The sequence below is a fragment of the Venturia canescens genome, chromosome 2 (genome assembly GCF_019457755.1).
Source record: "Venturia canescens isolate UGA chromosome 2, ASM1945775v1, whole genome shotgun sequence".
In the NCBI taxonomy this organism is placed as follows: domain Eukaryota; kingdom Metazoa; phylum Arthropoda; class Insecta; order Hymenoptera; family Ichneumonidae; genus Venturia; species Venturia canescens.
Window position 1 is genome coordinate 24,835,968 of NC_057422.1, and position 144,179 is coordinate 24,980,146.

Sequence of the window (144,179 nt, forward strand, 5' to 3'; positions counted from 1 at the left end):
TCATTTGAAAACTGAAATTACTAGAAGAATTGAAACGATTGCTTTGAGTATCAAAATAATTAATAAAATATATATTTCGTTGAATTCAAGCGATGCAAACTTGGATCTCACAAATTTATCTATTTGACAACTGAATTTATATAAAAATAGGAACGAGTCCATTAATTATCGAAAAAATGAATTTATTCGATTTTTTACGACACGCTTTTTCATGTTGCAGGTGGTTCTCATATTTGGTATTTGTGGTGCCCTAAGGAGCGCCGAATTTGTCACACTGAATACCACTAATGTTGAGGATACGGGGACGCAATTTGTCGTAACGGTTCGGGACACCAAAAATTACTATCCGCGATCTTTTGTTATCGGATGCAACTTTTATGACAAAGTCAAACTATATGTCACCCAAAGACCAGAAGACATCGACTCAAATAGATTTTTTATAAATTACCAAAAAGGAAAGTGCACGCGCCAAGTGATTGGTAAGAATAAAATCAGCGAAATCCCGAAGACAATCGCACTATATTTAAACTTGGAAAATGCAGCTAACTACACCGGACACTGCTTCCGCCGGACATCTGCCACCTTGCTGGCAAACTCGGGTGCAAATTTGTTGACTGTCAAGCAACATGGAGGATGGAAGTCGAGTGCAGTTGCCGAAGGTTATGTCCAGAATTCGTTGGGAAATAAAAGAAAAATTTTTGACCACATCGTAAATTCTGAACCCTCTACATCAACGGGAAGACAGCATGCAGCCATTCCAGCATCGTCCACCGAAAACCCAGAACCATCAGAACCGTCGAAGAAAAGTCCACAACAATCAGCATCGTCAACCGAAAAACTACAAGAACCAGCAGCCCCAATAGATAAATCAGACTCCGCTATTACTGCTCCAAAAACACAGAAGTCACCCAGCTTGGTTCCCAAATCACCATTCAAATCGATCGAAAACATCCCACCAGCTACAACATCCGGAAATGCAAAGAAAAATACAAACAATCGGAAGAGAAAATCAACCGGGATCATGGATGCAGAGGGAATTGAGTCGCTTACTTGGGATAATTCAGTTTTGAAAATTAAAAACTGTAAAATCAAGCAGCTCACAGTCAATTACTGTAACTGCAAATCTGGAGAAAAAGAAAATTAATTATGTGTTCTTCGAATAAAAATTCAGTATGCAAAACTTAAATTTTTTTCGAATGTAAACTTCTTCTTGTATGTATTTGAACTGAAATAAAAAAACGTTCATGTGTGGTTTTTGCCCCAAAAAAATTATAACTTAATTGTGTCCTTCTTCAACCTGCGGTCTGTATTGTGTGTGTACATTTTTTACTTTTTCTTAATGTTTTGGATGCCCGCCCCCGACCAGCAAAACCTCGACTTCGTCTCGGTTCTGCAAATGTCGGGCGGGCATCCTCCCCTCCCCGTTGCCCGCCACGCAGTCGGGGCGGGTTCATCTCACATGATCTATAAAATATATCATTGGTATCAGCATCATACATATATATATGTAGCTGCCAAAGCTCTATGGTTTGAAAACAAATGAAAAAAGCCGAAAGTGACTTTTAACCTCGCAATCGAGTTAATTCTTTTAATCATTTTCTTTAATGTTACGAACTTTCCGTTACAGGCGTGGTGAAAAATCGTATAAGCAATACGGGAGGGAAAAAGGCTATCTCAAACCGCGTGCATGTCACCCTCGCCTTCGGCTCGGATGGCATTCTGCACACGGTTTGAAATGGCCTACTTCCCTCCCTAGTGGCGTAATATACTATTGCAAAAGACTGGAGAGAACAAGGTGGTTGGCATTGCTAGTAAATAATAATGATTTTGAGGGATCGATGAAGCTAAACGAGACCGTTTTCGAGGACCTCCTCTGGTGCAGACGTAATATCTCGAAAAGAAGTAGCAGGATAAACATGCAAAATTACAGCTTGGTTATCAGTTCTGATGCTTCTAGAACTGGTTGGGGTGCTGAGTCGCAGGGAAAAGTAACACAGGGTTTCTGGAGTCAGGAGAATCAAAGGTTGCATATTAATCATTTAGAGCTTTTAGCAGCTTTTTTGCACTTAAATGTTTTGCCTCAGAGACTCACGACTGCGAAATATTACTCCGTATCGATAATACGACAGCAATAGCGTATATCAATAAAGCTGGAGGCATTAAATATCCAGGGCTTAGCGAGCTCGCAAGAGATATCTGGCGATGGTGCGAGAGTAGGAACATTTGGGTGTTAGCTTCGTATATTGCATCAAAATTAAATGAGGAAGCTGATCGAGCTACTAGACAAGTAAACCTGGATACTGAATGGGAATTGTCGCAAACCGCTTTTCAGGAGGTCTTAAGGGTGTATGGTTTTCAGTCGATCTTTTCGCTACACGCATTAACAAAAAATGCTCAAGGTTCTGTTCGCGTTATCCGGACCCAGAAACAGATCTAATAGATGCTTTTACCTTCTCATGGAGGAGTGAGAGTTTTTATGCATTCCTACATTCTGCCCTCATATTACCAGCTTTAAGAAAAATATACGAACATGCACATACGAATTTTATACTTTCAATTACCTAATTTTTTCATTTTAATTAATTTCCCAATATGTGTGTTGTGGATCTCTACTTCTTGGCATTGATTGCGGCGACATGATTTTGAAAAAATTATAACCATAATCTTTAGTTATCCATTTCTACATCTAAATTTAAAGAAAATTTCTGGGCTTGTAATATAAGTGGAGTGATTTTTCTCCACTTGGATTGTCGAGAGATGAATTTAGAAAAGTGTACCAGAAAGCTTCTGGGAGCTTTTGTTTGTTGGTATCAAAACTCTTATCTTCGAAATGCAATGGACGAACACATTATTTGACGACTTAATTAATGAAGGGACATGTATGTTCTTTCCACTTTATGTCTGCAGATGTGGAATCAATAGTTGGAAAATTATACACATGCAGAAACATACAAAATTTCTGAATTTTATTGAATGCAATGACTTTTCAACGTAACATCATAACTTCTAAGAACTTGTTCAAAAAAGTTTTTGGTCTTTTATTCCAATAGTACTTAATAATTGGGATTACTGGGACATAACAAACTTTGATATTTTTACAGTAACACATGATCTGAAAAATTCATTACAGTAGTCTTCAGCTGCATATTTCTCAATTGTTCTGAAATTGTTTTCTTACAAAACTAATGCGAAGATGCCTCGAACAATTTGAATTTCGTTGAGCTTTGAGCGCACCGAGTTTTTTTTTGCTTTTCTTAGTTTTAACGTAAAAGTTTTAACATAAGTATACCATATTTCAGATCGATCGGGGGTATGGGTTTTTCAGAAGTACACCCAAAAAAAAAAAATTTTGGAAAAAAATAGTTTTTTTTCTAATGGTCATTATGAATTGTGTCGGCTATTTCTTTTCCTGAATACGGCTTTCATATACCTCTTTGAAGTGTCCAATTTTCATCCAAATTGACTTTGTTGTTGTTAAGAAAAAAAATTTTGATTATTTTTTTTTATTTTCTTTGATTTAATCCCTAACACCTTTCTGGGGCTGATTTGCCATGCTTATTGTTCTATGGCCTTTCAAAAACAATTAGAAACACATTGAATCGTGTAAAGAGGTTCTGGCAGCGAGCTCGCTTTTATAAATGTTTTTGTCTCCTCTAGATAATGAAAAGAAATTCAATCTGGAATGAATTGCGTAATGCTGAAACAAGTGAAGATTTGATAAGGAATAACAATATTCGTACCAGTTTTAGCCGAACAATCGGGAGTGTGCTTACACGATGATCCAGTGCAGTTTTGCTGGGGTCTTCGCAAAAAACATTCGTATTCGGAAAGACATCGAAGACTCCTGCATTTCTGTAGCCAGATTCTAACCTCTGATTGAAAGAAACATTGAAAAAAATAATACTATCCCGATCGAATGGAATTGTTTCAATTATTGTCGCGCGAACATACGTAATTAATAGAACGTGAAATTTCCAAAGCATAAATATATTTTGCGTTAAGAATATAGAGAGCGTTCACCTTTCATTTCTGCACAACTTTTGAGTAATTTGCAGGGTGGCTTAGCGCACAAAGATTCCCGTAGTATGCAGCGTTGACCGGAAGGACAATGAAAGTCTACGCAAGAGGCTGGTCCTTCAAAAAAATCTCGCTCAGAAACGCATCTTGCAATTTGTTGTTCGCACTCTAAAGGATTATCGTATTGTGAATAATTTCAACGATCAATTTGGGTTAGGTTGGATCGAAGAAAATTTGCATTACCCTCGTCCCAGCGACACTGCCGAGCACGAACGAGACAGACGAAACCTTTGCTGCATCGAACGTCCTCGCAAGTCGACGGACCTTTCAACGACTCTGAAATAAGCTCTCAAAGAAATACCACTTCGTTATTACTTAAGTGTTATAATGTAAAGGAACATCGACCGACCTTTTCGCGACTTGGAACAGTAGAGCATGTTCGGACACGGTGGAAATTTGCACCAGAATTTTCGACTCACGCATTGGTCGCCTCTCTTGCACTTCAGATGAGCACATGCTTTTGAAGATTCCGCGTCAACTTGTCATTCCAGAAAGATTGAATATATTCGTTCGTTCTCTCAATTTGAGAAACGAAAACTTGATTAATCTTAATTGAACTTACCTAAACAGGAATTCTTTAAAAACACATTTTCAGACATACACAATAATATCATGAACAACCAGACACGAGTTGCTATGTTCGCATGTTTCAGGTACATCGCACACTTTCTTAATTAATAAAACCTTTCCCGGTCAATCTATTCAACGCTTGCCTCACGACTGATCGATACACCGTGCAAAACTAGTTCGAATAAAGAAAGAATTCCATTCGTCTCTTTCTTGCTGATAGAAAAAAAAATGTTGATTGTAATAGTAGGTCCAACACAGGATGTAAATTGTCAACGAAACGAGCGGATACATCATACCCGAACGTTATATTCCTCGATCCTTGTTTCGTGTACTCGTCGTTGAATTACCAGTACGAACGAGTTGGTGTTTACATATTTCGACCGAATGGCTAAGATTCCCTATTTCAGCGATACACACTTGTTGCGGTTGCGATACCTCATGCATACAAATTATCGTTTGTATGTTTTATTCTTCCCACTTTATGCATCCGTATCCCAGTGATAATTTTTCATTACAAAATGATTGCCATAGTTAGCTCTTTTATCTGAATAAAGTCATTAACGATTAAGCGATTTACGATTTCTTACTTATCCTCTATGATGAATGATCGAAATGGTCTGTAAGTATGCTTATATACGGAGTTAAGTAAATAAATATCTTAAGAGGTGGAAACAAAAAACGTTACGAGACTGTTAATCAATTGAAATATGTGGTGTAAAGAAAGAAGTATCTCGATGGAAAAACATTGAATTTCTATGCTTTCGCCAAATAAATAAAATGTATTTGTTTTCGCACCTTATATTTTTCATACAACTGTAGATACATATTTCATATTCCACGATCACAAATATTTCATGAATATTCCAAAGACTCTGAATAAGAAATTTTTTAAAACAATTTTTAGAGAGAAATATTTTTTAAAAAGGTCAAATCATTAAATACAAAATTAATTTAGTTTGTTTCGTCGCATCGCGTAATAATTTCAGCAATTTTTATAATACGCAGTAGAATGCTTTTTGGACATTCTTTGTCATGGATAATCGAAACCTCTTCTTACCGAAGACTCGTTTTGTGTGAAAACGTAGGATACGTTGAAACTGACCGAACTATGTTTAAAGGTAATTCTGTATTTTTGTTGAAATATTAAAAACTGACTGAAACTTATATATGGTGCAACAATAGTCTTTATGGACCGACTGTCAAAATTTCAAATCGATTCACCATTTAGTTTTCGAGATATTCGCGATTAAAAGTGGATCATTTTGTACGCGATGCCTGTACCTAACACGTCACTGGATAGCACTTTGTTTACATTTTTTATTACCGACTCTAAACGGATCTTACGACTTTAAAGCAAAATCAGTCGTGTATTCAGTACTGTTGTGAGATTAATATTTTAAAAATGCGAAATTTTTGATGATCTAGTTCCGGAGATATCGACTGATGAACTGTTTTAATTTTATGTGATGCGGAACGAGCGCATGACGACGTGGCAACAGTGTACGGTGCGGCGATCTGATAGACGCAATACAAAACAATATGAAAGCTTTTTTCTCAAATGTTCGACCACGTTTCTCGATCGAATTGCCATTTGAACACTTTTTAACTTCTTTCACGACGAATAAATGAGATTTCGGGAAATGCTGACATTTTGACGCTCGACGCTGTAGTAATACCGAAGAATGGCGTTGTTGCCACATGTACAGCGCCACTTTCTATATGTGCAGAGGACCTTTCTATTATTGTATGTATTCGTGCATTAGGCATGATTGTGTAGGACAGGCAGAGTGTACAAGCTTTGACAAAACCGTGTAGCCGGCAGCACGGTATAAGCATTGGATTTCATTGTACGCCGCGCCCCAAACTTTTGAGCTCGTACGTGTACATACAGAACTACCTTAAAGGGCAACGTCGCATGAAAAATTATGACAAGTAATAAAATCGGTGCTCCATGAAGATCAGACAAAAAATCGAAGATATCGAACAAAATTTATAAAACGAAGAAAAACAGCGACGCGAGTTCTCTGTCAATCGACGTTTTTAATAACGATCCGTTGGAGCAAACCTGCCAGAGCGCTCGTAAATCCAGCGTTATAATCGAGGGTCACTTCTGTGTAAACATAATCTTCTCGACGATCCCGAAAATTGTCAGTTTCATCCGGTCCAGATACTAATGCACCGTGCAAAATCTGAGGATTTGGATTTTTACTAATAAATTCTGGCCATCCACAGGGGGCTGGACGATTTGGACAAGAAGCGGCTGCATGATGTGGCTGATTAGGCGAATCCCTTCCCCAACCGATCACGTAACTCCTCCCTGTTACAGAAAAATCTTTATCAAACCTTTTTGTTTTACCATCCATTGTACGAACTCGATGGCTATATAATCGTATCGATACTTTTTATTTTAGTAACAAATATCTCGATTTATTAATGAACGAATGTTCTTATAATAAAGTTGTTACAATTACCTGCACCTCCCAACATATAGTGAATTTGTTGCTTGGCAAAATCACGATATTCCTGGGAATTACCGATATCCGGTGTGTCGGCGGCTTCGAGGCACACGAAAGCCACGTTCGCGGCATGGCACAAAGTGCCGAATTTGTCGATATAGAGAAGTCCCTTGGGGGTTCGTTTCTGCTGATGTACCGAAAAGTCACAGAACGCGCGCGCTGCATTCTGATATTCCGGTTGGCCAGTAAGTTGAGCGAGCAGCACCTGTTTTCATCATCAAAAAATAAGAGTTAATGTTTTCTTTCGTGTTTACGAACGTAAGAAAATGTTATGAACATTTCTGGCCGAATCTCACATCAGAAAAACTTACTAAGTTGGTCCAAATAAGATTCATTACACGCAGCAGTCTTTTATGATTTTTTTGTTTTTTGTTAAAGAGACTAATCTCATGCTCTCCTGATATTTATAGGGAATGCACCTACCTGAACTCCCGCGACCTTCTTGTTGTAAAAAAACTCATTGGGTCTCTCTTTGAGATGGAAATGCTGATAATGATGTTCAGCATCCTCGAGATATCGCGAATCGTTGGTTGCTTTGAAGAGCCAGGCCGCCGCCCATGCAAGTTCGTCACCGTAATCTGTGCTCTCGTAATATTGTGCTGCACCTCTTATAGCCTCGTGGTAAAGGCCGCGAAATGTATTCGCGAATTTATAAAGTTGACGAGCGTGTTCAAGACACTCGACGCTATAATTGTAATCGGAGTTCTTGAAGACTATAGAGGAAGCCGCGAGAGCCGCTGCTGTTTCACCCGCGAGATCCGAACCTGTGAATTTGACCAATTGAGAGAGTATATGTGCACGAAAAAAAAAGAAAACGAGCACGATCCTATTTTCAACCGCATTACTTTGCTCAATAAAAAATTCGATGCGAATTATATAATTTGTCACAATCATGCGTGTGATATGACGCAACCGAGGCTGACGCAATTAATACAGCATGTGTACGTAACGATTCTTAAATTTGGTCGTGCATGAGTGCAGTATAATTCGAGTAAAGAATCTTGCCCAGAATCAATTGACGGTTGAACAATCGTAAACTTTCGTTTCGTATTAAATGGCTTTGTCAAATTGCGAGACGACAACCTGCACGCAATGCGGCAATTGATGAATCGTATTCAAATTCAAACGTTTGCTCCAATGAGATTGCTTTGCTCCAAAAAAAGTCTGCAACCAATGAAATTTCAACGTTTCGGCGTTTGTCACGTCCCGATAACCGTCATAACGATAATCCCATATTTATCATGATAAATTCAAAGGATAGAGCCTCGTCTTTCTCGTGTGCGCTACCCCAGAGCTCCTATACCAAGCACTGTTCTATACGCAATATACGAGGACAATCGAAAGGAACCGCGTAGTGCGAAATTTAAATTTCAACGTGTTTCCCGTGTCGTTCTCGTGCCGCGCTTACCACGAATACAAAACGGACGCACCGTGAATCTTTCCCACCTCGTATATGAGGGATTCTCTGTCAAACCGGCCGCTCTTTTTCCGACCATCTCAGATCTACTTCATAACTGATTATATCAAAGTACTACTAAACGGCACTCTATGTGAATTTTTTCAGATTTTTAAATTCATAATTTTATAATATATTGTTTTTTTTTTCAAATGAATATATCTCGGAAACTTGAAGTAACTGAAAAAAAATGTATTTCCATAAAAGTTGTAGTTTCGTGTTAGCTTTCGAGCGGACGACTCGAAATAATTTTTACGTTCTGGTAACGATAACTTTTTACGAAAAAAGGGGAGAATTATTTTTTTATTCAGAAACAGCCATTTTTTTTGGCTGAAAAAATTACAGAGTTTTTCAATATGTCTGACGATATTGCAAAAAAATCGGCAGAGTGGCACGGATCGAGGATCGAGATCTCCAAAATACTGAAAGACTCTGTAATTTTTTCAGTCAAAAAGACTGGCTATTTTTGAATAAAAAAAAATTAATTTTTGTGATTTTATTTTTTTTTACCCTAGAACCTCGATCCGTGCCACTCTAGCGATTTTTTTGCGATATTGTCAGACATATTGGAAAACTCTGTAATTTTTTCAGCCAAAAAAATGGCTGTTTCTGAATAAAAAAATAATTCTCCCCTTTTTTCGTAAAAAGTCATCGTTACCAGAACGTAAAAATTATTTCGAGTCATCCGCTCGAAAGCTAATACGAAACTACAACTTTTATGTGAAAACATTTTTTTTCAGTTACTTCAAGTTTCCGAGATATATCCATTTGAAAAAAAAAAAAATATTTTCTAAAATTACGAATTTAAAAATCTGAAAAAATTCACATAGAGTGCTTTTTAGTAGTACTTTGATATAATCAGTTATGGGGTAGACTGAGATGGTCAAAAAAAAGTGGCTGGTTTGACAAAGAATCCCTCATATTCGAGAATCATACATATATGTCTACCTCTTTTCATTGTTCAATACCTACACGCACGTCTCCACGCATATGCATTCTCGGGTAATTAATTTATTCGACACGGATTTGTGCTGATCGAGAAACTTCGCTATAATAACGTGTCTTTATACATTGTTAATCATATGCCTTCAACCATGCTTCCTAATAAATATTGCTCGACATTCAATTACCATTTCGATAGCGCAATACTAGTCAATAATTAAATTATTAACCTGGGTGTTCTGGATCGATCCTAAACGCTGGTCTGGTCGTGTTGAGCTCTTCCGGTCTTCCCCAAAAAGTATGATCAATGGTGAAATCTCCAACTTGGCCGTAAAGAACGAATTCACTGACGTGACACTTGATGAAGTAATCGGTGGCCCATTTAATTGACTTTCTTATTTCATTGAGTTGCCCAGCTGCTTCATAGGCTTCGGGCCAACTGAGTGCACCCCAGGCGAGCAGGGTCGTTGTAGAGGCCATCGTAAATCCAAATTTTACAAAGTCACCCGCTGTTTTCGGTATGAGTCATCAGTTTTTCATTCAAATTTTTCAGTATACGCACAATCGATTGTTTTATACCATTTACGAATCACATTTATAGCAATGCAAACAGCAAAGTGTTCGTCTTGCAAATTCGAGGACTGCTTTGAATATTATTTTTCTCCGATCAAACGATAGGTTTATCTCAATTGCTGTTGTATGATGCCCGAGCAGGATCAAGACATAGTTAGATCAATCGTATACAAATAAATTATATATACGATAAATAGTATGAATGCGTTACCGTCGTAATATCCGCCGGTAAGATCCTCGCCGTTCGAGCCACGATCGCCAAGGGCGGAATCACTCCTCCACGGTATTCTATTGTCAGGGGGAAGTTTTCCAGAGCGTTGAGCCTCGTAGAACAATAGGGATAGTGCCAAAACTTTAGCGTAATCAGTTTCCTCGATCGCCTCAACTCGCAGTGCTGCTGGTAATCCCTCGATTTCACTTACCCTCAGCATTGCAGCCATTGCGAGAATCTGTAGGTAAAGAATTTTTATCGGAAAATTTTAATAATGCATATACAGAGAGATAATATATAAAAATTTGAATATATTGGAATATATTAGACACAGCGGAGCGATTATATTGTCACCTAAATTGTCTTGATTTCGAATAATTTCATTGAAATTTTTTATAAGCGAGAGTCTGAGAGACGTGAAGCTACATTGAAACGGACATTTACGAACAAGTATCCATGCCATATACTCATATACAATAGCGGGAAAACGACCACGTGGAGTTTTCTCGATCACGAATGCTGCACGCGATGCAAACTCCCCCTCGGCCGAGAATGCAGCCAAGTGAGCGAAGGGTTTTGCGTGTATAAAACGTTTTCTCTCAGTCTTTACAGAAAATTATATTTTGCCCGAGAATATGAGAGATCCGAATGAGTAGCAAGTTCTCAAAGTAGACACAAATAAATATTTATGGCGCAATGTTTTTCGTAGTAGGATCACGTTGCGTTGAAATTTCTTAACGGTGTTATTAAAACGTTACTAAACTTTTATTATATCACATGATTTTTGAAGGCTGAATAATTTTCAATGTTTTTTTTTTCTACGCAATGAATAGAGAGCAGCTCCGTCTTGGTTTGATTATTTTCAGCGCGCTGTATCAGTTACTTTCACCGCGCCACTTGTAATCCCGTAACAGATAATTAGACTCATCGAATAACGAATCAAGTAGATAAATGCCACAAATTAATCTCTCATCTGAAGATTTTTTTTTGCATATTTCACTTTATATTTCACTATTTGACTGAAATAATTGATGCCAATGCACGTATATTAAAAGGAAGAAGGGAGTTAAGGAGTTTCGGTACAGGCGACACAATGGTGCCATGCTAAACCATGCTAAAAACATAAAAAATTTCAAAAAGTTCAGAATTTTATAAAATTTGGTGAACATATTCTTTCGTGCCAAATTTGACAATACAAATTTTTTAAGATTTTTCTTCTACACAGTTATCGAGTAATTCATCACTAAAGTTCACGTGTATAAGTATAGCATTTCCATATACATGTAGGTATACATTCCGGGCATAAGAAATCTACTTTAATGCGTAATTACTCGATAACAAGGTAGAAGAAAATTTTGAAAAAATTGTGTTTTCGCACTTGATGTTGAAGAACATTATCACCAAATTTGATGAATTTAGACTTCTGTACCGAAACTCCTTAAGGATGTTTGCGTTTCGCATGGTGCGGCGCTTAGATAATAGGGTATTTTACACCATGTAAAAAAATATATAAAAATGCATGTTTATGATAGATTTCGTAAAAAGTAAACGAGAAACGTCAATATTTATTCATAAAAATGCAATGTAAATTTTATAATTCAATTTTAAAAATCGTCTTTTTTCAACTGTTTTTCAAATATCGAAAACGCCATCCGCCATATTGGATTCCAACGTGACGTCACTCCGATAGTAAACAATTTAGATTCTTATTGTGCGCTCCGTGTTATTTTGAAATTTTACAAGTTATTATGCACGCTTGTGGACTTTTATCATTCATTTGATTAAAATCGCATTATGGAAAACGGTTTTGTGAAAGCAGATAGTACAAATCTACCAATGATAAATATGTTGATGGTGGCGATGAATCCATAATTTTTGTGGCATTTTTACACTTGTATTATTGCATTCAGGCACGAGACACCAATGATATACCACTATAACTCATTATTTTTACAAATCTTATGACTTGGTCTTTCGCAATTATATTGTTTACTAACGGAGTGACGTCCCAAACCGAAAAAAACATGGCGGCTAGCGTTTCCGCGCGAAAATTGAAAATCATAAATAAAAAATAATTTTCCAGACAGTTTTCGGTCTTATAAAATTGAAATAAAAATTCTACTAGTTTATTACAATCACAGGATTATTTTAAAACAGTTTTCAAAAAAGGTGTAATACCCTATTGCGGGCGGGCTCTCATATAAGATATATGTCATATATATGTCGGACGCACTCGAGCGCGGCGGAAGAGTATACCCAATAATACCTATATTTATAGGCACATGGAGACATGCGATTAGGGGTCGAGTATACTCAGCATGCAGGATCAAGGCTGCAAGGACTAAGAGATGAAGTCAAAGCAAAAGAGAACTGAGGAATATAACAGCAAGACTCACGTATTATTTGCTATGAGTATTGGCGCTTGTCACACACTAATTACGAGAACGTTGAACTCGAGATTTTCTCAGAATGCTTCGAGATAAATAAATGAACTGTTGTATATGTGTAGACTAGTATTGATTTCACAGATAAATTTCGAGTTACCATTTCGATGAGTTAATCGGTTGATGGTGGATAAAAATAAATGACAAATATAAATAAATCCCACTGTGAATCCCCATGAGAGTCAACATTTCATTCCCACCGACATAAGGATTCGAATTGTAAAAAGCACTTATCGACCGATTCAATATCAATGTTTCTTTAACTCTGAATCATTTTTAATATGTAAAAATTGCAAAATAAATTCTATAACGAGGATAGATTGCAGCTGTGGATTTCGGAGCCATCTGACGTTTGTCATTTCTTTTCATATGGAACAATAACGTTCTTATATACATTATGACAGGCACTGCGTTCTGAGTTGACCGATTTTTCTTACACCTCGATATATGTGCGAACATTAATATTTCAAATTTGTTTCATTATTTACGAATGTAATCATACCGAAATCTCAGCGATGAAGATTTTTAATTCCATCCTTTTTTTTCTCTTGTAACAACGACACCGGAAACACTTATAAATGCTCACTCATCAATAGATAGAACGGTTGGTATTTTTGTTATTCATGCGATTTAGCGGGCCGCATGATAAAACACACCAGATGAGTTTGTGGCTGTGAACGAGACACGAGTGAACGCTGACTAAATGTTTAAATCACATGTCACACGTTCGATTCTGTATGTGTGTCGCTTTCCTTTTTCCCAATTTTTCACGAGTATAAAAAAAAAGATGTCGAATGGAGAATAGTTTTTTTCCAAAAATTCTTCCAAATTTTATCTTTTTTTTCTTCCAGCTCCTCCGTCGAGACTTCCAACAGTGAAATTTCACTGAACAAGATATTCCAACGCAGTCTCTCACTATTATATAGAAAGTTTTGTATTCAACTACTGTCACTCGCGTACACGAGCGAGAACAAGAGTTGTCACTCTCGAAAGATTCGTGTTTCTGAAATGCGAGTAAATTCCATTCAAGGTGTTGAACAACACGTTCAATGACAGAAGGAAAAAGGTAATAATGAAAATTCTCGTCGATTCACATGTTTTGCTCGAGTTTTGGAAAACCTCACACGTATCATATTATTTATGTATATTTATATATACTATATTGTGACAATCACTTTATATTAAGAGATCGTAAATGCGGAATTTCGCTATACCAATCACTTTGAACACTCGCCTTCGTTACTTCATTGAATTTCGATGCGCATAATTTTACGTCAAACTACGTCAACGCGTTTGTGTACACACGAACATTCGTAAATAATAATAAGGCGAAGATCGATGCAAATAACTCGATGAATCGACGAGTTACGACGTGACGATTTCATAAACGACAAACGAACTTTTTTCATCACTATTTTTCATACCACTCTTTTAACTAACGTTTAATTAAACACTTCAGTCGTTCCAAACACATTGCATTCACGCAATTATTCTATTTCGGAAAGGGAATATTGATGACTGTGGTTTAAACGCTTGATAACTTTCGTTCTGATCACAGTACAAAAAACAAATGTCAAACGTTTGAAGCAGCAACCGAAAGTGCATCTACGATATCGACCGGAAAAAAGTTTTGGTTCGTCAAAGTAATAAATAATTTGACGAAAAATAACGAGCATTCAACAAAAACTCTTCAGTCACCGAAAATTCACCAGACGTTTAAATTAATTTGAAGTACAAGCTGCGCTACGCGTGTACAGAGAAGCGAGGATGAATTTGAACAGTTGAACAGCACGAGCTCTGCGGTAGTACGACGTGTAAAGATTTCTTCAGTTTCGCTTACGCACGTATTTGTTTCTCGTCTCGGTATAGACGACCAAGCCAAGAGAATCTCTCGACATACACGCGACTGTACTCTTTAACGTTTTCTCTTATGCTCTTGTAATTCGTCGAGGTGGTATTTTCTCATAACGTAAACGATCTTTCCTCGAAAATGATGACGATTACGCGGGGGAGTAACGACAAATATACGAGCGTAAGTTCATCGTTGCAACAAACCTCGAAATCTAATAGTTCTCGCGGTACACGTCAATTTCTAAAATTTGTCTTTTTTTACTAAAAACGAGATAATGCTGCGAAAAAAATCGTATCAAACTTTTTAAAAAACAAAATTAAAGCTGAGGCTTGTGCCTTTGAAGACGCGCTCGCAAAACTAAGGACAAAAATTTTTATCTCCAAACGCGGTCCAGTTAAAAACGATAAAAATAACGCCAAAAAACGAACCGTTTCAATATGGTGTAGCACACGTAAAAAAAGTCGTAGAAACTTTTCAAAAAAACCAAATTGAAGCCAAATGTCTCTCCTTTAAAATGCGTCTTGTTGCATTCCGATATATTGACTAGCGGCGTCGTGGCACAAAAAAGAGTGCGAGAACTTTTCCGGACTTTTGTCCGGAAACTTTTGACCGGTAGTGTACGTTTCACTCAATATGCATGAAAATATGTATATTTTCGAATATTTTACCACAATTTTATTTTTCTACCATCACGGTGTTCAAATAATGCAGAATATTTTTCGGTAACTCAACGATTTTCCGTTTGTGTATACTGTAAACGTTGGGCGACGAGAGCATGCTGTATAATTACGAAGAATCGTTATTTCATTTGCAACTCGTTAATCAAATGCTCAAACTCATTTTCTCAACTTCTTGATTAATAAGATGGCTCTGATGAATTTTTTTCTATATTCCAGACAAATCAATATTTATTTTCGCCATAAAAAATATCAGAAAGTACTATACGGAAAACGTTAAAAGGAAAACGGTTTCTCCGGAAATTTTGCTGCCGCACTATACATAGATGAAGAGATCGCACAAACTGACAATTTTCCACGACAACAATGGATTGACAAAATGTCATTGTATATAAGGCCTGAGACGCGTGGTGACTAATGAGGAAAAGTTATTGAAACAAATGTCAACTCGGATTTACGACGAATCGAAATTTCTTGATGCACGTATACTTTTCATTCAGCCATTGACGCATGTGGACTCGTAATTATTTCTCAATAGTTCGTAGAAACACTGACTCCCGGAATAAAAAAAGAAAGGAACGATCCTTCAGCATGGTGTTCGGAATCGGATGATATTTGTACACGAAACTGCGATAATGGTGCACACTCCAACGACGTTCATTATATTTTATGACAGAACGATGAATTTATTGGTTCACTTTTGTACTTTTTATATTCGAATAACATTTTTCTATACGGCCCTTTTTTATACGCAATTATGAAGCGACATGTGTATGAGAAAAGTATTAACGAGCAAAATTTTAAATGAATGACCACTACCGCCAGGTGTATAAGTTTCGTCGTCCGCTCGGTGAACGAGTGGGTTTTCCCTCATTGAATTTTGCACGACTGCCAATTCAAGAGCGACCAAGAGATGAACGTGTCGATCCGATCAACGTCTCTCTTTCTACATTTGTTTCATCCTTTTCTCCCACATGCATAATTAATACTTTTGACCCATCTTCACACGGCGTATATAAATATATATATATATATATATATGAGTAGATCTATTGAATTTCGCCCAATTTCTCGAGAGGAGTCTTTCGATTTTGCTCAAACTTGGGTACTTCGAAGTACCTTAAAAATTATTCTCAAATACCAAATTTCAACTCTCCAAGTGCTCAAGGTCACGAGAACGAGCCTAATAAAGGTAAAAGAATGTAAATTTTTTGCCTCGTTTTAAGATGATGGTTCACATAAAGACTTTACGTTCAAGTCAGATAATATTGATTCCGTTTCCTTCAGTATACCATCTAGATTATAGAAAAACGTGGTTCAGTCGTTCAGATCAAGAGACCTTTTATTGTGATCAGGTTAAAGGAATTGAAAATTTCAATAAAATTACCTTTTTCAAATTGATGCTACAAGCTCATTTCTAGCTTAATTAACTTCCAATATGGCTCATTTTTTTCGTTTTTCATACCTTTCAAGCGAGTCCTGAGGAAAATTTGGATCACGTGAAGAAGCCTAGAGAAATATCATTCCAAAGTTGGTCTTTTTCGAAATTTTACGAAAAATCGCTAACTTTGACCGTGCACCACGGATTTCTATCAACTCCGATGTTCACAAAAATTTAGGTGAGAGCAGTTCTTTATATGCAGAACGACCCGCTTCGAGGAATTTCTTGGCCCGAACTTCCATCACTCTCTACAGCCTGCCGAAGATGACACAACTCCGAATGCTTTGATATTAAAAAATGTATGATGCAGTTTTTCTAATTTTTTTTGCGGCTGTTTTACGGAGTTTTCAGTATAGTTGTATTGAATCGAACACACATTTACCATATAAACAGCATTACATTTTGTGATAAATAGAATCGTATGCTATACACAGCCTTTTCATACCAATTTTCGTATTCAAAAATATATCATTTTTAAAGAAAAATATATTTTCAATTATGTTGGACTAGCTTTCAATTTTTATAAATTTCATTTTTGGACTTGGTTTAATACTGTTTTTTTTTCATCATGTGAAACGTAATAATTTTTTTCAGCCCTCCGGGCGGAAAGTGGCATTCCGCCTGCGTCGGACAGAAAAATCGTATACACACCTAGGGCAGGAAAATAAGGAAAGTCTCAGATCACATGGGATTGTCGGCCGAGGCGAAGCCGAGGCTCACAAACATGTGGTCTGAGGCTTTACTATTCAGTCGTGTATAATACAGTTTGAATTTACTCTCCAATTTACTTTATATGAAATATTGAATATCTCCTCATTTCTTTGTATGGTAAACAATAACGGTGCAAGGATGAAGATGTATAAGACGATTCGAAGGGCTATGAACACAGTGTGAACGTTGGAATTTTAGGTTTTTTTTGTTTATTGTATAAATCAAATTTATTTGAATGGATTTAAATAAAACCTTGTACACATCTTTTACACACTCAGAAGTACTGGAAAAATTTTGTTTTTAATTTGTACCGTGGTATTTTTTTGTATAAGGGTGTGTTGAAAATAGCACTCCCGGAATCGCTGTTGACAGCAAATCTCAAAAGTAGAACATCTCAGGACGAAAAAACAAAAAGATTCTTAAAATACATGAGGTATTCCAGTCCAAGTGTATAAACCTGTGACCCTGATCCACTCGGATTTCTTTGATTTTTTTTACATGCTCGCATTAAGTCTTAAAAACATCCTTATCATATTTTTAGTGTTCCGAACATCTCTCATTTCTGAAAAAAAAAAATTTTTGAAAAAAAAACGTGCTTTAAAAATCTGAAAAAGTTCTAAAAACACCGTGATACCATATAAAAAATTTTAAGTCATCACCCATAGTGGGCAGATTATTTTTTCAGTGTTTTACAAGCTATTAACGTTCTTGAAATTCCAAAAATTTCTCAAATAGTTCACCTTCAGCCGATACCGAGCTATTTTGGTACTCAAATTAATTTCGTTGATAATTTTCGAATAATGCAATAGGAATTATAAATCTTAAAATGAGCATAATGCCTACGTGATGCCTGAATAATACTCCGCAACATGATATAGCGTCTGGAGTTCTTAATATTTTTTTCAGAATAGGTACAAAAAATTCTATTTGTTATATAATTAGTTATAATTATTAATTGAGATTAATTCATGAGAAATAGGTTTTTATCGCAGTTTGCGTATGCATGAAGGAAGGCATGTTACTTGAAGTATATTTTAAACCTGACATACAGCGTGAATACTGTAAAAAACTAGAGACAAGTACATTTATGGTTTTTGACCAGTCACCTATAAAATCATGGAAATCAATGGTTGGAAGACTTTTCATTCAAGAAAGAGAACGTTTTCAAATAAATACAAAAGTTGCCAAGTACATCGGATTACGAACATGAATGTGATTCCATTTTTCAAAAAATGTACTCCTGTTTATATGGTAAATGTGTGTTCGATTCAATACAACTATACTAAAAACATCGTAAAACAGCCGCAAAAAAAATTAGAAACACTGCATCATACATTTTTTAATATCAAAGCACTCGGAGTTGTGTCATCTTCGGCAAGCTGTAGGAGTGATGGAAGTTCAGGCCAAGAAATTCCTCGAATCGTGAGGATTCGTTGAAAATACGCTTTCACTTGTTTGGTACACTAATTCGCTATGGAAGTGTCTGAACGAATGATCCATACCATTTTTCCACATAAAAAAATTATGTAATCTGCACATCGATAATATAGAAATCACCAATATTGCCAAGTTATCCTCTTTCCATTAAGGTGATGTATCACTTGCGTGGTGCTTGCATGAGTGCGAGAGAGATAGCTGCAAAATGGTTACACGTTCTACTCGGACATCCTTGATTTTTTGAGAAAAATAAAAGTTACACCTTGTTCTCTAATAAAATAAGAATAGTATGTAACTCATATTTCCTTTCAAATATCAACCTACTCGGAATAAAACGTGCAGCAGGATTTTTACCGACTGAACAACTGATAGATAACTGGGAATCGTGAAGCCAAAATTGCATCGATAAGGACGGTTCCTAATCGTTCGAAAAACTATCTGCAACGTTTACTCATCTTTTCAGGAATGAACAGAAATTATTACATATTTCTAAACACTGAAAGAAGGGCCAATCGCAGATCATGCGATAATTTAATTGTATTAAATTTTATCAACGCCCGAGTCATCCGTATTATAAATTATTAACACAATATCTCAAAACGTGACGATGACATTTATATCTAGAATCGCGACTGCGACTCAGAGACAAGTGCATTTATGTTATGACGAGTTGCTGCTAGAAACTCTTTACCGGAGCGATAGCGTTTCCAATTGTTTTCGAAAATTTTCAAAATTTGTTTCTTTAAGAATTAATTAATTATAGTATTTCAGAGAATATTGTAAGTTGACGGATTTTTTATTTTTTTTTCTTTCGATTGCAACCTCTTCGAATTCTGTAGCTCAACGCATTGAAAAGATATTAATGATTTATTTTTTAATTGCATCAAAAAATGGGTCGGGTTTTCGCACACATTTTTGGTGTTTATTTGTTTTTTATTTAGTTACATTTGCTCCAGAAAGAACATTTATCATTTGTTTTTTCGTGAAATAAATATTACATAACCGAGGAAGAGCGGTTGGTCCGATGGACAAGGACTCGGGCCCGCAATCTGCGGGTCCCAAGTTCTCGAATCCCGGCCAAGACCAATGAAAATTGAAAAAAATTTTCAAGGGTTTTCTGCTGTGATCCCAGGTGGTTCGGACTCCACCTTCATAAATCCATGCCCTAACACCTCTCTGTGATACGTGTGCGATCGGTTTACTGCTTCAGAGGTCTCCCGTGGACGGTTCTCATCGTGCGGATGATGGCCCTCTAGCCGTGTACTGGCCGGCGCAATGTACCACAGTAGAGGAGGTGCATGCTTGAGCACCTCTGGTAGAGGCGCTTGAGCGTGCTCACACTACAAGGTTTTCTGCAGTTTCCCTTCGCCCTCAGCGAATGCGATACAGTGGGGATTAAGTCGGTTGCAGCCGCAACGGAAGGGAAAAAAAGTGGAATAGGGGCAGGGGGGGGGGGGTCGTAAAAACCGAGAGGTATACGGCTGAAAGATCTAATATCTCGAAATATAATCGAGAATTCAGTGGTTTTTTTCTGTCTCTTTCTTTTTTTTCCAGTCAATATTTCAATCTTGATGATATACGAAAAATTTAATAATTAGAGGGAACGCAACAATCGAAGAGAAGCAAATGGTACATTGGAAACTAGGTAAGTTCCAACGAATAACGTACTACATTGTGAAAAAAAAATTCTTATAACAAATCAGCACATTGATTTTCTAGTCTATCGATAATTGCCTAAAGGATCCGTCCACACCAAAGAGCTCGTCCTGGGTTTTTGGTTTTCCCGGTCTCAGTGCCTCAGTCGCTTTCACCGATTCCTGATCCTCGAACCATGGTCGATATTCCTCCAATTTTTTCATCCATGCGTCTAATCGGTGATTTTATACAAAAATGCCAATGAGTCAATGGTTGAGAAAAGCAATGAAGGCTACGAAAAGTTTTCATGAATTTGTCAGTGGACTATTTTTCTCTTTATATATCGCATTATTTTAAAATCGGAATAATGATTTACTGTCACGCACGCATTCATAAGAATACGAATAAAATGCAAATAATTCGTTAGTTATTCTTCATAATTTTAAATAAACATAGGTTAGTTCTTACCATGGATGTCCTTGACAGGTCCTGCTTTACCACCGTATTCCGTGGGCAAAATATCTTTGGGTATATGTTCGTAGAGAGTTTCCATACCGCTGTGAACGTAAATACGATTTCGTATTTTTTCTTTGAGGAACGGTTTTACAAAATTGATGATAGAGTCGACGAGAGGGCTGACGTTAATGACGTGAACTTCTTTAAGCTTAACCGGGTATGCTTCCTGAACGCAAATTAAAAATTTCTTGAGAATGGTTGGCGTGAATTTAGCGAAGTGTGCTGGCGTCGCGACACTCGCATCGAGTACGTAAACATCTCCTGCAACGCCAACAAGCTCTTCCTTCAATCGTACGTCACCGATCATTAGAACAAGCTTCATTGCGTCCGGTGGATTTGGTGTTGGCAAATTTTTATCTACACCACGCATTAATACCACTCTTCGGCCATTTTCCGTCAGACCAGGAAGAGGAGGAATGTTTCTGTGCATAAAAGAAAAAATATATGGTTTTTTTCTCTTCTCTTCATTTACTTTTTTAAAAACTAATTCTTGTCGATAAAAATATAGCAAATCAATGCTTACTCTATTTATCATTGTCATTATTATTATTATTATTATTATTTGAACGCATAATACATTTTGTATCAATCGCAAATATTCATTTTGAGTTTTTCCAAGTTGTCATCGCATTGTATATATATTAGGGTGGTCGTTATTTGGAGTCAAAATTTATTACATTCTTTCCGCCACCGAAATCGATTTGAAATACATAGTAATGCTGTAATTTTTTCAGATTTTTAAAACAATGTTTAACCTTTGACGACGGGAGTTGGAGTTTTCCATTTAAAGTCATTGTTTTACTGTGGGCCTAAATATGTTTGTGAAATCTTGGAAATTTCAGAAGTTAGTTCACAATCACGTCATTGTTGACGGGCGGCGGCAGTACTGGCAAGCGATACAAAGGTGGGGACGTGTCACTAGCGACGCCACGTATTAAAAACTTGAACTAAAGCATCGAAAATTCGAATTTTTGTTATATAAATTAAAAAACAACACGATGTTGGATAATAATGTAATTAGGTTCAAATGAAGCGGAAAAATATGCGTAATCGAGTAAAAATAGTCTCGTCATAAAATTTTGAGAATGAACCCGTGAAAATGATGAAATAAAAATGCACTTTAATTAATAACGTTCTTTTTGATTAATAATGTTCAATTATGATCATTTCATGATCAAATAATTCGGAGAACATAAAAAGCAAATTTTCGCGTATCTTACGGTCGCAAGACTATAAAATTGCGAGGAACCAATCAAAAACTGAGAACGCAGACTCCACGCCAATTAAAATGCTGAAATTCAGAAAACATGCGCAGAACGGGTTGCTGAATTAAAATTCGGCACTCGATTCTTCAACCACAGAAAGTCACGTCCGAGAGAGATATTCGTTGTATGCAAAACTGGTAGCGCTCTCTAGTGACTCAGTAGCCGCAGTTTTTCTGGATTATTTTCTGGGTTATTATAGGGAAGAGTGGGGCAAAGCGGAACACTTCCCCAAAAATTTAGAATATTTTTTTCTCCACTCGAAATCTGTAAAATTTCGTTGTTCGGCTGAAAATATGCTTCAAAAACTCAAAATTGGAGGAAAAAAAATTTTTTTTTTTTGAAAATTGATTTTTTTTTTAAATCAATGAAGTGACTTATCAGCTCAAGATAAGCCGTGAAATAGTTATTATCATTGTTAATATGGATATTTCCAACATGCGTGAAATTATACAACTTAATCTCGCATTTATACGAGATCATTCATGTTACTCTTATTTTTTAAGGATACACACCTGAAAGTGAGAAAAATCACAACTCTTTTGTTTTTTTGGTAATACCATGGAAAATGGATATAATGTGTATTCAATAAAACAATAGCAGCTATTCCTTCTAGCGATATGGCGAACTCGTTGGAATTTTAGTTTTTCCCGCCGACGTCGCTTCCAAGGCACAATATTGCTTACGGTTGGGATGGGAAAATGTCTTTTGGTGGCACTGAAAATGCTGTTCTAGTTTTTGAATGAGCTGATCCCATTTCGATCTCCATCGAAGAATTCAGTCGCCGATTCTGACTCAAATTTCACTCTGAATTATTTTAATTATAGGATTTTTATTCACATTTCAGATGAAAATGAGTGTGATGCGAACAGTGCGTTTGATCTTCTTTTATTGATCAATTTCGTTTCATCAATTTCAACCAAGTTCTGTTAAAATAGAACGTCAAGAAACGAATAACTTTTAGCAAAATTTAAAATAAATTTAAAAATGAGGCAAAGTAGACAGAAAAAAACGTATCCTCAGCCCACATTATCGTTTTAATATTTTCAATGAAATTCCATTGAAATAAAACATCAAGAAACGAAGAACTTTTAACAATATTCAAAATAAGTAAAAAAAATGGACACAAAAATTTTTTCACAGAAAGAAATGACCACTTTTGCCCCATTTTTTTTTTGATAAAATTCAAATTTCATTCAATTTCACCACACACCTGAGAAAATTAATCAGAATCGTCAAAAGAACGTTTTTTCGAGGGAGAGTCCACTTTGCCCCATAATTTTTTTTTATGGGATATGAAAAATCAATTTTTTAATACTGCAATAGTTGACAGAACGTATGTGAACCGACACTAGCTTAACTGCTTATGGTATCCTCTTACCCCACGTTCTTCAAGAGTACCATGCATAAAGTTGTCGTAAACGAGATAAAATTGTATAAATACCACATATGATGGAAATATCGATATTTTTAATGATAATAACTATTTCACGGCTTATCTTGAATTGATAATTCAATTTATTGAAAAAAAAAAAAAAAAATTGCAATGTAAAAAAAAAAAATTTCTCTCCAATTTTGAGTTTTTGAAGCATGTTTTTAGCCGAATAACGAAATTTTGCAGATTTCCAATGAAGGAAAAAATGTTCTAAATTTTCGGGGGAGTGTTCCGCTTTGCCATCGATATTTTTTCTCCAGCTCCACAAGCATTTTTCTAAATATTATGCCAAACGATGAAGCTAGTCGAAAGGATAGCTCGAAATAAAATTATTTCGGCCGGCCCACCGCATACTTCAATTTTTCATAAGAATAACACGTAAAAAAAAAATCGATGATTATTGTTCCATATCATCCGTAAAAAAAATTTCATCGATATTCTGCTTACATATTTTTGTAGAAAATTGAATTCCCTAGAAATAAAGTCATTTGCCTAGAACCAACCATTCAATGGTTACAGCAGTATGAAGTTTCTAAAGTTATCCAGTCAGATTTCGCATGCATCAATTTTTATTTTCGAGGTCTTTATTTGTCGGGAATGCAATTCTCTACAAAAATACGTAAGTAGAATATTTGTAAAATTTTTTTTACAGATTATATGGAACAATTTTCACCAAAGTTTTTTTCCACGTGTTATTTTTATGTAAAGTTAAAGTATGCGGTGGGCCGGCCGAAATAATTTTATTTCGAGCTGTCCTTTCGACTAGCTTCATTGTTTGGCATAATAAGAAGAAAAATGCTTGTGGTTATTCGAAAATTATAGGAAAAAAAAAGTTTTTTTCCTATAATTTCAAAAGTTTCTAGGAGATATAACAAAAATTCTCCTGCAAGGATAGCCCCATATTTTGATTCTATGAGACGCTCAACGGATTTCCGTTTTTCCATATAAGTAACAGGTAAAAAAATGTTTTTTCCACAATTTCAATGGCTGCGTCTCTTCATTCTCTACAAAAAAACTCTAATATGATTTTCTCATAAAACCTAATGGGTAAACCGTTATTAGACTTTGAATACGACCAACTAACTTAGATATAATCCAAATATTATGAATAATTCCGAATTTTATGACTTAACAAATAAAAAATTTCATAAGTAAATGCTTCATAACTATACCCTCCAATATACGCTCCTGCTAAAAAATTTGCGTTCACATGTCAAAATTTCTGGCCGTAGTAAAAGTTTGATAGCTCAATCAAAAATCATCAAAAATTTAATAAACGTTATTTTGAAGTGGACAAACTAAGCTGTTTTTGCCACTTCGAAATATTTTTTAAGTTTTTTTTCTGACACGTGCTTTCGAACAGAGTCAGTTTTCGAAAAAATTTTGGCCTTCGTTAAAGTGGCCGTCTATCTTGTAGAATTTTTTTCTCTTTTTTTCTTCTTGCTAGCTTTCAAGGAGTTAGCAAAAGCTTTATCGTTATTCTTTTGGAAGTATCGTATGATTTTTGTTTGCAAAGTTATTCTGATTTTAGCTAACAACAGAATTTCAGAAACTGTGTCGTATCTCAAAAAATATGGGAGTTCATAGGAAATGCCATGAGGACCAAAAATTTTTGCGGTTCATAATACACTTGTAATTATTTTAGAATTTGTCTTTGAAATTTTTTGTTTCGGTATTTTTCGCAAAGTCTCGTCTGAGAGAAGCGATGTAAGTCGAGAATTATGGGATTCGGGATAAAATTTCAAGATAGAAAAAAGTTCCAATTCATAATTTTTAACTCACTGACATTGAAAAAAAATTCTATAACGCAACTATCTTCATCTTGTTCCGACAACATCGAACTTAGAGTTAAAAAGTTCGATTTTAGCTCCTTTGTACACTATATACTATTTCTTGAAATTTCTTGTTTTCTTGTTGGAAAAAAAATCCCAAAATGTTAATGCATTTAAAATCATAAATTGAAACTTTCTTTTCTCTTGAAATGTTATTCTAAATCTTATAAATATAGAGTTACGCCGTTCCTCTTTCTTACCTACTGAGTAATTATTTGCAGGATAAAAGCAATATATAAATTATACAATAAGATCCAGTAGAATTTAAAATGCATTCTTGAATTATATATGATTAGATTTAACTTAATTGCTCGTATTCAAAGTCTGATAACAGTTTACACATTAGGTGTATGAGAAAACCACATCGAAGCCTTTTTGTAGAGAATTAAATTTCCTACTAAACCACAGGTAATTATGGTAAAACATAAGTATAAAAAAAATTGGAACTGTTTTGAGGTGGAACCGTGATTCCACACAATTACCTTTACGTGTTATTTATATGGAAAAACAAAAATTCATTGAGTGTCTCGTAGAATCAAAATATGGAGCTGCCCTTGCCGGAGAATTTTTGTTATATCTCCTAGAAACTTTTGAGTTGATAAGACCGGAAAAAAATAAAAAAATGTTTTTTTTTTTGGAACACCCTAATATATATTAATTTTCTTCATCTATTTGACTCAAAAAGAAATGTCAATTTATTAATTACATTAATTCGGCAATCTCACGCATTTCCGGTCTCGTGACGTCACGGTTAGTGAAGAATTCGGGAACTGCTGCGCGCATTGTGAAATACATGTCTAGTTTTCGTTTACATTTTTCCAAGGAAAACTTGCAACCCCGAAGAAAAGTCATGAGCCTCAGGTCATCTGAAAACGATTTTTCATTTATCGAAAATAAAAAAGAAATAATAAAAAATGTATACTTAAGAAAAATGTGGTATGAGTTATAGAATTTGCACACGTTCAACTGAATTTTACCGTAAGTCGAGGGTAAATGCGGCTGCTTAACGAGCCACTCTTTGATAATTTCCAGATCTTTTTGACGAGTTTCTACATTTTCGTTCAACTCTAACCGGATCCGTTTGGACATTTCCTCCGTTGGGTGAATAAGCATCTGGAACATGGAGAAAAAAAGAACGTCATCTCCAAATAACTCGTTAATAACTTTGAATCAAAATTTAGGGTATTATGGGGCAAAATGAACACTTAAGGATTTAAGCAAGTTTCATTGATGAGCATATGGTCTTTCAACTATTTTTGAGTTCCAAAATTGATGCCCAGTCCTTGTTTCCCGAATTTCGTAAAAAAAAAAATTCGGGACAAAACGGACACGGCCCCTCAGAGGCATAAAAATCGAAAAACCGACATTTTTCGAAATACAGCCGTTCCAAGCGACTGTTCCCGAATAGAATGTCAACTCGGTAATATGGGAAAAGAAATGGGACCACTCAGACTCCATTCCTTGGATGTAAATGAAAAAAAATGAGGCAAATCTTATATCCCATTTCTGTCATGTTTTTGAGGAATGCAAAAAATCAACTTTGGGTCCATCGTGTTGGGGTATATTTGGTATTCGCACTATATCGGAGTCTCACCATTGATTCATGGTCCTAGTTTCCGGAATTTCTCCAAAAAAAATTTCCGGGGCAAAACGGACACAGCCTCCAAGGGGCATAAAAATCGAATATCGACATTTTTCGAAATGTAGCAGTTTAGCAGACAGAAAAAAAGGTCACCAAGACAGCCAAGTCCTCGTCTTTTGAAGACCTTTGTTGTATTTTTTGCGAAGGGTTACATTCGTTGTCCTCTGAAGAATGGATTTACCGTGTAACATGCAAAAAATGGGCACACACCTTGTGTACAAGTATTAAAGACGAAGATGTCAGCTATGAGTGCGATTTTTGTAAAAAATGAATAAAAAACCTTTTTTTCCTTATTCGTACTTTGATTACTATTGTTGTTTTTAAAAATAAGTCAAAAAAGCGAATAGATAGTGAGAATGTAGTTTGGGATCTATTTTGCTCTGAACCTTGAATTTTTTGGGGATGTCACCGTGGAATTCAACAATTTACCATGATTTATGGTCAGGACATGATTTGGAACCGAAAAAAAAATTTTATGCATTTTATAAAATTTCAGTTTCGGGAAAGTCCATTTTGCCCCATATTACCCTATATCAAACATTCGCTGAATTATAATATTCGTTATATGCCGATAAATGACAATGATAATAATTATTATTATAATACTCCAGAAAACGATGAAAAATTCTGGGAATATCGCGTATACATAAGAACAAGCGTGGAATAAATAACGTGACGAAAATGAAAACACACAATTGTGAATTTACCACGTAAAATCGTGATTTATGAATAATTTTGAGTGAAACAGTGATGAATCTTGTTTATCCATTCCACTGAATCGAGAATACGTGGATCTCGTCATCGAGATTGATCGTTCTATTTTCCAAAGAAAAGAATATTTGTTCGTCTTACGTGGCCTCGGGTTTTTTGCTCAACGCTTCAATGCTCGTCTCGCTTCTTATGTTTATTGGTCAAATACTGCTTGTGCTAATAAACATTTGGTCCAAAGTTCGAGTCTTGTCTTACCTGCTACTTTAGTTGCGACGAGAATTTTACGATCCTTTTTGATTAATGAATCTTGTATGAATTTATTGATCGACCCCCCCCCCCCCCTCCCACCCTCTACATTCAAACGAAAAAAGTTTAAGTCGCGCGTAATGAAACAAAGAAACAATGAATTCATATTTTCCAAGTACTTAAAGGGGAATTTCAATACGCCAAGAAATAAACGATTTCCGTGTTGAAAAGGGTTAAATATCAACATTAATACGTAAATGAATCGTTCCTTTCACAATGTTATAAGGCCTGAACGTGAAAGAAGTAGAACTCTTCCACAAACCGAACACTGCAACGGTTAGAAAGATGTATTATATTAAATAAAAAACTGTACACGCAACTGTACATATAAAAGTCAAAATAAATTTTCTTAAACTTTTTTTTTACATTCACAAACTTTAGCTTATATTTTTTTGCAAGTGCTTTTTTTCTATTCCGGTTAGTTTACTCCGAATTTTCGACTCAATCATGAGTTTTAATAGTATCAAATTTCCGCTGTGTTGAATCTTCCTTTGGAACTTTGAAACCGCGAGCTCTCATGCATTCAACGACTTCGATTGACAACTTATGCATCATTCGGAGGACTCGCGGTTAGATCGTCTAATTGAATTTTTCGCAGTGCACACGTGACCCGCTATTGCTATTCCTTTTATTTTTCCGGGGTAATATTTAATTTTCGTAACCGGATAACGTAATGATCGATAATGATCTCAGTTTTCACGTGTTCGAGCATTTATATGTCGATGGACCCACATATTTTTTAAACTCGTGGTCGTGCTCAACGATTACGCAACGTGTACAGGTATTACCGCGAGCGCGGCTTGACTGAGGAACTTCATCATACTGACCGAAACATTGCTCAAGAACGTTGTTGCGACTTTCTCTCTTGTAACACTGCAGACGAATAAACCACGACGTGTATTACATTTAAATGTCACCTTATCACCATTATTTCCTGTTTGCCACGATTTTTTGGTCTATATCAAGAAAATTTTATTTCACTTTATCTTAGGTAAACAATTGATTTTTCATTGTTCAAAGTTTTGAATTGGCATCCAAATGAACTTGAGCAATAGATCGAGAGGAAAAGTGTCTACTCTCGACCATGGGTGAATCAATGTACAAGGCCTCAGTGAAAGTTTCTTGTGAATTATTTTTGTGTCAATCAATTTATTTCGGCCTCACCAGCAGCTGGCAGATAGATAATAATTATAAAAACGGTTTCGATATAACGAAAGGAGGAAAATTCAAACGAATTATCCAACTGTGAACGAACTTTTCAATCTTTTTTTTTCAAATCGATTGAATTTCTTAGTTTCACGCATTCGAAAAATTAAATAAAATTCTTTCATTCTAACAAATTCATATTCGAAACAAATAATAACGCACGACGTTGTTATACGTTATCGGAGGAGAAATAATTTCTGCTCACCTTGTCTTATTTTGTCTCAGCAATGTGACTGAAATTGTCGATAAACACACCGAGGAAATTCAAAGAAGTCTGGAAAATCACGCCACACTCGGGAGCACTGTATGATTTTTCTAATTTCCGGAATTGAACGAACCAATAAGATAATAATCACGAAACGGATAACTGCTGTTAACCCGAAGAGATGCGGATGGTTTCAGGGAGTGGAAACAGAGTGCTTGGACCGGTTCTACTTATATTTCGACGTTCCCCACTCTCCGCGCGACTCTCACGATTTGAGCAAGAACTTGCGAAAGAGGAGAGAGAGAGAGAGAGGTGGGCAGACTATTTTAACAGACTTTAATCTGAGAATGAACAACAATGGGGAACGATGAAAATTGAAATGAAAAGTATAAATAAATAAATGGTGATCACAAAATCCTTGGTTTTAACTTGGTGGAAAATAATAAAATAAAATGAAAAAAAGAACAGAAAAACCCTGATCGTTAAACTTAATTGAAAATGCATTACTTCCCGTATTAATTTGTACATTTTCTCACGTATTTTCAGCAAACAAGGAAGAGCGTTTCTGTATTCATTCCATCGAGTTTCATGCGCGTAACGAGCGCGCGCGTGTGTAACAATTTCCATTTGTTCATGTACTTTTCATACAGTAAAAATCATATGTTTAAACAAAAAATTAAGAATTATCTAAGAAATCCATTTAATGAACAATCAAATTAAAATAATTAACAACATCATTCCCTTTTCTGCTATGTGATCTTTCATAATTTTTCGAAGTCGATTAAACGCATGTCGAAACGATTGCAATTGCCTAGCAAAAAATGTATCGGCTCATTGATATTTGGTGATGAAAATATTCGAGTGAAACACATTTTTTAATACCTTACTTCGCTGAAGTATTTCCGTAACATTTATATAACTTTCCATAGCCGAATCACTTTGAATGGAAGCCTTCGATCACAATATATATTTTATAATGAAACCTTTGCTCGTAATATTTCTTAACGAAACATTGAAGAAATATACATTGCGTCAGCGTTAGTCTCGCTGACGAAAGGAATACACGTGTGCGAGACGATACATTAAGAAAGCAACGCAACGTGTATATGATGCACGGTTAATTGTTCAAAATAAACGCTATAAAATTGCGCGGAAAGAAGGGATCACAACGTAACCAGACGTAGCTAAATTTTCTCTTGAAAACAACATTGTAAAAGATTCGAAGTGTCTCTTAGATGCAGATAAAAAAGTTTCAAGTAAAAACTACGGAATCTGAACTCCGAACAAACTCGAACCGCGATTCGATTGTTTCATTTTCTTTTTTCTACATTCAACGACTAGAAACAAGTTATTTCGTATTACCTTCGTGATTGCAGAGAGACAAGCAGGCATGCAATGTTTAGCTCGAATCGTTGTGTGTCGGTCAACGATCAAAGGAGGGCAAAAAAATGACGGTGAGTCAGCATGTTTTTTAGCGTTGCAAAAGTAGGTGGTCGAATCTTCCAACTTTCGCTGAAAAGGAAAAAAATAAGATTTAACTAATATTCAGATGTTTCGTCGTGGAATTTTGTACAACGCGAAAAGCAAATTTCCAAATATATTTATAAGTCATAGACCGTTGTGATGCTTCTTCGGCGATTTTTTATTTGTTTTCAATTTTTTTATTCGTTTTAAGAGTAACAGTACAATTTAGTAATGAGAAATAATTGTGAAAGGACGAAGAAGACATTGATATTGATGCGGACGGTCCTTCAAATCAGGACCATGAATTAATCATAAAAAATTACGGCGAAACGAGCGCAAGCATCGTAAAAAGAGACATGGCAATTCCTAAAAATTTTGCTACAAAGCCCAGTCGAATATCGGCAGCAGCTCCTGTTCCTTGTCCATTTTCAAGTTTAACTTCCATATCACTTTCCTGCTTATCGACGGACTTTTTCGTTAAAGTAATATTAGTGGGCGTGGTCTCATTCTGAAAATTCGAGAAATGCTCTTTTATTTATGAAATAATATACATATTATATAGATGCAATATCGCTCGGACCTTTATCCTATTCGATATACACTTACCACGGCGATTTTTTTGCGCGATTCTCTGCCAACACGTTTGCGTGGAAGTTGGTAAGGAGAAGACGACAATTCCGGAGAGGAAAGAGCCACTGGTGTATCGAAACGCTGTTTCTTACAACTTTTTTCTAAACATCCATCGGTCATTGCACGTTTAACCAGTTCAGGAAGATCCGAAATCACACGAGCATCTTTGAACAATCTTTCACCGGGACCGTGCGCGAAGAAAGGCGTACGATCGTTGGTGGGAGAACAAATACCGGAAACCACGAGCAATGTATCTTTGGTCAATATCTGCAACGAAATATTCGGCTCGTATAACAAAAAAGTGAATAAAAATGTAAGAATTCGAATTCGGTGTTTGGTAACCTCGTGCTGGAGAACGTCGATCGCATGGGACCATTCATTTCGCGGTGCTGCGGCAACGAGTACAAAACCATTGTTGTTCCGCATCATTTTGAATTCTCGAATAGCATCGGTCAATATTTCAACAAAACTGGCCTCCAACGGAAGTGATCTTTTTCCGTTGAGCTCGTCTTCTGTCGCGGTCATGTTGCCAAGGCTCTCGAGCAATATACGAAAGAATGCAACTCTAATTCTTGAGAGCATGTCAAGAATATTCGACATTCCATCAAATCCATTGAGACCCTGCTCATGTTTGGACAAAGTTCTAATGCCTGGATTCGCTGAATGGGGAGGTGACGATTCTTTGCCACTAATCGATTGTTTTTCAATATCGATCAATCGCCAGACCTGGTTCGATTCGGAATTTGAACGCGGTATTTCTTGATGAAATTTCTTCGTTTCCCCGTTATCCTCGAACTCTTTAGCCAATTGGACCGATGGGATTTCGTAACCGAGAGGCAGAGGGATCGAAAAATTTATACTCGAGACGGCACCTTGATAAATTAATTGATCACAGTTGTATTATTATTGAGCAGAGATATGGATGAAATATTATTTGGACTTTTTCGAGAAAACCCATTCAGCATTATTCGATTAATGATGTCAAACGATTCGTATAAAGTATAACGGCTCATTTCAAAGGTTACTTTGAAACCAATTTGAATCGAGGCGTGCGTTCGAAAATTTAACATTAATTCATCACTCATGCGTTATAATTCTTAAACATGATCGGTGAAGTCATTTATCTGAAACATACCTATCGTCATTTCCTTGTGTTGAGCCCAATATAACAGTGATCGAATGTTAGCTCGGAGAGAATAATCACAATCGCACACCCCTTCGAATTTATGGGCAGATACGGGATCCTCAAAAGAAGACTTGGGACAATTCTGTGGCAAATGCAGAAATATATTTCCAATATTCATATATGCATATAAGCCATGAAAATCTTTCGTTACTCGCAATTGTGAAAAAAAAAAACAAAAAGAAACGTACCGATAAGAATCCATGAACGGCGAACTTGCGAACAATTTCGGTAAATTTGAAATAATGTTCTAGTGTCGCTCTGGAATAATCGATGAGCAAGAGAACGACATTCTTTGGCGTCTGACTAACGACGCTTTTTTCAAGGGGTAAATCCAGTTTCGTTTTCGATTCAGTGCGAATAGTTTCAATCGGTGCTTTGAATGATTTCACTTCTTTGGGCGCTGGTACGATAGTCAATGTTGAATGATTTTTCTTTTTTGGCAACGACACACTGGTTATTTCCGAAGTGTTAGTTTCCTCGGACAAGGCAACGATAGTTGAATCTGGGATTGGCGCCTCTTTTACGGACATTCCAATCGGAGATCCCGAATTTTTCAGCTCGTTCGATAACGCCCCGCTTGTCGAACCCGAAGTTTTGAGTTCCACATCCACCGGCTCGATCGTTGAGTCTTTAAGCTCATTTACAACTTTTTCAACAATTACTGAACGATGCGTAGCGTTCGAAAGATCATGCGATCGTTTGAGACGCTGCGGGTTCTCCGAGGAAGCCGAACATTTTTTCTCTGGTACTTTGACGAAACGTCGCATCTCAGAGTCTCGCAAAATATTTTCAATATCATCGTTGAAGATCTTCTCGACTGAATTTCGTTGATTTAGGTGGAAAATCGGTTGAGACCAATTGCGAGAACCGAATGATTCTAGATTCGATCTCTGAACGGTGAAGCCCAAACAACTCGTTGTCGCTAAACCCAAAACTCCCAGGATGAAAATCCAAGATCCGTTCATCCCGATTTTCCTACGACATAGAAATTCATTTTTTTTTATTTTTTATTTTACCCATACGAATATATACCGTGAGTAATGCAAACGACTTTCATCAATCGAAATTTGACGGAACAAGGATTAAGCGAAGGTTTGTTTGATTCGATCTTCTTGGAGCATACACATAACTTCCCATTGCGATCAATAAGAATGGCGTTAAAATATCCGATGACCCAGTTTTTCACAAATACCTCTCAAATAAAACGTTTTATTTTTATGGATTCAATCGTCAGACTGTATACATACAAATTTTCTTATTAAAAACTTTCCTATACTTGATGTAAATTCAAGGAGAGCCACTGAACGTGCGCTTTTCTTTCAAGGCTTTCTATCTCCGTCATCGACGTACATCTGCTTCGAGTACGTGCAATAAGATTCGATTCGCTTTAATGCCAGGACTTGTGACAAAATATCAAAATAAACATCAAATTTACTCACCTTATTCGTCGGGTGAAGAAAGTTTTTTCAAATTGTAAACATCCGCGATTATCGAGATATCTAACGGATTATCTCTCTGGCTTTGATCGAGGTTCAATAAACCGTTCAATAAACGAAAGCGTTACCGCAAAGAGAATAAAAAACGTCTGTATTCTCGATAGACTGTTCAACGAATAAACAACGTATCGACTACAAACAAATTTCGTTTCCCGGACGATTGACAAATGACGGTTCGAGCTTTTTGAGCAGCTTGCTGCCTGCTGCCTGCTCCTAGTCGTGATGGTGTGAGTCGAAGAAGAAGCAGCAATATCAAGCGAGCAAACAGTAGCGGTAGTCATCTCCTCCTTCTGCTTTTTTTTATTCCAAGGAATACTAGATTCGAGAAAATCTTTTTTGTTAACATTGTTAACTGAAATTTAAAGTTGGAGGCGATATGAATACGTACGAATATACGGTGAAAAAGGCATTCTCGTGTTGACCGGCTCACCTAACGTCCCGTTAACATCTTGACCATTATCATCCTAAATAATAAAGCAGCGACGACAACGACGACTATGAATATGGTTGTGAACCGATTAGATGATATACTCGTACGCGTAAGTCTCGAGCAAAATGGTCGCAAAACACCAGTCAATACTGGTCTGACATATTTAACCGGTTACATAGGTCACCTTATACGAAACCTCTTGAACCAAGCATATCCAACTTTTAATAGCGTACACTCGGGTTAACTCGACTCGTAACTATAATATCAAGGTTACATAGGTGATTAAACTGTTGCGAATGATGTTTCGGTGTATAATTCGTCAGGTTCTTGAAAATTCTTTTCTTGTGACGTTGCACTTAATATTTATAAAAGAATGACATATGCGATTAAATGTTGAAATGAAAAGAGAGTGCACAGACATTGAGAATTACTTTGTTCGCATTGACGATTCATTCGGCGATGTATATATATATAGCACACCGAGAACCAGACATGAAATATGATACGAAAATGGAATATTTTCATAATGTTCAATAGCGGTTTGAATTTCCCGTTATTTGGTCGAGTATTTCCGATTTCGAAAGACTGGCATCTATAAAGAAAATCATCAACCCGACATCGCAACGTTGTTTGTACGCGATATTCGCCAACTCTCGTCATTTTTTTCCTGAAATAAAACAATCCACATCAGAGGAGGTGTGTCAATGCATCGTCAAAAGTTTACCAAAGTACCTACTTGACATTATGAATAGTGACCGTGACAAAAGTCATTGACAAAAACCTCTACGCATTTACCTCGAAACGGAGATTTGTAAACAGTTATGGATAGATCGCATCGGTTACGATGCTTTTGCGTCCTTATTGATGTATAGCTGAAGCATGTCTCAGAAAGTACCGATGAATATTCCATTAAGAAAATAAATGAGAATAATGACGACAAACTAAGAAAGGACACGCACTCGATTATATATCATATATGTAGTCTTTCCGGGCAGCTGTTAACGAATATATCTACCATGATAGTCGAAGGGTAGGGGATTAGAAAATAAAACACTGCGCTCGTAGGGATAATTCCCTTTTTCCACACAGCCTTGTTTTCTACAACCCTTCGTTGTCCATTATTCATTAATTATAAGTAGTTTCCGTCTCCGCACATCTGTGTGTGCTTTCACTGAGAAACCGAAAAGTAAAAACTCGAGGAATAAATCGAGTACCAACACCCGTTCTCTCAATTTAATTATATTGCAACGACTGTGTCTTCCTGCACATACGCGACGACGATAAAACTCCGTGCTCTATATCGATCTCTATATGGTTTTTTTCATACCAAAAAGTGTGATGTGCGATTAGTTTGGCTGGTGAATTATGAGTTGGGATGAACCTCGTTTGAAAATTTCAGAAGCTGAGATACCTCGCGTCAAGACCATATACGAAGTATATGGGGGAACAAATAAAGTACAATGTGCGCCACGATCATAAATTAATGAACTTGTTTTAAGCGTATACCAAAAGTAGCCTCGCGTATGTTTGTTGCTTATACAACTCCGACGAATCTCGATTATGAATCGACTATCTTTTCTGAGCTTATTTGCCTGGCTACCTTAGAAAGCTTATTGTCATTATATCTCGAGAATGCGGAGAAAAAAAAAGTGAAATTATGCTCATACCAGTTATGCATATAAAATAAAAGCAGAGCATGGAGAATAAGGTTCCGTATTGAGGAGAAATGAGTATCTTCGAACTTAGTTGCGAGCAGGAGACGAAGTTTTATTAAAGAAACGAGAAAAGAGGCATCCGTGCCAGTGTCCCGCGAGAGTTTTAACCCTCGGAGATGCCAGGGTTGAAGGGAATATGTGGTCTTGGCATCGATAGCCATAATCATGTTGAATTATTGAAAGGTTTTTCTTACTGAACGGTAGCGGGAACAACGACGACAATGATCATATGTGGCAAAGAGGAACTCTCGTGTCGTTCCATTTGTCGATAGTCGTAAGGGGAGGTTCGAAGGAAAATGGCCGCTCGAAATGACGATTTTTTTGCGTTGGTAACGTGCCTGCGTGGACGACACATACGACACGAGCAAAAGGACTATAAGCATACCGTCAACAAATAGAAACAACGGAATTTTAAGCCTTTTTGTTTATCCATAAAGTGAAAACAACTATAGAGAAAGAAAAATGTAACGTCTGCGCGTGGGGATATCGCACAGCCATTCGTCCACGTTTGGCGATTGCGGAGGGGAAACGGGGCGTTTGTTAACGTCGTTGGGATATGGAGAAGGGCGCAATGCGCGTACGCGTTAACCACGGAGGTACAGGGCTACCGTTGTACTTGTCGAGTTATCATCGTTTATGAGGGAGTTGCGCGAACAAGTGGAAAAAGCTCGAAAGACTTGGTCAACCGTAGCCGATGAAGACGAAGACGTCCGTACAGGGACGAGCTACGTTGCTCGTTCTTTAGCTGTGAAATATTTTTGTTTACGTCCTTTCATCGAATTATCGGCTTGTTGGTGATTTATTTGAGTTCGTATCGGGCAAAGTGGTCTCAATCGAATAACGAAGAGGAGGAAACGAGGATTACCGTGTGGAGAAATTATTGTGACGCTTCCAAATTGTTTCTCGAGAATTCTTGAGATTAATATAACAAAGCAGAAAAAAAAGCAAAAAAAAAAACAGCGTCAAGGTATGCTGAAAGCTCTCGTTCATCAAGATTTCCGCACTCGTGCCTAAGAAAAATCGTGCCAATCTTGTGAGAACTCCCGGTGTCCTTTGATGATATGTTTTTTTTCTCTCTCCGATTTTCATGCACAAGCAAATTTACGTATACTTTCAATGTTAGCCTCCCGTGGGCTCGCTTCTTTCGAGAACTTTCTCAAGAATCAAAATTCATAAGAGAGCACAGACCACACGATTATTGCAGATCAGACTTTCCTTGCATTAAAATAAATGGTCGTAACAAAGTTCATTACAAATATTTATTTTGACAATTTCTTCTAAAAAATACACTGACGATACTGACATGTCAATGGCCTTGGGCTCCATTTTGTTGTCACCAGATGATGAAGTTCAAGCAGCAGGGGCTGGTCTCGGACCTGATGCCCAACATCAGGCTCATGCAAATCAGCGGACATTTTATGTTTAATTATTACGCCGATGGCATGAAATTCATGCACAAAATTTACTGTGTTGTGAGTACAGTGACGAATCGTTTTCCTTCTTACTCCGATGGCGTTTTTTTTTTCAACTTTTGTGAATAATTTTACCCCATCAGGTTCATCTTGTTTTGGTTCTTGTTCAATTCGGTTTATGCCTCGTAAATATGGCTATGGAAAGCGGGGACGTTGATGACCTTACGGCAAACACGATAACCGTCCTATTCTTCACCCACAGTATAGTAAAATTGGGTTATTTCGCTGTACGGAGCAAATTGTTTTATCGGACTCTCGCGATATGGAACAATCCGAACAGCCATCCACTTTTTGCGGAGAGTAACGCGAGATATCACGCGATAGCACTGACAAAAATGCGAAGATTACTCTTCGCGGTTGGCGGTGCTACCGTTCTCTCGGTTCTATGCTGGACCGGCATCACATTCGTCGGTGACTCGGTTAAAAAAGTCATTGATCCCGTAACCAATGAAACGACTTTTGTCGAGGTGTGACAATTTTATCTCACACGATTAACTCTTGACAGAGAAAATTATTCATATAAATAACGTTTCATTATTTTCAAATAAGTTGCAAAAAAAAATGTGATTTTTATAGATTCCAAGACTGATGGTTCGATCGTTTTATCCATTCGACGCGAGTCATGGAATGGCTCACATTCTCACACTGGTCTATCAATTCTATTGGCTGGTATTCACCATGTTTGACGCTAATTCGATAGACGTACTTTTCTGCTCATGGTTGTTGTTCGCATGTGAGCAACTGCAGCATCTTAAGCAAATTATGAAACCTCTTATGGAACTCAGTGCAACCCTTGACACGGTTGTTCCGAACAGCAACGAACTATTTAAGGCCGGTAGCGCGGAACACTTACGAGATAATACGAACAACGTGCAGCCGCCTCCACCTTCGGCACAAGGTGAAAATATGCTCGATCTTGATTTACGAGGGATTTACAGCAACCGTCAAGATTTCACTGCTACTTTCCGACCTACCGCCGGTACTCAATTCAACGGTGGTGTCGGACCAAATGGATTGACCAAAAAGCAAGAAATGCTCGTCAGAAGCGCCATCAAATACTGGGTCGAGAGGCATAAGCACGTTGTTAGGTAAGTCCGCTTCCGAACGAAGTACGCTTGCCAAATACGTTGCAACCGGTTTTCTTTTCAAACAAAAGGGATAAATGCTTGTGAAAAACCTTACTTCATAAGTCTGCATGTCAAATTATCCGAAATTTCACGCAAAATATGTCAGTATAGTTCCTGATAAAAATAGTCTTCTTAAACACTAACATCGATGTGCGCCATTATCGATCGCCACGTCGAAATTTAATATTTAAATATTTACATCAAATCGTCACTATGAAAATAGGATGATCGTTGAATTATGATGACGATGGGTTGAGAACGGAATTGCGTGACATGATGGTAAACAGAAAAATTTTCCGGAGCAGTTAGAAGCGTGTCATGTCGAACTCTGTATAGGACCTAGTGATCGAAATAGACCGCGATTACTACCAACATGAAATTGTGTTTATTAACCAAAGTTGAACGAAATAACCGTACGTCCGTCTAATGATAATAACGGGAGTAATTCGACCAAACGGATTTGGCCCCGCTGCTCGTCCTTCCGATCGCGATAAACATCAGGTTTCGGTCATTGAGCATTTCGAAAATCTATTTTTGAATAATGAATAAGACGACATCAAATTATTATCCTCGTTAAAACACTTGATACACCGTATTTCCTCGATTCGTATAATATTCAAACATTCCACTATACTTCATAAGCAGATAGAAAAAAGGACTAATAGATGTGTACAATTGTACATACTACAGTACTTTGCAGGGGCTAGAACCAATGCCGTTATTCCTCTCCCCTTCTATCATGCACAAAGAAAGTGAATTTTTCTTTATATTTATTATACACAAATGACATGGAAAAGAAAAAATATAAAATGAGAACGAAAGAGAGCATCTGAGAGATAGTTTCCCATGTGTGCGGCCCAGATTATAATTCTCAAGCAGGAAAGGGAGAAAACTGTACCCCTTTGAAACCGTTACAAACCAACCGAACAAACGATTCTCTATACACGAATGATTCATGAAACTACGGCTCCACGGTATATACTTTTATATTGAATTCCGGAAAAGATAATACTCTATAGACCATGTGTAGCTGTGTTCATCTCTCTATTTCTCTCGGTCGCTCGTTTTTATTTCTTCCTCTCTTTTATTCCCTTGCCTTTCAGAGGTGGATCGCGCGAGTGAAAATCATAGTACACGATCATGTTACAACCCGCCGCAATACTTCTCGTTCGGTAGTGACGCATACATAACAAAAAAAACAGCAAAAACGGGGTAACAAATTGAAACAAGAACATTTATTCCGCCCAAACAGTATAGTTTCGAGTAATCAAATATTTAGTGTAGATTTCATGGAACGTCGTTAAATACGTGAACCTTCCAAAAGCATTGACCTTCCAGAACATTATACATTATTCATTATCGATTCCTCAATTAGTTCTAGCTTCAGTCGTATCGCAATATAACTTTTTGTGATCATTAAATTGATTTTTCAGTGAGAATTGAATAATTATGACCTTGTGAGTCCGACACGCTATTTATCAATTCCATAAAAGATTGTGTTTTTGTAACGTTGTGAAAAAAAATTTCACTGAAACCAGCTCTCGATATTCATCGCTAATTTCCACCGCATTACCAGTATCACCGAATAACGACCACGAAAAAAAATTAATAATAGAAATGCGTCCGAAAGAATGAATAATTTTTTTTGGCGCAACGAAGAAAATATTAATATTTTTAATGAGCGTTACACTACCCAGCTACAAGCGGTCACTATCGGAAGAAACAAATATATATATATATATATGAACTCACAACAGTTTCTAAACTGCTATGATTATGTAATTACTACAGGAAAAATATTTTTGAAAGTTTTTGAAAACAGTTGGAGCAGCAGTCTCTCCGGTAAATAGTTTTAGAACGAACTCTCTTTTATAAATACCAGTCCGCACTGAAGCGCGCGTCCAGGAGTTTATTTGCGCTGCTGCGCCCAAGGAAAGCTCATAAACACACCCGTATACACAACTAACAAATTTACAGCAGGACTCCGAATTTGAAAACCCCAGCGACCAATCACAGCACAAATAAAACGACAACAATGCCCCCCGTTGGATATCAACTTCAAGCGTTACTCACCAACTTTTTAGAAAGACTAGGGTATATTAGCGCGCGCTTAAGCGCGCGTATAGGGGTTTATTAGCGCTGCTGCGCCCAAGGAAAGCTTATAACCACTCGCGTATACACCACTGCCAAATTGATAGTAAACATGAAACTGACAGCAAGACTCCGAATTTGAAAGCCCCAGCGACCAATCACAGTACGAATAGAGCGACAACAATGCCCCTCGTTGGTGACCAACTTCGGACGTTACTCACCAACTTTTTAGAAGGGGATATACTTATCTGGAGTCCATGTAGATGTAGGTAAAAACAAAAACAAAAACAAAAATCCAGTGAAAATACATGCAAAAAGTTGAATATTTTGCAACTCAAAATACGCCAACCTCCGCGGATAAACAATACCGAGCTCATTGCGATCATAACTTTTTCCGAGCTGGAATTCATTTTGCTGGACATCGATAAAGCCGCCTTGAAGATAATCATCTTAAACGTTTTAAAGTGAGCAAAGAATGTAATAATTTGTTATCCTTTGGGAACATTCAAACTGCTCGAGAAGTGACATCGTTTTCTACAATGAATCTTCTCTACCACCGGGGGGAAGGGTCGCCTATGTTTGTGTGCGCGCGTGTATATGTGTGCGTGTGTTTCAAAGTATAAAAAATATACCGTAAAATCGTTAAGACTATAGAGTTAGGAAAGTGATATAGAATACTCGGTATGAGGTAAGAAAGGAGAAACGAGTGCTCGAATTCTCACAGTGATAAAGTATTTATTGAGCGAGAGCGCGATATTGACCGCAACGGGGGACGTGCCCTCCGTGGACAGAACAATTCGCGGGGTGTGCTCGGCGTGCGCCAAGTATCCGTTGTGGCAGTACTCTCCACCCTCTTTTGCAACAACCTCTGTTTTCAACCGACTAAGACCGATGTATACGAGACTATATACGTGCCACATTGTGAACGTCTCCACCTCCACCATCTCTTAAACATTGACGAATTATGGACTGAACACCGTGGCAGATAGAACACGTTTGCTCGTATGACGAAATATGTTTACGGAAACCTCGGTATCCTTCGAAAATATTCACCTTGTGCACATCGACATTGTCACGATAGTTACTACGACCACGATTAAACGTCGAACTGATACGTTAATGCTGATTTTGCGTTCTTCCGAAAACGATTATTGCGCTCAATACACGAGCGAAACTATATATTATAGTTTCAAACATTCGCGGCAGAGGGATACGAGAAAAACAGTTTGTTAAAATTTTTCTACTCGATTGAGTATTACTCGGTGATTACCGAAATTTTTGTTTGTTTCAACTAACTTGTAATTTGATCAAATAGATAATACTATTCGGATGCGTTTAGTAAACTAGCCAGTACGTAAAAGCTCCGCGATACATCCTCCACGTGGCGCAGAGCGGCAATGCATTTCTCACACTCGAATGGCACTGTGATATTCTTTGTAATTGAAATTATTTTGGTACATATATTTTCTTTTTTTTTTGTGCGTAATACAGGTATATGATGACACTTTACAATCAATAAACACAGGCCTTATAGTCAAATATCACGTATCTACAAATAATCTAAATTATACCGACGTATTGTTCTCGCCACGAGCGTTCCTGCTTTCTGCGAGGATCGAGACCGACTCTTTCTCGTCCCTACTTTATCTCACTCTCCGAATTTTGGAGTGGGGTACACCTTGGTCAATACGCGGGAATTCGAAATCGATACATTACAGCACTTCAAATAAATATATAAAGAAAGGGAGTCTAACTGGTAACATCGGACAGTCCAACTTCACTAGACACATCAATTGAAGGATATGAAAAAAATTCTAAGCTTTCAGATGATTTCTAACAGGCTGTGACTAAGAGGAAAATTATTACACAGAAAGTTGATACTAGATAAGTAGTGTATAGTATCATAGTATCGAATTTTTTTCAGTCCGAACCATTCATAAATAAGCGTAAGGAAACGATCGAAAAAAAAATTGCTAAATTTTCTATCATTTTCAAAACGGTCAACTGGCTTCCACAATTTTTCTCTAGTTATCCTACCATAATGCTCTGTTGGGAAATTGAATTCCCTTTAATTTGAGCTACTCACGAGCTCTGTGCGATCATTTGTCGCGGAGTTATCGTCGGTCAAAGCAAAAAAAAAACATATTTGATTTCGATGATTGAAAGGAGGGTATTTTTTCGAAATCAAGTATTTGATAGCAAATTAATCGTCACAAGTTTCTGCATGGTTTATTCATATAGAAAGACAAAGTCAATTGGTTAAGTTACACGAGCTCATCGGTATGTGCCTCCACTTCTTTTACATTGCAGAAATCGGAAATCAATTTTTTTTCAACCCTCTTTGTTGCTTGCCCAAAGAAACTACGATATTTCAAGAGAAGCCCCCTATTCCCAGGTATCAACATTCAACGGTGTAGGGGAATTTAGGCCAATCGCAAAACGAGCAGGGACAAGGTAAACTGCGCATTGCAGAATGCGCACCGTTGATTATATAGTTTCCATTTATCACAATATTGGTGCATACCCCACCCCACTGTTCCCAACATCAAGGACTTAATGAACAAGGCTTGAGACTCGTCTTTTCTATGCACGTTAAAAAAAAATCTCTCTCGTACGTGTAGTCGTACGTCTATTCTGATAAACAAAGTCGAAGCAGTATTGAATGGAAATAATAATTGAATTCCTTGGGATCCGTGATTTGAATCATAATACCGTTGGATAATTGGGACTGTAAATAATAAACTTTGGTTGATATAACAAACGATGACACCAGAGTATGCAAACACCGACGCAAATTCCATGTTCCGTGCATTTACAAAGACATATGATCATAGGGTTTTTCACATATCTCAATATTACGACGATATGACTCGGAAACATGCAAAGAAAAGATGCTCTAAAGTATCTAATCAAGAGACGCGGTAGCGGCTCGACGCCAAGTATAAAAAAGTATTCATACGTTATTTTTCCTTCGAACCGCGCATCATGTATTCCCAATTAGTCCAGTCAAAATGCAGGAATGAAGCAACTTTCAAAGGGAAATCTGCAAACTTCATCTAAGTAAGACTAATCTGATGAGACTGAATCGAATGGTGTAAATTATTTTGCGATCAACCCCCGGCAACATTGAGAAAATAAGGGTTAAAAGTTAAAAACGCTTAGAACTCGAAAACTATTAAATTGATAGAAAAAATACTTGTACCATCGTTTTCCGACGACAAAAATGCGTAAGAAAGCACCCTATCAATTTCCGATAATTAAAAAATAAGTGAGAAAAAGGGTTTTTAAGACAAAATTTGGCATATCGAGCACCACTGGGACGTAAAGAAGAATGGAGGATATGCATACATCTCGGTCGTACTTATTAGTGTGTTGTGCACACGCGTGTCTCACGCAACGTGCTTGCGCGTGCTATGGAAAACCAAAACAAACGCACACATGTTCACACAGACGCTCCGTACTTGTGTTTCCGAGCCTACCGTATATTGACGCATGCGCCGGACGACAGAGAAGACCTCGCTATGAGAGTGAACGGCGAAGCCAAACAGTGTGCGTCCCTTTCTAAAAGCGGTTCTCAAAGCGTATTTTGTCAATATTCAATTGCATTTTTTCCATACTTAAATAATATTGAAAAAAAAACAACAATTTGTTTCTGCAAAGTTCAATTAAACCCTCCTGAAGCGTGTAGAATCGAAAGAACGCGAGTTATCTACAAATTTAATATATTTTGAAGCCTTCGAAGTTTCGAGGTTTTCACCCCGAGCTTACTGTTGTTTTTTACTATTTAACCATTAATTTGTTAGTTATTGAAAATGAGTAGGATGCTTTCTTACGTATTTTTGTCATCCAAAAACGATGGTACAAGTATTTTTTCAATCAGTTTAATAGTTTTCGAGTTATAAGCGTTTTAAACTTTTAACCCTTATTTTCTTAATGTTGACAGGGGTTGATCGCAAAATAATTTACACCATTCGATTCAACGTCATCAAATTAGTCTTAGATCAAGTTTGCAGATTTCCCCTTGAAAGTTGCTCCACTCCTACATTTTGACTGGACTAAACTGAAATTTCACATCGGGACCAGACTGGCACCAAAGTGGGGTCCGATCAGGTTCAAACACGGTCTGCTATAAGGTTTACGTTATATGCGGACTCGACCAGGACTGCGTAACGGGCAGCACGCCTTTGGCTCCGATCAAGATTTTTTTCATCAGGTTCTGCTGATACGAATTTCTCTATCTAATTCCTGATCATCTCTATTCGAAAATGAACTTTGAAATAAATCGAGTGAATTTGTTTCGCCTTTTTTCTATTTCATTTTTCATAAATTTTAATTGAATTTTGTCATTTTTATTATCAATATGAATGATAATATTCGGAAAATAGTATATTACACACCCAGGGAGGGAAAGTAGACTACTTCAAACCGGGGGCAGAATTTTCACCCGAGCCGAAGGCGAGGGTGATAAGCACGCGGTTTGAGGTGGTCTAATTTCACTCCCGTGGAATGTATACTATTTTTCACCACACATGCACCGAAAATTCAACCTTCTAATTTCGGAAAGTTGAACTTTCGGCGCATGTGTGGTGAAAAAAAAATTTCTTACACAGGGGAATTCGATCGGACTCACTTACCGATGTAGAGCTTAACACGCCCAGCAGGCGTTACCAATCATGGTACCATAAATAGTCTATTTGACTATTTATGAGTTGAGAAGTGATGCACATTTCATCACCTATACGGAAAAATTATAGCCAGAGACGAATACACCGTCGATACAGCATTATATACACACAATACCATTATATATACGAATGAGAAAAAGAACAGTTTTTAAGGAGTTTCGGGTACAGGCGATACAATGTTGCCATGCTAAACCATGCTAAAAACATAAAAAATTTCAAAAAGTTCAGAATTTTATAAAATTTGGTGAACATATCCTTTAGTGTCAAATTTGACAATACAAATTTTTAAAGATTTTTCTTCTACACAGTTATCGAGTAATTGATCACTAAAGGCCACGTGTATAATAAGCATATCGTTTCCATATATATAGGTATACATTCCGAGCATAAGAAATCTGCTTTAATGCGTAATTACTCAATAACTAAGTAGAAGAAATTTTTGAAAAAAATTGTGTTTTCGCACTTGATAATGTTGAAGAACATTATCACCAAATTTGATCAATTTCTAATTATTATTTAGACTTTTGTACCGAAACTCCTTAATCGAGGAAAAAATCAGAATGGCATAAGTGAGATTCCACTAGGCCACGCCTCCATGTTGATTTCCAATATTCATTACATTCCACACTTTGGGCTATCGTGATCTGGTATTAAATTTTATATTTTCATTTATATAATGGACCTATTTGTCTGAGAATAAGAGCACTTATATACTTACTATCATTGAAAGCATGGATATTCGACACACGGGATAAACTTCCGAAAAGCGGAAACCGAATTTTGAGCTGAAATTTTGCATACTGCTTCTTTATAACAATATAAGACTTCCCCTAAAAGGATTTTTGGCGACTAGCAATATTTATTGAGAAATTGAATTTTTAAGTTGCTATTTTAGCACGAGCAAGTATATCTATATCGCTTATCTCGCTCGGCCGGTATCCTCACTTCGCTATAGTGCCTAGGCTACATGGATGGCAAACATTGTGCTCCTTGGCTGGGCTACTCCGGGGATTTTTTCCTTAAAATTCCGTCTCCCCGGCGCTTTTTTTTTAATTTTTTTAATTTGAACAAAGAAAAAAGAAAATTCTTGAAAAGTAAATGGGTGGGTCTCCCCGGTTCGCGCCGGGGAGACGGAATTTTAAGGAAAAAATCCCCGGAGTAGCCCAGCCAAGGAGCGCAACGTTTGCCATCCATGTAGCCTAGGCACTATAGCGAAGTGAGGATACTGGCCGAGCGAGATAAGCGATATAGATATACTTGCTCGGGCTAAAATAGCAACTTAAAAATTCAATTTCTCAATAAATATTGCTAGCCGCCAAAAATCCTTTTAGGGGAAGTCTTATATTGTTATAAAGAAGCAGTATGCAAAATTTCAGCTCAAAATTCGGTTTCCGCTTTTCGGAAGTACAGCCTTTTTCTATGAAGCTCCGCATAAAATCAAATATGAGGCATACAGGTGGATACTTTAAATAATATTACTCTATAAAATATATAGTTTGTGCGCAAATTTATTCTTCTCACAATTTTTATTAAATGAAAAAGAAAATTTTTTACGTAATTATTTCAAAGGTTATGGCTATCTAGTCGACGCAACGTTGGCACATCTATTCATTCGCGACTCAAAATTCTTCACATTTCATCAAACCTTCATGATTATGTATTAACGTAATTCGATGGCTAAGTGCCGTATAAAAAATAGGGTGCAGCCCCCTTTCTGTGTGAACATTATTCGTTGTGAAATATGTCCTAAATATCCTCTAAATTATCGTTAATTATCAGTAAAAAAATATATGCTTACGATGTTTCACTAGAATTTCATAATTGCTCGTGATTTTTGAATTTTTATATTTTTTCTTTTCCGTACGCCCCTGCTAGAATACAATCTTTATGCCGTATGCACAATACGAGCATACAAATGAAGCTTCAAGAAGCGCTTCAATCGTGACAACATTGTGCACAGGCAACTGTTTGAGACGAGCGCAGCGTCCTAAAGTATAGTGATAATCATTGCCCGTCTCACTCGACACCGTTGCCCTGTCGCGCACCTTTTGAAATTTTCCCACTAAAATTCTCATACGATTTTTATTACAAACAATTTTTTCTCAAAAACTAGACGGTAGATCATGTTTTTTTTTTTTTAATTTTTTCTTCAGAAGATACTCTAACACTGTGTTTTTTTTAATCTGTGTTTTTTAAATCAAAATGGTAAGAACCGTTCTCGAGTTATTTCGGTTCACATTTTTTGTTTGACGATTACCTGTCACGTCCCGCGTGTGATTTCAATATACGCGGTTCGTGACGACGGCCTTCTCCGACAACTGCGCGACTTGACAACGGAGCGTCCTTGAGTGCGACCTATGTGCGTTGCCTCGTGTCGCCGCTGGCCGGAAGCCCTCGGAATCCGCCCGATCAGCATCGCCTGATCGCGAGTTCGAGGGATCTATCCATGGGAACGACTAAAGTGCTGAGATGCTGAAAACCCCGTCACGACGATCGCTTTCGAGCTCTCGTCGCCGTGGCGAGGATTTTTGTACATCAGTTCCGTTTGATTCTTAACCGACACTCGGTCGTCCCTCGGGATAACTCCGTAGGTTAGCAACTCGCGGCGGTTTAGTAAATCCTGAAAGATCGGTGAAACTGCATAGAGACCGTAAGCCTAACCTTCGATAACAAACGCGAAGTGAGCAACACACTGCCCCTTGCCTCACGGACGTTCTTTTGCCGAGTCTTGCAGACTTTTGCGTGCACCCTTTTGTTAAGTTTATTTCTCAATTTGTTATTCTTCATAAAACCAAGTTAATTCTGTGCGTGTGTGTGAACCGCGCGTCAAACGAAGGCGCGGTTATTGTGTGCGGAGCGGAATGGGAGAATTGTTCCCGTTCGTGTGATGTAAACCTTTTGTATCTTTCCTTTTCGCATACTTTTCACAACTATTTCTGTTCTCGTCCAACCTTCTATTTTCATGTCAATAAATCTGATTTCCCGGTTAATAATTATTTGAGCGACCCAATCTCCTGCTTCGGGGCCCGTACGGGACCATATAGGCACCCTTTCGTTATCTCTTAAATTATTTCGATTACTTAATCACTTCAATATTTCGGTTATTCCCATAATTATCCAATTATTTTAATTTCGTTTAGACCAAACAAAATATCTACTAAATATTTCACATTTCAAAAATCCTACACTCTGTGTAGGTTGGTGGCAGCGAAAACTAAGTAAATTTCCCAATTACGTTCGTCCCTTCAGGACGTAACATACCATGCAGTGTTAAGATGGAGAAACCCCAGAACTTTAACGATTTATGGTACAAAAGTCTAAATAATTAGAAATTGATCAAATTTGGTGATAATGTTCTTGAAAAACATTATCAAGTGTGAAAACACAATTTTTTTCAAAATTTTATTCTGCTTAGTTATCGAGTAATTACGCATTAAAGTAGATTTCTTATGCCCGGAATGTATACCTATATATATGGAAACGCTATGCTTATACACGTGCTAAAGTTAGTGATCAATTACTCGATAACTGTACAGACGAAAAATCTTAAAAAATTTGTATTGTCAAATTTGGCACTAAAGAATATGTTCACCAAATTTTATAAAATTCTGATCATTTTGAAATTTTTTATGTTTTTAGCATGGTTTAGCGTGGCAACATTGCAAGCGTGTACCAAATATCCTTAACTTGTAATATCTGAAAAACTATACGGTAGAACTACTTTTTTTTTAATCGATTCGTTAGATTTTTCTGCGCGACATATATTTTTTTCAAAATTTCCGTAAGAAATCGGGTTTTGGTATTGAACAACCTTAATGAATATATTTTGCGTTGGGCAAGACGTATTTTTTTTTCATCGTTTCTGAAGATTTAGTTTGTGTTCAGACGTTGTTAGAAATATTCTATTGAGGCGTTATATTGTCAAAATTAAACTCATCGCGTGATCGTCTTTCGCATTTAACCACATTTGGAATTACATAGATTAATTTTTTTTCTGATATTTTGCGGTGAAAAGATTTAAAAAGAATTATGAACATTTCGAACAGTTCAATCAATACTACATTCTTTTTGTTCCTGCAATAAAATCTTGAATTTCGGCTAACGTTAGAATCTTGGTTCTAAGCGTTCGATAGTATTTCTTCGACGTATCTGATATGTATCATCGTCAGATTTTCATCTTGAATTTACAAATTCTTCTACGGAAAAAAAAAAATTCTTTTTTTTCTCTTGGAGATGTACAATTTTACAATAAATATCATTTAATGTTAGTCAACGGTTACCCTCTACTCCATGAGTAATTTTTTGATTTTGAGAAAATTGGATTTTTCAATAGATAATAAATGTTGAATGGATTTCCTGACTGAGTGAAATGAGACAATTATGAGACTTTACATTGAAAAAAAAAAAATTATTTATTTTTTCGGGAGGGTACGTGTTTCCGCTGTACCGCACTGTCTCTTATATACACTCTGGTTATCCTGTGCTTGTGATTCATGAAGCCTGATAAGGTTTCCGTTTGGATTCAATATTTATATCATACACAATACATTTTATTTGAAAATTTATTCCGAACTAGGGTGCATTCCGTGCGATTAAGCGTGTGAATAGTTTTCTTGTAGCGCTGCAGCGCTACTTTTATTGCAACAGCGTCTTCAAGCCCACCAATCTTGAAGCAGTTCAATAAGAATAAACAGGAGTACAGGGGATGGCTCCATAGTTTTCGATGTCCAGGTATATTTCTCAAGAGTTTTTGATGTCTAGGTATATTTCTCTACGGCTTTCGATGGCGAGGTCAACGGCTCCATAGTTTTCGATATTTAGGTCGCTGTAGTTTATGGGGTCGAGAACAATCTCTCAATGATTACCATGTTAACACTGTTATTGTCATTGTTTTTCGATGTTTGAGAGGACGTTTCCATGTTTCATTATCTTTTTCATCTCGTATCATGTTTCATTAGGTTCCAGTATCTAGATTGACAGTTTCATGTTTATCAGTGTCCGGTGATATTTATTCACGATATTCTGGGTTCTTGAAATCTCCCCTGTTATTGAAGACCATGGAGTCTTCGATCAGGATATCGATAACCATGATGAAATATATCCAGACATCGCAAACCATTGAGTCATCGACCTCGACATCGAAAGCTACGGGGAAAATACCTAGACATCAAAAACTGTGGAGCCGTCGACCTGGACATCGAAAACTATAGAGCTATCGACCCAAACTTTGAAAACCATGGATCCATCAACCTAGACATCGCAAACCGTAGAGAAACATAGCTAGACATGGAAAATTATGGAACTGTCGACCGGGATAGCGAAAACTATGGAGAACTATACCTGGACATGAAAAACCATGGAGAAATATGCCTAGGCATCGAAAAACATGGAGAAGTATACCTAGACATTAAAAACTATAGCGCCGACGACCTGGATAACGGAAACAGTGGAAAAAAATATACCTAGACATTGAAAACCATGAAGAAATATATTTGGACATCGAAAACTATGGAGGCGCCGACTTAAATCTCGAAAACCTTGCAGTCGTCGACCTAGATATCGAAAACTATGGAGCCGTCGATCTGGACATCAAAAACCATGGAACCGTCGACCTAGATATAAAAAACCATGGAGCCTTCGACCTAGACATCGAAAACCATAGAGCTGTCGACCTACACATCAAAAGCCGTTAAGAAATATACCTAGGGTCGAAATCTATGAAGCCGTCGATGTGAATGGCAACGACTATCATGAATCATACCTAGACATCGAAAACCATGAAGAAATATACCTAGACATCGAAAACTATGGAGAAATATACGTAGACATCGAAGACTATGGACAAATATACCTGGACATCGAAAACCATGAGGAAATATACCTAGACATCGGAAACTACGGACCCATCGACCTAGACATCGAAATTCTTGGAGCCGTCGACCTAGACATTGAGAATCGTGGAGAAATATACTTAGACATCGAAAACCATGGAGAAATATACCTAGACTTCGAAAATCTGGGAGAAATCTATCTAGACATCGAAAACCATGGAGCTGTCGACCTAGACTTCGAAAACCTGGGAGAAATCTATCTAGACATCGAAAACCATGGAGCCGTCGACCTAGAAATCGAAAACTATCAAGCCACCTACGAGAGATGGATTTTGCTTGTGCCCTTGGTGAAAAGGGGTCGAGATCGTTTCTCTACTGCGTATGCACCGACACATCATTCTAACCTCGTACGATGACGCGCGTAATTATTTTTTTCCTGCAAGTTTTGCTCATACAAAAAATAAAGAATGTACGAATGTACATTTGGCGCATTCTTCACTTAAATTCACTCCAATGCTTATCATCAACGATAAACACGAGTAAAAAAAAGCCCAATCCAACGATTTACTCGATAGCATCATACCTACTAAAAGAACATTAAACGATAGCATCACACCGACTAAAAGAACATTAAAAAAAAGATTCGGCCACAATACGTGACTCAGATTTCTTGGTAAAACGAACATGTGGTATCCTTTAATCTCTGAATGATTCGATAACATTTCGTGAAATTGACAGCTTAAATTTTGAATACAACGGGGAACTGTCACTTTCCAAATTTTTGAAGCATGAACAGATTCATGGAAATATATAGGTATACAATTTGTATTATGACACCAGAAAAAAATATATAGATATATAAAATGTATTATGGCACCAGATTTGTCACTAAAGAAAAAACAAATAAACATCAAAAATGTGTGCGAAAAAATGCAACATTTTTTGATGAAATTAAAAAATAAATAATTAATATCTTTTCAATGCGTTAAGCTACAGAGTTCGTAGAGGTCGCGATCGAAAGATAAAAAAAAATAAAAAATACGTCATCTTGCAGGATTCTTTGGAATACTGTAATTATTCAGTTATTAAAGAAATAAATTTTGAGTGTTATCGAAAACAGCTGAAAAACACTCTCGCTCCGGTAAAGACTCTCTGGAAGCGACTCGTCATACATAAATGTACTTGTCTCAGAGTCGCTACCGCGACTCTAGATTTTTGATGTTCGTCATTTTATCATAAACCCAGCAGATGAGAATTCGACTACCAAAATATGTAAAACTATATTCAATAAATAAATAAATAAATGAAACACTATAAAATTGCAAGCAAAAAATATTCCGTTAATTTGGAGTAAAAAAAATTGTTCAAAAAAATTGCAGTATCATCAAAAACAGTATGCAGAAAAAATTGGAAACAATGTCAGTGTTATCGAACTATGTGCTTCTATATGAAACACTCTACTAGATGCAAAACATGCCCAACTTTGGAGGTTCATTTCACCCCTTAAAAATAATTTTGGGCCAATAAAAAAAATACGTGACCCTTATTTTTTGACGAACCACATTCTATAAAAAGAATACTGAAAACGGAAGGAGACAGTGCTTGAAATAAAATTTGACATTTTAAGGATGTTTTACCCCCGTAATTTTTTTGATTTGAGGAAAACCCAAAAACACATCGATTTTATTTTTTTTAGCTCTGAATAATAACGTTTGTTTTATTGGAATCGGATCGTAAGTTTTTTTTTATACGACAAAAATCTGGATATTCGGGGGTGGTTCGCCCCTTTGCAGTTAGGGTGCATAAGACGTTGAACATATGTAATATAGGTTATTTGACATATAGAACATTTTGCAATTGGTTTCGTTTCGATCGGTTAAGCGCTTCTGTATGAAACACTCCGACAGATGCAAAACATGCCCAACTTTGGGGGTCAAATTCACCCCTTAAAAATAACTTTCAGCCGATAAAAAAAAATACGTGTCTCTTTTTTTGGATGGACGATAACATAAAAAAAAAGTGTCAGTTCCAGGGGTTCCTTGCGAGAACCCTGGAACTGTTTCAAATTAAAAATCTTCTGATTTAAAAACAAATAAAAAATATGTTATTCATATGTTATACATGCAATACGCGTTTCGATAAATGCAACACGTATTCCTTTTTTGTTGCAGATTGGTAACAGCCATTGGAGACGCTTATGGCGTTGCACTCCTGTTTCACATGTTGATCACCACTATCACATTGACACTTTTGGCTTATCAAGCTACGAAGGTATACGCATATCCAAAAGCACATCCCTCTGTCGAATTACTTGGATTCTAGCTTTCGTTTGGTTTATCGATACGAAATAATGTTTGTTCATCCTGTAAACACAGGTGCACGCGGTCGACGTCTACGCCGCAACGACCATAGGATACTTGTTGTACAGTCTCGGCCAAGTATTCCTTTTCTGCATATTTGGTAACCGTCTGATTGAAGAGGCAAGGCTACTTTTATCATATTTAACAACAGTTTCTGTTCGGGAAATGAAAAATTTTCGAATTTGAGACAGCCGGTTTCTTTCCCCCAATAAATAATTAACTTCTTTTTTGAAATTCAACAGAGTTCATCGGTAATGGAAGCTGCGTATTCTTGTCATTGGTACGACGGTTCTGAGGAGGCAAAGACGTTTGTGCAAATCGTTTGTCAGCAGTGTCAAAAAGCCATGTCAATATCAGGAGCGAAGTTCTTCACGGTTTCCTTAGATCTTTTCGCTTCGGTAAATATTATAAATAAATGAAATATGATATGTATTTATCTCCATCAAATCTCGAAAGAATTCATGATCTAATATCGGCTCAATTCGAATGATACAATAATTAGGTACTCGGAGCAGTCGTCACGTATTTCATGGTGTTGGTACAACTCAAGTGAATGCAACGCTTGTTGACGAATTTTTCGTCAGTAAAGAGGATTATTAACAAGGATAACACTGAAAAGAAGCAAGTGATGATTTATTACGGCTTCGAGAAAGGAGGAATAGTTTTGATTAATCGGGATCGACTCGTGATTACCGATCGGGTCGACTTTGTGGTGCGGATAGCCCGAAAAACGGAAGCGTGTGTGGACCGAGCCTTTTTTTCAATCTCTTTATTCAACCTGTAACATTGTGAGTCGGCGAAATTGGAAATTTGCTATGCGTTGTTAATGATAGGCTGCAGTATTTGAAAATTGGGACAACAAATTGAATACAAAACATTTTTCAACCATAAAATTCTTTAACAACTACATGAATGTATCGCGTAAAGCTCGAATGACTAGCACACAGATTAATGTTCCATATAAACTGCACTCAATTTGGAGAACAAAGTACGCTAAACTTCTTACATTAATTTAATTCTACAACGGCGATAATAATCGTACGTAATAAAAGATGAAAAAAATGGCATCTATTTTTCTTTTAGATGATTTAAATATATTTTAAAACTTTGTTTCTTTTTCGTAATACACATTTTTTGACAACTTATCAATGCAGATTATGAATCATCGATAATTTAGTAATGCGGATGAAGCGAGGCGCAAGTTTGTCAATTACTCGTTACCTAAGAATGATTACCTCAGATTATGCATGAACGATAGAATAATAATAATAATAATAATAATGATAATAGTGATAATAATGACGACGATGATGATGATGAATTTGTGAAAAGCTTGCGCTCTGCGTTAATGGAGTTTCAGAAAAAAGTACATGTAAATACAAACTTATCGCAAGTATATATTAAATATCAATGTTGAAAAATGTTGAATTAACCCTCACAACACGATGCTCTTGATTTGAAAATATTCTCTTATAGAATACATTGAGATCGGAGGAACGCGAACTTTTGAAGGTTAATATTTGTTTGATTCTACTGAAACTGTTGTAGGAAACAAAATTCTACAAGTACTCACGTTTTTGACTGTTTTTTTTTCTTTCGTAATATGGTAAACACTATGGAAATCACCAAGATATATTATTATACCTTCATTGTCTTATATTTACCCTTGATCTTTACTTATGCCTTTTTTCTCGAAGCAAGTAACATTTTTTTATACATATATAAGAAGATTGTATTCGTAAAAAAGGATTAATAAATTTCGAAATAACGACACGAGGACTATTTTGTGAGAACAGAAATCCCGAATGGTGTTATTTTTTGAGTGGATCGACAAATGGCTAACTAACTAATAATTTTTCAATATTGCTGCAGTACGACTTTTTTCTTGGAAAAAAAAAAATAGAAGGTTCAAGACGAAAAATACCGCTTCATACGAATCTTTCGTATGTGAGTAAGTGTGACTGTTCTCCCGAATATTCACCGAATCTTATCTTTTTATCAATTCCTAGCGTCAAGTCCCGTGTAATTTAAATAGAAAATAAGTGTTCGCCGTGTTCATTTTTTTTGTGTTTCTGTTAAACCAGTCAGACCTCGCCCATTTCGCTGATCGCCAAACCGGCAAAAATCGTCGGGTCATTTTATTTGCATCGCGTCGCTCCGGTGACTGGCTCCCATGAAAATAACATCCTTTCCTCAAAATCAACCGATGACAATAAATTGATTCGATTTTTGTGGCAATTAAGAATTTTTGGTCACAAAAAAATGACTTTTAAAGAATTTCAAAAAATTCTTCAGTGGTGAAAATTTCATGAATAAACTTCACATTTGGACGATCGTCTTTTTCATAACCAACTTTTCGGGAAAATTCGGTAGCCAAATCACTGACCCTCCGAAAGCACCGCCAAGGAAATTACATGCATTCATTTCAGAATCAAAGTTTGAAAAAATCCTTGTTCAAACAAAAATATTGATGATCGAAAGTTACGAAAAAAAAGACGAAACAATAATCCTCACCGTTACTATATTTAATTATGAAAAAATTAATTTGTGTAATTTCATTTTTTTTACCCTAGAACCTCGATTCGTGCCACTCTGGCGATTTTTTTGCGATATCGTCAGACATATTGGAAATCTCTGTAATTTTTTCATTAAAAAAAATGGCTGTTTCTGAATAAAATAATAACTCTCCCCTTTTTTCGTAAAAATCATCGTTACCAGAACGTAAAAATTATTTTGAGTCGTCCGCTCGAAAGCTAACACGAAACTACAACTTTTATGTGAAAACATTTGTTTTCAGTTACTTCAAGTTTCCGAGATATATCCGGTTGAAAAAGAAATGGTATTTTCTAGAGTTATGAATTTAAAAATCTGACAAAATTCACATAGAGTGCTTTTTAGTAGTACTTTGATATAATCAGTTATGGGGTAGAGCTAAGATGATCGAAAAAAAAGTGGCCGGTTTGACAGAAAATCCCTCATATACAAGATATTTTTACCTAGATAAAAGCCATTTTATAAAAACCAGGTACATCTTAGAAGCCATAAAAAAAAAACTATATTCAATAATAGGTTTAAGCCTAATTTGAAGAGCACCATTAAAAGGAGTGACCTCGAAAATAGAAATTGATACATGCGAAATCTGACTGGGTGACGTTAGAAACTTCAAACTGCCGTAACCGTTGAACAGTTGGTTCTAGGTAAATGACTTTACGGATTTTATTTGTAAGGAATTCAATTCTCTACAAATAAGTAGAATATAAAAAGTACAAGTAAATAGAATATCTGTAAAATTTTTTTTACAGATTATATGGAACAATATTCTCCGAAGTTTTTTTTTCACGTGTTATTCTTATGGAAAATTGAAGTATGTGGTGAACCGGCCGAAATAATTATATTTCGAGCTGTTCTTTCGGCTAGCTTCATCGTTTGGCATAATAAAAAGAAAAATGCTTGTAGAGCCGGAAAAGAAATATCAATTTTTTTCGACACATCCCAATTTACATATAGTCACGAGTTTGAAACGAATGAATGAAAATCTCCCTTTTCAATTGTTTCAAAATAACACTACTCTGAAAAGTCAACCAATTTTAGAACTTCGATAATTCTTAAATCTTTACAATGAATCAGCTGCATCTTCAATGTCCGATCCACTGCTGACAGCTCAGACCGAACAGTGGAAAAAATCGACTTTTCCTATACGTGTTTTGGATGCGTGACTGTACAATCGCGTTGATGCTTCGCAGGCTCAGCAAAAGAAAAAAGTGTTTCTTATTTTTAACGTACCTATCAACACGACTTGGAGCGAAACTCGAAACTTTCACAATGTCATCTAATAATATATAGGTGAAACGTTAGCTGAGAAACGTCATCACGCATAAGTTCCTTAATATTCTTAAGCTCATCTTCGGTTCCTTAAGAGAGCCGTTGTCCCTCGAAGAAAAACAATATACTCTCGTATTTCATCTCTTTTATTATTACCGTCGTTATACACCAATAAACGTTGATTAAAAATATTGTTTTCATCATCAGTTCTTCTATATCGATTAGGTACTTTTTTAAAGCCAAAGCGACCTCTGCTTTTGCAAAACAAAAACCGAGACCGCGCTTGCTGAATATAAAAGAAATTCATATTGCCGAATCATTAGATCATGTGGGTCAACAATGGCACCTCGTTAAATTTTTTTCCAAATCGAATAATGTTCACTGCTTTCTCATTCATTTTATAATCGTTATCGCCGCTAGAGCGTTCCTAATCGAATAAAACCAGTGAGTGAAAGATGCCGAGGTTATAAGTAATTCCGAAAAGCGAAAATCCTGTGCTCGTCAGATTTTATTCGTATACTTCGCCACGAGTATGACAAAATGAGTTGACAAATAATAAGAAAGTGAAGTAAACTTTGACCGGAGGAGTAAAAATATCGAAGCTCAAACTATGATCGGAAAATCATGATTACCCTGTTTTCCGAATTGTTTTCATCACGTTGACAACGTATAAAAAAATGAGCCCCGTGAATGATTTGGCGGGAAGGGGAGATGCGCTTGCGCATTTGATGCCAGGGTTTCTCGTCGACGGCAAGTTTCGATCGACTGTGGGGTTAGAGAGAGCCGGAGCGACGGAGGTTCTCCTCGTGTCTACCGGGGGTGATGTGTTACGCTGTGTTCCCTGATTTTGATTTTTTTTACCATAATCCGTCGTTTCGGTCGAGTGAAACAGGATTTGTAGAGTCGCCAAAACATTCGCTCGTTCTTGGATCAGCGATCAGAGCGATCTCGCGTTGACGTCGTTAAAGGTCAAACGAAATTGGATACTGTCACCCCGTGAAGGGAAAGAAGAAAGCCAGCCCGTGAAATATCGTAAAAGCGAATAATTGCTCGTAATATTTTCAAGAGAGAGGAAAAAATATAGGCGTGAATTAGTGTGTGCATGTGCGCGGGAGATGATACACGTCAAAATGTTATACCGAGTATTTGCACATGAACAAAGAGCATCAAATGAAAAAGAGACTGAAATCAATATTTAATCGTCTTAGACTTTGTAGACCTATATATTCTCCCTTTTGAAATCGTATGATAAATCGAAAAGAGACGACAAGAGTTATATACGAGAGGCAATCGTACAATCAACAATGTTATACGTTCACACGTACGTATTTGTTGGAATATATACAGTACGGTACACGTCCTGATAGGGGTGGGAGCACGTATCTCAAAATGCATGCATCGATGCATTCGGTTAAATCGCAAAGCGTTGTAATCACAAGACAATGTAATTAGAGGAATACGGGTACGATGCGTGCATGTTTGTGTGCGGCGTCTGTGTGGAAGGTAAAGAGAGAGAGAGAGAGAGAAAGAGAGAGCGAGCGAGAGAGAGAGGTAGTTAATTACCGCTTGAGTAAGAGAGCAGCGGAAATAGTCCTAGGCTCGGGGATATAAATCAGAAGGGTTGCCGCCAGGCTTTGAGATCTAGATGTACAGCAATAAAAATCGAGGCCAAAGCGCCTCGTATTCTTGGCTTTGGAATTGTTACATAAATATTAATCGTGTTTACTCAGTGCCAAAAATACGGAATACATATATACAAATTTGTTAGAATTCGTAGATATTATCAGATACAATATATATAGGAAATTCGAAATCTTGTTTCGTCGGATAAAAGAAAATCATAAAACGCCTCGTGATAACAATACTGCAACGACAAATAAGTAATTAAGGTATATAGATCGAAGGGTTGTAAATCGTTGTGATTAATATAGGATCATTTCGGGACTCTCGGAATTGTTTTTATAACAAAAGTGCGCGAATTTTGGGGCGATGTAAACAAAAAAAAAAGCTTCTCGCCTTGGTGAAGAAACAAAAATCGTCAAAATAGGTACCAAAACCGCCAGCGGTAAGAGGCGGCGAAGCCTCGCGCCGCAAAGACAATACCGTAAGTACTTTTGTAGATTCGTTTTATCAATATAAATAAATATATGTAAATATTCGAAATCAAAACAAAATTATAAATTTTATTTCGTCGCAGTATAATGGATAAAAATTTTTATGAGCTTTTTTGAATATGAGATAGTTCCAATTTCTAGTGGAGTATAAACGAATTATCGTTCAGTTCTGGTTGATCGATTTCTGATAAGGATTTTGTAGAATTTATATCCTGCTACTCTCGCGCTTCATATCGTTTGACGCCGCATACGAACGTATGTATGAGAAATTCTGCCAAGAATTGCCGCCGGTACCATTCAAGATCTTGTGATTCGATGCAATTGTATTTCGACAATTCCTCTCACTATCATAAATTGTAATCGCAAAAATGAATCTGAGCGAACATATTCATCGTCGATGTACATGCCACGAAATCACAGTATCGTATCAACGAGTAGAAACGGAAATGCTTTAACAGAATATTTATTATGATGGAGTAAAATTGGGCGCTCAAGTTGGAATTTGAAAAATAAATAGAACTCTGCGTCGGTATTTGGATCGCTGCGTGGAATGACCGATACATAGGTTCGCCGAAAATGACCAGCTCTTCGGGTTGTGAAAGCCTCTAATATCTACCGCATCGTTCACCAACGATCGAAGAACTCGATGGGCATCCAACATACACCTTGCTACACCGCTTGCATGGAAGGGTTATTGAAGCGAACTCTCTTCCTCGCTGTCCCTCTATTCTATCTGTATCACGCGATTACTCTAATGAAGTATCCTATAAGCTCTCGAATTGCTCTTATCCCCGATACTCGTTGAACAACTGATAAGAGACCGTATAAACCATGCCAGATATGAAGCATTATCGGATCATTCGGTACAGAGATACAGACATGCAAATTTTAAATGTAATTAATACTATAACTAAAGTTAGGAGATTTTTAAAACACTGTGGATCGCGTAGAATTGCTCAGAGCCTGGTGATTAACGAACTCATCGCTCCATTCAAATTTTCTCTCGTTATTTCCATGCGCGATTGATGCTCGCCGGATAACCAACAATACTTACATCAGTATCGTACTTGGTACAACCTCACCAAAATTTTACTCCTATGTTTCTAAAAATAAAAAGTACTGATTCCCGTCGGAGCACACGTTGAGGTTTACTACTGTCGGCTTTACCCACAAAAATCAAAATCTGCGATTAAATTCTGCGATGTTTTATGATAAATACGACCGTTTCGCTGGAAAAGTGGCAAAAATTAAAAATCGATTATAAATTCAACTTTGACTATATAAATAACTTTCGAAAGAGCAGATTTATCACAGAACGACCAGAAATCTTTTTTATGGAGTGTTCAATTCCCTACAAAAACCTGTTTTGGCAATTATTGTATACATTGATCCGTTCCTGAGTTGCAAAATTTCAACGGAATTTGGGCAGGCGTCATATTTTATGAAACAGGAACTATTGAAGGATGTTTTCTGAAAAAAAAGCATTTATTTTTACACACCCTAGTTGACAGATGCACCCAGGCACATGAACGGCTCGATGGCAAGTTCCACGCGGTAACTATAAAGGTATTGATCCATGTAAAATGAAGATTTGCAAAAAATCAATCAATCATGCGCATGATCGACGGACACGTGCATGTTATTTTTCCCCTCAAAACGATGACTATAACGATTTTCCGTGAACGATAAACCGTTTTACCGGTCCATCGTCCGCGACCTACTTTCATGACAAAAAGTTTTCCATGTATACAAGCTAATCCTCACCACCGAGCAAAATTGAAATAGAAAAGAAGTCATAAATGAATATTCGCACTATCATGCACAACGAATAAAAGGTGATATTTTTTTTCTGTTATACTATAAAGTTTATAATGGAAAGCCAGAAGCCCGTTGATCGATTGTAAAACGGATAAGGAGCAAACACGGTATAGCGCCTTAGGGAGTTATATTCCTATTTCGTTAGATTCATGGATAGCACCCAAAGCACCATCACTACTCTCATGTCTATCCTTGAATCTTCTTTCGTTGGATGAAAATCTTCTCACCAACAAGTAATTCAATATTATGAGCGACTATTTAACGAAGTTTGAGTTTCATAAAAATGCATGCGGCCGCTCTTGATGGACCCTTTTTTGTGTAAACACTCGGAAAGGTACTCTTTCGGCTATCGGACGGGCAACGTTGTTCAACTGGATGAAATTCAAGATCATTAACATTCTCTTATCGAAAAATGTTAAGTTGAAATGATTATATTGAGAACCGAGTTTTATATTAAGAATAGTTTACTTCACATCAATTCCTACATGATAAAGATTAGCAATACTTTTATTAGTGCCTGTTCCATTATTGTTTACTATTTAAAAAACTTGGAGATGACAATGCCCGAGTCATCGGTCGAAGCAGCGAGCATTGGTGTCCGCAGAATTAAACCGCTGAATTGTACAAATGTATGGTGATATCTCGAACTTCGATGATCGAATGACAATATGTGTGTGTTAGAGCTCTTAATATTCTTAATATTAATATTAATATTCAGAAGTGGCGCTTTGTAGTTTTCTATTTCACATTTAAATAAAATGGGAACATTTTTTTCAAACATTGGAGTTTTGTAACCTGATAACGAACTGCTTCACAAGTAAAATAAAATCAATCCTTATAGAAAATCGAATGCTCTATAAAAAAGGTCTGATTGACATTTTGAGTAAATCGAGCCGTTTCAAAGATATCGAGCCTCGAACTTTAGATTGTGTAAAATTTGTTTTGCTTTGTTTTTTTTCTTAAACACAAAAAAATCAATTTATATTTATGTGTATTAAGAACCCAATCTAGAGTCGCGGTAGCAACTCTGATGTGGGACAGGTACATTCATGTTATGACGAGTCGCTTCCAGAGAGTTTTTACCCGAGTGACAGAGTTTTTCAACTGTTTTCGATGACTTTCGAAATTTATTCGTTAATAATTAAATAATTACAGTATTTCAGAGAATACTAACGTATTTTTTATTTTTTTCCTTTCGATCGCGACCTCTTCGAACTCTGTAGTTTAACGCATTCAAAAGATATCGATTATTTGTTTTTTAATTTCATCAAAAAATGTTACATTTTTTCGCAAAGATTTTTGATGTTTATTTGTTTTTTCTTTTGTCATTTGTTTCTTGTTGTCGCAATTTGTTTTTGTAATGTTGTCTTTATATTTTTTGCGTCCAAGTTTTCTTTTGTTGTAATTTTTTTTGTTCGTAAACCGATCTGCTTAGTAATTTCTGCATTTATTTGACAATGTTTTTTTTCTTAATGAACCTATTGATTTCCATGATTTTACAAGTAACTGCCCAGAGAGCATAAATATGTTTGTCTCAAGTTTTTTTACAACATTCATGCTGTTTCAGGTTTATTATTGACTTGAGAATAACAGAAAGAAATTGATATGAAGTAGAGTGGATCATTAACACATTAGTATATGGGTCATTCCATACCAAACCGACCAATCCGTGACCCCGACCGTTTTTGATTTTGCTGAAAATTTTCTATTATTTTGTACCTATTGAAAGAAGTCATTCCTAATTTTTTCAGATTTTTTCCTTAACCCATCTGATCACCATAAATTTTCCAAAATTTCGTACAATATTTTTGTAAACGCCCATAACTTCTTTAATAACAGAGATATCGAAATAAAATAGTAGGTCATTTCTTTCGTCTTGAGTTGCAGTTTTATGAAAAAAAAATAACAAAATGAATTTTCATAATTTTTTTTCAGTTTTTAACCAAAAATATTTTTTCTTTCAAACTTGGACCATTTTGATTTTCTTTTTTTTTAATTCACCACGTTTTAATAGACCTTTTTACACATGCAGAAAAATGTTTAGCTTATGATATTCATAGCTTGTTACTTTTTTTTATATTTTTTACCACGTGTAAAACAAAGTAGCGTGTTTCCTCCTTGAATGGACAACGCTAATATTAGAGAGGAAACGCTTCATTTTGGTTTTATTTAATGTCTACGACTTTTTTTGTGGTTAATGAAAAAATTAAAGGGTCAAAAAATTTTTCCGAATTTTTAGTGATTTTTCAAAATGTTGTATCTCAGTGAAAAATATTCGTATCGACGTCTTCAAAAAAAAGTATTTTGAAGCTTCACGTTTCTAGTTTCAAGATCTTGTGGCAAAAAAAAATGCAGAGCTACATGTTCTGTGCAATTTTGAGAAAAAGTGTGAGAAAAAAAATTTGAAAATTTTTATGCTTTTTTTCAACTCCACAAGCTTGGAAATTATTTTTTTTCAACTAAGCCATTATATAGACCGGATAACTGGTTTATTCAGCTTCAATTTGCTTTTTTTAAAACCTTGATAGGACCATTTTTTGCTGAGATGTTGAACTTTGAATCAAGAAGACAAGAAGTTGTCTTTGATCGACAATTTTTCGGCAACCAATGGTCGCACAGGAAATTCAAGGGCAGTTCTGAATACTAGAATAAATGTCCTACAAGGTTCCGCTGCGATCTTGAAGAAAATTTTTTTTTCCATCCTTGTCGTGCATTTGAAAAAACAGGAAAAAAAAGATAATTTATGGTTTTTCAGAAAGACAACAACCAAATTTCAAATAATCATGAAATGACTAATGTTGAGTATGCCTTTTACAGCTGAATATACCTCCAAAAACCCTGCGAAGTTACATTCCGATCTAACGAATCGTTTCCTCGTTGCAACCGGTCAAACATTTAAAAAAATTTAAGGGTCACGTTTTTTTACGTTAAACACGTCATGATCATGACAGAAAAGAAAAATAAAAAATTCTCACGATATCTTTGAAACGGCTCACCCTACGCAAAATGTCAATCAGACCTTTTTTGTAGACCATTCGATTTTCCATAAAGGCTGATTTTGTTTTACCTGTGACGTAGCTCGTTATTAGGTTACAAAATTCCAAAGTTTGAAAAAAAATGTTCCCATGTTATTTAAATGGGAAATAGAAAATTACAAAGCGCCACCTCTAAATATTAATATTAAGAGCTCATAATTTCAGAGCATCTTTTTCTAGAGATACTATGACGATTTTTCAATGTTCTTTGAAAAAAAAAACATTCGATTTTTTTAAGACACTCTAGCGTGTGTGTGTGCGCGCGCGCGCGCAAAAGAGAGATGAAAGGAAGGATAGCGGGAGAGAAATAGGGTGGTGAGAGAACCCAATAATATCTCTATTTCATATTCCGGGGTCAGTCGTCTCGAGATACCCGCGTGTGAAGGTTCACGTCGTCGAATGCTTTGAGTTGTACCTGAATTGCTTTGACTGATAAAATATCTCCTGATTGAAACGTTTGAATTTTCCCGTTTATATTACGTTCCACAAAAATTGCTAAAAGAAATCAAAAGGTTACAATGCTTTTGCGTCATCTAATAGAAAGATATTTCAACTAAAAACGTGAAATCGTTAATAATTTTCTTTGCATGGACCCGCCGGCATCGAGAGACTTTGTACCTTCTATGCACTCGGAGTTTGTTGTGAACAAGCATTATCTAGGTAGAAGATTTAAAGAAACGAAATGTTTCTATCGTAATTGATGTAACATACTTCAAACACAAAAACTGTCGATTACCTTTTACTGGCGTGAAACAAACGTCGTCGAATTGAATTACAAGTAATTTTATAATCGATGTTAAAAAAAAATCTGACATTTTACTGAAATCGATTAATTGTAATTTTTTGTTACGCAAAACTCAATTAATAGTAACCAAAGCTCGTTATATTTACTTTCAAAAATTCTGTCGTATATATATATCAACAGGATTAATTGTAAGCTGCTAAAGGTTATCCATGTAGTTCTTGTTTCGGAAAAGTTTGAGCCATGATTAAGTAATCAGGGTGACGTGCCTCCTTGCATACACGTACGCACATACAAAATAAGGTTCGCTGAAGACGAATGGATGTAAGTGATGATCCAGCACCAACTCCGGCTAGTAAATCCACCCGCATGATCGAGAATTATCCTGATCTATGGATAAATACATGGAAGATTTATCTTGCATAAACAAAAAATTCTACCATGGCGCTTACTTAAAGCTTAGCAAATATTTCGACTGTCCGAATCACGATGGAATATCGCCACTCATAGAAAACAATCGGAATATTTATTCTTTGTCCAGTTTATATAACGATAAGAAAGATCATCGGGGAACGTATAAAAACTCAAAGCCGTTTATGAATTTTTGTTGAAAATCCAATGTGTGCAGACTCTTATCTGAATGAAAATAAACGTTTACTTCAAATTTATGATTGCAGATCTTGATTTAGATTATTTGGAAAGACGTGGTGGCGAAGCCTTGGGGAGTGACAATGTTGACAGCGGCACCAAAGAAGAAGAAAGTCCCGCCGATACCCTGGATAGAGTGAAGATCGTTTTTCTCGGTGCACCAGGAGTTGGAAAATCTAGCATAATTAGAGTAAGTACAATATATAACGAATAATATAAGGTTAGCTCGATCAAGGACATCTTAGTCAATAGCACGAGGTTGATATGCTGGTAATTTTTCACCCTCCTTTTATTTTGACAATTAGACCCAAAGAAGCTCTATGTAAGAAGCAAAGTATGGCGGTATTATTTTTTTCGGATTATTTTTTGACCTATTTACTTTTTTTACATTTTTACTCCTCTTTCGTTTTTCTTAGGCTCTCTTTCTGCCCAGCCAAATTCGTTTCACTCTTTCACCTTCTCCCATTTTCTTTCTTATCCATGGTTTTTTTATCTCCAATAAAATTCTATGGCTCATAAGAAAGACGAAGCTGGCTTACGCATTTTACTAAGACCCTCTCACGAAAACTCATTTCCGGCGACTCGGAGGACTTCCGTTTATTTCCGTACATCGTTTCCGTCAATCACGATTGAAATTTAATCTCTTTTACTATGCATATACATATAACAACTCTCGAAATTTTGCACATTTTCTCAAACTTTTTCGAACGATGATGAATAAAAAGAAAAAGTATGTTAAATGAATCCCCTTCTAAAAAGTTGGTGAGTAACGTCCGAAGTTGGTCACCAACGAGGGGCATTGTTGTCGCTTTATTCGTACTGTGATTGGTCGCTGGGGCTTTCGAATTCGAAGTCTTGCTGTCAGTTTCATGTTTACTATCAATTTGGCAGTGGTGTATACGCGAGTGGTTATAAGCTTTCCTTGGGCGCAGCAGCGTTAATAAACCCTTATACGCGCGCTTCAGCGCGCGCTAATATACCCTAGTCCTCCAATAAAAAGTTTATGGGCTCAAATGTATCGAATATATCAAAATATCGAATCTATTGTTGCCTCTTTATTCGTGCTGTGATTGGTCGCTTTGAAATCTCGAATTTGAAGTCCTGCTCTTAGTTTGATAGTTTCAGCTGTCAGATTGACAGTTCGTGTATGCGCGGTTGGTTATATCAACCAACAGCATTTAATTACATGGCCCACAGATAAACAGCACATTCAAATAAAAAAGTAGTCGTATTCGAGTATAAAATAACATAACCCATGTTTTTCAGGCTCCATTGAATTGAAATGCGAATTGCTTTTTATTTCGTACTTCGAATGGTAATAGATCGTAGGATAATTGTGAAAATACACGAATTTTCTCAGGATCCGAAATTTCGTGGTTCATGTTAACTTTTCAAATTTCAGTGACGAGGTCGACGGTTTGTGGTAGTCAAAATTCAGGTCAACTTTATCATGAATTTTTATGCCCAGGTCGACAACTACATGGCTTCTGTTGTCTAGGTTGACGACTTCATGTTTTTCGATGCACAAGACGACGTTTCTACTTGCTGTCTAACGTCGACGGCTCCATAGTTTTCAATGTCTAGGTATATTTTTCCTTGGTTTTCGATGTCTAGGTACATTTCTCCATAGTTTTCAACGTCTAGGTCGACGACTCCATAGTTTTTTATGTCTAGGTATATTTTTACGTGGTTTACGACGTCTAGGTCGACGGTTCCATAGTTTTCGATATATCTGGGTATATTTCTTCATAGCTCTCGAAGTCTAAATGTATTTCTTCATGGTTTTCGAAGTCTAGGTCGACCGCTTCATGGCTATTAAAGTCTAGATACATTTCTCAATGGTTCTAGAAGTCTGCGTATATTTCTCCATGGTTTTCCTTGTCTAGGCATATTTCTTTGTGTTGTTCGACGTCTAGATGGACGGTTCGATAGTTCTGAATGTCTAGGTACAATTCTCCACAGTTTTCGATGTCCAGGTATATTTCTCCTTGGTTTTCGATGTCTAGGTACATTTTTCAATGATTTGCAACGTTTAGGTCGACGACTCCATAGTTTTTCATGTCTAGGTATATTTTTACGTAGTTTCCAACGTCTAGGTCGACGACTCCATAGTTTTTCATGTCTAGGTACATTTTTACGTGGTTTACGACGGCTAGATCGACGGCTCCATAGCTTTCGATATCTAGGTACCTTTCTCAATGGTTTTCAACGTCTAGGTTGACGACTCCATAGTTTTTCGTGTCTAGGTATATTTTTACGTGGTTTACAACGTGTAAGTACATTTCTCCATAGTTTTCGATGTCTGTGTACAATTCTCCACTATACCTAGGTATGTCTAGGTATCTCTATGAGTTTCGACGACTAGGGCAACGGCTCCATAGCTTTCGATGTCTAGCTATACTTTTCTACAGTTCTGGACATCTAGATTGACGGCTCCATAGTTTTGATGGCTCGGTACATTTCTTTACGGTTTTCGATGTCTAGGCCGACAACTTCATTGTTTTCGATGTCTACGCATATTTTTCTATGGTTTTTGATGTCTAGGTATATTTCTGTACGGTTTTCAATGTCTAAGTCGACGGCTCCATATTTTTCGATTTATAGACATTAAAGTGTGTAAAAAAAACGGTTTATTTGTCTTCAAAGAACATCTTTCAATGGTTCCAGTAGCATAACATATGACACATGTCCAAATTTCAGTCCTCTGTTTCCCATTGATTCTCTGTTTCCCATTGAAATAACCTGGAGAGCGAATCACTGGCAACTTTGGAATTTTGCAACTTGCGGATGGGTTAATTTCGGATGATGCCCAAAACAGGTTTTTGTAGGAAATCGAATGCTCTATAAAAAAGATCTCTTATCATTTTGTGATAAATCTGCTCTTTTGATAGTTATTCACTATCAAAGTTGAACCGGCAAGCACTTTTTTGAACCGGCAAAATTCAGATTATCATCATACATTAATAATTCTCTGCCTTCCGAACGCATTGTTTGAAGGTAAATGGGAATTTTCATCGAATTCATCGTTATGTAAATAGTTTATAATTTGGAAACACTTTGTAATGTTTACTATGAGTGGGGATTCTAAAACACTCTAGAATTAAAAAATTTTTTTTTATTATTAAAAAAATCGCCTGAGCTACACCGTAAATGTAGATCCTATGTTATCGGTGGAACGGAAAGACTTATTGCTCACTTCACTTCACTTCACTTCACGCGTTCGCTTCAGTTAAATTTGCTTTGTTCGGGTTTATTAGAAAAAATTTTGAAGAAGGATTTAAGCGAGTTAGTATCTAAAAATTCACTGACAATTTTTAAAACTTTTTACCACGACTTTGTAGATGTCGATATTTCAAAATCTGGGGGTGGTGAACGGTGTAGTAGAGCGTAGTATTTCTTCAATAGAACGATGTAATAATCGTTTAATGAAGAATGAGGAACAATTGCAGTATTTTCTTAAGGTTGTTTAAGAACACCGCCAACGTTTCCCAGATTATTAAAAAAAAAATCTGAAATGTACATTTTTTTTCATATAGCGTTTATTATGTTTATTCATTTCTATGTGTACGCTTGCAGATTTTCATGAACGTATACTGTCAAGATGACCCCATTCGATAAAAAAAGCCATTCGCCTCCAAACAATGCGTTCGGGAGACAGTAGATTTATGACATTCTGAATTTTTTATGAGATCATGAATGACGTGATCTTCAAAAAAATTCCTGCAACGTATGATAAATCTAACAGTTTTGCTGAAAAAATGGCAAGAAACCTTTTTTATAGAGCATTTTATTTTCTACAAAAACGGGTGTTGGAGATTATCTTACATTGACGAACGTCCACGAGTTTTTTCCAACTTTTTTTATTTTGTGTGCTTGTGTAATTAATTAGCTTAATAACCTATACGTAATATTGAATGAAAGGCAGAGTTTTATAATAGAAAAATTACCTCTTCTTCGAATTGCACAAAAGTGACAGGCAGCTTATATATAGAAAAATATTAGATATTAGGGTGATAAAAAAAAATCATTTTTATTTTCGATCAAAGCCAAGCTCACAAGTTTCGTTCAGGTATCAAAATAGACCAACTAAAACATGAGTCCTTAGTATTAATATTAAGTTAGTGCGCATCGCTCTTGCCAATTTCCCATAAGATACCATAAAGTTATTGATATATTTTTGTAGAGAATTGAACGCTCTACAAAAGAGGATCGATGTCACTTTCTGATAAATCGATTCGGTCAACATTTATCCAAGGACAAAGACAAAATTCAAAGTCAATATTATGTTTTTTTTCTGCAAAAAACTCAGATTTTTTACTTCAAAGAGCTCAAAACGGACTGAAACTATGTTTGAAAGCTCCAAAAATTTGAAAAAAAAACACAACTATCGATGGTGCGATCTAGAAGAGCCAGACTTTTACCAAACGGTAGCTAAGTATCAGCCACACTGCGGACCCAAAGACGTGATGTACAGTAGTCAGTGGAGCTGTCCCTCTGTACTCGCGTTTATTCTTAATAAAAGGAGCGCTGCAGCGCTACCAGAAAACCGCTCGCGCTCTTCAGCGCGCGGGATACACCCTAGTGTTAATAAATTGCTTGTTGATTTCAATGCAATTTTCGGGATGTTCGAAAATTCATGAACCGGTTCCAAGCTCGATTCCTAAGTTGAAATTTCCAGGGCTTCCTTGGGACATAACAAAGAAACTTTCCTGTAAATTTAAACCAGATCAGAAGAAAAAAATGACAGCTATTTAAACATAGCGATTTTTGAAAAATCGATCATCTTTGGATGGCTCTATAGTGACGAAATCGAAGCAATCGGGAGAAACCAGGGCAAATATCAACAGAATATATCCTCACAAAAAAATCACCTGTTATGTAACCCTCCCTTCGGCAATTCGTAGGTTTGGGAGAATTTTAAAAACAGGTAAAAGAGCTGGATTTGAGTTTATAACTAATATATAGTTTTTTCTTATAAGTATAACGTTCACCGAAAAGAATGCCGCTTAAACGGAAGTGATGTAGTCGGTGAAATGCAAACTTTTGAAAATGATAAAAAAACTGACCTTTTTGAAATTTCAAAAAATTCTCCAGCGGCCGGGTTTGATCGAATCGGGCTCAAATTTTGAGGATTAAAAAAAATTATGAACCAATTTATTATGCGATGGAAAATATATTTGTTTTTCAAAAAGTTTCAACTTGACAAAAAATTTTTTCATCACAAAAAATGTTTAGAATTATGCAAAGAATACGTGTGAGTCTTTCAGAATATTTGAAATCTTTCAAACAATTGTCCAAATTGAAAAATACAAAAATAGAGAAAAAAATTTTGAAATAAATCCCACATATTCTTTAGATGATTCTCAGTAGTTTTTGTTGCATAACACTTTTCTATCATGTTGATAATTCTCGAGCACAAAATCATGCAAATTTATATCATGCTGTTTTGCAAAAATCGCCATCTTGGAAAAACTGGGGGAGAAAAAGGGTTCATGGGGAGTGTTCTGGAAAGGTCAGACATTGAGGACACCTTTGCTGGCGATAATATGGTTATTCGAGTGCAGCAACAATAACGGAAATCGATTTGAAAGAAAAACAAACGTCAAAAATTCTTGACTTTTTAATTAAAAACGCAAAAATAATAAAGATTTTAATTTAATTTTACAAAATAAATGCCAGGTCCTGAAAGAGCACTTTCAAAAAAACCCCTTATATCAGAATTGGAAGGATTTTTCTTTTGTTTCACAGTTAAAACTGTGTACTTGAAATGGCGTGTCCAAAATTGTCGCTTTGCGCACTAATGGATTAGTATGGTGATGCTATACAATATTTTGTAGGTAGAAGTTTTGGAAATTTTTTCCATGTAGCAACATGCTTGCAACATAATTTCTGAAAATTTCAAGATTTTCCAAACATATTTAGGCTCACAGTAAAATAGTGAATACAAACGCAGAAAATCCCCATGTATTTTAAACGGAAAACTTCAACCCCCGTGGTCGAGGATTAAGCATTGTTCGAAAAATCTGAAAAAATTACAGCATTACTTTTTATGTATTTCGAACCGATTTAGGAGGCAGAAAGGGTAAAATAAATTATGACCCCAAATAACGATCACCCTAATGCCCATATATATATATTGTAACGGAACACTCGCGCGACGGCCCGAGCCCGTCGAAACTAACGAAACTCCGCGATCTTTAGATCGCGGACAAAACATCGCGGCGACCACGCTCGTCGTTGTTGACAGGTGGCGGCCATCTTAAGCCGGTAGGCATGAGCCCGAGCGGGGCAACCGGCACCGCTCTGAACTTCGCCGCGCTATATTTTTCGGAAATTAATTCTTTTCGTAATTTGTTATTTTAAGTCGCCCAAGCACATAACTACGATTAAAATCATCAGAAAAATAACGCGAATTTAAGGAAAATGATCACAAGTCAAAGCAATGTAACAAAATTAAAGTAATAATGAAAAATGTAAAAATCGATTGCGACGCATGCGCGGGGAGAGCGTTAATGGGCTATAGGACGTGTACGTGACTTTTAGCGATTATAATTTTACGAATCATATTAAAACAACTAACAATGTTAAAAAATGAAGAAAATTAAATAATAACGGATAAAATTGAAGTTTTTGTTGTTGAACATCGTAATAAGCTGAAAATCATAAAAAGCGGTAGTCCGCGCATCGTATGTTAGCCCTCTCGACCAACGGGCGAGCGCGAATCATGGCATTGGGCCAATCAGAGTAGGCGTTACAGAAAGGTGCGCAGAACCGATCGAAAACGGAGATTCTCGGCGCTCGAGAATTTTATGGTGGGGAACTGGATATAAGAAACGCTACGCGACTCATTCGTCAGACAGTTCTCCCTGGCTAAAAGATCAACTCGGACCTCTCTTAGTACACCTCTACATCAGCCTCAGCAATAATAAACCTATCCTCAAAATTTCTGGGGTTCCCGTTGCGCGGACTCTGGGATCGACTCGGCGACGTCTCGATCCCATATCCCGTGGACGGTGAACTGCCTATTTCCTTGGATGTCTGGATTCTCGGAGCGACTCGGTGACGTCTCGATCCTATAATCCAGGGTCCGCACCTAACCTCTAAAAAATTTCCGGCTTTCCGTTGCGCGGAGTTCTCGGATCGATTCGGTGACGTCTCGATCCCATAACACGTGGACGGGAGGTTACCTCTACCCTGTAGATGCTCGGACTCTCGGAAAGATTCGGCGACGTTTCGATCCCATAGCCCGCGGTCTATTTCCTACCTTTTCATATTTTTATTTCTTTCTTATTGTTGAGGAGGATTAAAATTTATCCTATTATCAAAAATTAAATTCTCATTTGAAAAATATTGTCCGAAGTGGTCCAGGCAGGGAGATCTAGACCCATTTAGAAAATAATCATCCGAGAGGCGATAGATAGTACTAGAATTTATATCGAATCAAAAACGGGAATAAGAATTGTAAAAGTGAAAAATACTCTTATTTGATTTTAAAAGCGAGCATAACAGGACATCGGAAAAGTCGAGTCTAACGAATTATAGCACGAAACATTAAATAGAAAGTTTTTTTTAAGTAAAAGGCGTGTCGAAAGAATGGAACAAACGCGACAATTTACTTCTGTCAAACCAGAAATCGTGCCAGGTGGTAAGGCTGTCTCGTTACAATATATATATTATATTTTTTTCCATTAAGCGATTGACTCATTCATTTTACCGTAAGTTCCAAACTGAAAAACTTTCAATTAATCGGTAACAAAAAAAGAATTATTCTTTTACTACAAGAATATCCTGATTCCTTTTATATTTCAATCAGTTTCGGACAAATTTCCGGATACCTTCGTTGACTGAGAGAAAATTGATATACTATAGGACTTTAGAACTTTCATGGTATGCCCTCGATCAACGAGATCACTCTGAACTTGAAAGATTCGCGTAATTTTCTCGAAAAAAAATGTTAAAGTTACTTCTTCTTAATACAATTTTTTCAGCAATTCGTTTGGAGTGAATTTTTCGAGGACTACAGACCGACGGAAAAACGTGAAACGTTTTATCCGAGCGTCGTTCTCGCGGAACGGCTCTACGAGCTTAAGATAACTGATCTCCCAACGATACCATATTTTCCGGTGAGCACGCATCTCGAATGGACGGATTTTCGTTACTATGGACTGAGAAGCGCGACTGCCTATGTTCTAGTCTTCGATTTGAGCAACCAGGACACTTTCCAAGTAAATATATTTTAAATAAAATGTGTTCTTTCTAAAATTATTTTTACAGCTTGATAAATATGCACACGCCAAATTCGGAGTCAAAGTTTATCCTGAAATCATGTGTGAAAATCTCCATGTGGAGCATGACCTATGCAGTGAGAACAAAAGGAAAACAAAAAATCTCATTATATCGAAACAAAAAAAATGAGGAATTAAATACCGAAAAATCGATTGGATATTTCGGAGCTTAATATATTTCGTTTGATTTTCGAACTACATTTTTCCGGGCATGATGCAACGAAGCTATTCAAAATTTATCATCGGTAACCATTATGAAACCTTTACGGTAAATGTATGGGAGAGGGGGGGGGCAATAAGTTCTTAGAAAAAAATAGAAAAACAAATTTTTTGGGGCAATTTTTTTCATTTTTTAACATAATCTCCTTCTAGTTCGTTACACTTTACCAGACGTCCCTCTAATTTTTTGAAGCCTTCAGAAAAGTATGATTGTGGAAGTTCCTCAAAATACACGTTTGTTTGTGCGATGACCTCGTCTGGCGTGAACTGTTGTCCACTGAGCCATTTTTCTAAATTTGGAAATGAAAAAAAGTCACTCGGAGGCAGATGTGGTGAATAGAGGGTGTTTAGTCTATTATTTCTAATTTCAATTCCTCAATTTTAGCCATTGAAACTACGCATGTGTCCACTCGTGCATTGTCTTGGAGCAAGAGAATTTTTCTTATTCAAATGATGACGGTTTTCTTTTATTGTCTCGCTAAAAAGTTTCCTTTTGCTAAATAATCGATCAGGATAACTTCACGTGCATCCTAAAATACCGTAGCCATAACCTTTCCAGCAGATTTTACCGTCTTTGCCATCTTTGAAGCCAGTTCGCCTTTAACAATCCATTGTTTTGACTGTTCTTTTGTCTCAGAAGTATAGTAATGTATCCACGTTTTGCCTATTGTTACGAATCTCAAGAGAGCTTTAAAGGTGACCTCACGATTGCGTTTGTTTTTAACTGACATGAGAGCAAACGTGACACCCATCTTGCAGATATTTTTTTCATAATTTATCATGCAAAATTGAAATGACGGTACCTTTTGACAACCCTGTGGCCTCTACTATTTCGCGCAATTTTGTTTTTCGGTCACCCAACACCATACCATGGATTTTATCAATTATTTCGGAGGTATTCACTTTTGTCGAACGTCCTGAACGATGTTCGTCTTTTGTTAATGGACGGCTGCGTTTAAATTCATTCATCCAATTGTATCCAGTTGAAAACACAATGGCAGATGTGCCATGAACTGCGTCCAACTCTGCTTCAATTTCTTTCGGTGTCAAAGCAGTTCGGTCGTTCTATGACTAGTCAAATCTGCAACTACTTTATGTTGTGTGACATGGTAATTTTGCACATGTCATAAAACAGGTAAAAATTGACAAGACACGAGACAGGAGCGTCTTTCATCATCGACGAATTTCTCTCGAACAAATCCAGAAGGGCCTAACGCTAGTGTATTTATCGATTCTTAATTTTATTTTGAATTATTTTTATTGATGTACGAGCGAACGGCGGTTGCCACCAAAAGTTTATCGAAAATTCGTCAACGCGAAAAAAGATATCAATCTGAAGATCAAAGAAATTCAACTAGAGAAATTCAAGATCAGCGAGAACTCCACGCCTTCACCCTAGCTGTCGAACTCAGCATGCGTCTCTCAGTATTTAGAGGACCTTCGTGCTTCGTTCCGAGTCTCCAATAAAACGGAACGAATCATCGAAGAAGCCGCTTAACGAAACAAGAAAAAGTCGCTTGGCGCAATGGAGAGAATCCGTGATCTTTTAACGGATCTCATCCTTCTGAAACCATAGCGGTGAGCTGTCGTTTCACTTCGTTTATTATCGGTCCATCATGTCACTCGAATTTATCATTAATACAAAATTTTATTTGAATTTTGTGTCATGGTATAACCGAAATATTGAATTGATCATTGGAATAAGATTTTTCGAAAAGTTTTCGGCTCTATTGTAAATTGGTCTAATTAATAAATCACATTAGTAATCCTGGATTTTGTTTGGTTCAGAAGTGATTATTAGCTACGGCCGGGAAAACCTCGATTTCGTTCTCGATAATTTCGAATAAAATTTATCTAAAATTAGACCAGAAAGTATCGTAGAAGGGTCCAGAAAGTATCGAGAGCGAATTCTAATTTTGAACACTTACCAAGAAAAAGTGTTACAGTTGATTAACTTTAATTCTAAAATATAAATAAAATTAATAAACATTTAAAATGAGAATATTTTTATCATAAGAATGTAAGAAAATGTTTTTAAAAAATTATAAAAGATAAAATTTATACTTCAACTTGAATAGTTAATGATTGAGTCGATACTGGTGACACTTGAAATACACGTAACGTAGGGAACATTTTCATTGTTCGCAAGAAAGTTTATATGGGTGTAATGCATTATTCATTAATTCAATTCATTAAAAAAACCCGAAGCTACTAGACGAATGAAAGCATGTGAGTCAGTCTAAAAAATAAATTTGATGAAATTCCCGCGATTCCCGAATTTGCCCGAAGTTCAATCAGCTGTTATTAGCAGTCCAACGTAATGACTGATATCCACTTTCGACACGTCAAAAACTAAAGCTTTTTCATGTTTTCTTTTTTAAAAGCCCCGTAAGGTAATGTTTTTTTTTTCAAGAAACGGAATCTGTGATGAATTTTCTTCACCATATAAATGTTTCCAAAGCTCAAACACCGAACAATTTTTTCACAATTAATATTGCTGTGAGTTCTCCCATAGGGTGCCGTGTTAAAAACGCAAAATTGTAAGTAAAATAATTCAAAATTTTGCCTTGTAAGAGGCCTCGGAACTGTACTTATCGTTATCAGAGAACCTTAAACTATCATTTACCGCAAAAAAAAGCGGACCCACACCGTACTTTATTGAAAGGCCGAACTACTTTAAGCCTTTTAAGTAAAAATGTCTAATCACCGCTTGAAATTCACTTTGTTCATTTTAAAAACTTCTTTTTTTTCAACTGCCAATAAAAACAGGATCACTCGATGAATGTGCCTGAAACTTTAACAGGTGACTAGTGAGAATAAATGCTTACTAATCTTAAGGACAGATCATTAACCATGATACGAGGGCTATATTTTAGATTTTCTAAGGACTTAATGACCCACTCACGGAGCAGTGCAATGAAAGAAAATCGAAAGAATTAGTTTACTAGCAGCTTTTTCATTGTATCGTACGTTTTTTTTATAACCGGGTGATATTATTAGTTTGTACTGTGAATTCATTTCCCTTTGACATCGTACAATGATTAGCGAAAGGTAGAGCAGGTAGTTCCGATACTTTGGATCCGCCACCGTTCAATGGCAGCATATTTTCTCTTTTGCTTGGAAATTGTTTGAATTATCATACACAAAACAAAGATGATAACATGCAAATTTGAGCACTTGCAAAAGAAAAAAACATATTTTAATGGAGCAGTTGGACAAACTCGATTTGCATAGCTGAGAGCCGTTTTAATATACAGACGATATGTTTATTTTGACCATCCGAATTGGTATATATTTCCTATGTCAAACTGAAATTTAAGCTCTCTCTCTCTCACCCCCCCCCCCCCCCCCACACGCACGCACGCGCGCGCGCACACACACACACACATTCCTTCTCGCATCGCTTCCACATGATTAAAAGACACTTGAAGCGTCTGCAAAATATTTTTCTAAATACGGTCTAAAAAATGATACGGTAAAATACGGTCTCGTCACGAACGATTAGAGCAGAAAATTGTTCGCATCTTATAATGTAACGAAACCTTTTGAGCGTAAGTACCGAGTTAAGGATTTGAAAATCGAAAAAGTTGCACGGTATACGGTTCTCGCAGTCTTTCGTATACATATACGTGCATTATTCGAGTCGACGGCTGCAAAATGTGATACGATATTACGAGAGAGTTCAGCGGCTTTGTCTTGCACATCAGTGACTCAAGATGTATGGGTCATTCCATGTCAATTCAACGACGTTGTGACGGTGACCCTTTTCGATTTAAAAAAATTTTTAATATGTTTTTATACGTGTTAAAAGAAGTCTTCAGCTAAATTTTTAGCTCGTTATCTCCACCCATTCCGGAGTCATCGATTTTTGCTTAAAAAATATATATCTCTGACTATAATTATCATAATGTTACTTAATACGGATCATGTTTTGTTTATTTTTAACCCACTTTCTAAATAAAAATTAAAAAACGGAAAGATAATTTTTTTAATGCTTTTTCGGCTATTTTTAGTCAAAAAATCAGTTTTTTTTTCAATGCGACAATTACGATTTTTTTCAAAAAAATTCACAAAATTCTGTGTTAAAAAACAAAATTTTTGAGCCTTATTGCAAGATGGACTTCAAATAATTTCTTGTAAAAAAAATTAAAAAACTTTTTTTTCGGTCTTTTTCGATTTATTTTTCTTCTAAGATCACGTAATTGCTTCAATCGGTCTCAAAATATGAAAAAATAGCCGACAAAGCATTTAAAAGATTATTTTTCCGTTTTTTAATTTTTATTCAGAAAGAGGGTTGGAAATAAAAAAAAATGACCCGTATTAAGTGACATTATGATAATTATAGTCAGAGATATATATTTTTTAAACAAAAATCGATGACTGCGGAATGGGTCGAGATAACGAGCTAAAAATTTTAACAATTTTTTTTTATTTATTTAACAAATATAAAAACATTTAAAAAAATGTTGTAAATCGAAGAGAGTCACCGTCACAACGTCGTTGAAATGACATGGAATGACCCATATTTATTCTCTTCTATGCGAGTGTTTATAATATATACAGGGTGGCCCATTTTAACTTTGTCATTTTAATTTCTCGAAAACTAAGCGCTTCCGATGAAAATTTTTCGGACAAAATTGACAGGGTTTGTATGGAGGACGTCTAACAACGTTAGTAGTTTCAACCTTCAGTAGCTGCCCCAAGGTTATTTAAAGGTCAACTTTGTTTTCTCAATAGGAACTACATATTTTTTATCGCAGATTCGTATTTTGTGTTATAAAATAAGTAATTTTTGTCTGACAAAGTTTTTGCAAAAATCTCAAATTCAAATCGAAAATTGATATTCTAAGTTTTTTCACCGCCTCACCGTCCGTATCTGTGTTACCCAGTGTGCACCACGTGGAGGTTGCTGATAGGATTTTACACACTACTTGGCCCTGAGAAGGGCCATTTGTTTTTTTAATACCCGTTGCTGTTTGATCTAGCGCATTTCGTGTTCAAAACGGCCTCCATTGCTCTGGATGCACAGGTTGAGCCTATGTCGAAAATTAATAATCACCGATCTGATGGCGTTGACATTTATTGCCGTACACGCTCTTCCAATCCGCTTCATCATATCCACCCTTGTGGTCGGTGCATTTTTGTAGACCGTGTTTTTGAGATAACCTGATAGGAAATAATCCAGCAGTCTCAGATCAGGTGATCTTCAAGGCCACACAATAGTCGCTCTTTTTCTGATCTAACGATTTGAACGCTTTGGGTATTGGAAATCTATGAAGTTCCACTCTCTTCCGTAATAGTGGGCAGGAACACCATCTTATTGAAACTACACCTGCTGTCGGATGTTCAACGGAACATTCTCAAAATAGACTGGAAGATGTTGTTGAAAAAAATGTAAATACATTTCGCCATTGATGAGACGATCGAAAAAATGTGGCCCGATAATTTGATTGTCGACGATCCCTATCCAAGTGATACGACTCCAGTGATGTTGATTGCTGATTTTTCAATTCCGGTGAGTGTTCTCTGGTGACCCATAATGGGAGTTGTGTCAGTTGTGAAAGGTTGCCTCGTCGGTAAAGCAAACCCTAAAGAAGAAATGTTCATCTTCATCGAATTGTTGGGGCGCCCAGCGCCAAATTTAAGTCTTCGAGCGTAGTCTGGAGCACCCAATTCCTATAAAAGGTGGACGTGATAAGAACGGTATCAGACGAAGCGTAACATCCGCTGAACTGTAGATCGCGATATTCCGAGTTGTCGTTGTATTGTGCGACTACCGATATGTGGATCCATGTGAACCATTCTCAAAACAGTAAAAAGTCGGGGGTCATTTCGGTTCACGTTCCGATTTCTAAGTCTCTGACGAACATGTGCATTGCTATGAGATCTCAATGTTTATGATTACTTGATAAGCTGAATTGTGATAGCGGCCATGATAGCGCTGACAATGAGTGTAAAGAATTGCAGCTTGTCGGCAACTCCTACGATATTCACCAAGCGTGAGGAAAATGTCGACTACCTCATTAGGATCGTAATTAGCTATTGGTTGAATCTTGCCACGAACTTTTACAAGTTCGGTTTAACACCAGCTTAACGTAGTTCGATAGCTTAGTGCCGTATAAAAAATAGGGTTCAGCCCCCTTTCTGTGTGAACATTATTCGTTGTGAAATATGTCCCAAAAATCCTTTAAATTATCGTTAATTATACGTCGTGTCTCGCCGGAGATGATTACAGTTGTAGTACCACTACTTCTGCCTACTTGATGCCACGATTTTAGAGTTATTGAAATTTGGCGCGCTCCTACTTGGTGGCGCCGCCACGCGTTCTTTATGGTCATAACGTTTCTTCGTGGCGAAGACGCCACAAGTCAGAGTTTTTTTTGTACAAGTTGAATCGCGTATTTCAATAATAATCGCCAGTTTTTTTATTAAAAATATGGGTAAATCTAACAATAAGAAGAGAAAACATTCGAGTCCTAGTAAGGAGAATAAAAAGATGGCAAAAAAGCTTAAAATAATGGAGGAGATATTGAGCGGCATGGTCCGCCGATCCCAACCTCTTTCAGCTAATAATAATGTTGAAACCTCGGAAAATACAACAATTGCATCGACAACATCAGAAACGATTACTGCATTAGATCTGTCAGCCCAAAACAGTAAGTAGGAAATTAAATCTCACATAGTTCGTGTGAATGAATTGACGATTGAGGTTATGTTGAACATAACCCAAAAACCGGTATGCCTCACGGTCGAACTTTTACGAGAGAAAAGTCGAGACCGATGTTTTTACGGTTGAGCATACACGGGAGGTATGACATAACCGATATTGGCATAAATTCTATGACAAAACGAAATATAGAGGAATCACGTATTTCATCACCAGTGAGTATACGATATCTTTTATTTATTTTCCCTATAGATCTTCAAGCAATTAATCCACCAGTTCCATTCGATTCCGCTGAACAAATTCTTCAGACTGGGAATGTTGAAATATCAAATACAGAAATGCCAAAATAGAGAAATGCTCAGTGATATCAACCATAACTATACCGGAAGATAGTCCATTGTACGAGGACGTTATGAAAATTATGGGGGTCGAACCCAATGCTAAAAAAGATGATTTGGTCTTGTCAACACACATAACGTCACGTTGGAATAATTGGTTAAAAGTAGGGCAACCAAAGGAAATAAAAGAAGCTCTGTTGAAGAAATATACACGATCGGGAACATGTCAGCTCGAAGCACCCGAGCTTAACTCTGAGGTGATTCACGCCTTGAATTCCAGTATGATTAAAAGAGACAAATATTTCTCTATTACACAGAATTTAGCTGGTGCTGCTCTATCAGCAGTAGGACAAGTACTTGACTCTCTCATAAAACGGCCTAATAAAGATGAAGAGAGTAACAAAACTTTTCAGACCCTTTTGGGAGGCTGCTCAAATTGTCACTGAGATCCATCGAGGCCAGACGGTTGCACGACGAGCGTGTATTCTCCCTGGTGTAAAAAAGGAATTTTCTACAATATTGGAAAAAACGGAACTTGATCATTTTCTTTTTGGTGAAAAACTGGGGGAAAAAATCAAGGATGTGAAATCCATGACTAAGATTGGTCAGGAGTTAAAAGTCCAAGCCTCGGTCAAGAAGCCATCTTCGGATTTAAACTCCAAAAGCCCGTCTGCGACAAGGACGACCATGCAGTCGGGCTTCAAGAGAAAGATGTACCAGAAATCATCTCAGAGTCGTCAACAACCGCCACGCACACAAAGTGCGAAATAAAATCACCACAGGTAATAAAAACAGCAGGTCGCTTGAGACAATTTTTCGATAAGTGGACCACGGTTACAAACGATCGCTTTGTATTACAATGCATCAAGGGCTATAAGTTGCCATTTGACACAAGAATGTTTCAGGACTCATCTCCTTCCACACATAAGTGATCGGCAGTAGAAGCCGAGGCGCTCAATATGGAAATTGATAGGTTATTAAAGATAGGAGCAATTGAGAAATGTGAGCCTTCAGAAGATCAATTCATTTCAGATTATTTCCTAGTTCCGAAACCGGATGGATCTCAACGATTCATTATTAATCTCAAGAAACTGAATAAATTCCTTAAGGTCGACCATTTTAAAATGGAAGACTTGAGATCCGTGTGTAAACTATTATTGCCCGAGGCATTCGTGGGGACAATTGATCTCAAAGATGCCTATTTTTTAATTTCTATATACAAGAGACATAGAAAATACTTAAGATTTATATTTAATGGCCAGTTATATGAGTTCACTTGTCTTCCCTTCGGGCTCGCTCCAGCACCGCTAGTCTTCACCAAGATCATGAAGCCGGTTGCCCATTACCTGAGATCTAAAAACCTAATTTCAGTTTATAATCTGGACGACATTTGGTGTCTTGGAGTAGACTTCAACTCCTGTAAGAACAATATAGAAACGACACAAGGCTTACTTGAGTCATTGGGATTTATTCTCAACTTGCATAAAAGTTCATTGACTCCTCATACTTGTTGCAAGTATCTTGGTTTTGTCATCGATTCAAAAACCTTTTCGGTGAATTTAACACTCAAAAAATGACAAAGTCTATTAAATCCGATAATTCATTATCGGCAAGTACAATCATGCAAAATCAGAGATTTTGCTCAATTGATAGGCTCCCTAGTGGCGGCATGCCCTGCAGTGGAATACGGTACTCTCCATTGTAAAACTTTAGAACAAGCTAAAGTTATTGCTCTTGCCAATAATGAGGAAAACTTTAATCGACGCATGACAATTCCAGATTATGTGAGGGACGATTTAGATTGGCGGAATAATCGATTACCATTCACATCTCGTCAGATTAGAACAACAAGTTTCAAGCGGGAAATTTTTTCGGACGCATCCTTAACGGGATGGGACGCGTTCTGTAATGGCAAAACAGCTCACGGACTGTGGAAGCATGATGAGCAAACATTGCACATAAATATTCTAGAATTAATGGCTGCTTTTATAGCTCTCAAGTGCTTTGCATCTGATCTTTCAAATTGTGAAATCCTTCTTCGAGTAGACAACTCTACCGCAAAGGCTTACGTCAACAAAATGGGTGGTACCCAATTCCCTCATTTGCACAATCTCGCTAGAGAAATCTAGGATTGGTGCGAGTTGAAGAACAATTGGGTTTACGCGTCATATATACCTTCCCGAGAAAACACGGAAGCTGACACCCAATCCCGAATAAAAAATATAGATATCGAATGGGAATTAGCCGATTACGCATTCAGCCAAATGAAAAGAAAATTCGGGAAACCGTCAATAGACCTTTTTGCGTCGCGTGTCAACGCCAAATGTTCGACTTATTGCGCATGGGAAAGAGACCCTGATGCTTTGGCAATTGATGCATTTACTATCAGTTGGAACAATCAAGATTTCTATGCATTCCCGCCATTTTCGGTAATAATCAGAGTTCTACGAAAAATCATAGATGATGAAGCGTCTGGAATAATCGTCGTTCCATATTGGATCTCACAACCGTGGTTACCATTGTTTAATTGTTTGCTCGATTCTGAACTAATCGAGTTTAAACCTTATACTAACCTGTTGATATGTCCTTTCAGCCATGTTCCCCATCCAATGTCGTCGACACTTACCTTGGTTGCAGCGAAGTTATCAGGGAAGCATTTTCGAAAAAAGACTTGCCAAACAGCTCTTTCAATATCTTAATTGCCTCACTAACTGATTCAACATTGAAGCAATACAACTCATCTCTGAAAGAGTGGTGGTATTTCTGTGAATCGAAGCAACACGACCCATTTGATACGAGTTCCAATGAAGTATTGGAGTTTTTAAGCAAAAAATTCAATGAAGGCGCATCTTATGGAACGTTGAATTCAGCACGATCTGCAATCTCCCTAATAGCATCAGAAAATCTGTCAACAAACATTCATATCTCACGATTTCTGAGGGGAGTGTTCAAACTGCGTCCAAGTAAACCTAAGTATGACTCGATCTGGGACACCGAACCCGTATTGGAGCAATTAGCAAAGCTTTATCCTCTGGAGACGTTGGATTTGCAACTTCTTACCGAGAAAACTATCACCTTACTCGCAATTGCTACATCTTACAGAACGCAGACCTTTTCTTTAATTTTAATAAACAATATCACTTCTACGAATTCTGGCATTGAAATCAGAATTCCTGACAATATTAAGACATCCAGACTAGGAGCTTACCAACCACTATTGAGACTTCCTTTTTATGAAGAAAAACCAGAGAGATGCGTTGCGAAAATTATTCTGAGATATCTAGAGGTTACACAACCATTAAGAAAAGAAGTGAAAACACTTTTCATCTCTACTCGCAAACCTCATGGTGCAGTTTCTTCTCAGACTATAGGGAGATGGATAAAGAATAGCTTAACACGGTTTGGCGTCAACGAAGGTTTCACAGCACACAGGGTGAGACATGCAGCCACTTCAAAAGCGGCAGAACGAGGCGTCAGTGTGGAAGTTATCTCAGAAAAACAGCAGGCTGGTCTAAAGAATCCCAAGTTTTTGCAAAATTCTATAAGAGGTCTGTTGTAAAAGAGAATATTTCCTTCGCTTCCTCAGTACTTCAGGCACCGATAAAAGAGATTCATGAATAAAATACTAACTAATGTATTAATGTGATATTCTAATATAAATACATGCATATACATATATTAAAAAAAAAAAAAACAATATTTCGAACTCTCTAAAAATCTACAACTGTAATCTCGACGGCGAGACACGACGTATAATTGAACGATCAAACGAACTTACCTGTACGTGAAGTTCGATCGTAATTATACAAGGGTCTCGCCGGAGATGATTACAGTCCCACCCAAAACTTTGTTTTTTCCTCACAAAATGTAAACATGTTATGTCCCATTGAACAGGAAAATTATTTTTGTTTTCTTTTTGGATTGGAAAGACTTTAAACGATATGACCATAAAGAACGCGTGGCGGCGCCATCAAGCAGGAGCGCGCCAAATTTCAATAACTCTAAAATCGTGGCATCAAGTAGGCAGAAGTAGTGGTACTACAACTGTAATCATCTCCGGCGAAACCCTTGTATAATTACGATCGAATTTCACGTACAGGTAAATTCGTTTGATCGTTCAATTATCACTAAAAAAAATATATGCTTACGATATTTTACTAAAATATCATAATTACTCGTGATTTTGGAATTTTTATATTTTTTCTTTTGCGTACGCCCCTGCTAGAATACATCTTCATGGCGTATGCACATAATATACGAGTATACAAATGAACGCTCAGAAGCGCGTCAATCGTGACAACATTGTACACAGGCAATTGGTTGAAACGAGCGCAGCGTCCTAAAGTATAGTGATAATGATTTTTTCTCAAAAACTAGACGGTAGATCATGTTTTTGTTTTTATTTTTTGTTCAGAATATATTCTAATACTGTGTTTTTTAAAATCAAAATTGTAAGAACCGTTCTCGAGTTATTTCGCTTCACATTTTTTGTTTGACGTTTACCATGTGTTTAGATGGAGAAACCACAGAACTTTAACTTGCAATATCTGAAAACCTGAACGGTATAACTACTTTTTTTTTTATAATCGATTCTTTAGATTTTTCTGCGCGACATATATTTTTTTCAAGATTTCCCTAAGAAATCGGGGTTTGGTATTGAACAACCTTAAAACAACATTCACGCGAATCCAAAAAGTATTATCGCACATGCATCGATAGGAATAACAGTGAAAGTATTTTGTAAGCGGGCCCTGAGCTTTGCAAGTAAATCGAACCAGGATGATAATCGGTGATTATTAATTTCAGACATAGGCTCAACCTGTGCATCCAGAGCAATGAAGCCGATTTCGAACAAAAATACGCTAGATAAAACAGCAACAGGTGTTAAAAAAACAAACGGCCCTTCTCAGGACCAAAAAACGACCGAAAACAACCCATTTCGATCGTTTTTGTAGTCGTTTCCATTGAAATCCTGATCGTACAATCTGCTAGGGACTGGTGAGTAAATAACTGGTGCATAGCGATGTGCTACCCGAATGGGAAGTAATATCTCTTAATTTACTAAATTTCCCCATTGAACCCGTTTGTAACTTATTGCCACTTATACAGAAGTTCTTGAATGTTTCAAAGGAATAAATAATTATGGCGACTATTTACCAGATTCATCTCTGTGTTGACCTCATTTTGAAAATTTACAACTACGATGCATTACGTTTATCCAGGGTTGTGCGCGAATACGTATTATTTACATACGTTAGAAATACTTGAAACTTTGATGGACATCGGATACATGTGAACTTTACTTGAGCATATTTACATGACTCTGAGTCAAAAGAGCTGATTTTCAAGTAAATTGGACGCTCTTCGCGCGACTTTATCAAAATATACACTCCCGTTCAAAAGTTTGGATTCACCTATCAAAATTTCTACCCATACTAGAAGTTCGATAACTCGGTCAAATAAAAAATATCGTACGATTTTTTTTCATACGGTTATCCTAATTGGAGCTAAAAATAGGGAGTTTCAGAAATTATGGCGTATTTTGAAAACTGTGAGGGTTCCGAGGAAATGTCAAAAGGGTAAAAAGTTGTGTCGGTTTATGATAAACTTGTTCTAATTATCATCGATTTCTTTTTTGAAGATATTTCATTTCGATCTTTTTGGTCAGATTTCGACTGAAAGTAACTCGAGAATTATGGGGTTTGAGATAAAATGTCGAGAGAGAAAAAAGTTTCAATTTAGAATTTTGAACTCACTGACATTTTTTCTAATTTTTTCGTCCATATTTTCCAAACAAGGGAGGTGCTTTTTATACATTTTATCGCAACTCCCATATCATTTCGATAGAAAATTCATTCATTCGATCTCTCACCTTATTGACACCTGTTTCTCATCGAAAAGCAACCTTTGGCTTTAAGGTCTGCGTTGACGAGCCGTGGCATTCGCTCGATTGATTTGTTGATTATGGCTTGATCCAAACTCGCCCAAGGAGCGTCTTAAAGCTTTCCCCACAAATCTCAGGCATCTCTTTCAAAACTGTCATCGAGAGAAGTAGAGAAAAAAATTCCTACTACATTGGCAGCCCGTTTACGAAGGCCAAAAATTTATCAAAAAACGGTATTGTTCTAAAGCGCATGCCAGCTGAAAAAAAAGCGTAAACAAATTCAAGAAACGTAAAATCAAAGCTCATTTTGTCCTCTTTAAAATGACGTTTATTAATTTTGATTCCGTTCATTTTTGACCGAGTTATCAAACTTTTAGTATGGGTAGAAATTTTGACGGGTGGACCCCAACTTTTGAACGTGAGTGTACGTATAAATATTAGGGTAATATTTTGTCCAATCCGAGATCCATATAGGTTAAGTTAATCGTTTTATCATGTTTCGTTTCGATAGTGTTCATCATAAATTGTTGAAAATTACGTTAAAGTATTGATCCATCAAATCACTCGAATTCATCGTGAGCGATCAGGCAGAAAGTCTTTTCGGTGGTTTTATATCACGACGAAAATGTCTTTTTTTATTCAACCATCAATACCTCCGGAAAAAAAATCGTACGAAGAATTCTAAAAAACAAAATTGAGGGTAAATAAACAAGCTACCCGGTGCTTGTAATGATTTGGGTTGCAAAAATTTTTCAGGACTGCGCACACTCGTGAAAAAAAAAAAATTTGCAAAATTTTCTTCTCAAGGTATTTCATGAAATTTTTCAGCATCCGTAATTTGTGAGTAAAAAATGGCCGGATATCTTTGAAGTCAAAGAACAAAGCTTTAAAATGCTTTTTTATTTATCGTGATATGACTATTTTTGACTGAGATACAGCCTTTCAAAAATTGGAAAAGAATTGACTGAAATTTCTTGTTCCTTTAATTGTTTCCAATAGTGTAGTACTAATTGTATAAGAAACGCAAATGATTTCTTGAAAAACACCGATAAAACTGAGAGTGAAATAACAAGTTTCACTATATATGAATTTACCAATTGACATTAATCGTGTTACGATTATTGTTATTATTATATGTTGTGACCAAAATTTTCGTCAATTAGACTTTTTTTTTTTAATGGCACAAAAATCTTTCTCTCTCTTTCGTCGATTTATTTGATCGAAAAAGATCCCGTGGGCGCCAGTCGCGAAGCGACTCGACGAGGAGAGAGAGAAGGACGGTTGACCAGCTTTGTTCAGCGGGAGGGGCGGGGCGAACTAGAGAATAACTGGCAAAGCAAAATTAAACAGATGATATTTTAATTATTATTTAACAATTACTTTGAAAATTACAAACATTAACCTCGATGAGAATTTTATCGGAAGGTCGCGAAATAAAGACGGGAGAAAAAGTCGCGAACTCACACACACCCACACCTTTCTGATCGGGAACCTACACACTCTACAAATTATACCGAGCTCGTACTTTCTGTCACGGTTCTACTCGTGGTTAGAAATTCGTTAAAGATGGAATACGATGACAAATAATAACGGGATGAATAAAATTACCGAGCCCCCGATTTTCGGTTACTCAGCCGAGCTATTACCCGTCACACGCGTTCGCAATCCCGATCCACTCATTCTTTCTCACTCACACTTCCACACTTTTCCCGACTCGTTCCCACGACTTCGCTCGAACAAAACAATTATTAACGAAATTTGAGATTTTCGAGTCGGCCACGCAATTAGCCCGAACAATAATCTTTCTCGGGAGATTCCACGAGATCGGAACACGAGCAAAAATACTACTGGCTGAATCGCACATGTCCGAATCGCCACCGTGACCGCGTTTTTCTCAAGTTTCAAATTCATATCGGTATCGATCGTGAATAATTTCTCCCGTTTCCAAAAGATTACGAAATTTGTCAAAAAGGACAATAATTTCCGGGATAATCATTCCTCGAGAATTCACTAAACAAAACGGACAATGAATAGAGTAAGACTCACGGTATTACACGCCCTCGAGATCACACGTCTCACCCGCTCGATACTTCACGAAAATCTGAGGATATCGATCCTCGTTACGCAGCGCGTTATCATCCCTTCTTTCCCTCTTCGCTCCAAATTTTCATACGTTAGACGACAGGTACGTCGCACGAAATCTTTACCATGGGCGTTAGACGGGGCCCCAACTTTTCGCGGGATTAATCATTCGATCTTTTTACCATTTCTATAACCCCTAACCCAGATTCAATGTTTACTATAGCGAATAATAACGGGAAAGAGGAATATTCCGACGTCATATCTCGAATTTTTGTCGAAGATCCTGAAACTCTCCAAAGGTCTGACGCCCCTCTAGACGGGACTCCCCTAAGTTTTCGATGTAGCGGTGTTGATGACTCCTTACAAATTTCAACTTCTCGATCTTTTCGAACTTTCGGGAACATTCCGTGGCGAGTGATCTGTAATTGTGTGTGTTGGTGTGACGTGATTGTATTTTGCGTACGAGCCCTGCTCGAAGTACGCCGACGTTTCAAATGTTCTGTCCCTCAAGTCATGAACTCCTGACTAAATTCTGATCCTTGTTTTAATTTATCGGGACGACTCGCATGAAAATAAAACAAAATAAATCGCGTAGGATTAACTAGTTGTTTACCATAATTTTTATTCTACAAAAGATTTGCATAGTCGATGCGTGGCCGAAGTAATGAGCTAGCGAGACGGGAAATTGTCTTCTCGAGTTCTATTTTCTCACATTCTTTATTTGTGACAACCGTGAAAAATAAAAATTGTCACAATGTATATGACAAAAATGTTATGGGACTCGAAATGAGGTATTTGAATCGGGAAATTAATCGAACTCGTTGATACCAATGAGACAAAAGCCTCGATCAATTGAATACTAATCGCGTCGTTGAATGGCCTGCAAGGGAAAAAGTATAGCCGTGAGTTATCTCGGTTATTTCTGTTGGACAGCTTTCATTTATCTGTCCGGGAGTTAAACGTAATAAATTGAACCGATATAGGGGAGAGCGAGGCAAAACGGGATACCTATGGAAATATTGAACTTTTCAGGAGTTTGAAAAGCTCCGTCTATTTTTTACTCCCAAAAACCAAGAAATGTATTGAAATATTTTTCAATCTTGAAAAAAAAAATTTTTTATCGGGGCATTTTCGATTCAATGCACCTTGGGTGTATTTTTATTTTTTATGAAGGTTTGTATTCTTCATTCACCGAATCATGGATTCGGTGTTAAAAGTTGTGCGGAGTGGACACATGATCTGTGTGCAGGTGTGACCACAGATGACGGTCGGGCAAAATAGGGGAGCTGGGGCAAAGTGGCCACTCAAGGCAAAGTGGATTTTTCTAAAATTTTAAATTTTGGGGAAAAGAAGATTTGCTGAAAGTAGAAGATTATATGAGTTTTTAAAAACTTTTTTTCAAACTCCGGATGTGTCTTTAAGGTTCGAAAAACTGAGATGGTTGTTTCATTCGTGTGTAAGGGTGAAATTGAATAAAATCTGAATTTTATAAAAAAACATTGGGAAAAGTGGATACATTTTTTTTTTAAGTTCACTTTACCCCATTTTTAAAGAATAATTTCAAATTTCATTCAATTTCACCGTAGATTCGAGACATCTAGTCCGAATCATCAGTAGAGCATTTTTCTTCAAGGAGAAGTTACTTTGTCCCATAATTTTTTTGACAGAATATAAAAAATTACTGTGAAAAATCAATTTTTGAACATAACGGTAGTTGACAGCACACACATGTAAATATTCCCTACGTTCCCCTATATTTGTGATTACTGTCGTAGACAGTAGAGGAAATTTAAAAAAAAACATAATATTTTGGAAAAAATATATTTTTTGTTCATTTTCGGACAAATAAGGGATCGTGGGGCAAAGTGGACACCATAAGCAATTAAGCTAGATATGTCAGTTTATATATGCTGTCAACTACTGTTGTGTGAAAAAATCGATTTTTCACACTTATTTTCCATATCCTGTAAAAAAAAATGGGTGGGGTTCAATACGTCGAATAACTGAATTGTAGAACGGTCGATATTTCGAAATTTGTTTGATAGTTCGGAAGTTTATCAGTTTGGAGAAAAATAAGTAATTCGAAATTCTTATTCCCGATCGACTATTTAGCAGATTGCGTGTTTAATCAAAAATTCCTTCTTTGAATTCGTATTTACCCGAAAATATATATTTCAATAGTTTTCATTTCGAATGCAATTTTAACAAACCATCTGAATGTCAAAAGTTCATATTTTCGAATTCAAAATGGAGAGTTTACAGACAAACCAGAATATAGAGTAGCAAAAAATCGAAAGTGAATTTTTCGAGCCTATAAAACTTACATATGCAAAATAGCGATAGCTCGAAAAGGCGAAAGTCAAAATGGCAATGTTTAAAATTGGAGATCACCGGTCTGAATAAGCGAGTGTACGGTTATCATTAGGTTATTGTGACATATATTATTTTGTCATTGGTTATTCTGTCTTTGTGATATTTCGTCGTGTGTTATTTACGCATGTTAGTCTTCATGTTACTTCACGCATGTTAGTTTGTACGGTTATTTTGTCACAGTGTTATTTTGACATGTAACCCAAAAATAGGCTCTCACCTCATGCACAGTTATCGATGATGATGATGTTGGTTATCAATGCGATTAGTATAAAATTTATATGAATGAAACAAACATCTCAGTTACTTAAACCTTAAAGATTCACAAAATATAGAGAAATACTCAAATATTTAATTTCTTAGTGTCTATGTTTTTCGGTTAGTTATCTCCAATTTGTTGTTCAATGACACATATACTAAGAAAAATGTTGGAGAAAACATATTCTGAGTTTGAAAAAAAAATTTTTTTAAATTATTTTATCTTCAATTTTTGGAAAGTCCACTTTGCCCTCATGTGTCCACTTTTGCTCAAAATTCATTAATTTAGGCTAATCCCGAGCAAAGAAGTGGTTTGAGCTGGAAAAAAAATGTATGGATTTTTGAATATTTCAGATTTTGAATGGCCCGTTTTGCTCCATATTCCCTTATATGAGCACTGATAAGACAAAAAATAGTTTTTGGACTTTTTTAGGCTCGAATAACAGTTTATAAAAGCGTAATAAGAAAATTTTCGACTATGGTATATATAATAGGCAGACGAGCAACAAGTAGAACATTTGCTTCCATACTGAGTATAGATGTACCACCCCTTTTTCCAACTTATTCTCCACTCCTCGAATATTTCAAACTAATTAGGAAATTTCATTAAAGTTGTAATACCCCCCCCCCCCCCCCGCCCTTCATGAAAGTTTAAAATTTATCATAATTTTGTAATAATGACAACTGGACAATGTTACATCTAGCAAGTGGAATCGAAAGAAGCAATGAAGACAAGTGACATCTATCACAATTCTTCTCGGTTCTTCTATATAGTTAAGTGAGGAAACGATGGATTTTCAAAGTAGCAATTTGACTGACAACGCGTCATAAAAATGCAATACGAGATTGATAAAATAGTAGTATACGATAATTACAGAGTATAAAGTTTGAAAATGTAAATAATGTTAGGAGAGAGGGTTTCGTGCGCACGTCACGTAACTCGCGATATATTCTTTCGAATGCAAAGATTAAAGGAGAATAATCAACATTTGTTTAGTACATAAGGACGCTGCGGGAGCAAATATACGAGGCACGAGACATGAGAGGTGTACCTTTGTTAGTCGTCGGAAATAAGCAGGACAAACTGTCGAGTGCCGTTGCGGCCGGTAACCGATACAGAGACATCGTTAATCTCGTAAGGAAACACTGGCGTTGCGGATATGTTGAGTGCAGCGCCCGATTCAACTGCAGAGTTGTCCAGGTATCTATTACTATGTTTATGCCCCTCACTCTCCCTATATTTCCACAAGTTTCTCCACCAGCAATAAGTAAGGACATTCGTTTTATAGCGATAGATATAATTAAAGATCAGAGATAAATTATTAATAAGAGTTATTTCGATGTATAAAACAAAAAGGTTTTTCGGGAGATTATGAAGAGTATTCAGGCGGTTGAGGGTAGGCCACCCTCGCCGAATCCGATGCCATGCCAACCGATGAGATCCCAATCTCGAGATCCGAACGACAAGTGTGTGCTTCTTTGACATCAGCAACAACGAGACAAGAATCGTCCGGACGATGAAGACAAATCGAAGGGACAAAGCGTTCATCCGCTGAAGCAGACTGAAGGGCCAAAGGTCAATTGCTCCAAGCTCCGAGGTAAAACGAACTTAAAATTTAGCACGAAGCAACCACCTTGAGAGTGACGAGAAAATATACATCTCGTGTATATTCTTTTGATAACGATTTCAAATGGATATCGAAGCGCTTCGTTCTTCGGTGGCCCGCGTAAAAGAGCCAGCAACAAAAACACTATACACGTTCCATTATTGAACGTGATACGATAACTCGGATGAATATTTACTTTTTTACCATTTTTTTCTCATTTCTAATCGTTTTTTCGGAACTGCGAGAAAATTTTATGAATTAGGGTGTATTGTACTTGAAATGTTTTCTTCATTTCGTCACCCTGAATCCTAGAGTATACTGCGTATACGCAATTGAATATAATGCGTACCACGGCCTAATAGAGACACATGCGCCAAAGGGAATTTCGCCCAGCTCAAACAATAGTACCTATACTCATTTTATACTAATCATTGGAAAGGGCTCTGAATCTATTATTAAAACCAACGCGCATTAATCATTAGAATTTAAGTCACTCTAAATATCGACGGTTTTTCAAAATTTTATGATTATTGGCGAAGGGGCTCGTGACGATCGGATCGCTAACGTTATTATTAAAATGGAATTTTCAGAATGTGCGTACCGTACAATGAATTTAATTGACGAAAATTACAATATTTTTCAAATCTCTCACTTTCGATGGAGCGGCTAAATTCTTTCATTCATGCTCCCCTCATTACCATTTTTCATTCTACGTCGCTTTCATCGAAAGAGAACGAGATTGTAATACCGTGGGAGGAGGGGGGAAGGACGATGGAAGGTGCTCGATGTAAAATGAAAAAATCGATTTTCTTTTGTTCATTCAAAGTCATGTATTCTTTATCACGTTTATCAGAAAAGTACAACCACGTGCCAATCGATTATCAGTCCGATTGACCCGCGACTGCAACACTTCCAGCAGAAACTTAAACTATTCTCCAGATTATCCGCGCGGTCACTCATCCGAGTCGCTGAAGAGTCATCAAATATCGTAGATAGCATATACTTGAAAACGAACAAGATGAATAGTTTTTTCTGTAGTTTTAAGGTTGACGATGATAATCATTCGATCGACAAGAAAATGATATCGATCGAACATATGTAAGTGATATGCGGGAAAGTGGATTGTTAATATATATTCTTTATATCCCGAAAACAAAGTGTACGAAGCCATGGAGCTGAAGTAGCCAAGTTTTTTGGATAAAATGCTACATGTACCCTAATGAATTTTCATGAAAAATGGTTCGATTATTGTTCGTCGAAAACCCAATAAGAAATAGAAGCATGAAATAGTTACGAAAATAATAAAGATGAGTAAATCTCTCTTGTCAATATAGGGGAGGGTGGGGCACGACGGCCCCCCTTAAATTACGGGCTCAAGGAGCTCTAGTACAATAGATTCAATGTAATGATTCGTATAATGATCGTTAGACCAAAAATATATTTCCGCAATGCGAAAACATCATGCCATACACATTCGTCGATAGGTTCACCTTAGTAGTCGTTCCTAAATGAATTTATTTTGTTTGAACCATCATGTTCGAACGACAAGCTCTCCTTCTCTGCGATAAACTTATGCGAAATGCCTTTAATGTATTTATATAATTGGAAACACCGAAGTATTCTCACGAACGAAACTGCCTTCATACGAATTTTCCACGATCGATGGTTTTTTTATTCCCACTTGAATATTTCTAAGCTACGTGTGATGGCCAAGAGTGAACTTGGCGTTGTTGAAAAAATGAACTTTCCCTGCGATTAGCTCATTGTCCTTACTCATTTCGTGCGAAGATAATAATTAAATAATTCAGGCCCAAATGTTTTCCGCTTCGCACATATTATTATTATTATTTTTCTATTATTGTTGTTGTTGTTGTTGTTATTATTAATGTTATTATTATTACTCTTGGTTTTGTATTATTAAGAGGATCGAAGATCGTCTCGCGACTACCGAATCGAAAGGTTGAAATTTGTAAATGATGTGTAATAAATAGTATTAATATATATATAGGATATATAGGATATTGTTGACGAAGAAACCGTACGAACTATTATTTCAAGAGTTAAAAGTCTCTTGTTGTGATTTAATAAAAATGAGAATGAAATAAACGAAACTTTTAGTCACGCGTTATATCCTTCCTCCCCTCTGACAAGCACACATCTAAACGGTATACCTCTTTAGGCACTGAGGGTGAAAAGTATCCAATTCATTTTAAAATATCTTGGTCTCTAATAAAGTTACAGAATTTTTTTTTTTTCAAATTAAAGCTCGAAAAATTCTGCGTAAAACAGACACAAGGTTAAATTGATTGGTTGGTAATTGAAAATAGATAAAAATACCATCGAAGCTGAAAAAAGTGCCTTTTTGTGATTTTTTTGTTTTCATGCCGTATCTTTAATTCTAATAGATTGAAATAAAAAAAATTATAGTGTTTTGGAAAGCTAAAAAAGCGCTTTAAATAATGGTATGATCAGTTTTTTGATCCGCTCCAAAAAGTATAGTTATTTTACAACTTGAATGCATTGAAGTGGCGTATTCTAAAAAGTAGATAAATGACAGGTGTTTAAAGAAATCAGAGATCTATTATTCATTGTAATCTTTATTTTTCCAGCACCAAAAATGCAAATAAACACAAAACATATATTTTAAGTAGAATTTTCATTGCAACACTCTACGCACATAGGGCATCGATGTCTTTTGCATATAGGTTTTTCACACTGCGGACACATTATCGTTGTTTTAACTCCTAATGAATAATAACAATATGAACATCTTGTTTTAGGTATTGGTATGACTTCAGAATAATTAACAGTAGGTGTTTCGTAATTAAGAAGTTGAGCTATTGCGCTTTTAATATTTCTTCGTAGCTGTGGAATCCTATGGCGCTTAATTAGTGAAGACTTTATTAGTTCAAACGACAAATCTTTCATGAAAGTCAACCTGGTCTTCTTTTTGTCTACATGATTTAAATTATATAAAATTGTTGAATTAACATTAGCTATGTTTAACATTCTGTAAAAAACTTTTAAGGGCCACCTTATTGTCCGACGTGCAACTGTATATAATTTGCAAGCTTGATCGAATGAATCCATTCCATTTTTGTGTTGATTATACTGTAATATTAATTTTGGTTTTTTTGTTTCTGGATCAATTTCGGTATTTGTACTATTGCTTGAAAGGATCAAAACTATTTTATTTCGTTTTGGAGCGTACGATAATAAAGTTTGATTATTTGCAAAACAGTATTTAGTTGTTGATGGTGGTGCCTTTTCTGTAAAACTACGCGGAATTTCTTTTTTATTTTTACGAATAGTACCGATTGCTTTCAAATTATATTCATTCAGGAGTATCTGAAATAAACCAATTGTCGTAAACCAATTACCCATTACAACTGTCCGATTCAAATCCCGAATTGGTTCTACTAATTCTCTTACAAAAAAAATTGCAAGTGGTTCATTACGTTGTTGCGTTGTTTTTCCTAAATATGGCACAGCTTTCATCATGTAACATGTTTTAGAATCATTCAACATGAAAAATTTAATACCATAACGATCAGGTTTGCTCGGTAAATAAATTCTGAAAATGCATCTACCTTTAAATCCTACCATTTGTTTGTTTACGGTACAAATTTCATAGGGTCTGTAATACTTTCCACAATTTGTAATAAATTTATCCCAAATTTCTCGTATCAGAGCAAACCTATCAAGTTTTCGATGACTTTTACGGGTATTTTTGTCTCAAATCTGAGGCATTTTGATAGAAATTGAAATCTGTGAGAAGACAATGTAGCTTTGAATATTGTAACTGAAAATTCTTCACCCTACAATTCGTTTACATTTACTACAGGTTGCTTCCTGTATCCTGATATATACAGCAAACCAATCAAAGCTTTAATCTCAACAATATCAGTTTTACCATGATAACTCAAAAGTTTTTCCATATTAGCACATACGCGATCTATTTATTCTTAAGTATGGATAACTATTTCATTGAGAATATCTTTTGAAAAAAAATAAGACTACGTATCAATTGGTGTTTTAGCTTGACGGGCTTCTCCAATAACTTCGGGTAAATGAAGTGTTTTCTTAATTTGTGAGAGACGACCTATGGTAGGTTTGAGGCTCCATTTGATCCCCTGTCCCCTCAGAACCGAAACTGGTCGACCGCCGCTCGGCTTTTGTTCATTGTCAATTCGACATCTCTTTCTAATACGTCGTAGATTACTAGTAGATGGCTGGAAAATATCGTGATCCGAATCGTCGTCATCTTCACTTTCTGACAGAGATGAAATTTCATAATTTTCACCTTCACTTTCCCCGTGATCTTCATTAGCAATCTCGTCATCAGATGTTTCGTCGTCAATAAGCACAGTAGAATTTCTCCTTCGTTTATTCATCTAAAACAAATATTACTATTTACAACACTATCTGAAACGTCTCTAAAAATGATTTATATAAATCAATATATACATGAGATATACATGAATATAAATACATAAATATACATATGCATGTAAATATTTTGTGATACAATTGTAATAATAATTTATTACTTACTATAAATTAAAAAAAAAATTCTCATATGATCCGAGAAAAAACTCTTGAGCACTTCAAACTGGGTTAAAAGTACCTACAAACCCAGTGTGCTTGTCAGGGGTTATATCCTTCCTCCGTGATGTTTTATATCGTTCGTAATTCGCCGAGCAGAAACTGTCATTGGATAATAAAATGACCGAATGCCTAAATAAATGGTTCGTTTTCAACTAAAGTTGAATTGGTACAAAGTTTGGAGACTGCGTTTGCAAAAAAACTTGATAATACGCGAGGAAGGAGGAACAAAAGTTTTCTCGTTAGAAATTCGATTATTATCGAAAATAATTAATTGCCATTGCCAAGCATCTGCGCCTGCGAGTATACGATCGATCGTTCCGATTCCCTCCATTATTTTTCAATATCTCGAACGGAAAAAGGAGAGAGAGAGAGAGAGAGAGAGAGAGAGAGAGAGAAAAAAAAATGAAGATTGACCGAAAATAAAGCTGAGCATCAGTTACGAGTTTCTGTTTTGTTGGGCGAAATTTGTTCTCTTTCCCTTTACCGTGAAATAAACGTCAAATGAAATTTCTCGTTAAATATTTACAAATCAAAGAAAACTAAGAGTGATGAATATAAGATGGAATGCATGAAAAGATAAACGCGAAAAATTCCGTATCGATCGTAAAGTTTGGAACAGCTCGAAAAGGTGATAAGCGCAATAAACCGGGAATCAAATGAATCGGAATTGATCCTCGGAGACTCGAAAGTGTGGAGAAACTATGTTAAACTTATTCCGCCGAGGGTTTCAATGTCCGCCGTTTAATCGAACTCGGATAACGAGGAGAGAGTTGAGAAGCGATGGAAGTATCAAAGAGGAGAATAACGAGGCGGCTTCGTCATCGATGTACAAGCCACTAGGGAAAGGCGCCAAGCGACACGTTACAATGGTTAGTACCACCAGATATTTGTTTCCATCGATCGTTTATTAATTAATCGTTGGAAGCGTGCGTGTAATAACTGTGGGGGTGCGGGTCGATGCAACCGCACAAAGGTAAGCACCACTCGAGGAACACCGAGTCCAAGTATCGATCTCAAAGAGGCCGTACGAGAAAAAATACCGCTCCATTACGACCTACTGAGGAAGCTCCGATCGCAGCATGGCTCGACCGTTATTAGCCGAATAACCATCGACGATATTTACGAGGGACTCAAGGGCGTAAATACTTTGGTCAGGGAAACTTGCGAAGCTGATTCTACGTTTGGGGTAAAAGAAATACCGCATTGAAGGAAAAATTTCGTTGAGAGGCTGATGAATTTTCCTTTCCGCATCCAACACTCCGCATCAACGACCACATTATCCGTTATCCAATAATCGAAATAAAAAGTTTGCCTCAAAACGGAAGGAGACATTCCGATGTAAAGATCTACGAAATTTTCTCGACTCAACGTCTTAAAACTCATAAAAAAACTCATAATGCGTTTATTTGCCAAAATCGCAATTGCAGCTTCGTTACAGAGGTTTAACCTTGTCGGAAGTGCTCGCTCTTTTGCCACGTCACAGCAATGCACCGAGTCCTGAAGCAGTATTTTGGCTCCTCCTGACCGGAGACGTACCCACCTACGAACAAACCGCTTCTCTCGTCGAAGACTGGAACTTACGACGTCAGAGACAAAAAAAATGGTGGCTCCAGTCTGGAGATGGTTCCTTCGTAGGTCGCATTTTCAAGGCTTTTCCCAAATACGTAACTCCCTTAACTAAATTGTCTGTAGTACTCAGCGCATTTAACGCAACGGAAAAAGGTCTCAATGAAATTGGTACCACAAGAAATATGAGCTACGATTCTTGGGAGGTGAGTTTAACGATTTTAGTATTCAACCGGAGTAAAACAATTTTTACCGTGAACTCTAAAATAAATTGTTTGCCCGACCAACGAATTGACAAATTCATTAATTTGTTCTAACGTTATTAGGAGATACATATTACGGAAGCGCGACTGTATACAAATATGCGTATGGCTCCGGTAATTTTGTTGACTTATTATTCTCGAGATATTTTCTCCATGTCATCAGCCATTCGATAACTAAAAATATTCAAGTTGATTTCATTGATATTTCGTGCCACCACTTTTTTCTTTCTTTTATTCCAGTAGAAGAAAAAAAAATGAAAAAAAAGAAACACTTTTACTGGCGAAAAAAATGTTCCTTACGGTTCACACCGTGCGATTTTTCGCTCTCATAAATTTATTTTCGAATAGAGCCAATTTGAATGTTTTTATTCCGTTGGCTTTTGACATTCGCGCCTGCCTGCCTGCCTGCCTGGACGCGTGCATGCATGAATTGATGAAATTGACCAACGAGCCCGAACAGAAAGAGCAGAATCGAGCAGTTTCATGATTTATTTTTTTACGATTGGCCGTACGAGAAATTTTTTAACAATAAATGACGTCGACACGGAGTCATTGCGAGAGATGGAACGCGAGTATAAAAATTATTGGGTCTCGATGGAGTTTTGTATGCCATCGAGAGCAGAATGTTTTATTGGAAAATAGAAAAATTAATCTAAGAGTTCGCAGAAAGGTTCTCATCATCGATCACCAAATATGCAGTGATAGTCGCGACCACTTAACATCGTTACAGGTTATATATTCATCGTTCGGATAATATATTACTGAAATTCGTTTGTCATATGGTGTACCTACGCTCATCATGTGACACTGCTTTTGACGAATATTCACGAATATTTGCTTTGCTACATGAATAACCTGAAAATTTAAGAGCGCTGCGATCATACTAACATTGTTTGAAGAAACACGGAATATTTACTTCATGCGCCACTTAAATAAGCAGAAACAATAATAAAATATGAGATTGTCAATTTCGGTATCGATTTCTGACAATAAAAAAATAAATAACTCATTTCGAAAATTCATAACTCGGATCCAAGACACAACGGAGAAAGTTTCTTGTAAATTTGAAGCAAATCGAAGTTCTCAGGAAAAAATTACAGCTATCCAAACACAGCGATTTTTGAAAAAAAAAGTATAGGGTAGATATCGACAGAATATACTTTCACAAAAAATATCAGTTGTTATTTAATAACCCTCTACTTCGGCAACTGATAGGTTTGGGAGAATTTTGAAAACAGGTAAAATTTTGTTAACGCAGTGCTTTAGTTGAAAGCTTCCAGCTGAGCCGAATTTGAGTTTATCACTAATTTCTATTTTTTTTTTTCTTAAAAGTAGGACGTTCACAGAAAATAATGCCGTTTGAACGGAATCTCCAAAACATAGTATAACTGAAATACAAACTTTTGAAAATGATTAAAAAACTGACCTTTTTGGAATTTCAAAAAATTCTCCAGCAGCGGCCGGGTTTGATCGAAACGGGCTCAAATTTTTAGGATCATCTCCTTTTCTGATGTACTCTCAAGGAAAAAAACAGCATCAAAATTACTGACCTGCGAGAGCGCCCACACTTTCATGGCAGAATAACAACCGTCCTCTTTATGACTCCATTCAAAAAGAACTCTGCTCTCAAAATCTTTACTCCGAAATTCATAACATCTCTACGTCTACTCATGTATAATCCATGATCTTTAATATCTTTACTCATGATGAGATACGTTCTGAAATTATCATCATAAATAGAGATATTGGAGATTAAATATTACACCGAAGTAGATATGTTCTTCTGGATGTTCTCTACTCAGATTCGCAGTTGTTAAGAGTATGGATCAGTCGACTAACCTCACTTGAAATTTTCGAAATCGGAATTCTTTGACACAGTTTGACCGATTAAAAAAAGGCTTTGTCAGCCTACGCAGGACGATGGCAAAAATCGACTGACAGACCGACTGATCCATCCTCTTAAGAGGATTATTTTTGCCATCGTCCTGCGTAGGCTGACAGAGCCTTTTTTCAATCAGTCAAACTGTGTCAAAGAATTTCGATTTCGAAAATTTCAAGTGAGGTTAGTCGACTGATCCATACTCTTAAGGAGCGGAGTTGTTATCGAGAATGGCTATCGATAGAGTTGTTAACTAGTAGCTGTTAACATCATATCACAGCTCTACGCGATAACAACTCCGCTCTTTGAGCATGTATTTAGAGGAGAACTGTTATTGAATATATTACTGATAGTAGAATTGTTGACTTGCTGCAACACAACTCGACTCTTACAAATCTATTCGATAACATTTCCACTTCGAAGATTTTTATTTTATGTATGAATCACGTCTCTACTCTTTAACATTTCTAGGCAGATAACACAGAAGATTAATGACAAAAGAGACATATTGATTTTCAAATTTGAGAGTAGAGCTGTTGGGAGCAGCTTTGTTTTTGAGAAGAGCCGTAAAGAGGACGGTTGTTATTCTGCCAAAATAATGGATCTGTCCATATATTATTATATATATACAGGATAAATATTCGTGAAGGAATAACATATATATAACCGTATAATGTTACGCAACAAGTTGCGAGATTATGAGAACCGTAACAAAAGTCTATGAAAGGAAAAATGAATAACTCGTTATTCGACAGAAGACTTACGAGGAAGGAATGGAGCTACTTGCTATTTTGCCAGGGATGGTCGGACTCACGAGAGACGCGGATAGAGGCATCGAAGCAGGATTTATGAAATTCGATGAAAAGAGGGCTGATTGGGTGGACTTCCTTCTGGAAAACTCCGGACTTTTGTCCAATACGATCGATGACCGGAAGAAAGCTTCGTTCGGTGATTTTTTGAGATTATACATCGTCGCGAATGCGTAAGTTTTGAAATTTGTTTAATCGATCGAATGAACGTTCGCTCGTATATGTCGAAGCCTCGAAAGCTTTTGGCACAGATATCGTTTGGTGGGATCGACAGTGACGAAGATGGTGGAATACCGAGCACTCACGTGACCCAAATTCTCGGAGCTTCCCGGTTGGAGCTGAGCAAAACATTGGCCGCCGGTGTTCTCGCTTATTCCAATGAACCTAACACCGGAACAATGTCTCAGGTATCGATTGATAATTATAATAATTCAATGGAAATAATGAATGAAAAAACCGATTAATTTCGATGCCGCGCTCGTACGATAGCTACAAATAATGGTCCCTCGCGCGCAGTACATGGATTTTCAGAAGAAGATCCAAAATGTTCTGGGACATCGACCAAGCGGAGAGGCCTTGAAGGATCTCGTTAGTACCCTATTCGTGAAGGAGAGCGAAATAATCGGCCACAAAGAAACACCTATCAGCGATTCTCGTTACGCGGCTTTCTCAGACTTTGCCAGAGAAAATATGAACGAAGAACCGGATATCAAACTCTCCAGAGATATCACACGAATTCTTACCGCAATCGCCAACTCGTCCGGTAAAAATTTGTGGCCGGAACAAAGTGCCATCGCTGCTCCAATCTTTCAGGTCTAATGAAATTCCTTTTCAAGTCCTCCATTCACGACGAAAAGATTTTTTAGCTGATGCGAATGTTTTCAAACTTCGCGGCGGAGTTCAAAGTAATTTGCGCATACACTTTATAGAATGCAGGATGCACATAATGTTCAGCAACAACCGTACAAAGTTTTCCCAAATTCGAATTTTTTGAACTTTCTCAACTTCGAGTATCCGAATTTTAATCGTTTGCGTAGCTTTGGGCAACTCTATTTCCCAAAAGATATTGCGATAACCGATAAGCTATCTCGGGATTCCGCAATTCTGGGGATTACGATTAGTCGAGATAAATTACTATGCAGATTCACAAAAATTTTAAGTCGTTTTCGTATTTTAAGGAGTTTCGGTACAGATGTCTAAATATTAAGAAATTGATCAAATTTGGTGATAATGTTGTTCAACATCAAGTGCGAAAACACAAATTTTTTCAAAATTTTCTTCTACTTAGTTATCGCGAGTAATTACGAATTAAAGCAGATTTCTTATGCCCGGAATGTATACCTATATATATGGAAACGCTATGCTTATACACGTGAACTTTAGTGATCAATTACTCGATAACTGTATAGAAGAAAAATCTTAAAAAATTTGTGTTGTCAAATTTGACACTAAAGAATATGTTCACCAAATTTTATAAAATTCTGAACTTTTTGAAATTTTTTATGCTTTTAGCATGGTTTAGCATGGCAACATTGTATCTCCTGTACCGAAACTCCTTAAACGTTCGAAGCGAGAAGAGTTTTCAATATTTGAAAAAGAGACTACTTTTGAAGCGAAAAGAAAATGAAAAACGTAGTAATTGCGTATTCGAATGATGCGATATTACAGTATATATCATTTAATATTCTATGTATTCGTTGTTGCGATTGAATTTCGAATTGTAGTTGTACGGCCTCAAGAACATGGAATTCAATCAAACCCTTTTGTGGATGTCCAGAGCTTTGGGTACCGTCGCCTCGATCATATGGACCAGAGCGACTGACATTCCACCGGAGCACCCCAAATCCCAAAGCACATATACTTACGTGAATTTATTCGAAAATTCTCGAAAAAATGCCAAACCGTGATGGTATCATCCCCTTTCGCACCTTTCACCCCTTTTGTTCCGAGGAAAAAACCAAATGATACTTTTTTTCCATATAAACATGAAACGTACGATCAATTCGTCTGTTATTTGTATGTTTTATGTATTATTTTTAACCAGAGAAGTAAATATAAAAAATGATTTATTAAGAAAGTACTCCAATTCTCATATTTATTTATCGTAACGCCTTTCGATACTAGTTTTTGAAATAAATGGCAACGAAACTATTTTTTTTTTTTTTTACGAACACTATCCGTATTACAGAATAGTTAGTGCAAGATAAGGCGCGACCTGGGCCATGTTATAAGTATAAATTCGCACCGAGATAAACTCTTTGATGATAAATGGAAAGTTGAAAAAACTTATTTCCGTTAAGGAGGGTGGATCACGAAATCAAAATAATCAGAATTTGATCAAACTTCGTGATAACATTCTTTGGCATCAAGTACACAAATACAATTTTTTTCAAATTTTTTTACCACATGGTTATCGCAGAATTGAGCATTAAATCGAAGTTCTTATGCACGAGATGTATTAACTGCATGTATATATTAGAGTGGCGCAAAAAAATCGACTATTTTTTTTCAGGGTCTCCTATGAAAATATGTTCATTTATCATGTTTCAAGAGCCTCCTCCAAAAATCAGCTCAAAAAAATTTTTCTTAAAGGTCGCTCAAGATTTTTAAAAAATCCAAAAATAGTTAAGATTTGACTTTTTTTATTTTAAAAATTTTTTTGCTCAATACAGCGAAATTTTGTACCAAAAAAACCAATGAGTTTCTGAAATTTTCAACTCAAAATATTCATTTTAAAACGTCGCTCAAAATTCATTTTAATTTTTATATACTTAAATTGTATTGTTTCGAGCGACATTTAAATATTCATATTGATTATCAATTTGAATTTTGAGTTCCAATTAGTAAGATAATCGATGAAAATGCATTACGAAGCGGAGGAAAAATCGTATATAACAATGTAGGTAATAGACCAGAAACACGAAAATTTTTTTATCGGCGTAGCAAACCGTGTTTGAGCCTGCGCTATTTTTGCTTTCATTCAATTATAAAGTACTTGTTCGCAAACAACAATTCGAAGTATTTTTGTTGGTAAAATCTACTTGATAATTATTAAAACAAATTGTTCAAAACATCACTCAGTATTGTACCAAATTCACTCATTATGAGAGTCAATAAATGTTTTGATTAAACAGGTATGCTCTATTCATATATAATTACATTTTCTCTGCTAACTAGTTCTCGTAATTGTTTGAATTGTTTAAATAAAAATATCGACCTATTGTAAAATCATACCTTGTTACGTCAGATTTTTCCTCCATCTCATTGTGTATTTCTAACCATTATCTTACTTATTGAAAGTGAAAATTAAAATGAATAATCAATATAAATATTTAAAGGTCTCTCGAAGCATCGAAAGCAAAGCATATAAAAGATGAAATTAATTATGAGCGACCTTTTAAAATGAATATTTTCAGTTAAAAATTTGAGAAACTCGTTGATTTTTTCTGGACAATATTTCGGTGTATCGAGAAAAAAAAATTTTTTAATTAAAAAATTCAAATTTCGACTATTTTTGGAATTTTTAAAAATCTTGAGCGACCTTTAAAAATTTTTTTGTTGACTTGATTTTTGGAGGGGGCTCTTGAAACATGATAAATTAACATATTATTTTTTTGCGCCACCCTAGTATATATGTATGTAAACTCTATATGCTTATACACGTGAACTTTAGTGTTCAATTACTCAAGAGCTATGTGGTAGAAAAATTATCTAAAATAAGTATCTAAAAAAATTTATATTGTCTTATATATTTTTAACCCTTAGTGTGCATCTGGTGTCAGGTTGACCCCAAAATTTTTTTCTCACATGAATAGCATTTACAGATGAGCATCTCATAAGTAAAACCCCGAATATTAAGAAATCGTTATCCGCTCTCTAAAAGTAGGGAGCATAGCCACTTCATATTCCAAAATAAATACACTTTTTGGAACGGTTGCAAAGTGGACTATTTTTCCCTTAAAGCATGGACCCTTGTCTGTAAAACTCTGTAAGGATTTTTTTCAAAACTCAAAATTTAATTTTTTACGAGGATGTAACCGAAAAAGTGCTTTTTACGCGCACTATCAACTTTGAGCACGTTTTTGAACAAAAAAAAAAAAGATTTTTTTGGAAATTCGACTTTGCAGCCTTAAAGTTAGATCAATTCACTGCAAAAAGTGACTAAACCTTTTATTCCGAAAAGCGCATAGTTACCGAGCTATTCGATGTCAAAAATGACCTGGGGTCAAAGTAACCCCATGTGCACGAAATGTCCCGCTGTGAAGGTGTGCACACTAAGGGTTAAATAATACATTTACCAAATTTTATGAAATTTTTATCATTTTGAAATTTTTAATATTTCTAACATGGTTTAGCATGGCAACATTGTATCGTCGCGATCCACCTTCCTTAAACGTCATTCGAAATGTAACCACATCATCGCGATTATTGCAACTTCTTGAGTAGTACACCTGTCATTTTCTATGGTTATGCTGCAGTACGCAAGAATAAAAAAATCCCACTGTGGAGAAAACGCAAGGGAATACATAAATGACAGCAGGTGCAGTCAATTTTCGAAAGCGTTGTGTCGCACTTTGAACAAAAATAACACCATTTTTTTTTAATTCATAACTATTTTTGGGTCAGGAAAAAAATTTGAAAAAATTCTGAAAAATCTTTTTGGTAGCAGAAAAAGATAAAAAAGTTCCCGCCAAATATAAAGGGATCGAGTTCATAAGTGGTCGATTTGGCTTGGAATGCCCCATATAATATCCGAAGTATTTTTTTTGTTTTAGCTACCATCGCGCCTCCTCGTGCGATAACGAGTAACAGGATATCAGAATGCTGCTGTTATTGTATATCTGCGAGCATCGCGACCGTCGGGTAAACGCGACGTTAGTTTAAACCAGGCAAAAATTACGTGCATTGTTGTTCAATAACGTTCCCGAATATTGGCATACACCTCATTTTATTTTCGCGAAATTTGTCAGGCAAACCTGTCACAATTAACTTGTTTCATGACCAGCAGTTTTTTGTTCACATTGAATTATTGAATAACGAAAACAAAACGAACCAAGGCTGTAGCGAATCTTGAGACGAATGGAGTTGAGTCCCCAAAGAGAAGACGCGATATTTAGGTGCAACAAGGTATATCTATCGACCTTTATAAATGGAAATTCACTTGATCAATAATCGTCAATTCCTCAATCGAATGACCATTATGCTTGAATATCTCAAACAAAATTAGCCACATTTTTCATTGCTTTCTAACACACAAGTTCCTCAAAATTCTAACCTCTTTCTTCTTATGTTTTTGTTATCATTCTACTTCTCGACGTGTGCGTGGTACTTTGACACAACCTGCACTCTGCACTTATTATTGTCTGACGTTTCATTCACGGCCATTGAAGATTAATTTTGTTGTTCATAATTTAGCATATTATTAAAACCTATGAATAAGTGATTTATTCACAAAATGTAATTGTTATACTTCTCGTAAATGTTTATGAAACATTTATAATAAAAGTATCAAGTGCAAAAGTAACAGAATTTAGTGAAACATATTACACATTTGCAGATTCAAAATATTAAAATAAAGAACAAAGTTGTTCATAAATTACAACAATTAGCTAAACTACAGTATGGCAGGATGCGCTTTGACTGACGCTGCTACCAGGGCTCAAGAAGAAGAAAGAGTCGGCACAAATGAGTCGACAACTTGTACAAAATCACCACCAGGATTATTAATGGTGCATACAGCATGCACCATTGAAGCTTTGCCAACAGCTACACATAGAAGCTACCCAAATTGTGTTACAAGAACAATGGATCAAAACAGAATGTTTTCCGAAAGGATGCCTGCTACCTTGCAAGGCACAGGCAACCCAGTTGCTCAGACCTGTACAGTGAGTATGAAAAATTTTGAACGCGTGGCATATTCGTTTTCGCAGCATGAGAACAATATAGATATATTTTTGCACACATCTACACTTGAAATTTCTAAATAAAACGGGAAAATATTGAATTTCATCTTTTGATGATTTTCATTCCAGAATCACGGCTGAATTTGACAAAATAAAATAAGAACAGTAGCAAATAATAAAAAGTAAAATAGAGAAGTCAAAAAGACTGACATATTTTGTAGATTGCATTCCTATAAATGCCAAGACGACAAGAAAATTTGAACCGCTAACACGAGTTTGATATATTTCCTCTCAACGTGTAGTTCGACTTTCATTCGTGGTACAAATCAATGTTGTCGCAGAGAGATGATTTCTTGCTGAAAAAAAACAAAACAAAACAAAAATAAGCATTATATAGTTGACTGAAAATTAAAAAAATAAAGGTTCTGTGTTAATAAATACAAGGTAATCTGTTATTAACAATGAAAAAACATGTTCACAGCATCAACCCGAGGTGTCCCTGACTTCCTGGATAAATAGACGATTGCAAGAGCGTCGAGCCTCAGGTCCAAGAACATCCCTGACAGAAAGTTATGTAATAAATGTTGATGATGATTTATCACCAGAAACAACAGATGTCAGTGATCGAGAACCTGCAGAAGATCATCACGATTTTCATAGCACAACAGTAGCCGACAATCATTTGAACGATATTCGAGAAGCTACGACCGGCGATCGAACTAGCGACAACAACCACAACGACAATAACGAGGCTAATAACAACAACAGAAGAAATAGCGAAGCAGAAGCCTTAATGACTTTGCCTCTAACTTCAGAATCTCGCGATCTGCTCTATTTATTACTCGATGTGCTGAACAAGTGTCTTCCATTCGCGATAATATTACTTTCAAAATGTATTTACGATTACAAAGCCTGTATCATCGAATTTCTAGGTCTCTTAATCATTTTTACAACCGCCAATAGAGATCTCAAACGAGAGATAGCGAAACAACAGAATGGAAGCTGGAAAATTCTTCTCAGTATATTGGCTTATATTCGCGGTTGTTTTTTTCTAATTGATTACATTTTCGAAGAACCATTATTCAGAATGTACACAGTACCAAAAACGATGAGCGAACTTCTGTGGTCCGTTATTATCACCGATATGGTGCTTAAACTCTTCACTATTACCTTCAAAGTCTTCGTTACTTGTCTACCGGCACGAATATTACCATATGCAAGAAGGGTGAGTTTGCTTCATTGAAAATGTTATATAAACCATCACCATACCCACATTTTTTTGAGCTATTTGCTAATTCCACCAATCACGAGTGTATATATACCCGAGACCCGTTTTGACTTGCTTTCCCTATATTTTTCTTTCTAAGATGATGGATCAGTTGGTAATCACACCTCGAATTTTTGAAATTGAAACTCTTTGACATCGTTCGTCCGATTAAAATAATAAAAATGTCATCGTACGCAGCACGATCGCAAAAATCCGATGACATTTTTATTTTTTCGATCAAACGAACGATGTGGAAAAATTTCCTTTTCAAAATTTACAGCTATCTCTCTCGCACTCACGGTTGTGATTACCGACTGATCCATCATCTTAATACTTGGCGTCAAGTGGCTGTCGCGTCTCTACATGCTATTTGACAGTATTCTCTCAATTGGATGGCTATTTAAGTCATTTTTATCACAAAATTGAAATGAAAAATAATTGTGATGCAAATTGTTACTTCAAAGTATTATTTATACAGGGAAAATATTATCTTGTGATGGAGGCCTGCTCGCAATTTTATCGATCAACTGCAACGGTTTATCCGTGGTTTTTTTATCTCTGGGACTGCTATGGTGGATCGGAAACCTTCATCGCTCATCTGTTTGCGGTTATTTACACGAACAACAAATTCAGTGACGTAGTGGCGCGGGGTAAACTTTTATGGGGCTCGCTGAAAAAAATGTGGCAAAACGTGGTAAAGTGAATCATATAAGCAAGAATTTTTTAAATCTTTCCTGTTTCCAAGACGTTGCATCATAAATGATGAATTATCTCATCTCAAAATATCAATAGTCATGGTACATTTTTTCATTTTGTGTGAAAACCAATGTAATTGATATTTATTTTTTGTATTTTTCAGAGTTTGGGTGTATCGCCTTCGAAAGATCAGTTAGTAGCAGCTGGTTCAGTGTGCGTTATCTGTCACGAGGAATTCTCCAATCCTGTACTGCTACAATGCAAACACATATTTTGTGAAGCTTGCGTAACAACGTGGCTTGACAGAGAGCGGACGTGTCCTCTCTGTCGTGCTCCAATATCAGACGATCCTGTTTATCGGGACGGTCACACGACCGACTTTATTCAATGGTATTGAAAACTCACGCATCCGAAAGGTGTTGGAAGTATTGAAAAAGGGACGAGTTTTTCTGTCCCTGCTTTATTGTAATACTCCTCAAGCGCACAAGTTGTTTACGTGAGTCGTCGATTAGTTAATCGGCTTAACATCCGTGATGATGAGAATAATCAATCCATAGATGGAAAATTATATCTGTATGCATAAAAAATATTGAGACACGTTTTCAGCGAAATTAGTCATCGTTTGACAACCATGTCAAATTTTCAAATAATTTATACATTGATTTATCCTCTGGATCATTTAAAAGAAAAAATACTTGTTTTATCTGTAGGGAGATACAAATTGAAAAAAAAAAAAAAATTATTTTTGGAAGAAAAAAAAGATTAGTGATCTTTTTTTTTATCCGTGTACTATTTTTGAAGGTGTATATAGCCAAGACGAACCATAATCAGGTTGATGATCTTGGTGAGAGCTTGTTTGAGATGTTACTACATCAAGAACAACAGTGAAATCGTTCGAAATTCGAAAGGAAATTATCGATTTTCTTGGGCGTGCAACCGTATTATTATTTTTGAATACTTTTGTTTTTCAAAACGTAAGAATGTTGACGATTCTGGACAAAGGTCAGATAGAAGTGTTGTTCCAGCACGGCGAGTGACGCTAAATGAAATCAACAAAAAATTCACAAGACTGAGAGAATCTAGAACGAAACTCGAGTCACGAGAATTGCTTTGTACTTGCAAAAATTATGTTTAGCCGCATTGTATTCATTGGAAATGAATGCATAAGTCCGGTCCAAAACTTTCCATGGCTTTGTGCAATAAACTGTATTTAAACATGATGCAAAGGAATAAAACGAAAAACATTATTGACAGTAAACGTTTAGTGATTTCCAGAGGAATTTATTGTAATAAACGGTGCACAAGGTCACTTGTTGACTGTGAGACGTGATTGGAAAAATTCTCCATCGCCTTTGGTAGCTTTTTTATTTATTGCCATGTGTCTATCTCTACTGACAATCTCTTCCAATACTTCACCATCTCCCTTAATCAACCTGGAATTCAATAAATCAACGTAAAGTTTCAAAACCTGATTTAAAACGCTCTATGAAAAGAAATTTTGATTAATATTTCTATTTTTTGCACAAATCTCGGTTGTCTTGTCACAATAATTATTTAACACTAACCTGTGTCGTCCTGTCTCTTCGTCATAAACTCTTCTCACAATACTCTGTTTTTTTTCCCATTCTTCTCTCGTCATTGGAGCCATGGCTCTAGCTCTGTCCTCTAATTCAACATTAATATCTTTAAGAAGTCTATCCTCAGGGTCTTTGATCATTTGGTGTTTGGTTTTCCCAACAGAAACTCCTGATTTGACTTCCAATATCTTTTTCAACTTGCGCCTTATCTCCCTTCGCTTTTTAGTCTCACGCTTCAATAATTTTTTTGCCAATTTCTTTTTTTTTCTTCTCTTTTCTCTCCTTCGTTTATCCGTACTGGAGATGCTACTGGAGCTGGACATACTGGAACTGTCGCCGAGGCTCGAAGTCTCGCTGGAGCTGCTACGGCTTGATGAACTGGAGCGAGAAAGAGACCGTCTTCTCTTATGAGACTTGCGAGATTTCTTAGCAACTTGACTAGAGTTAGAATGCCTTCTCAACAATTCATCTCGAGCTCCCTCATCTAGAGCCTTTAGTACCCGCCGTTCCATTAGGCCCGAATTACTCCCGGCGAATGTTTCATTCTTTTGCTCTTTTTGATGCAAACGGAGCAACCCCTGATTTCGGAACTCTTGCGGAATTCCAACGTCGTAGCTGCGTCTAACATTCTTACAAAATTCAGGACGCTCGCCGAGTAATCGTTTTGGTTTTGCATCGAGTTTCAATCTGACTATGCTCGAATTGCTTGAACTCGAATCACTTGCATACCTCCGACGATGTTTTTTTTTTCGTGATTTTCGCCGCTTGTCTTTGCCACAAGAATTTCTTTGCCCCGTAACTATTACACAATCTTCGGAAGATGAACTGGAACGCTTTTTCGACTTTTTCTTTTTTCTATGCTTTTCTGAAGAACGTTCAGTTGTTCTTGACCTGTGTGTCGCTCTACCACTCATTAGGAAATAATTTTTTTCCTTTCCTCAGAAAAATGAACTGAAATACTATTTATTTTTTCATTCGTATTGCAATGGAAAACACCACCACGATTTTAATATAGATTGAGAAAGCCGGTCCGCGTCCACGAGAAAATCTACATTAGCTAATCTTATTAACTGCGGAAGTAAGATGTACGTATACAAATTTACACGTACATACACATACGTGTTTCGACGATAATGTGATTACAAGATTAAGTAATTTTTATTCCTCGACACGAGAGGTTAAGGCACGGTTTAATATGTTTTTATTCTTTGAATAAATTCTTCGATTAGTGTTCAGTCCGAAAATTAATGCGCAGCAGAATAAGTCCTATTTCCGGGAAAAATCGATAAATATCTATTTTTTAATTTTTTTGTTTGTTTTTCGAGATTGTTCCGTTAATATATTTTAATTAGAAAGACACCATACAACGGAAAAAACAAGCTGACGCAGTTACAACAATACGCCTATGAACTGTGTGGGTCTCAACCACGTCTCAACAGTATCAACTAGGGATGCCGATCTAAGGATCGATTTTTCCCAAAATCGATTATTAACCAACGATTAATCGATTTTTCAGATCGATTCTCTCCGACTAATTAATTATTCGAATTGATCTTTCAATTGTGAGATCGATTTTTTAATACTGTTTTATTGATGATTCGGAAAATTTTTCCCGTGAGTCGTGAATCGTGAATTGAAGAGACGCGAGAGTACGAGACCCGTGCCTGTGAGAGAAGTGGCGCTACTAACTACTAGCTAGCTATTCAATCTCCCCTTCCATTCACACTTCACAGTTACAGTTTTATCACACTTATTTCTCATTTTTTATTGATATTCACAAAATCGATTCTGGGTGAATCGATCTCTGAGTGCTCAATTTATTATGGAATTGATTTGTTGTACCTCAATTCGATTCGATTTAATGAATCGATTTTCTTTCAACAATCCAACATCCCTAGTATCAACACAAGAGATGATGTGTGTTACTATACCAATGTTTTGTAACGCTCCCCGCGGGAGTTATAATAACTATTATTTCTATATTTATTTGATAGGGAGTTGAAACTCGCCTTGCAAAATTTCTCTCCAAAAATTCAAGACAATATTTAATTTTTGATGAATATATTGACGAAAATCTTGACTCTTCGACTGACAACAATAGGTCTGTTCATCTGTTCGCGCTAGCTGCACTTTGCACTTGCGAGTGTAAAAAAAACTAGAGCAGTGCACTAAGGATGCTAGTGGGTGTAGCGAGTGCAGCTAAGCAGCGCGAACGCGATAATTGTATATATATTTATGGTATTCTTATAATACATACAGGATCTTATTTAAACAGGAACGAATAGTCGTAATTTGTTATTAAAAACTTCTGTAACGATGATCATTCAGATTACTGAACTGTTTTAATTGTACATAAATTGGATTGACAAATTCAAATGCATTTTTTAGGTTATGTTGCACAATCCATTCCAACCAATAGCGTGCGTGGAAATAGAACCTGCACTTTTTACACTCGGTCCAAACCGAGTGCAGAAAGTGTAGAAAAAGTGTAAGTGTAGCTGCAGCACTTCTTATAGCTGTTGGCTGCTTATTGCTTGTGTTTTTCCTGCTGCTTCCGCTTCGGCTCTGTTTGGCTCTGTGTTCCCTGGTGGCTGTGGATGGGTATAGGAATTGTACGGATGTTGGTAAAGAGGGATTCGCCAAAGCTGTGTGATATGAAAAGAATGGTTGAAGGATGCGTTTCGTCTCAGGTACAGTGGCAAACTCATCAACCCCAAACGCCGTGGTTAAAGGTACTGGGATAGAATGTGTTATAATGAGAGCCTGTCGAAGCGTGTATATGAGAAACTTGTAACCTCGTAGCGGTGGTTGCGTGAGTTACATGGAACGTCACATTCCGGCGTGAACAGCATCATCTGACGTCATATCCGGTAAAACGAACGCGTAATTCACGAAAGTGCAGAAAGTTCAGCCAGCGCGAACAGACCTATATTACGATCGAACTTCACGTACAGGTAGTAAGTTCGTTTGATCGGATAATATTCTAGGTCCTTAGCATAAGAGTGACGGTGGATATGTCCTAGCCTAATATTTATAAGATGAAAGTGGGTAAAAGTATCGTATTAGGATATCAGAACTATTTATATAAGAAATCAAAGAAAGCCTTATTTTGATACATTTCAACGTATGGAGATTTAAGAATGAGTTAGTCAATGTACGTTCATATTTTTTATCGACTAGCGGTTATCGTTTATGGTATACGTATGCATTAGTCACTCAAGTCCGTCACGTTCCTCTCATTTTATTAATATTTCAATGATCATATTATCAAATCAGTATAAAATAAATGCTAAAGTACGAAATTCGTAAATTCGCGATTCCTAGCGCAGAAATCAGCGCACTCTGGTGACGAATTACGCATTTGTCACAGTTTTCTTCCACTCGTGTATTAATATAAGCGAGTACCGCTAAATGCAGCACACTATCCGATTTCATTTCGAAAGCGCAACCGCGCCCGTGCAACCCATCAAATACAATTTCTACTATTTTTTATTTTAAATTGAATTTCCACCCTCTTTCGTAATTTGCAATAAGACATTGGCATTTGTAAGGTCACAATTAAAAAATGGACCTCGCCGTTTGACCCATTGTTCGATCATACAGCTTCCTGCTCACTGCTTCAAAGATTTCACGAAGTTTATATCTATAATATTTACTAGCAGGAAGCAAAATTTTCACATATTCATTGCTGAAAATCGTATATCACCGGTTATTCGACGGAATGTCGACAAGAATTTCGAAAATACATATACTATATCTAATCTTTAAAAAAAAAAAAAAAATGAAACAGTGATTATTCCTCGAGGTGGTTGAAAGAGGATGCGAAAAAAGCGCGATTGTTTTGTTTACGTTTTATTTTTTCGTAGGGCTTTTGCAACGCAGTTCATTCCTTTGGTATTGGATTTCTGTCAAAATAAATACTCACGTTTTTCGTATAACAATTTTATTTTGAAAAAGTGCTTAAAAAATGTTTGTACCAAATTAGTAATGGAATAATAAGAATCAATTACGAACATGGCTCGTTTCGAAGGAAGATGTAATTGCAAGCAAAAGGTTCGTTATTATATTTGTTCAGTGACATCGTGTTTTTCTTCCCTCAACGTGTCTTTTTCGAGAGTAAACTAAAAAATAACGTAATAAATCACTTTTGGCTTATGGACAGCGAAATAATAAGTGGACAAATATGATAATCTTTGGTCGAGCCTCCTCATTAATCGCTTTGAGCTGATCTCTGCATGTCCAAAACATTTTTTCATAGCGAATAAGATGCGCTCGGACGACGCGCGATAAAACGCGATACCTCGGGTTAAGAAGTAAATAACGTCTCGACATGATACGCAAAACTAATTGGAATAAATATATAAATTTTATATAAGTATATACAGACATTTTGAATTACTCTACGGTACCGCAATCAACGAAAGGTTTCAAACAAATTGCTTAATGGCCCTTTTTCTCTCTGACTCGGTCTATTTCGAAGAATCAAAACAACGACGCCTGGTCGTTGTTTTGATAATTTAGAAGCAATGAAAATATGCGCTTTTACCACAGGGGTTGATAATTTCATTCATTCGATTAAGAAGAGCATGCAATTTAACGTTATCTTCTTTGAACCCGTGTGCAAAACAATAAATACAAACATTCAAATAAATGATGAAATATGTAGATGTCGGCCGCAACAGAGATGGAGTCTGTATCAAAACACTTATAGTCACATGACATTCGATCCGCGAAACATTAAGTTTTTCAATATGTTTACCTACTGCCGCCATTATGTAGTTGTTGAAAACGAATACAGGTTGCTGATTCAATTACTAAGTATACCAAAGTCGATCCGGCTCTGCAACAAGAATTGCTAAAAATCGTAGAAAGCTTGAGTCTACCGGGAAAGGGAATTTTGGCTATCGACGAGTCGCCTTCCTCTTTTGACCCGATATTTCGTCAAATTGGAATAGAGAACACGGATGCTGCACGCAGGGATTACAGAGAAATGCTGCTGTCCGCGGACAAGGTCTTTTTGTTTCATTAAACTATTTTTATATCTATAATATCCGCGCATTAACGGAAATCGAAAATGTAGAAATCAGACGAGACGGACTAAGCGAGTTACGAGCATGTTTTTTTTTTTTTTTTTTTTTTTAAATTGACAAACAAATTATGAGCTTCATGTCTTGGGCGGCTGAGTTTTGATTGATTTTAACAACAATCGATGTTATACAGTACAGTCTGAGTTGTGCCAATTCATAAGTGGTGTTATTCTGAACCACGAGACTCTATATCAGAAATTGTCAAATGGAAGAGAGTTGTTGGATTTATTGAAAGAGATAAATCTAATAGTTGGAATAAAAGCTGACAAAGGAACGGTGTGTCTTTTTGGGACGATGAACGAAGAGACGACCGAGGGTTTGGACAATCTTCAGGAACGATGTATACAATACAAAAAGGATGGTTGCCATTTTGCAAAATGGCGGTGTACTTATAAATTATCGGATAATCGACCAAGCGCATTGGCGGTCAATGAAAATGCTCATGTTCTGGCCAGGTTAAAATATTATTTTATCTGCAACCCGCAATATTTAAACTACATATATTATTTAAAATTGCTACATTCGACAACCGATCTTGTCCCATGCAATAACACGCACGCATCGCATCATTTCGACCCGCCGAGCTCATTCGTCGTTAGCCTCATACTTCTTAGTCCTATATATACTTATTGACCAGAAGAAAATATAGTTGATGATTAAGTGTATATAAGTACTGTGACCGATTTTTCAAGTGCCACAAAATCAAATTCTTCCGCTCATACTATTTTATATTTTCGAGAAAAGGTCTTATTCTCGTGGGCGCCAGTCACCGAAGTGACACAGTATGATCGGATGAAAATGATTTGCCGGCTTGTCTTGCAGCGGGATGGGCGGGGTGAACTGGAGAATAACTGGCAAAACAAAAATTAAATGGATGATATTTTAATTACTAATTAACAATCACTTTTCTAAAATTCTATAATACTTAAATCTCGATGAGAATTCTACCGGGAGAACCGCGAAATAAAGGCGGGAGAAAAAGTCGCGAACTCACAGTACAATCTTCACACACATTCGATCGGGAGCTCACTATAATCTATCACGAGCTCGTATTTTACAAATTCTCGTACTGAATTCGACTCTCCCAAATTACATGAAATAATAAAATTAACGAATAAATTCAATAATACTTTTCTTTAAACAAGGCCCTACGGAAATCTTTGTGGAATTGTTGCGTGGCTGAAGCATCGAGCGAAACAAACGGGAGAGCGTCCATGTCAGCTCTTTTATTTGCTTATTATTTTTCGTCCAAAATAAAAAATCGTCACAGTACATATATATAATTCATGACAGAACAAATCGGGATCATTGCGGGTCAGATTGAACCAGTGTGTGTTGTACGATTCATAACGGATTATTAACCCTTTCAGGTGCACTGCGGTGGCACACATACAAATGAGGTATTCCAGCCCAAGTGTGTAAACCCGTGATCCTGACCCTCGCGGATTTCTCTGATTTTTTTATATGCTCACATTGAGTCTAAAAAAAGCCTTATCATATTTTTAGAGTGTTCCGAATATCCCTCATTTCAGAACAGAGTTTTTTTCGAAAAAACGTCATATTTTAAAAATCTGAAAAAGTTCTAAAAACACCGATACCATACATATAAAAAAATTTAAGCCATCAGCCGTGGGCAGATTACACCGGCACACAAAAAAAATGGTCAGTATACCTTGGACCGAACCCATCTATCTTTACGTATTTTTTCCCGCTGAATCTGAATCCGGGGTCAGATAGATCAATGCATCTCCAAAGTTTTGAGTAAATTCCAAAAAACCACAACTAAAAATAGGTAAAAATTTCAAAAAATTGTAGTTATGAATATGAGAAAAATTTTTGACACCTGAATCATGTATGTTCTTTAATATTTCGAGGGGCTCAATCCGAATCTGGCGGCTAATAGTCCCATTCATGCATACTTCTGTCAAAAATCATATAAAATGTCAAAAAATAGTTTTGTAAATGTTTTAAACATATGTAATTTATCTTAAACTATACACAAAATAGATCTATAAATTCTCTACCCAATAAAATAGAAACTGGGGAAAATTGTATAAAAAAATTGAATATAAAACTATCACAGGCATAATTTTTCAGTGATTTGAATTCTGCCTAATTGATTTTTTTCTTTCACTTTCTACAAGTAATGAGAAGAGAAAAATCTTCATCGATCTTAAACCGTCCTCCTTTGTAGCGTATTCTTTTCTCTTCGAACGACCTGTACAATCGATTTATGAGGTTTGCTACGGTATTAAAATAACAGACTGCAATGCAAATTGGACACCACATGCAGTTTATTGATTGATATTATTTTATTTGTTTAAAAATTGTTCTTGAAAAAAATGTTAATTTTTGAATAATGAGCTTCTCATTTGTTGTAAAATTTTTACACGACCTCTTAAATACTTCATACAAAGGGTGCCTTTGACTTGGTCGGCGAAAACATTAATTACCTTAAATACTGCTGTTAGCTTTGAGAAGGTTTACGGCGCCAAATCCAACGGTAAGTAATGTTGTCCTCGCCCAAGTCGGATGCTCCCTAAAAGACATACCCCATTACCGCAGGAATTTATTATCTTTTGCGATTTGAGACTCAGCATCCTTCATTCATAGGCGGAAACAATTTATCACGTCATCAAATTCAGTACAAGTATTCACTTCCATGGCGTGTGAAATTTGTTACGTGGAATTCAAAATTTTACTGATTATGTCATAAACATGAAAAAAATGCGGAAAACTGAAACATTTCAACAATTCACAGCTCACTAACCAACCAAAATCCATTCTAAGAATTTTCAGTAGTGCTTAGGTATATGCAATGAGGTATATTTCCTGAAAAATTGAAACCATTTCATTGAGGTAGAAAAAATTCCTAGCTGTTTGAAAAGAGCGGTTTTTTAGGAATCAAGTAGCTTTGAGAGACTGTATAAAAAGGAACGTGATCACATATAAATATTCGTATATGTGGTGATAGAATATACCTACATGAAAAATTTGAGCTGTCTTAAAGACGTCTACTTACAAAATTAGTGCTGTGTCAACGTTTCAAAAATAAGAGAAATTTTGTAAAAATAGTAATTTAAGAAAAGGGTACTAATTCAATCGGATTTTCGTTTGGAGTGAAGTACTATTTTTTTTCTAAAGTGAAAGATTGAAGAAGAAAAATGCTGCTTCGATACGAGTCTTCAAGCCTCACAGAGTAAACATGAAAAAATCGTGAAAATAGCTGAAAAAATTGACTGTTTAAAAATTTCAAAAAATTCTATTCATCAAAATTTTATGAATTGACTTCAAATTTGGGGGATTGTCTTGTTTTATAACCTATACTTTTCGGGAAAAAATCAGCAGCCAAATCACTGACGCAAGCGCGGAGGCTGCGGTCGAACGGTAATGGATCCGCGCCCATGCACATGAGGGATTCTCTGTCAAACCGGCCACTTTTTTTCGGCCATCTCAGATTTACCTCATAACTGGGTTATATCAAAGTACTACTAAAAGATACTCTATGGGAACTTTTTTAGATTTTTAAATTCATAATTCTAGAAAATACCATTTCTTTTTCAACCGGATATATCTCGGAAACTTGAAGTAACTGAAAACAAATGTTTTCACATAAAAGTTGCAGTTTCGTGTTGGATTTCAAGCGGACGACTCGAAATAATTTTTACGTTCTGGTAACGATGATTTTTTACCGAAAGAGGGGAGAATTATTTTTTTATACAGAAACAGCCATTTTTTTGCTGAAAAAATTAGTTTTCCAATATGTCTGACGATACCGCAAAAAAATCACCAGAGTGGCACGAATCGAGGTTCCAGGGTAAAAAAAATGAAATCACAAAAAAGTGGCCGGTTCGACAGAGAAAATCCCTTATATGTACTTTCCGAAAATTAAATTTAAAAAAATCGACTTTTCGAAATTCACAACTTCCCTTGAAGTATTCTTCAGAAAATAAAGCAAATTATCTGAGTAAAAGATGTTTTCATCCCCGTATCGATAATTTCCACATAACCCCTTTGTGAGTAATGAAACTTACCGTAATGAATCTTTTTTAGGTTCTATCTGTTCCGATTATTATTATTCGTCAACTTCCATGGATATATTTTTATCTACATTATAGGATATTTGTTTGGTCTCATGCTCCATAATTATTTGCAGGAACTACTGTGTTCGTTGTATGTATTTATTCAATCCATTTGTATTTCTCATATTAGCGTACATGTTCAACTACCATCATAATACGTTAATATAGTTTTCAGATTATTATTAGTTTTTATATTCTATGCAGTAATGGTATTCATCAAAAAAGTGTTGCAAGCAAAGTGATTTCTTACACCACGAACATTTTATTATTGCCACTTTCTTACAACCTTGAACATCACATTGAGGTTTCGATGATTGTCCGAAAGCAAATTCGACAGGGTTGACAAATTCTTCAGATTTATCGCTTGTATAACCACTTTTGTACCAAGCATATCGAAACAAATTTTGATACCTTGGAGAAGATAACTGATTATGATTTAAAGATTGCAATTTGATTATATTATTTCTTAAATGTAGTTTGAGATCATATTCAAGTAACAAAACAACGTCTGAAAAATGTCGAACAAAATTCTTCTATATTCTGAATCCATACACATCGAGTGGTTGAATCCTTCCGGTTGTACCTTTTGGTATGATCATTGTTTTGATGATTTTTCCAATCGGTGTAACCTGCCTGACTACTCGTGTGCAATGTCCACTCCATGAATCTATTAAAAGTACGCTTTTTGAACCGATATTAGGGAAAAAGACCTTTTCCAGCCAGATCTTAAAGTGGTCTGCAAAATTCAAGATAACGTTTGTTTTAATTTTTGTTTGCATATGTAGGATTGACAGATTTTAAAAGAATTTTTTTTTCTTATAGCTGAAAATACAAAAGAAGGTAGGGTATACAAATACCTGAAGTTAGTTTTCCTGATTTGGAAGCAGTCAAAAAGATATTACTTGGTTTGAATAAGGTCGTCCCCACGATTAGTCCGGAAGGTTCTTTCAAAACAATGGAAAGTGGCGATAGTAATTTTCCCTCTGCAGATATTGTGGGCTGTATAGTGTAGCTGTAAGTTGTCAAAGTCACTGACTGCACAAGGCACTCGATCTGTTTTGTGCCAATGTACTGCCAATGTTCATCATGAATGTATTTCCAATTGAAACCCACTTTAGTCTGAATTGTATATGTTTTGTAAACCATATTATTCAAGAAGAGATTTAATTTCATTAACGAAGTTATCTGCATCTCTTTGCAAATCTGCTCCTTACTCTACAGTTTTTCGGGTTACGAATTTATTAATTTTTCGAGATGTTATACGGTGAGCTTTCTTAAATTTCAACAACCACCAATCGGAAGCCTTGAACCGAATGTCGTCAAATCCCATCTCTTTTTGTGCTTGTAGGACCCACCTCCGAAGATTCACATCATGAACAATTAAGCCAGCTTCAACAGCACTCTTCATATTTTTCAATGTATATTGAGAAATGCGAGCTAATTTTTCCATGTATGTTCCACCTTTGTTGAATTGATGAGCCCAACGTTTTAATTGACTTTTAGATCTCACTTTTTTGAATCGGTGTTTAACAGTGTCTACGCTCAAGTTCTTTTTCTTCCCGCTCCTCCAAAATTCGACTGCTCTTCTTTTATAGTCATAGCTCAAATCTTCTTCGTCGGTCGAAGATGGATCGTATGGTGTTCCACGACTCCATTCCATCGCATTATCTTCTACAGTGATTCGCCTCACACTCTTTATAAGGCTCTTGAAAATCTAAAGTATTTTCTTCAATATATTCTACTCCGTTAAAATCTTGCATACTTTGCAGTAAAATTTTTTCGATATTTTCTTTCAATTCCCGTTCTTCATTATTGATTGGGCTTTCAGCAATTTTCATCGCTTCAAACGTGATCAATAAAAGTCGTATAACATTTAATGGATTCACAATCATTTTGTATTACACGTGCAATTATCCCGTGACGAAATGATATTTGTCTCCAAAAATTGCTTTGAGGAATATGACAATATACGCAACACCGAAGCCAGATAAGCACGCTTGGCAGAACGATAAACAAAGAGACTGATGGCACGTGGCTACAACCTACGCATAACTATAACTATGCACATATCTATCTTCCGAGTAATAGTCATATTACGATAAAATCACGATCAAGACAACGGTGATAGCGAAAAGGAGGTACACTTTGGAGTTTGGTAATCGGCGCTGGATATCAAGACCGTGATATTTTTATTCTGTTGTACTCTGATGTATCATTTAATATAAATTTACAGAGCGTAGCATTGGAGTGTGTACATCATTTAATATGGATATACATTAGGGTGGTCCTTATTTGAGGTTGACATTTTTTTTTTCAAATTCCCCCCCTGGTTCGATTCCAAATCATTAAAAAAGATACTACGAAAAAGCTAGAGTCAGTGGGATGATGAGAAATGGTGCCGGCAAGTTTGAATCGATTGAAAAAAAGGCATTTTATATAAAAGTGATTTTTTTCTGCTGGGGCCAGCTATTTATCATTTTATTCGAATCTTTCTTCGTTTTGTAATCTCTGCGTATTTTCCTATTATAGTCTCTGCGGCATAGAGTTCAACTATCACACTTCCCTGGGAAAGCCGACGCCGTTCCGAATATCATGTCTCGTGGAACAGCGTCCAGCTAACACGATATTCTTCCTGATATCTTTTAAGTTTTCTCAACATAGCCCAAGCCACCTTAACTACAAATTCTATCCTCAAATATTAATCTTCTTAAATAATCATTACTCTTTAATAACTTTCATATAAAATGCTGATATAGATCATCGCGATGGTTCAGGAATTGCATCTTATTGCTAATTATTCATCAAAACTCTTTCGGCGTTACGTTCGACTTTCTTTTGACAAACAAATTCTCAAAACAGTTCTTTTATTTCGTGTCTCTCAACATAGCGCCTAACTATCACGTTATAAAAAAATTCCTCAGATGTAAGAATTCACATCAAAACACCGACAAATTGACATAAGCCTACGAAACAAGATTACTTTGTTTCATCGGCCCTCAAAAAAGGCTATTCTTGAGCAATGGATCCCGAAAACGACACATATATAAATTCAGTAATAGCATGCAAATAGAACCGTTTACCTCCAGATCATGAAGAAAATATCAGAGGAAGTAATGATCTAGAAATTTTAGAAAATATCATTCTTTCCACGAATAGAAAACGATAGAAAAGTTGTCTATTATCGAAATTCAGGAGCAAAGAATAAAAAATCATTTGATGATTTATTCCTGGGCATACGGGAAAATATTGTAGTTCGAATTTTCAACGACTATATGTTAAATAAATACTTGAATGGTTGTTCTTAATGACGATTAACAAGGGTTTCGAGTACACTTGGATGGCTCAACGTGATTTATACATAGAAAAAGAATAGCAGCCAAAGATAAAGCAAACACAAATTTGACTGAAGTAGAAACAATGACCGGGCCTGCCGCTTGCCGGCACCCTTTCCCATGATCCCACTGACCACAGCTTTGTTGTGGTGTCTTTTGTAGTGATTTAGAATCGAACCAGGGGGGGAATTTGAGAAAAAAAATGTCAACTCCCAATAAGGACCACCTTAATATACATACTATTCTTTATAATTAAATCTAATTATCTATATTTTTCTGAACGGGGTTCTGCGGCAGGAATCTGTAGGTACACTGAATTTCGTGAAACATTGCTCAACAAAGTTTGACAACCAAAGAACAGTTTAGACAGAGTTGCCAGCCCTGATATTTTTAACTCAAATTCGTAATCAGCGATCCGAAAAATTCCCATAGACGAAAATTAAATAACTTGTGCCTGAAAGGGTTATTAAAGGGATGACAATGATATCGTTTAAAAAAATGAGATATAATTAACATTTATATATCACTTGTCTCATTTCGTAATGGTGATCAACGATTGATTGGGAGCAGGTTTGCGACAATTGCCCAGAGCGCAAGACTCGTACCGGTTATACAGCCGGAAATAGTGACGACCGGTGAGCACGAAATGGCAAAAGCTTTACAAGTTCACGAAGAAGTATTGTCGGTCCTTTTCCGCGCTATGGTGGAACACCGCGTCTTCCTAGAGGGCATGATACTGAAACCAGCGATGGTCCTGGCAGGAATTCAAAACGCCAAATTCTGCAAGCCCCAAGTATAGGAGAACACAAGAACGAGAGAAAGAGAAAAATCTTTGATGAATATGTTCGAGCACGTAGTCCAAGTCACTCTTTAATGAAATCCTTTTATTTTTGTACTTTCTAAGATTGTCGCTGATTTTACTCTTGCGGCTTTACGACGAACGGTTCCGTCGGCTCTTCCGACAATTATGTTTTTAAGCGGCGTACAATCGGATGAAGATGCGATTCTAAATCTCAACGCTATCGTTCGTGCCGAAGGCAAAATTCCTTGGACTTTGTCGTTTTCTTATGGACGTGCTTTGCACGTACGTTTTTTTTCTAAGGATACATTCTACAAACGGCCAGTAAAATCGAGATTGAACATTGATATTTATTTAATTCTATATATTTCCTAATTATTTTTTTTCATAGAAACCGGAATATATAGTTACGTATACACTATACCGGTCAAAAGTTTTCCGACGAAAGTCCGGAAAAGTTCCCGCGCTCTTTGTAGTCAATATATCTGGATACAAGGCGCACTTTAAAGGGGAGACATTAGGCTTCAATTTCGTTTTTATAAAAAGTTTCTACGACTTTTTTTACATGTACTACGTCATTTTGAAAACATTCGTTTTTTGGATTTATTTATTTCGTTTTCAACTGGACCGCGTTTTGAGATGAAATTCTTTGTCCTCAATTTTGCTAGCAACTCCTCATATGGAATATGCATTTTTTTACAAAGTAATGGTTACAGAAATTATTTCTATTTATTTATGGCATTATTTTCGATAATTTGTTAGAGATCAATTATTGCAAGACAAACTGGCAACGAGGTAAATAATGACCTATGATAATATGCTTGGGTTAGCAGCAGTCTCGCACAGCTGCCATATACGCACCCCGCCGTTCCTAACCTAAAAATCTAAGTGTTTGTTTTTCGACCTCTTGAACATCGGTCCGGGAAAAAATGTCACTAAAAAAACAACATTGTAAAAAAGATATGTTTCCACAAAATGATTTATCTTCAAACTCTTTTTTACTTAAGAAAATAGAAGTAAACTTAAAAAAACATTTTTTAAACAAATATTTTGAAAACTCCCGACTGAAAAATCGTATAGCGTATGGAAAATAAAATGAAGTTGAGAAATAAAATGAATGTTAGAAAAAAACAACATTGTAAAAAAGATATGCGCTTTCAGAAAATTATTTACCTTCAAACTCCTTTTCTCAAGAAAATAGCAGTAAACTTTAAAAATACTGAAATAAAATAGATGAAAATAATAAATAAATAAAAATAAAGATAGATAAAAAACCATTTAATTGTTAAGTAAAACTTCCTCGAGATTCGATTCCTATGGTTAATATTGATTGATGGTGTAGGTAAGTCATTTATATACAAAAATAACAATTTTATTATAATTATCAAAGTTGAATGATTGTACAAAGAATGATGGTGATAATAAAAAAAAAAAAAACGAAATAAATAAAAGTAAAATACGAACGTTTTTAAAATGACGTAGTACACATAAATGAGTCGTAGAGACTTTTCAAAAAACCAAATTGAAGCCTAATGTTTCCTCCTCTAAATGCGCCTTGTTGTATCAAGATATACCGGCGTCGTAGCGCGGGAACTTTTGACCGTTAGTGTATATTGGAAAAAACATCATCATTATCAACATCATTATTTTTCATTTTCATTCAGAATGCAGCCGGAATCGCTTGGGAAGGAAAGCCCGAAAAAATCGCCAATGCTCAAAGCATTTTTCTCGACAGAGCTAAACGATGCTCCGAAGCGTCTCAGGGAAAACTGGATATCGAGGAATTTAAAAAATGTATGAGCATTCCTGACAATTCCGACGGCGACTGAAATTATTTTTTATACTCAATGGAAAATGTTTCATTCACTTATCCACGTAAATTTGTTAAAAATAATGCAACACCGCGGTAGACGACGGAAAGTTAGATGTGTTCCAACCATAAATATTAACCATTTTTATATTACTTATCCATTACAAATTCCTTTCCTCGCGTTATTTTATACATTCGTATATACATATATATTTATAAATAAAAAACAATAAAACAGATAATTTGACTGTACATCGTCAATCAATTACCCACATTCAGTACGATAAAAGATAAAAGGTCACTATATTCTCAATACATATACCCTATGAAACATTCATCTTTATAAATTCCGCAGTAAAATATGTTTTCGTATTAACAGCACTCATTCTAGCCAGAGTGTGTTTAAAATAGTTATTTTCATAAAATTTCGAGTATTTTAGCGTTTCAAAGCGTTGATCAGTCCAAAGTTATTTTAGTACTGTTTATCAAAAAAAATAATTTAAAAAGAAGGTTTGATTTTCATTTTTCTTCGTGATTATTGATGAAACGGTTGAGCGAATGAACTTCGATTATATTTTTGCACTATATTCAAATTGCGTCGCACAATACAAAAGTAATTCACTTTTTAGCGTCGCATCGATGAAATTCTTAATAACTTTTCTAAAACTTTTCCGGGCTTATTTTCTACATGTCCTAATCGTTTAAATAAAAAATAGTATGTTGAAAATAAAAATAGAAAGGCAACGACTGTAAAAATTAACGGAAAATAAAAATGCGAATGAGAGTGAGGAGAGTTCGAATAAAAACGATGAACGATCGAAAGTGCATTAGCCTTAGCAATGAAAAGTTCTGGCTGTTAATGATCCTCGTTCGAATGTCAACGAAGGTGACCTTGTTTGACCTCCAAACGGTGGTTCTCAATCGCGCCAAGCACGGCTTTTTCGATGTGGCCCGAATGATGCTACACGTACACGCTACAAATACTAAAAGTTTCGTCAGGCTAACGTTTCTCCGATCGATATGTCGTCATACTGTCAGGGACGTCCCTGCTGCTGCTGCTCCCTACCTACCATCCTTTTGTCTACACTCACTACGTGGTCGTAATATATTTTCAGCACTGACGTATGTATATACATGCATTTCAAATACCCAAGTGATCATTCGTCAAAAAAATTTTTTTCGGACGATTTATTTGTGGAGGGGCAGTAAACGTTTAACACGATCGGAAGAGTGCCGGAAACGTGTAACGGAATTATTTATTTGAACGCGTTATCCGATACGCATTATTGTAACGTGTATCCGCGAAGCAGTGTACAAATTTTCACAAAATAAATTAAAACGACTTCATGAAATTCTATTACAAAAAGTACCCAATAATATTATCGTTTGATCGAAATCCCCGGTAATTTGGCCGTTTTACAAACTGATTATTGAACACATACAAATGATTCTCGCGGTTTATTCTTGTTTGAAACGCGCGAAGAGCGAACGCGCATAAGCAGCAGAACATTCAAAAGAAGACACTTTGAAAAAAGACCAAAGGCATGAGGTACGTAATATTTCCAATTGTTATTACGTTCCTGGTTCAAGAGTGATGACGTAGTAGCACTACTTCAAAATAACGGGAGGTTGAGAACAAGCGGATCGCAAGCGTGAGCGCGGAAGAGAGGGGGATTTCAGAGGATTGGATGAGAGTAGGTTGCGCCGGCGCAACTCTGGACACATACGAGACTTTGAACACGAACCACGATTAGTCAACTAGTCGCTCACTCGTTGTCGATCCATTCGACGGTTTCGCATCTCTCGCGCACAGCACAAATCTACTCCAAAGCACGTAAGTACTTATCGTATTTTTCGACAGTTTCCCTCAAAAATTAATGGATCCTCAAAGATCGACAACTAAACAAGAATTACGAAGCGTCGTGGACAAATTCATCGATTCTGGAATTGTTAAATATTCGTCTCCCAAAAAAAGCTCGGTGCCTTATTACAGCCGCCATGACCTTGACTGACATTTGGATTAGTCAGTGAGTGAACGACCGGAGTTATTGGCTTTATTATTCCCTCGTGACAGGTGTTTTTCTCAATCGTCTAAAATAACCAAATAATTAAGGCAAAAGTTTAGAAAATTTTCATATCTCGTGTTTTTTTGGACTCAATTTCATATATAATGAATTTCAACAGATTCACAAGGGTGTTTTCAAGGTGACGTAAGCCGTGACAATACTATCCGATATATTTCGATGGCCAAATATAATGAAATATTCCAAGACAATACCGATCAAGTTTTTGAAAGCTTATTTAGCCCTCAATCGAATGAATTAATTGAGAATAAGAAAACACGTTTTCCTCCCGTTAATGTACCAAAAATTGTGCAACATAGTTCGAACGGTATAGAGAATATTTTTCGCCAGTGTCGTCGCACTTTCGTTCGATATCACGCTCATATTCTCGTATATTTATAAGCTACATTCGTGTGTGGGTCTCTTTCATAAGTACGTGTACGCATGGGCAATATCAATGTGGCGTTCGAATATCGTCGTTTGATAATTATTTTTGCTTCAAATTACTTGAGCAATGCTCATTCTGGTCGTAACGCTAACGCGGAATACTGAAGTTGCTTGCATCTCAATGCATCGTGTTTAGTTATGCAATAGTGAGGTTATAGAATTCTCGCGCAGTACCAACCCGCGCACGCGCTCACAAGGAAATAATTTTCGATCTAATCAACGACCCGCACGATATTGACGAGAAATTCATTAATAATCACGTGCACTTTTACACATAATTATTCATTACTTCGTTAATTTCATTCACAAGACATTCATTTAGATTAATTTATTTATTATTTTATTAAAGAAAGAAAATTTCAAAACAATTGGAAACGCGATCGCTCCTGTAAAGAGTCTCTGGGAGCGACTCTAGATAATAAATAAGTAAAATGAAATGTTTCACATATAATTTTGTTCAAGTTATTTTGTTGTAGAAATTTAAGCAACTATAAATTCGTTGTACTCGCTCAGTTTCAACGCGTCATAATATTGCCAAATCGTTATCTACATAACCCGGCACATTGTGAAGTATAATCATATGAGTTATTCGAACTTGTTGATTTCACCACTTATCACCCTTGCAACACTTTTTCGCGCCGAATACGAACAGAACATTTTGGCTATTTACCAAAGCGACAATCTTTTCTTATCCTTCCAAATCGTAATAACATTCTGTTACGATGAAAGTATGAAAGTCCAATCGACTTTGTTCCAACTAGAAAAATTTCATGACTAGCCTCAAAACTGTAGTCACCGGCTTCCATTCAATCTCTTTTAACATCCGAAGTAGTCGTTACGCGATAAAAGTTAAAAGCAATAATTACCGAAATATTTGTAATAACACAAAAATAATCTTTTCATTCGTTTCATTTCGTCACTTCATTCGTGTGTCTGTTGGGAAAACTTTCTCTCCGGTACACTTTTATTTTTAAACTCGTTTAAGTCCACGCAATCCTAGTAATTTGTTGCTATAGATTTATGTTGATAGCTTATACCAGTGGAAGAAACAAAAACGCGGTACAATACGCTACGCTGTAAGAATGAGAAGTCCAAGCAAAATTCAATAATCGAGCATTGACACTGTTCTTATATGAAAAAAAAAACAAAAAAATCTTTAAGAAAAGGCACGCATAATTTGACGATTGTTGAATTTTACTGTAAACTTTTGGAATGAACATTTCGGATGATCGCAGAAACAAAGAGAATTCGTCTTTGTATTCTCAAGACCAGGATATAAATTATCAGTATTAAATTCTATTCCAAAAATGGTTTTTTTTTTGTTTTCAACTTTAAAACACCAGAATATTGTAATCAACTTATTCGGTTTGATTCAAACATTCAGTCAACTTTTTCGGAATGAAATGGCTAAGCCGATTCAATCGGAGATTAAATTGTGGAGTTTGTTTATCACCTGTGAACGAGGCAATCTGTTCCCCTTTCATGATTTTGTTTTCAATTAATTGGACAAAGAATTGCTCTATTTGTAAATTTTCTTATCTGTATGTAAAATCCGTGCGAAAATCGTACTACACATATGCATAGTTGCGCGTTGCTTCCCTTTTTTAATTTATACATTAAAATTCCGTTTCCATGGTGAAGAAGCATTGCACGGAATTGCACGAAATTACATCATAGCTGTTTCATGCTTGAAACAAAAAAGCTTGATAGAGCTTGGTATGCAATAATATGGCCTGTATAATTACACGTAATTCAAGTTGAAATTAAAGGGACTTTCTAAACGATGAAGCTATTTCGAATTTGATGAAATTTGCGTAGACCGATTGTCTAGTCCATGAATTTGTGTTATACATATATAATTATTGGAACAGGCTACGTCATTAAAATATTACTCAGCTTTTACCGTGATGATTAATTTTTCACACAAACTTAAGAAATGATAAACTCGTATTAAAACTCAATTTTAACTTACCCATTCGTGTTGTACATATATGATATAACGCAGCAACTCGTACGTGTGAATTTCGTTGAAATAGCGAGAATAAATTTAGTCCTTGGAAATCCTTGAAAAGAGTTCGTTTAGATTTTTTACATGGGGAAATACATTAGGAGAGCAGAAGTGAAGTACTTGTGTGTTGTTGCGCACTGAATAGACCGCCGCAGATTCGTTTTTACGTATCAACCCTTCCCTCCGCCGTTATTATTACTCCCTCGTTCAACAACGAGAAGGGATCTCATCTCGTGGTTTTTCCTTCTCGTCGAGGACGTAATACGTCCTTGGACATATTACACGACTCTACAAAAATTTTTTTGTTGCTTGTCCTAAAGTTTATTTTATGATTTTCTGGTTAAGGGGGGGGGGGGGTAAGGTATTTAATTTTTTTTTCATTTTTTAAATTGAATGCATAATATCTAGTGTTTAAAACTTTAAAGCGTTTTTCCCATAACTCACATTTTCAAAGTCGGTGCCCCTCGTAACTCGCCGCTGGATCATCTGAAATCAAAAAATTAAAATTCATTCGTTAGATAATAGTTTTCCCTAGGTAACGTTGGATAGTTTTTTTTTTGTTAATAATTTTCATTTTGCAATAAGAAATTAGCCTATTTTTTCTCAAAAAATTGTGATTTTCCCTTCAAAGTGGTCGGAAAAATTGAAAAATTCGAAATTCGAAAAACCCTCCCAGCGTTACCTGGAGAAAACTATTATCTAACGAATGAATTTTAATTTTTTGATTTCGGATGATCCAGCGGCGAGTTACGAGGGGCACCGTATTTATTAATATTTTTTTCGGAAAATTTGAGAAGGTATTCTCTAAATATCAAACTTCAATGTACCATTGGTTAAGTAAAGATATTTTTACTGTGTCGTCAGTAAAAAATTCACAAAAACATGGCTTTTTTCGTATGATTTGACCTTACCCCCCCCCCCCCCCCCTTAATTATGCACAAAAAGAAAGAAAAAATACCCTCACTTCATATAAAGTTTGCTTCTCCAGTGTAATATAAGATAAGATCCAGTGGAATAGAAAATGCGTTCTTGAATTAGATATGATTAGATTTAACTTGGTCGCTCGTATTCAAAGTCTAATAACGGTTTACCCATTAGGTTTATGAGAAAATTACATCAAAGATATTTGGTAGAGAATTTAATTTTCAACAAAAACATGTCCATTGAAATTGCGCGAAAAATTTTTTCAATAGTTTTTTTTGAAGAAAATGGAAAAAATTTTTTTACGTGTTATTTATATAGAAAACGAAAATCCGGTGAGCGTCTTGTAGAATCAAAAAATGAAGTTGCCCTTGCAGGAGAATTTTTGTTATACCTCCTAGAAACCTTTGAGATGATAGGACCGGAAAAAAATTAAAAAAGTTTTTTTTCGACCACCCTGATCCATATGCTGTATTTTCATTTAGATAAATTCAAGAAAAACATGGGGGCGTACTCAGAAGAGCAAGGAGACCGTTTTCACCAAGATATGAGCTTCGAATAGGCCAATACGATGAAAATAAGATAGGAGACTATATTTGGGGCTTATTGTGATAAAGTGCTTATGAGCATAAAAGAAAAAGTAAAACTGTACATTTTAAAATCATTTTCCACTTTTTCGTAAGATAGTTTAATAGTTAAAATGAATCAAAATAATGTACATTTATATTTGTATGGTTTTATTATAAAATAAAACCTGAAATCTCTGATTTTCAAAAATATCGTTCAAACGTTCTTCTGGATACAAAAACTTTTTCATGCTATGTATTTTTTTTTCGTTCAAATATGATCTAATCTACCAAAATTTCATACTTAAATGTCAATGTCAAATTTTGTGTTGACCCGTCTTATACACGACAAGGCTATCTACACCAAACACAAACAAATGCCTTCTCCCTCGCTTCATTACATCTGATCTTTAAAAATATTATCTCTTGAATGAATGATACGGCAACAACTTTTATAACGACTATTCGATCTGTAATTTACCGTAACATTTTTCCCCCTGACTAATTTGATTCCCATCTAACAAAATCTTAGAGTCCCGATAATTTTTCGACTTCTGCTTCGACCCTTGCTCGAGTTTTGGGCTTCGTTCGAAAATGAGGTTTAACATTTTGAAATGTTAGAGATGTTCCGGAAAAATCGCAGAAATCAATTGAACCATCATGACAATAATAAATAATTAATCGTGTAATAATCATATGTGCGTACGAACAGCTAGAAATTGAGAGGGGCGGGAAATCGAAGAGACCGAAGGTCACTTAGAGGGCAAAGTGGTGTGGAGCGCCTCTCGTAGTTATGTACCGGAAGAGAAGCTGACAATTCCTAGATAAGAAAGTATTCGTCCTTCGGAACAAGTAGCTTGCACAGCTATACGCAGTTCATGTTTCTGTATAATCTACCTATGGCAGATCCATTACTTTTTGATCGCAGCTTGCGATTTTTTTTCAAAAAGTAGGCTATAAAACAAGACGATTCCCCAACTTTGAAGTCCATTCATGAAATTTTGACCGCTGTAGAATTTTTTGAAATTCTTAAAAGTCATTTTTTCAGTCATTTCCATGATTTTTCCATGCAAACTCTATGAGGTTCGAAGATTCGTATGAAGCGAAATTTTTCTTCTTGATCCTTCTACTTTTGGGAAAAAATAGTTTTTCACTCGAAATGAAAATCCAGTTGAATTAGTACCCTTATCTTAAATTATTATTTTCACGAAATTTCTCGCATTTCTGAAACGCAGCCGCAGCGATAATTTTTTATGAAGACGGCTTTAATACGGCTCTAATTTTTCATCTAGGTATATTCTATATTAAAGAAACAAATTTTGAAAATTTTCGAAAACAATTGGAAATGCTATCGCTCTGGTAAAGAGTCTCTGGCAGCAATTCGTCATAACATAAATGTACTTTTCTCCGAGTCGCTGCCGCGACTCTAGATAACTGCTTATATACGAATATTTACACATTACCACGTTCCTTTTAATACACAGCCTCTCAAAGCTACATGATTTCTGAAAAATCGTTGTTTTCAAACAGCTGGGAATTTTTTCTACCTCAATGGAATGGCTTGAAATTTTCAGGGAATGTATCTCATTCTGTACCCGCACACATTGAAAATTAAAAAAATGGGTTTTAGCTGGTTAATGCGTTATGAATTTTTGAAATATTCCAGTTTCTCATATTTTTTTTACGGTTCTAGCATTATCATTGACTTTTAATTGCACATAATGAAATTACTCTAATTTTGTATCAAGTTGAAATAAAAACATAAATCGCACGTCATGGAAGTAAATTCTTTGGAAAATTTTATTTGGGAAAACTACCTCATTTATAAAGGGAACTGAGAAACTCCTCGCGTCACACCGTTGACATTCCAAGCTTCGGATAAGAAAGAGCTAATGCGTAAAAAAAAGTCGATATTTTCGGATCTTTGGGAACCCTGGCGATGCGGCGGAACAGATCCGCTTCAAAATAACCTGGAGCCAGGAGCTACTACATAAGCGTATGTTGAAAATTTCATAGCTCATAAGTTTGCCTCGCGTACGAGCAAGCTCCGAGTAAAGAGAACGATGCATGGGGATTGTCTTCGGTGGAACGAGTCGAGTTTCTTCCTCCATTTACTCACCAACCATTAACACAGCTATAACGAAACGTAGCTAAAGCTCGAGCATGCGTCGGAGTGAAATTCGAGCGGAGGGAAACATTGTTCCATTCTATCTGTCTCTGTCCTAGCTCTTGCGCTCACATTCTTTACATTCATCGGGTCTTTCCAATAAATGACACACAGTGCCAAATAACACACATAAATCGCAAAACACCTTACCAAGATTCTTTTACTTCAAATAATTTGTGTTGCACTCCTATACGTATACCCTTCCGTATTTTTACGAAAATTACGAACCTGTTCATCGTTTTGAATTGACTTTTTGATTGGGCACCGCACATCGCTGTTCCTGTGCCCATGAGACCGCCCAGCGCAGTGATACGTGTTGCCCACAGCCATCCCCTTTTTCCGAATGCACAACTGCATGTATATCGTATTTGTACGAGGTCAAATTGAAGCTGCAATGTCCATGATAGACTCTGCTTATACATTATTTTACTCATGTCAGTTTCGATTGATCGGTATTGTCCGGAACTGGGAATCTGGGTATTGACCAGCACGCACATCCATCTCCGTCGGTCTCTTTGTACTCTAAATCTTTTTGTCTTCGATGGAAATTTGGATTGAGAAAGTTTTCAGTTTGTCCCGATATTTACTCAACTGAATAAATTGTTTTGTCTTTCAGAGATGTTACCAAAGTAGGAAGTTAGCGATTATTTTATAAATTTAAAAAATTTTGCTTACTTGTGGAAATCCTTATAATTTTTTCTTTATACATATATTGTAACGCTTTTCCCCAGAGTTAGGGCCAAATTTAATTATTTTCCTCGTCACTGGGCGCCAGTCGAGGATTTCTCCTCGACAACATTTTTATTTAATAGAACGACGGAAATAATTTCGAGAATCGACCCGACTAGTTGGGGTTCAATATTCTCGGTAGAAGGGCGTGAGTTTTCTGAAGGAAACGAATAATGCGGAAAATGTAAAAGCTGGGATTACAAAATTATGATTTATTTTAGTAGAAGATTAGAAACAATAGTAACGGTAGATATTTTCCAAAAATTTCGGTAGTTTCAGTTAATACAAAATTTTGTTAACAAATTTGGGCTCTGTCAAATATTCGCTCTCGGGTACAATATTTCGTATGATAATTGTTCATAATTTAATAAAAAGACAAAAGAAAGGCTTAGCCTACGGGATCAATTCTCACAGTGACAGAACATAAAATACGAAATCCTTAATTTAAGACTCTAGTCTGGATGCAAATGTCAATTTTAGGAATTTCTTTCAACAATTATATTAATTTCACAACGATCATTAAAATACAATTGATGAAATGATAATTCAAAAGGACGATAAAATTTAATTTGCGACAAGGTTGCCAATCGATATCGTTCAATTATTCGATATTTCACCGATTTACAAAATAATTTGCGCGCAAAATAAAACAAAACGAGACTAAAGTATGAACGAGGCAACGGCTGACCACAATAATTTCAATAATTTTAACTCCGGCAATGATTCTCGAAATTATAATTCGACTTCGGCTTCTCGAAGGTAAAATTTGAGGCTCAAGAGAACACGTCCTTCCTCGTTGTGGTCCGGATTTCGAGTAACGAAATCGATTCGAAATTTCGTAGCGCGGTTTCTTGAGATCTAACCCCCCACCATTAACCTCCTCGTTTGATCGGAATTCTTCTAGAACCTTCGCGAATAATTTTCCCTCATAATAATCTAATTGTCAACGTTCGAGACTATTCGCTCTTGACAACACGCGACGTTGGATCTTGATGCTGATAGACGCACCGCTTTCTCATGACTCGCTTGAAAGGTATGAAAAACGAAAAAAATGAGCCATATTGGAAGTTAATTAAGCTAGATACATTTTTAAAGGAAAAATTGATAACTCCAGAATGGGTGGAGATAACAAGCTAAAAATTTAGCTGAAGACTTCTTTTTACATGTACTAGGGTATATTAGCGCGCGCTGAAGCGCGCGTATAAGGGTTTATTAGCGCTGCTGCGCCCAAGGAATGCTTATAACCACTCGCGTATACACCACTGCCAAATTGATGTAAACAACTGTGAAACTGACAGCAAGACTCCGTATTTGAAAGCCCCAGCGACCAATCACAGTACGAATAAAGCAACAACAATGCCCCTCGTTGGTGACCAACTTCGGACGTTACTCACCAACTTTTTAGAAGGGGATAAAAACATATTAAAAAATTTTTTAAATCGAAGGTCACCGTCACAACGTCGTTGAATTGAAATGGAATGGCCCATATATAATATATAGTATGAGAGCCCACGACCAAAATTTCGATCTTATAGCAATACGACCAAAACCGCATCAAATCGATAGCCACGATTGTCCTGAACTCAAAAATACCCATATCAGAAATTTTCCGTGTAGCGTTTGATCTGACCGAATTTTCAAAAATGTCAAAAAATTTAGCCATGTTTTATAGCAATATGTCTGATTATTGGAAGGTAGTTGAATGATAGCTCTAAGATGCCGGAAACATATTTTTCAGAAGTTAATAGTGTCACCCGAACCCGGAGGATCACTTAAAAAAATTAGAAATGAGACTAAAAAAAACCCCATAGCAATACGTCTGAAAATCTTGTTTATAAGAAAATGTGCGTTAGTTGACGCTAACAAAATATTTTTCAGAAGAAAATGTTGTCGCATTACATTTCGAGAACGTTTTAAAAATGTCAAAAAAATGTACCGACTTGTTTTATAGCAATATTTCTGAAAACTGTTTGACATGATAAAATAAGTTGTGCAGATGTAGAAAAAATGAATTTCAGAAAAATATAGTGTCGCACCTTCTCTATCAGAAAAGTTTTCGATACTCCGTTTTATCGTATTTACCCGAATCCGTAGAACCAAACTGAAGAGAGTTAAATAATTAGTTCAAAAGGGAACTTGGATGGAATTGCCAAAAAAAAGCCGTTCCCGCCATAGGAGCGTATCAAGCGCCGAGGCGATTGCCATGTTACTCCAAAACGTTTTTTTTCGTTTTTTAGGGTATAGGCGACATCGAAAATTTCTGAAAACATTTTTTCAGTAATGCCAACAGCCATACGAAAAGTTTAAAAAAAAATGATCCGGGTTGCTATAAAACATGTCGGCTAATTTTTTTAACATTTTCAAAAATGCGCTCCGGCTATACGCTACGCGAAAAATTTCTGAAAACGAACTTTTTTGTCATGAAATGACAATACCTATGTATGTTACGTAAATCAGACGTATTGCTATAACGCCGACTGCCTATTTTTTTTTGACACAGCAGAAATAGCCTCCCACGCAGTTGCTACACTTTTGACCGTTACTACCCACCTAGTCGAGTTCTAAATCATATAATCTAACAATTTTATATAGTTTTAGCCGTATTGCTATGAGACACGATTTTGGTCGTGGGCTCTCGTACTAATATATATGGTATATATGGGCAGATCCATTACTTTTCGACGAAAGTGTGTGCGCTTAGGTCAGCGATTTTGATAATGATTTTTTCCTTGAAAGTACATCAGAAAAGGAGACGATCCTCAAAATTTGAGCCCGATTCGATCAAACCCGGCGGCTGGAGAATTTTTTGAAATTTCAAAAAGGTCAATTTTTCAATCATTCACGCCGCGGCGACAGGTCGGCCGGCCAGTCAGAGAATTTAGCGACCGAACTCTGGTTTGAGATTATTTTTTTGGCCAATCACAAGTTGAGTTATTTTTAGAAGGAATTATGATTATTATTTCTTTGTCTGAACCAGTATAAATGGCTTATAAAGAACCCGTCATGATTACATTTGTATTCAATAATTCGTGCACTGAATAACTCTGAATTCCTGATATAAACTGTCTCATGGATAGAAAAAAATGTAAGGAATCCATAGCAACGATAAAAATAAAGGGTTATCGAATGTTTAAAAAAAGATACTAACGATAGAAGTTGAAAAAAGGCGGAAGCAGAAGCTTTTCCCATATAACAGCGACTTCTCAGAGGTTAGGAATCAGTCCAAATTTCGAATGCCCTAGTTTGCGTCACCAAAAAATACGGCCCCTTCGAAAGGAATACCTTAATGAAAAAAGGGAGAGAACTTTAATTTGTCACGAGAACACCAACGATTTGCGTTACATTTTTCTTTTATACACTAAAAATACTGTGAATAAAGACCACTATTTATTTTTTAATACAATTTCTCGCCCTCTCGTTCATTTTCATGCCTGCTTCTAAATTTTTAGTTGCTCGAACACACGCGTAGCGGGTGACGTCAAAAGCGTACCGTTACAATATTTCTATGTAAACTACCCGAAAATCCGCATTTGTTCGTTTCGAGTGGTCGACACTTGAGAGAAAACGTTACAAATGTTGAATAACTCGAACGAAAATACGCACCCATAACCAGCAAAACTTGTGTTTAATTTGTGTTTCGATTGTAAAATATTGAGGATCGTCAACCTCCGCGCGGCGAGTACCCAAGTAAGAGTTTTTCCCGTTTTTTTTTTTCATAAAGGATCCAGACAAATTCACGGTTTTTTAGTGGTTCATATATGCAGAAGGGAGAAATGAACCGAAAATAATAATGATTTTTTCGTTTTTTCCGCTTAAAATATCGGGTTAAGGGAAATTTTAAATTTTAAGTTCTTAGATTGGAATTGCGATCTAATGGAGGCTGCAGCATCGGATGCTTGTTCGACGTGTCTTGTTGAGAATCAATTGCGAATGAAAATCAATCGCGAGCATGGAATTTTTTCAATGAAAAAAGGCAGAAATCTTATTCGGTGTTCACCATTGTATTTAAAATTAAATAAACGAATGAAATGAAAAATGTACAAGTTGAGGCTGCGTGGAAAAGAAAAACGAGATGATTCACGCGCTACGTTTGTAATTGAATTATGTTAAACAAAGAATGTCGCTCAAAAACAACCACAAGCAAGAAGGAACGAAAAAGGAGAAAAAGAAATCAAATAATAAACGGAGGGATCAAGTACATCAGGTAGGCAGTAAGAAGAGTAGTGCTCAAGGGAGAAACGTGACGGTGAGAAGAGAGATGAAGAATCGGGGATTAATTTGGTGTAAGTAACGAACGACTGCCAGTTCGCTCGTGTTGCAATTGATTATATTTCCGATTGAGTATCATCTCGAAAAGAAACATGGAAGCATACAAAAGTTTTTCCTTCTCTCCTGGACAAATGAAGGTATTGGAAGCTTGAAATATATCAGCGTATTAAAAAGTCCCTCGAAATCGATTTCGGCGATAACGTTACTCCTTGGGGAAAGGAAAAAGGAGATTTTGTTCCGTATCTCTTACAAACTTTTCCGTTTTACCATTATTCTGGCGTTCTTCCAAAAAGTATTTACTGCTCCTCGAGAATGAGTCTCAAAGGCGATTTATCTCTCGTCCTGGGATGAATAACTTGACCGAGCTTTTCGCCACTTGTTTTTCGTTTTGCCAATAGATTGACGAGACTCGTAGATTCGTTACGCGAAACGCGCTACGAATGCTACGAGCTAGAACGATATAAAGATGAAGATGATAGGGCTGACAGGCACGAAAGCGGAAAGTGGCAGGCAGGACACAGACGAGATAGAATACAGATGCAGGCTGCTAGAAAAGTAGACATAGAAGGCAGATGACCAGGGGGATAATTCGCGCAACGCTCAGAACGTCTGCGCGTGGTGCATTGCGGGCTTGCCCTCTCTCTCTCTCTGTCAGACTCTCAATTTTAGCGAGCTCCAACCCTCGCTGATGTTACGGCACTGCACCAGTCGAGGGTACGCTCTCTTGGCGAACGTTCTTTCCGATCGTTATATTTTCGAGGCTTTATCGCGGCCTCTCTCGCTATGGTGTAAATTACGGAAACGTCACCCAGCGAAAAACGAAAACAAATAACAACGACGGAATAAAAAATGTAGTCAAAACGATGGGGGGACCCCGTCCAAAAGTTTCTGGCTTTCGAGTAAACTACGGACGGGGTCGCGGTTTCTCGTCGAACGGTCAACCGGCGACATTTTGAAACGACAGGAAAGATTTTTCTCGATATTTCTCAATGTACTTCCATTTAATAATCGTGTGTTTAACCGTAACCAATGAATCGGAGATACGGACGCCGTTGAAGCGTATTTCGATGACAAATACTATATCATCGCGTTTAAACTTCTCGCTATCTACATATTTGCCGTAAAACACGTGTCTTACACTTACACGCATTATCGAAAACTTGTTATAATTAACATTCGGGGTACGTCTTTGTCTTGATGCCTTTGGCATACTCGATACGTATACGGCATTCTTTCTCCAATCGTTGAAACCCCGCTTCTTTCAAAGGGGAAAAGGTTAAATTTATGAAAAACATCGTATTACAAATAATGTGCGCGTATCGTCTCGTACTTTTTAGCCGGTTCCTTTCTTTTCCTCTTCATTTTTTTTATTACTGGTGAGACCTCTTTTTTCCAACTTTATAATTTCGCAAATCGCTCAAAGCCGTCGAACAACGATAATCGAGGTAAGATTACATGCGACGAAAGGATTAAGCTCTCGATATTCCAACGATAACTTCAACCTAGTTTTTATATTCAAATTTAATAACCTATCGTTATATACAAAAATATTTTTAATGATTCCTTCTAATTTTTCCGAAAAAGAACTTTCTCTGGAAAAATTAATATTTCTATGTATCAAAAGGTCTGTAGTAAAATATTGGATTGTTGTTTCATGATAGTTGGGGCATCGGAGATAAAATAATCCTGGAATTAAAATAACTTTATTATTAGCCTCGCGATAAACTTGATTTCCGGCGAGTCAAAATGGATTAAGAAAAGGGGTCGTAAAGAGAATTTTTATCCTCATATCTGATAGAATAGAAAGAGAAAAAAGAGTGCTCGTATCGGACATCGTAAATCATGCAATCGCCTTCTTACAACCGCGATATTTCGCAGTATCTGTCCGCCGCTGCCGCGCGGTAATACGTAACGATAAGAGATCCTTTCTAGGCATATTGTGCATCAGAAAACGTCATGTGTATTACAAAGTCCGGTTGAACTCTGGCAACGTGAGGTTGAAGAATTGGATCGCAATTTTAACGGAACAGTGTGGAACTGAACGATAGTGCGTAACTGATTTGTACCGAATGAGAAAAAATGAGAATTTTCGATGAAATGAGTTCATATTAAAAACAATATAATCACCATCTTTCGAGTAAAATAAAAAAACTACAATATTGACAGGAAAATTAATCAATTTGCTGGTTTAATTTTTGCTTCGAATCTACGCTCATATCGATGGAGCGATTGTTCGATAATTCGCAATCTAAACGAGCCAGTTAAATATAATTTGAAAAAAAAAATGAAAAATTTCGAAGGAAGCACATACATATTCGTCGAACTCTCGAAAGAGTATCGAAATATACTACACATTTATATAAGTTGATTATTCAAGACGGCGTACTAGCGGGGATTGCGCTATGTCGAGAATAATCTCATTAAAAGATGTATTATTTTCGCAAAGAGACATTCGCATTATTGAAAATAAACATGATAGAGACTGATTCGTGTACGCAATGAAACGAGTAGGGTCGCGGTATTAAGGTATTACTGGATGGATAGCCCAGCCGATAAATTGTACCTGATCGGAATTTCCGTACTTCGTGATGCAATAAAAATCTAAAAAAATTCAGCAACATTTGAAAAGTTATGAACTACAATTATCAATAATAATATTGCCCAAAAGTTATTAATAAATTGTTTAAATAAATAATTTTTTAAGAATTTTACAGTAAACCCTTGTTTTTTTTTACGAATCGAATGTGCGCATTTTTCTGAATGCTCATGATTTTTTTCAAAATTTTCGTGGATTTTTGAAATTCTCTTTTTTAAATTTCTTAAGTGGCTCTATTTGTACATTTTTGATCCAGTAACCTTGAGACTTTTCAAAACTGATGGTAAATATGTCTTCTAAAACATATCCAAAATACATATTTTTTTCAAAATTTTTTCAAGAAATTTCAAAAATCCACGAAAATTCTGAAAAAATTCATAAGCATTCGGAAAAATACACACATTTGATTCGTAAAAGAAAAACAATAGGTCACCGCAAAATTATTGAATAACGAATTGTTACAATTTGTTATTAACTTTTGGGCAATATTATTATTGATAATTATTGTTCATAGCTTTCAAATGTTGTTGAATTTTTTCAAATTTTTATTGCATCACGAAGTACGAAAATTCCAATCAGATATAATTTTTGGTCGAGTTATCCATCCAGTTATACCTTAAGACGCATGTTATTAAGATTAGCCGCAAGTGGGGCAGTTTCGTTATGCAACTAAATACGATTTGGCGAATGGATCTCGCCATG

At 36.3% G+C, this 144,179-nt stretch overlaps 10 protein-coding genes and 1 long non-coding RNA gene across 20 annotated transcripts in view; 6 read left to right on the plus strand and 5 right to left on the minus strand.

Moving 5' to 3' along the window:
• Positions 1-5,429: 5,429 nt before the first annotated feature.
• Positions 5,430-16,201, minus strand: LOC122406397 (endoglucanase E-4-like). 4 transcript variants are annotated; one of them, XM_043411820.1, is made up of 7 exons: positions 16,138-16,180; positions 13,292-13,792; positions 10,346-10,583; positions 9,792-10,070; positions 7,587-7,927; positions 7,119-7,368; positions 5,430-6,964 (listed from the first exon to the last, which is right to left on the minus strand). In XM_043411820.1, the coding sequence occupies exons 2-7, from the start codon at positions 13,322-13,324 to the stop codon at positions 6,675-6,677; spliced, it is 1,431 nt and encodes a 476-aa protein (XP_043267755.1). In that variant the 5' UTR covers positions 13,325-13,792; positions 16,138-16,180; the 3' UTR covers positions 5,430-6,674. The 4 variants fall into 4 exon arrangements, with proteins under 4 accessions (XP_043267755.1, XP_043267757.1, XP_043267754.1 ...); XM_043411822.1 differs by lacking the exon at positions 13,292-13,792 and having other exon boundaries at positions 16,138-16,201; XM_043411819.1 differs by lacking the exon at positions 16,138-16,180 and having other exon boundaries at positions 13,292-14,953.
• Positions 16,202-20,475: 4,274 nt separating this feature from the next.
• LOC122406456 (alpha-tocopherol transfer protein-like) lies at positions 20,476-29,873 on the minus strand. 3 transcript variants are annotated; one of them, XM_043411914.1, is made up of 5 exons: positions 29,658-29,873; positions 26,565-26,700; positions 26,294-26,453; positions 21,011-21,480; positions 20,476-20,774 (listed from the first exon to the last, which is right to left on the minus strand). In XM_043411914.1, the coding sequence occupies exons 2-5, from the start codon at positions 26,698-26,700 to the stop codon at positions 20,623-20,625; spliced, it is 918 nt and encodes a 305-aa protein (XP_043267849.1). In that variant the 5' UTR covers positions 29,658-29,873; the 3' UTR covers positions 20,476-20,622. The 3 variants fall into 3 exon arrangements, with proteins under 3 accessions (XP_043267849.1, XP_043267850.1, XP_043267848.1); XM_043411915.1 differs by lacking the exon at positions 29,658-29,873 and adding an exon at positions 28,196-28,238; XM_043411913.1 differs by lacking the exon at positions 29,658-29,873 and having other exon boundaries at positions 26,565-26,709.
• A 1,152-nt stretch (positions 29,874-31,025) lies between these two features.
• On the minus strand, positions 31,026-34,873 carry LOC122406041 (uncharacterized). Its single transcript, XM_043411195.1, has 8 exons — positions 34,822-34,873; positions 34,377-34,748; positions 33,126-33,912; positions 32,887-33,019; positions 32,094-32,623; positions 31,728-32,018; positions 31,445-31,629; positions 31,026-31,169 (listed from the first exon to the last, which is right to left on the minus strand). The coding sequence occupies exons 3-8, from the start codon at positions 33,900-33,902 to the stop codon at positions 31,088-31,090; spliced, it is 1,998 nt and encodes a 665-aa protein (XP_043267130.1). The 5' UTR covers positions 33,903-33,912; positions 34,377-34,748; positions 34,822-34,873; the 3' UTR covers positions 31,026-31,087.
• A 2,258-nt stretch (positions 34,874-37,131) lies between these two features.
• On the plus strand, positions 37,132-55,943 carry Orco (odorant receptor co-receptor). The gene is made up of 8 exons (XM_043411814.1): positions 37,132-37,545; positions 37,919-38,050; positions 38,134-38,517; positions 38,627-39,138; positions 53,956-54,055; positions 54,160-54,264; positions 54,387-54,542; positions 54,647-55,943. The coding sequence occupies exons 2-8, from the start codon at positions 37,919-37,921 to the stop codon at positions 54,695-54,697; spliced, it is 1,440 nt and encodes a 479-aa protein (XP_043267749.1). The 5' UTR covers positions 37,132-37,545; the 3' UTR covers positions 54,698-55,943.
• Positions 55,944-58,750: 2,807 nt separating this feature from the next.
• LOC122407386 (ras-like protein family member 10B) lies at positions 58,751-96,144 on the plus strand. Of its 2 annotated transcripts, none has more exons than XM_043413564.1 (5): positions 58,751-59,287; positions 66,353-66,513; positions 74,312-74,548; positions 93,424-93,627; positions 93,784-96,144. In XM_043413564.1, the coding sequence occupies exons 1-5, from the start codon at positions 59,212-59,214 to the stop codon at positions 93,907-93,909; spliced, it is 804 nt and encodes a 267-aa protein (XP_043269499.1). In that variant the 5' UTR covers positions 58,751-59,211; the 3' UTR covers positions 93,910-96,144. The 2 variants fall into 2 exon arrangements, with proteins under 2 accessions (XP_043269499.1, XP_043269500.1); XM_043413565.1 differs by lacking the exon at positions 58,751-59,287 and adding an exon at positions 65,473-65,593.
• A 3,061-nt stretch (positions 96,145-99,205) lies between these two features.
• LOC122406304 (probable citrate synthase 2, mitochondrial) lies at positions 99,206-105,418 on the plus strand. The gene is made up of 7 exons (XM_043411699.1): positions 99,206-99,244; positions 99,516-99,827; positions 100,069-100,413; positions 103,105-103,331; positions 103,433-103,565; positions 103,675-103,971; positions 104,883-105,418. Exons 1-7 carry the CDS (start codon positions 99,206-99,208, stop codon positions 105,063-105,065), a joined length of 1,536 nt encoding a protein of 511 aa, XP_043267634.1. The 3' UTR covers positions 105,066-105,418.
• A 2,566-nt stretch (positions 105,419-107,984) lies between these two features.
• On the plus strand, positions 107,985-112,282 carry LOC122407383 (RING finger and transmembrane domain-containing protein 2). Of its 2 annotated transcripts, none has more exons than XM_043413561.1 (5): positions 107,985-108,285; positions 108,716-109,043; positions 109,543-110,286; positions 110,807-111,022; positions 111,188-112,282. In XM_043413561.1, exons 2-5 carry the CDS (start codon positions 108,780-108,782, stop codon positions 111,419-111,421), a joined length of 1,458 nt encoding a protein of 485 aa, XP_043269496.1. In that variant the 5' UTR covers positions 107,985-108,285; positions 108,716-108,779; the 3' UTR covers positions 111,422-112,282. The 2 variants fall into 2 exon arrangements, with proteins under 2 accessions (XP_043269496.1, XP_043269497.1); XM_043413562.1 differs by having other exon boundaries at positions 108,787-109,043.
• A 2-nt stretch (positions 112,283-112,284) lies between these two features.
• Positions 112,285-114,475, minus strand: LOC122407385 (ADP-ribosylation factor-like protein 6-interacting protein 4). Its single transcript, XM_043413563.1, has 2 exons — positions 112,590-114,475; positions 112,285-112,457 (listed from the first exon to the last, which is right to left on the minus strand). The coding sequence occupies exons 1-2, from the start codon at positions 113,513-113,515 to the stop codon at positions 112,331-112,333; spliced, it is 1,053 nt and encodes a 350-aa protein (XP_043269498.1). The 5' UTR covers positions 113,516-114,475; the 3' UTR covers positions 112,285-112,330.
• Positions 114,476-116,615: 2,140 nt separating this feature from the next.
• On the plus strand, positions 116,616-127,943 carry LOC122406305 (fructose-bisphosphate aldolase-like). The gene is made up of 6 exons (XM_043411700.1): positions 116,616-116,654; positions 117,400-117,612; positions 117,827-118,143; positions 125,673-125,895; positions 126,007-126,186; positions 127,566-127,943. Exons 1-6 carry the CDS (start codon positions 116,616-116,618, stop codon positions 127,728-127,730), a joined length of 1,137 nt encoding a protein of 378 aa, XP_043267635.1. The 3' UTR covers positions 127,731-127,943.
• A 1,446-nt stretch (positions 127,944-129,389) lies between these two features.
• The window catches only part of LOC122405834 (fructose-bisphosphate aldolase), a 20,259-nt gene continuing 5,469 nt past the window's right edge, over positions 129,390-144,179 (plus strand). For 2 of the 3 annotated variants that reach the window (XR_006259831.1, XM_043410842.1), the window contains exon 1: positions 129,390-129,545. The gene's annotated coding sequence lies outside the window, so the exon portion shown is untranslated. Of the gene's footprint in view, positions 129,546-141,594; positions 142,327-144,179 lie in introns of those variants that run through there. The other variant, XR_006259832.1, reaches the window with a different exon arrangement.
• Positions 132,193-132,717, minus strand: LOC122405835 (uncharacterized). The gene is made up of 3 exons (XR_006259833.1): positions 132,674-132,717; positions 132,350-132,517; positions 132,193-132,284 (listed from the first exon to the last, which is right to left on the minus strand). It is a non-coding gene; the product is annotated as an uncharacterized lncRNA (long non-coding RNA).

Excerpts from the sequence above, each read along its gene's own strand:
- LOC122407383 (XM_043413561.1), top strand. The coding sequence starts at position 108,780 with ATGGCAGGATGCGCTTTGACTGACGCTGCTACCAGGGCTCAAGAAGAA. Across the intron at positions 109,044-109,542 it reads CAGTTGCTCAGACCTGTACA|CATCAACCCGAGGTGTCCCT; the intron begins GTGAGTATGAAA and ends ACATGTTCACAG. Across the intron at positions 111,023-111,187 it reads AAAAAATGTGGCAAAACGTG|AGTTTGGGTGTATCGCCTTC; the intron begins GTAAAGTGAATC and ends TGTATTTTTCAG.
- LOC122407385 (XM_043413563.1), bottom strand. The coding sequence starts at position 113,515 with ATGAGTGGTAGAGCGACACACAGGTCAAGAACAACTGAACGTTCTTCA. Across the intron at positions 112,458-112,589 it reads GAAGAGACAGGACGACACAG|GTTGATTAAGGGAGATGGTG; the intron begins GTTAGTGTTAAA and ends ATTGAATTCCAG.
- LOC122406397 (XM_043411820.1), bottom strand. The coding sequence starts at position 13,324 with ATGGAATTAAAAATCTTCATCGCTGAGATTTCG. Across the intron at positions 10,584-13,291 it reads TCTTCATCGCTGAGATTTCG|ATTCTCGCAATGGCTGCAAT; the intron begins GTATGATTACAT and ends CTTTACCTACAG. Across the intron at positions 7,369-7,586 it reads AGAAGGTCGCGGGAGTTCAG|GTGCTGCTCGCTCAACTTAC; the intron begins GTAGGTGCATTC and ends TGATGAAAACAG.
- LOC122406305 (XM_043411700.1), top strand. The coding sequence starts at position 116,616 with ATGGCTCGTTTCGAAGGAAGATGTAATTGCAAGCAAAAG. Across the intron at positions 117,613-117,826 it reads TGCTGCTGTCCGCGGACAAG|TCTGAGTTGTGCCAATTCAT; the intron begins GTCTTTTTGTTT and ends TATACAGTACAG. Across the intron at positions 125,896-126,006 it reads CCAAATTCTGCAAGCCCCAA|ATTGTCGCTGATTTTACTCT; the intron begins GTATAGGAGAAC and ends GTACTTTCTAAG.
- LOC122406456 (XM_043411913.1), bottom strand. The coding sequence starts at position 26,709 with ATGTTCCAGATGCTTATTCACCCAACGGAGGAAATGTCCAAACGGATC. Across the intron at positions 21,481-26,293 it reads CGTGAGATTGCCGAATTAAT|AAACATTCCTCCTCTTCCTG; the intron begins GTAATTAATAAA and ends TTTTATGCACAG. Across the intron at positions 20,775-21,010 it reads ACCTGTCAAGGACATCCATG|ACGCATGGATGAAAAAATTG; the intron begins GTAAGAACTAAC and ends ATCACCGATTAG.
- LOC122406041 (XM_043411195.1), bottom strand. The coding sequence starts at position 33,902 with ATGAACGGATCTTGGATTTTCATCCTGGGAGTTTTGGGTTTAGCGACA. Across the intron at positions 32,624-32,886 it reads ACACAAGGAAATGACGATAG|GTGCCGTCTCGAGTATAAAT; the intron begins GTATGTTTCAGA and ends TAATTTATCAAG. Across the intron at positions 31,170-31,444 it reads ATGCTTGCGCTCGTTTCGCC|CGAAAGTTGGAAGATTCGAC; the intron begins GTAATTTTTTAT and ends TTTCCTTTTCAG.
- Orco (XM_043411814.1), top strand. The coding sequence starts at position 37,919 with ATGATGAAGTTCAAGCAGCAGGGGCTGGTCTCGGACCTGATGCCCAAC. Across the intron at positions 39,139-53,955 it reads AGGCATAAGCACGTTGTTAG|ATTGGTAACAGCCATTGGAG; the intron begins GTAAGTCCGCTT and ends TTTTTGTTGCAG. Across the intron at positions 54,265-54,386 it reads GTAACCGTCTGATTGAAGAG|AGTTCATCGGTAATGGAAGC; the intron begins GCAAGGCTACTT and ends GAAATTCAACAG.
- LOC122406304 (XM_043411699.1), top strand. The coding sequence starts at position 99,206 with ATGCATGAAAAGATAAACGCGAAAAATTCCGTATCGATC. Across the intron at positions 100,414-103,104 it reads TGAGCTACGATTCTTGGGAG|AAGACTTACGAGGAAGGAAT; the intron begins GTGAGTTTAACG and ends GTTATTCGACAG. Across the intron at positions 103,332-103,432 it reads TTATACATCGTCGCGAATGC|TGACGAAGATGGTGGAATAC; the intron begins GTAAGTTTTGAA and ends TGGGATCGACAG.
- LOC122407386 (XM_043413564.1), top strand. The coding sequence starts at position 59,212 with ATGATAAATCGAAAAGAGACGACAAGAGTTATATACGAGAGGCAATCG. Across the intron at positions 66,514-74,311 it reads GAAAATCTAGCATAATTAGA|CAATTCGTTTGGAGTGAATT; the intron begins GTAAGTACAATA and ends CAATTTTTTCAG. Across the intron at positions 74,549-93,423 it reads GCAACCAGGACACTTTCCAA|TACATAAGGACGCTGCGGGA; the intron begins GTAAATATATTT and ends ACATTTGTTTAG.